This window comes from Antechinus flavipes, chromosome 6 (genome assembly GCF_016432865.1).
Source record: "Antechinus flavipes isolate AdamAnt ecotype Samford, QLD, Australia chromosome 6, AdamAnt_v2, whole genome shotgun sequence".
Classification (NCBI taxonomy): Eukaryota; Metazoa; Chordata; class Mammalia; order Dasyuromorphia; family Dasyuridae; genus Antechinus; species Antechinus flavipes.
Window position 1 is genome coordinate 197,781,632 of NC_067403.1, and position 123,665 is coordinate 197,905,296.

Here is a 123,665-nt window from a genome sequence, read left to right on the forward strand (position 1 = left end):
AGTCACTTAACCCCAATTGCCTCAGCAAATTATATATATATATATATATATATATATATATACTTAGCTACACTCTTTTGTATTTCTCTATCATACTTCTAGGAATCTTAATCAAATCCATCTTAACATTCCTTCCTCATCAGCTCTCTACAGCCTGGGAGTCCTCTGTTTGGAGGGCAAAGCACCCTGGGACCTCCATTTATATAAGGCCCCCCAGAGTAGCCATCCCTTCATCATCAGGCTACAGACTTTGGAGCTTCTTTATCAGGGGCTGGGCACTTTCTTGACATTCTGAGTTGTGCTCCAAGTTCCCTTCGATCCCTGACATCCTGGTTGTAAGGTTATTTCCTTGCCCCAACATTGTATATTCTATTTGAAATTCATGCAGATCGGCTTGTTGTGCCTTCTGTCAAGCCTTAGAGGACCCTGGAATAGGCAGAGTTCATTACGGTCTTATCAATATAGCAAATTAATGGGGGATGGAATGCCACCACCTTGTCATTATGCAAATTAGAGTGCCAACTGAATTAGATCCTCCACAGTCTCTTGGAGGTAACTGCAGGCAGTCCCTACTCAGTGCTCATTGGGGCCAAGATAATTAGCACCACCTTGAAACACTTGGGTAAGAAGCTTTTCCCTTAACCCTTGATATCGGGAGTCAGACTGCTCCTGATACCAAAGGTAAAGGCCAGGAGAACCTTCCATGGCATTGGCCAGGAGAGGATGAGACTCATTCAGAGAAGGAAGACTTAATAGACTCACAGAATCCCAGAGCAGGCTTTTTCAGGTCCAACCCTTGGCTGAGTGCTAATCCTTCTGCAATATACTTGATGAGCAATCATCCAGCCATCTCTATTGATGTTGTTTGCTATCCTGCAGATTGGGAGCTGAATATTCCTCTTTGGGGTATCACTGCTTGTTAGAAAGTTTCTCCTTCTACTGAATCTAAACTCTCCATTTGTGACTTACTGCTGCCAGTTCTGCCTTTTGGGATTAACCAGAACAAATCCAGTCCTTTCTTCCCCAATGGCAATGCTCCAAATACTTGAAGACGGTGATTATATGCACGCCACCTCCTTAGCTTTCTCGGTTTAAAAATTACATTCAGTTCTGGACACATTTTGGGAAGAATATTAGCTAGTGGGAGAGCTCCAAGAAGGAAGAACAGGATAGTGAAGAACAAAACTTATTAGGGTTGAAGGATCTGGGAATGTTTGGCCTGGAGAAGAGATTCAGAGAACACATCTTCAAATATCTGCAGGACTAGCAAATGGAAGAGGAAATAAATTCTGCTTGGGTGTGGAAGGAAAACCTAGACAGCACAGAGATAGGGAAGCAGATTTCAGCTGAACTTTTTGTTCCAAGGTGGGGTTTTTGTTTTTTAGGGGAGGCTAGAATTATGAGGGGATTCATAGGGAGATAGTAGTGATTTAAAAAAAAAAACTCCTTTCACCACACTGTTGCAATTAGGGGAACAAAACTTGATTTTATTTAAAGACGTGCCATAGAGTTGGTATTTATTCCTAAAAATTAGAGTTTCCAAAGTAGACTAGGTCTTCATGAGTAAGTGAACACCCTACCATTAGGTATCTTTAAATGAAACCTGGATGATCACTGGTCAGAGAGATTTGGGGAATTCTTGCTTGCATATAGATTGGATATAGGTCATCTTTTAGCTCTTACATTCTATGAACTCCCACTACTTTCAAACAAGCCTTGTGTGGTGAAAGTTTGAGGAAGGGAGGGGAAGGACTGACTAGAAAAGATCATCACTGTAGGTTTGAAGCAGAGCCTGATTGAATACTTGTCAGAAGGCTATAATAAGGGAATTCTGTTTAGAGAAGAGTTGAACTTGATGGTCTTGGGAGGGCCTTTCATTAGCTCTGAATTACTACAGAAAAACACCCAGAGAGACTTTGGAACAAATGCTCATTTTCTTTCCAAAGCTGGGAAGATACCCTGAAATATAAAGCACATTGTAACAAAAAAAAGATATGGGATTTAAGGAAAAAAGGGCCATGTATTCAGAGAACAAGGCAGCCCTGTGGCTGTACTTGGGATCAGAAGGACATGGGTTCACATGCTTCCTAGCTGTGTTGCCCTGGGCCAGTCAAACAAAAATCCTTAGCCTCAGTTTCTTCATCTGTAAAGTGGGAGTGATAATTACTGATTTCATAGGAGTGGTATAAGGACCAAATAAGAAGGCAATTTAAAATTTTAAAAACTTGAATTTAAATTCAAGTTCTATATAAATACTAGGTATTATCTTCAGTTTTGTGATGGTCAGATGAATGTCTGGTATTTGATTCCTTCTTCCTTCTGAATCATTAATCAAACAGCTTGTGGTCTACTGGTTACTCAATGGAAGGTAACTGAGATTCTGTGATTCTCTGGCCAAAATAAAGCTGGAGTCTTGCCTCTTCTCCCCTCCTCTACTTCTGTCTCCTGAATAGACATGCAAGATTGACCATATTATAATGACATTAAATCTAGGGTTGCCTAATTAGAAAGTATAGATGTTAAAAAAAAACACCTTTTTGAGATAGTGAGCAACAGTTAGGAAGTCCCTGGAGAAGAGCAGAAAAGTTCCCACGACCAAAATGATCAAGATATCAGGTATCCTGCTCTGATTCTCTCTCTACAGATTAAGGAATTACAATAAATCATCCTTTTATGCTGGCAAGATATGTAATTAGCAGCACAGGACCCCAGTTCTTGAAAAAACGGTCCCTTATTTCAAGCAAACCCAACATATTAAAATCTAGTCACAAAAATGAATAAATTAGGGTTGTAAAATATAGAAAGAGGGATCCTAGAGACCATCGAGTTCAGAGACTCACCCTTTTTTGTGCCCAGACTCCTCTGGCCATCTGATAAAACTTAGAGACCCCTCCCAGAATAAGGTTTGTAAATATATAGAATAGAATACATAAGATTACAAAAGAATACCAATGATATCGACATAGTTATGAAACATAGTCTTAGAAAAGTGTCCGGACCCCAGATTAAGACCTCCTCATCTAGTCTAACCTTTTTCATTTAATAGGTGAAAACACTATAGTGCAAGCAAAGATTGAGACTTGAAAGCCTCAAATCAAATATTTAGAGTTGAAAAGGACTATGGAGATCAAATCTGTCTCCTCGTTTCAATAATAATCATAGTTCTCATTTAGACTTCACTTTAAGATATGCAAAGTGCTTACGGATAATATCTCTTTTGATTTCTAAAGCAATTTGAGGAAGGTGGGTGCTATTATCATCCCCATTTTATAGATGAGGAAACTGAGGGTGAGACTACAGATGAAAAACCACAAGCCAGAAGAAGAGTTACCCATGGTTATATGTATGGGAAGCGGCAGGGCTGAAAGTGAAACCTATGTCCATTCTGTTGCAATTAGGGGAACAAAACTTCACTTTATGAAAGGATGAGCCATAGGGCTGGGATAACCAGCCGACTCTCCTGATGCAATCATTCCTATTCGGCAAGTGTTCAAAGGCACCCACTCCTTGCAGGGGATTTAAACTATGATCCAATTCACGAAAGTCCTCTACACTTTTCCTGAAGCAAACCAGCACCCGGCCGCTCACCACAGTGCCCCCTAGTGGTTGCCTGACTTGTAACCAGTCAGTGACTAGGGGACTGTGGAAAAGACAATTAGAGGGGATTCAGAATATCCTTGGCTTATTATCTATGACCCTTCTCCATATGTAGCCAAGGTTTCCCAAGAAACTCTCTTCCCCAAGGGGCCTCTCTTTCCAAGAGCTTCTGAGATTGTTCCATGACATAAAATAATATATTTAGAGCCGAATGAGACCCTAAGAGGTCTCATCCTTGTCCAAATTCCTCATTCTACAGATGAGAAAACAGGTTAAGTTTCTGAAGGTCATACAAACAGGAAGTGGCAGAGCCAGGATTGGAAACTGGCAACCCCCAAATCCAGTGTTCTAACCCCTCTACTACAGGGTCCCCAATATCCAATATTATGTGTAAAAAAATGGTCATAGCTTTCATCTCCTTGCCATTTTATAGTTTACCCTCTAAGTATAGGAATTATCCACATTTTAAAGATGAGGAAACTAAAGCACAGAGCCCATAGTCTCATGCTAATAATCATCAGGCTCAAGTCCCTTGTTTCAAAGCTCAGAGGCCTCTCTGGGTACTATCAGTTTGGAGACAGCAGAATCCTTTTGAGGCAATGTAAGAGCCAAAAAAAGCTCCTTTTCTATACTAAGGGTTCCAGTGGCAGAAAGAATTTTAAAAAAAGAAAAGACAGAATAACACTACAAAAATAGTCATCTGATATTTCAAGGTACTATCACGTCCCCTCACTTTACAGATGGGAAACTGAGGCCCACAGAAGGGAAGCAACTTATCCAAGATCATACAATAAGTTTGCTGTAGAGCCGGTCTTGAATCCAAATGTCCTGCCTTCCATGACTCATTCTAAAACACCATGCTGCCTAAGAAGCAGCATTTTATGCAATGAGAAAATCATTTTAACAGTAGTTTTTATTCATTATAATAGTTAATACTAATAATTATTATTACAAACAATAATTTAAAATTCATGTAAGGCTCAGGAAAATTATAAAGAGCGTCACAGTGACAAATGTGGTCCTGTGTAATATTATACAAATTCGTTTCTCCCCAGCCCCAATATCAACTCAAAACTGATGTAGCCATAGTCCAATTTACTTCCAGAGTACCCTTTTAAAAGCAGGCAGTCCCTCTCCAAGCCATGCTTGGCAAAGTCCAAGCACAGGTAGCACCAGGGACTATACCCGATGTGGTGGGCAAGATTTCAAGAACTTCAGCTGGGGGCTGACATGATGGACATCCACACACTCAATGAGCCTCAATGAGGCCCCAAAGACTGGGAGAGTTGATTGCATCAACCCATGAGCAAGGAAAAGCCCCTAGAATTTTAATTAGCATATGTACAGGACATTCCATAAAGCTCATTATGTTTAGTGTCAAGTCCAAGGAGTTACTAGTTGATGTTAAATACACACAATTGTGTCTGTCCCTGGTGTTATTGCTAAAAAGCATGTTCATTATCAAATCTCAAAGCATTAACAGATGGAACAAACTGCTGCATTGACTGGGAGAGGCAGGGCAAAGCCCAGGCTGCAAGACGCTACGTGGAGGTCTTGGCAGATTCCACCATCACTTAGTTCCATCCCATGAGGATTGTGTCCTATCCTCAGGGATCAGTTTGGAAACAATTTAATTTAATGCGTAGTTAAACTGGTTGGCAAATTTCTCGTGCTTCTTCTGGTCCATACGATTCATAGCTTTTATCACCCGTTTCACCGATCCTCTGAAAAAAAAAAAAAGACGTCATCCACCAGAATCACTCATAGGACACACTGGGCAGGCATAGAGATTAGGAGACAGGGGTGGGAGGGAGAATCATAAAACTCTAGGCTTTTCCAATCCAATTCTCTCATTTTACAGATGTAGAAACTGAGGCGTACAGAGGTTAAATGACTGGATCTGAAGCAGGATTTGAACGCAGGGCTTTCTGACTCCAAAGCCAGCACCCTAGGCATTCCATCCCACTGTCTTTCAAATGTCCACAAAAGCATCATCCCAGTCCTAAAAATGTCTGTGGGAGGCCATGCATTTTCCTCACCAAGATGCCATCACTGTCCCAGTGTCTGAACTACTACAAGGATATGGCAACATCAGCGTCTCCTCACTGCAAGGAAGAGGAGGAGGCAGGGATCCTCCTCTGTGGGTCACCTGAATTTCTGGAAAGGATGGAGACTCATGTAGAGCCCCGCCTGGTGAAGGTGATCACACTGGGTGAAGCTGCTTTGGGTCTAAACCACAGTAGGGAGGATGGGGGCAGCTGAGCCCCTTGTGCCTGGCACAGGCAAGCCCACAGGATGAAGTTCCCAGTCTAAACAAGGGTCCGCTCTGAAGAAGGCAGCCTTCGTGCGGCAGCTAATCTGCGGGGCTGCTCGTCATAAAGTTTGTTTCATGACTCGGTTAGCGACACCTCATAGTCTGAGTGCTGGGTTCCCGGAATGCTGAATGCTGGAGAACTTCCTCCTAAGGTCACCCATTCTGACCCTTTCCTCTTACAAAGACTGAGGGAGGTCTATCGACTTGCTTAGGTCCCATAGAGCCTCGGTAGCAGCGCCATTGTTAGAATCCAGGCATCCTGACTGCCAGTCTGCGGCTCTCTCCACTAATCTAAGAAGCCTGAGTCATGAAAGAATGCTTACAAAGGTCTGCAGAAAAACTAAGGGAGGGAACAAGTCATTACTGCACAAATTTGTCATGTTGACAAAATCAGCTCTTATGATATGCAAATAATCCTTATTTAGCAAGGTTTTATGAACAGGAATAAACAAGTTCACATTTTATCCACTCCCTTCCAATATCACAACGTTATTGGTGCATGGCTCCACCTTCCATAGGCGGGCACCAGCCCACCAGGTGGTAATCACATACATTACCCTGTTGTACCCTCACAACAGCCTCGGTTGGCAGGGGAGACAGCATTTAGAAAAGTTTAAATCACAAAGCAGGAACATAAGTAACAAGTACTGCCTGGCTCAAGGAAATGGTCACAATCTAGAAGGCAGATTCTCTGTGGAGGACCTGGACAAGAACCACACAGCACAGACATGCTCCTCCTCCTCCTCCCCTTCTTCCTCTTGTTCCTGTTCTTCCTCCTCCTTGCTTGCCATCTTGCTTCCCAGAGAAGCTTCTCATGTCTCCCCCCATCCCCGCCCATGCTGACAGGTCACTTCCTCCATCACTCCCATTCTCTCTTCTTCCTTGATCTCCTGGAAAGGTTTTTAGACTCTTGTTATGATAACTCTCATCTGACCACTTCAAATTCCAGCTCCCTGCCATCCTCCCCCATTAGGATGTAAGCTATTTGATGGTAGGGACTGGCTTGTGAGCTTCATTTGAATCCTGAGTGCTTGACATAATGTCTGACACATTGTAAATGCTCCATAACTTCTCCGAATGGTTATTTGTGTGCCAGGACAGCAGATAATCAAAAAGAGAATCTCCTGGAGGAACTAAGGACTCTTGTCCCTGTTGTGAGGCCTTGGGAGATAGAAGTCACCAGAGTGACAAATATGGTAGACAATGAATAGCCAGGAAGCCAGTGACAGAGTATGTAGAGTGTGAGATCAGAAAGTTAGGAAGGGACCAAGTTGTAAAGATATTTGCAAGCCAAACAGAGGATTTATTTTTGATCCTGGAGGTACCAGTGAGTCACTGGAGTTGGAGGAATTGTGGGGGAGAGGTCACATAATCAGAATTATACTTTAGGAAAACTAATTTAACATCCATTTGAGACTATTTGATATGCTTAATTTTTTTTAATTCAAAAAAAATTTTTTTAATTTGAAAGTTAATGGGATGGTAATCATGGTGAGTAATTTTATTTTTTTCATTTAAATAAAAAATGAATTTAACAAGGATAAGTCATTCACCTAAACCTGAGTTTCCTCATCAGTAAAATGGGGATAACAGAAGCTACCTGCTAAGATGACATAAGGGACACTCCTGCATTTTGCAAACCTTAAAGCACTTCACTGATGTCCAATATTGTTACTATAATCTACAAATATCTAGCCACTGATCGGCTAGAGCAAAATGAGTCTGTCTGTGAGTCAGCAACACTTCCTGAGCACCTACTGGGTACATAAGGCATCAATGAAGTACATTGTCCAATGAATGTCCCCAACACTGATCCTCTAGTTTATTCTCCCAGAGGCCTCTGTCTTTTAAATCATTGCACAAATAATGACAAGCAGGCCTTGCAATACCAGACACACCAGGTCCTGAATTACCTAAGCTTAGACACAAGCAGGCAGTGGAGAAGCCTGGGTCTGGAGTCCCAGTGGAGTGATCCCAAAAGAGTGGGGTCATCCCTATGAGCCTTCATCTCCTGTGCCAAAAGGGAACAATGATACTTGCATACCACTGCCCATTAAGGATTGCTAGGAGGGTCAAATAGGACTATGGGTGATTTACAGAAAATGATAGCATCCTTTTCTCTATTGCTTTGAGGTATCTCCAGCAGATTCCCTCACGACCACCCCATGCAGCGGATAACTGACTTTTCCAAGGCCACAGAGCCAGGATATATCAACATGGGGAAACAAATCCAGGTTTCCAGATTCCAACTGAGTCTGGGACTCTTTCCTGGATGCTGCCAGCTTACTGATGTATAAGGTGAGCTGCTATCATGATGTCAGGTGTGATGGGCAGAGAGGAGGGATTTATCCCCTTTCCTTCTAAGCTAACACTGATATCCTCCTCATTATTCTTAGCTCCTGCCAAGTAGCTTCTTTACTCTTCAATGTGCTCAGAGAATCCTTTCTGGACCAAAACCCTATTGCTACCATTACAACAACTCTCCAGCAGTACTGGGTAGGAATGGTGCTAGAAGAAGGTGCCTACACTGGGCAAGGCACAGGAAGCTCTGTTCATTGTTGCTAATGTCTGTGAAGGACTTACAATTAAACTGGAATTGGAACCAACTTCCTAATATAAAGAGTCCAAACCAACACCTACAATGTATTTTATGTGAGAAGGGACTTTAGAAATCCAGCCTACCTCTTTCATTTTGCAGATGAGGAAATTAGGCCCAAAGGGCACAAGGAACAAGTTCACACAGTGACTAAGAGGCAGGACCAGCACCTGAACTCAGGTCTCTTGCCTTCAAATCTCTGCCAAGCTCTTATCAGTAAAAATGTTCCACTGACTCCCAGGTCCTGGTAGTCGCAGCTTGTCTGTGATTTAGCTGATCAGGGAGGAAAAATGCAAATCCTGCTCAGAGAGGAAGCAGATGGGGGCCTGCAGAGCTCAGCCAGTTCGGAGACTCAGGATCTCCTTCCCAGTACCGAGGTTGCTCCCCAAATAGCAAGGCCAATCACTTCTTTCAGTCTCTACTTCCATAGGACCATGATCACATATATCCTCAAAACCACTGGCAAGGAGGACTGCCCCCTTGCTAAAAACTGTCACTCAACAGGAGATGGGGGAGGGAAGAGATAGTGGGGTCATTCTGATTATTCAAACCTTCTGGCTACTAAATTCTTCATGTGAAAGCAAAGAAATTTTATGACCAAAGGCCAGAAATATTAAAAACAGAGAGATCTGGTGGCTAGAGAATTCTTAAAATTATAATGAATACAACATAAGGCAAGTCATTTAGCTTCTCAATGGTCCAGATAACCCGGTCTAAGGCTCAAGGCTACAGAGAAGGGGCTCACCTCTGTTAGTAGAGGAAATTCTTCACTGGCAAGTCCCCCAGACCAAAGCAATCCTAGACCCAACCCTCACCCCTCACCACTCCTCCCTTTCCTTATCTGGAGGTGATTTCTGGAGGTCATTCACAAAATAGCTACAGACACAGAGTTCCAAAACCTCAGAGCTAAAAGGAGGAGCCCCATGCCATTTTCCAAAAGCTGAGTTTTTAGCACGCTTGCCCCTGACTGGCAGCTACCTCCCCAGACCCTCCTCCTGTGGACCCTGTGATCCAAGCAGAACAAGCAGAGAGGCTTTTCAGATCTTCGAAGGTTCCTGGGGTGACATCTGCCCAGGACTTTTCCATCCCTTAGCATCACACTCTGATGTGATGCTGCATCCTGCAAAGGCCAATGCCAACTTTACTATCCTCATTTTACAGAGGAGGAAACCAAACCCACAGAGGCCTCAACTTCCCCAGTAACCACAGAGCAGCAGGGCTAAGATTTGAAGCCAGATCTTCTGATTCCAAGCCCAGGTCCAGGCTGCCTTGCAAAATAAAACTCAAACAGCAATGGAGGGAGAAGCAAGTTCAACAGGAGGAGCATGCTTTGGGGTGTGAGGGGAACTTCACTTACTTGTCAAAGACCTTTTTCCCAATCCTTGCCCGGGACGTATTGGTTTGCTGCTTCAAGTCGGTCAGATTTGGGTACTTCTTTTTCTTTCCTTTGCTTTTCCCCTCTGTCCCTTTTTTACCGTACCTGGCAGAGCCAAGGTCCACTCCAGTAGCCGCTTCAACTTCCTTCATAAACTCCACATCTTGCCACTCTGTTAAAAGGGAGTAAGTGTTTTAGAAAAATATTCTGAATTCACTTTTCTTCTATATTCTAAAGTCATCCAAAAAGCCTCATTGTGGCACAAGAGCAATTCTGGCTTCACTAAAACCAATCAGCAGGATACAATTTCTGGCTGACATTAACAAGCTGAAAGGCCTTCAAGTACGGACAAGATTTGGTAGAGTACAGGACTGGGCCTGTTGAGTAAGTAGGATGCCCATTATTGGATTATGAATTATTCATCCATTAGCAACTCAGGAAAGAGAAAAAAATTACAAAACATACCTTAGGTAGCTTCCTTCACCCATTCAGGAACAGGGGCAAAGAGAAGTGGGCATAGAGTACCAAGAATCACACAGGTTTTTGAACAATCTATATGTTGACTTCAATGAAAGGCACAGAGAAGGGCAAAGCATTTGCTAGAAAAAATATTATTCAGGTTTAAGAAACAAAATAGATTAAGAGGCTTATAGACTTCTCAGACCTCATGGCCTACATGATATATGTATCATGAATTCTTTCCATAATAAAAAAGTTGAAAGTAATGGACATGTTGAGAACAGAATGAAATTGACTATATATTAACAGAAAGAAAATTTCTGTTAGTAATATAAGAATCATTTATAAACAAAAGATAATGTGTAGTCTGATGTCTTGTAGCAAAAGTCAAGATCAAATCCAAATTAAAAGAAAAATAAAGATAAACAGATCCAATGGGCAACTACAATAGCTTCACCCTGCCATACTCCAATAAACTGTTGACTTTTTAAAAACAGGAAATGGATAAAATAAGACATTGACAGAATTAAAACAATAAGATTAAAAGAGCCCAGAACTTGCCTCATCTACTAAATACTTGCTCTCTTTGCCAACTGGACAAACAGTAGTCACTGGCCATGTTACTCTCTCATATAAACTCATTTACAAAATAGTACAGAAGATGGAAGAAAACTACAAGCAGTATTATTTCATAAAAGTGAAGGGCAGTGGAGAGAAAAATGAGTCTTTAAAAGCTTGATTTGATTCTCAAACAGATCACATTATCATTTATAGGTGAGTCTTAAAAGAGGAACACAAGTTATTGGAAAATGGAACAGATCTGTAAGCTTTTTGATAACAAATTATTTTCATCACTGAAGGTAATCTAGATGTTAACACATCTAGATATTAACATCTCAGTCTCTGATGAGCTATATGAGAAAAAAACAGTATACCCAAGAATACAATAATGGAAAAAGTAGTTGGAATAAATTTAGTACATTCATAAGAAATCCATGCTGGAGTTGACACAAATTTGAAAGCCTTGAGGAATAATTATTCAAAATATCTGAAAGAACAGAAGATAACTTAATGAATAAAAAAGCATGAATGTTATTATCAAACAAAAAGATAATTAACAGGATGCTAATTATTCATATGCCTGCTTTCTTATCTCTATGAAATTTTTAGGAGAATGATCTATATAGGTATTGAAGATATAAAAATAAAAGCAAGGAATGGGCAGATTTATATTATTTCTATTTAAAACTACTTCATAACAGTCACACAATTGACTAAAAGATATAGACTACAAGATGCTACTATGTGTTGATTGAAGAAAAAAAAAAAAGCATGTGATACAGCAGGAAAAAAATGGAATTTAAAGGCTCTTTTCCAAGCATTTTATTTCTCATTCGTATGTTAAGATCATACAAGATACCCATTCAACAGTCCTTTGATTATCAATATCAAGTGAAATATGTGTTTCTTACAGACATTTGGCAATGCTGCTTTATACAGTTCAAAAAGCAGGAAGGATTCCTTATAGATAATAAGGACTTCCAGATACTTTTTTCTGTAGATGACATTTGCATGAATATTGCAAAGCCCTAGGATAGTGCGAGCCACAATTACCCAGAAGAGATAACTCAAAAATGCCACATAGAAAAAAATAAATGTAGAATGCCTATGTCCAGACAAGTAGCTTTCAGTTACTGTCAGTATATATATGGAAAAATACTGCAGATAGACTGATCTATCAACAATATCATATATTTATTAACTGCCTACCTACTATGTATGGTGCTAAGCATTGTGGATAGAGAGAAAAAAACTAAACCATCTCTGATCTCAAAGAACTTACATGCAATCAGAGGAGGCAACAAGTATTCATTTAATTATTTACAAAATATGTGCAAATAAATACAAGTTAATTTTGTTGGGTTGAGGAAGATCAGGAAAGAATTTATATAGGAGGTAGTATATGAGCTGAACTTTGAAAATAAAAACCTAGGGATTCTAAGAGGGAGAGATGAAGACATTGAGATGTCTGGATCATGGACACAGAAGACCAGAAAGGGAACTGGATTGGTCATATATTGATAGTGAGAAGTCACTGAAGAAGAGCCACATCTGTAGCCTTAAGACAGTAAAAGAATTAGGGGAAGGCATTTAGATTAGGTAGAAAACTTAGACAAGATCATAAAAAGGAACGAGACAGGATAAGAGGGCAAACAGATATACTGATATAGTTGCATTGGATCCATACCAATGAAATCCAGAATCTTTTAAGTATTTAAATATTTTTGCAGTTATTCTTGTCTGGGGATGCAAAGCTGAAAAACAATTCAGACTTCGCCTCAACAAGCTTACAATCTGGCAGAATGATGAGAACAAGGCTGGTGAAGGGAAGGCCTCATTGATGGAGTGGAAGCCGAGCTGCCTCTCTGACTGAAGTGATTGGTTATTGCAGTTAGAAAAAAAAAGTCAAATGATATGGTCACTTGTAGACATGGTGCTTCAGGATGGTGAGTTATCCCGGTGCCTATCACCAGGCTAAGCAGAATCAGGACAAAAGAAGGTTGGCTGGAGAAAGGTCTCAGGACTTACATTCACAGTAAAGATAACCTTTTCTCCCTCCCCCTTTAACCTAAAGAGAGCTAACTCCTACCAGCCACACTCTGCAGAGAAGGAGGATGCATGGTGGATACAATCAATACATATTTGAAAAGCAGGGTTTTCATTCCCTTAAACAACATCCTACCTACCTACCCAATCAATTTAAATATACATTTGTTCTATGCTACAAACATATGGCCCCCTGAGATCCAGATGCCACAGAGGAAAGAAGAGATTGCGACTACAGAAGCAGGAGAAGAAATCTCTCCCTGTTGTCCCATACAATCTATAAGAGCAAAACAAATCTCAAATCACGCCACATCCATCCTTCCCAATGCTAAACAACTCCAAGAAAACCCCCATAAGTCTGGGCACAGTTTGAAATGGACCAGAAGATAAATATTATCAACTTATTAGCTCCTGATGTAAAACATTAGCTTTCAATAACTTCCAAGCCTGCTGAGTGTGGGGTAGGTGTTTAATAAATGTTTGTTAAATTGAATAGAAGTAAAATGAATGCCTGCTGAGAACAGCCCTGGCCTTTCTCCAAGCACCATCGTTGGATCAGCATTAAAACCATAAGCGCACGTGGCTAAACGTGTAAAATTAAGAGTCTGATTTAAACACAGAGATAGAAGGAGAAAGAAAATGAAGCTGTGAAGCAAAAGTTAAGGAAAAGAAACACCCTGGAGAATACAACACATACATTTGACAGATAAGAAGACTTCGCCAAGTTTATTTTTCTGAAGTGAAGGAATACCGGGGAGCACAATTCAGATACAGGAACGATTAATCCAAGATTAAGGAAAACTGTCTAAACAGTTTATCTCCCAGTAATAAGAAGGCGTCACAGTTTAAGAACCCAGTGAATGGAGCAATTGTTTAAACACAACGAAAAAATGCCCGCATCCAGTAGAGACGAAATGAGCATTGGAGTAAAATGAAGGAGCAATTTAAAAGCCTTTGAAAAAAATCAATAGACTGGCAGGGAAGAGCAGCCTTTTTGAGCATTGATGGGCCCCTAAAGCTCTTCATACATTGTTACTGAGTTTAGCAGCCGGGAAAAGAAAATTACACAGTTTGCAAGGGTAGGCGGGAATCAATACTGTAGTTAGTAAAGAGATGCTATTTCACATCTGACTGGCCAGAGGCCTGCCTTCCTCGCTTGTCCTGATACCTGTTTGTTAACAAGTCACTAAGGGCTGAAAAACCAGATACTCTTCAGGGTTGACACAAAAAATAGGCACTTAATTTGCTGCCCTGTGCGCACTATTGGGGAAGGATGAACACAGCAGATTAGCGGGGTCAGCATAATCCCTCACAGGGCATTGTTTCAGGAATGGGGTTTCACAGACTGTTGTCTGGGCACTTAGTTAAAATCTCATATTTTAGACCAAGAATTCCCATATATACAGAGCAGTCACTAATTATGACAAATAAAGAGCAGAGAGTGGCACTGTTGCTCAAAAAAACTGGGCCAGGTACTCCCATGAACTCTATTATTCTCCCCGTGTATTCATTATTGCTTTTCCCTCCATTATATCACCTGAGGTTGAAAATGTAATTTCTCTTTCAAGGGAGCCCAGAGCAAAGGAAGTAGTGCTGAGATCATGCTCCAAACGTGTAATTTTTCCTTTGGAAAGATTCTTCCAATAAAATAAAGATTAACCTCTTATTACCTAACAGGTTAGACAAATAGGGAAAATAATCTATTATGAAGTATTGACACTAAAGTTAAGAAGGCAAAGGACGGGAACAAGCATTTCTGTAGTACTTACTAGGTACCAGGTACTATTCTAAGCTCTTTATATAGATACTGTCTCATTTTACCCTCATGACATCCTTACAAGGCAAGTGTTGTGTCCCCATTTTACAGATGAGGAAACTGAAGCACATAGAGCGTGAACAGTGACTTAACATCCATATTAAGTTAACAAGATGATAGTAGGAAAAGAGCAGATTTGGAGTGCTAGGCCTGGGGTTCAAATTCTGGCTCTGGTACTTAGCTGCCTGTGTGATCTCAGGCAGGTCCAGGGCCCACTCAGTCCCCTTATCGAGATGATCTCAAAGGTCCCTTCTATCTCTAATAACCCCATTAACCCGTGACCTAGAGCATGAGGCTAAGTCTTTCATAAGCAGACTTTTCGGATTTAGTGATGAAAGCATCCTTGGAATTTGTCTAATGCAAACCCTTCGTTCTCCAGATCAAGAAATTGAGGTCCCATAAAGGAAAGGACTTATCCAAGATCCCACCAGCTGTAATCAGTTAAGCTAGGAATCAAACCCAGGCTCTCTGACTCTCAGTCTCATGCTTTTGCACTTCACAGTGCGGGCATTTGGTAACTCCTCTTGTGAATTCAAGAGGCCTCACATACTTTCTAACTGTGTGACCCTGGGAAAGTCCCTTCATCCTCTTTGCCTCAGTTTCTTCTTCTGTAAAGTGAGCTGGAGAAGGGCATGACCAACCACACCAGTATGTCTGCTGAGAAAATCCTACGTGGAGTCCCAGAGAGTGGGACACAACTGAGACAACTCCACAAAAACACATTATCTCCCTTTAGTGGTTTGTGATGCTGATGGGCAAAGGGATGATATCCCATAGATGTCCAAAGGTACCCAACAGCAGGATCATGTTACAGGATAAGGCAACCCATACATTGTTGTCCATCTGTGCATCCCAAATAGGGCAGGAGCCCAAGTTTCTGGTTTCCAAATACTGAATGAGTCTGATTGGTTGGTCATTGTCCTTCATTTTCAAAGAGGACCAACATGACATCACTATATCAGAAAAGAGTTACAGCGTGTCCCACTGTGGCTGATAGACCAATATGAGTTGGAAATGCTCTGCCACAGGTCAGACAAATAATTCCTATGAACATTTGGAGTGGACTCTAATTTTGTGCATATTGCATTTCCTTTGAGCTAATTCAATTCTGCTTTGCTCATAGAGCACAGCCCCTTCCCTGATAAGGGTTCACCATTCTGGGCAGTTCTGTGTCACTATCTCCTATGTCATAGAATCAAGTTCTTAGGAGATACCTTGAGAGTGTCCTTGTATTGCTTTTTCTGACTATCTATGTGAGTGCTCCATAAAATAAATTTTTTGGCAAATATACATTTGTCATTTTAACAACTCAACAGAGTTGTGCTCTCTGCAATAAAGTTGGAATATTTGGCAGTTTAGTTAGAGAAAAGATCTCAATGTCTGGCGTCTTATTCTGCCAGGTATTTTATTATAACCAGTTGCAAATCAACTCAGCTGCTAAAATTTAATTTTTTCAATTAACAAAAATCTAGTTTCTCTCCCTTCTACTTCCTTCGCCCCTGAAAGGAAGAAAAAAAATAAAACCAAAACAAATATTGTAAAAAATATTAAGTTATATTTTCAAAAGGAACTGAGGCAATATTCACCAATTTAATGTGATTTAAATTCATTATTGACTGGATAGAAAACATTCTTATTTTTGCTGATTCAGGGAAGCTGATTTTCCTCATCTATAAAGTGACTCCTATGTTTGGGGTCTAACTAAAGTGATCCCTGGAGCCCTTGTAGCTCTCATGTTCTGTTCTTTATCTTAAGGATCCTTTTACTCTCCGCTTTGTGATGCAAAGTTGAAATATATTCATTAGGTTCTTGAAAACTAGAATTTTATTACTTCCAAACACTTACTATGAAGTCAAATGCAAGAAGTCTCTCCTCTAACTGCACGTTTTTACCTGAATGGTCTTAGCAGGCAGCCATGGGGCTATCTCTCCTCTGAGCCAGACGAAGGATTTAGAACTTCATTTGCTGGGAATTAGTCAACATTTCACAATGGCTCATTATTGTTATTGTTCATCCTCTGAAAACCTGTCTACAGGATGGTTAATGGCTGAACCAATCACTAGTTTAAAAATCACTTCAGAATGGGTGGAACTCTATTTGACACAGGAGAGCTAAGAGATAATGTGTCTTACTGGGAAGAAATGAGGTTAGTTTCTAAGTAAGTACTATGGCTAAGTCAATTAACTTCTCTTGCTTCAACTGCTTCATCAAAAAACAAAAATAAAAACAAAAAAAACAAAAACTTTGATCCTTTAAGGATTTGTGAATTCCCACTGATGGGTTTCTCTCTATTAATGCAGATTGTAACTTCTTCATGATTTCATGAAGTGACTGAGAAATACGTCACTCTGTGACCAACCATCTGGTGACAAGTAAGACTCACTACACTTAGCTCAGCTAGTCCTTAAACAACAGTCCATCACTAGGCCTGTGCTCAAAGCCTGTCTTGCTTGACAGGAGGTATTAGAAGTTGACTGTACTGAAATAGCCTTTTCGAATGTCCACAACACAATTAGGTGTCAGAGGAGGGGTTCTGGAGAAGAAAGGGAGAAGTAAAGGGAAGAAGGGAGGGAAAGAAAGAGAAAAGAGAGAGAAATGAGATGTATAGAATATGGATAAGCACAGGCAAATGAAAGTGACTTAGTCTTCAAGGAAAAATGAGACTGTTTCCAGGAAGACAAGGATATGATCATGTTTCATGTTCAACTGTATCATAAAAATAGAGCCCAAGTAGAGAGTTTCATTTGTTTAATCATTAAACCAATCAAGGAAGTAGGGGAATTTCCATAATATGTTTCTTTCTTACATGGAAGTACCATATAAAGAATATACCAATCTGTCTCAAAAACAGTTGGTATGCCTGAGTTCTAAAACTTTATTTTTAAGTTAGTGGTTTGGAACTCAGGATTCATTTTTCCTGTGCAGAAAAGGGGCACAATCACAGAGCTATGTCCATCCATACCTGATGAATAATAGAGAACCAGAGAATTACAGAGATAAAAAGATTCTTTGAGGCATCAAGTACAGCCTGTGCCTGAACAACAATTTCTTCTATCAGATGACTGACAAATGTGATCCGATCTCTATCTGAAAACCCCGCCAAAGAAGGGGTACCCATTGTTTCCAGGGACATATGTCCTTTGGGACAACCACAGTACTGTGTTCCCTATAATTTCTACCCTCTGCTCCTAGTTCTGTCCTTTGACACTACCCCAGCCCAAACAAACATTCATCAAAGTCTTCCTCCAGTGGCTCCTTATGGCATGGTAATGCCTCTGGGCTCTCAAAGGCTGAGCCAGAAAAAAAACAATGTCAAGTGCTACCAAGCTGGAAAGACTTTGAGTATGAGCTGATAATGGACCATGCATCCATCATCCAGGAGGAGCACAGTTACACAGGAAGAAGTTCATCCTTGGAGAGCTGGTCACTAAGTGATGATATTTTTTGTCCACAGCAACTCAGGAAAACCATCTGCTAAAACCTGACAGAGTTGGACTTGAAGACAACTGAGTGAGGATCTAGTAGTGTGCTATCACCTCTCACTATCCCCTCCTTTTCAACCATAATCAAACCTCAGTGGAACTATCAGTTAGGTGCCTAAGAAAAAAAAAGAAAGTTTATTCAGCTAATATATGCTAGGGTATGAATGACTGATGGTCATTTAACATTTCCACAGGCACCTGAATTTTGAAATGAGCTCATATGGTTAACTCAAATAAACCTCTCATTAGTGGAATTTCACAGTTAGTGGTTATTTGGGAGCAATGAATCAAACCCTAAGTTGATCAAGCTCTAAATTGTTCCTGTTTTTCCCAATTTCTTCCCTTTCTGTAACCACAAGACGTATGGTAAGAGTACCAGAAACCAGGAGAAGAGAAGGGGAGGGAGGAAGGGCCATTGAGAGGAGGACAGGGTTGACCTTCTGTAGATAAATCAGTTGTTCCTTCTTTATCAGGTTTCAGTAGAAACATGTACACTGCATCCAGTCATTCTTTCTCCTTGAAGCCCATTTTGCTTCCTTCCACCTGTTACTCACCTGGATGCTGTGCTTGCTTCTCAAATTTCTTCTTTTCCTCTCTGGCTCTGTCTTCTGGGTTGATAGGATTTCCACGTTCATCCGGGGAATGATTTTCCCATGGAATGGGCACTGGTAAGAAAAACTAAGAAGGATTAGGATCAAGACTTATCCATCTTATCCATGTTAGAAGGCCAAGAACAGTTAGGGAGAGGAAGTATAGTATAGTAGAAGGTGAGTGAGATCTGGAATTAGGACTCCTGGGTTTCTGGCACAGATACTTATTAGTGAGGCGACCACTTGGGCAAGGCACTTACCCATTCTGGGTCTCAGTTTCCTCCACTGTAAAATGATTATAAACAAACAACTCTGATAAACTGAAAAATTCTAACCAATGCAATTTCCATCCAGAGTTCCAGAGGACTGATTATGTTCTATGCTACTTATTTCCTAAAAAGAGGAGATGGATGCAGAAAAACATACAATTCTGGACAAAAATGATGTGAGGATTTGGTTTGTTTCATTCAGATTATGTGATACAGCTTTTTTTTCTTTTTTTTTTTTCCTAAATTGAGAAGAGAGGGTGAGGAGCATAGAAAATAAGTGCCTTTTCACTAGCTGCCCAACATCCAAATGCTTTCTCTTTTCAATTCTGCCCTGGCTTCCAGGCTTTCCTCCAGACTCAGCTCAACAAAGAATTGGCAAATGAGTAGAAGCTCATCAATTGGGAAATGCCTAAGTTGTGATATGTGGTAATGAAATATTATTGTTCTATAAAAAAAGATAAACAAACTGACTTTAGAAAGGCCTGAAAAGATTTACATAAACTAATGCTGAGCAAAACAAACAGAACCAGGAATACATTATACACAGTAACAGCAAGACTTGGTTCTTCTCAATAGTTCAGTAATCCAAAGAAATCCCAGTAAATTTTGGATAGAAAAACACCATCTGCTTCCAGAACAAGAATGATGGAGACCGAATATAAATCAACATATGCTATATTCATTTCTTTTTTCTATTTTTTTCCCTCTTACATGATTTTTTCCTCTTGTTTTGACTTTTTTTCTCCCCACATGATTGATTCATAAAAAAAAAATCTGTATTTTAAAAATAAATAAGCTCTGGGAAATATAGATTTTTAAAAAGTCTTGGGCTTGTCTTATAGCCCTGCTACTTTCTGAATGACCATGTACAAATCATTAGTTTTTCTGAACCTTTGTTTTTTAATTAATAAAATGAGTATAAGAATAAATTTAATACCTAGTTTTAAAAAAGACAGTTCAAATCTCAAACTTGGCAAAATGGCTTTTCCAGTCTCCCTTCTTACAATAGTGATACCTTTTTTCTGTAATCATCTCCCATTTGTACTGTATATGTTATTGATGTGCAAAATTATTTGCATGTTGTATCTGTCCCCCATTAGAATAAGAACTCCTTGAGGGCACAGTCCAAGTCTGTGCTTTTCTTTGCATTCTAGGGTTTAGTATAGAACCTGGCACATAGTATCAACTTAACATATGCTTGTGGATAATAATGATGTGTTAATTAAAAATAAAATAAAATTACAGATTAAAAACAAGATAATAATTTCACTTGCACTACCCATCTTTTGGTATGAGGTAGTGAGGAAAATGCTTTGAAAAATCTTAAAAGGGCTATAGAAATATGATTTGTGATTCACTGCTTCCATGTTAATAGATAAGAACTGCTCCTGGAATCAAGAAATTCAAATTCTATAAAGACACTGTAGGCTGTTAAGAAATCCAAAGGAGCCAATAGATCTGCTAGTCCAACTCTCTACTTTTACAGTTGAGTAAACTAAGGTTCTAAGAGCCCCAAAGTCACAGGATCCTGGAGCTCCCTAAGAAAGTGAGAACCAAAGAAATTATATGACTTGCCTAAAAGTCCACAGGCTATAGTCATAATTAAACTCTGCTTCTCTCTCAATCCAGCTTTTTCTCTATTCCTCCAAGTGGCCTTAAGTGTCAGACAAACTAGAAAAACCTCTGGCAGAAGACTCAAGTCTTCTGCCTGCAAGCTCAGTAATATTTCTTTCACATCATATTACAAATAATTTCTGATTTAAGACCTCTGTAAAGAAATTATTAATTTGGCACAGAAAATTCAAATATCAGAATTTGTTTGAGATTACAAGGTTAAACATTCATAAACTGCCAAAACTTCATACTTTTGGAAGGAAGGAAGGGAGAGAGGGACGGAGAGAGGGAGGGAGGAGAGAGAGAAGAAAGAAAAGAAGGAAAGAGGAAGGGAGGGAGATTCAAAGAGAATGAGGGACTAGGCCAAGAGCACATAATTCCTAAGTAGAAGAGGCAGAATTTGAATCCATGTTTTTGAACTTAAAACTCAGTGCTCATTCCTTTACAACATGTTTCCATAATTGTGTTCTTTGCTATTATACACAAGGCCTCTTTTAAGCTAATTTAATCTCCCAGATCATTTAAAATATTTAACACATCCCACCCATCTGAGCAAGTGAAAAGGTATTGTTCAAATGACATGGCTTATGCAGAGTTGATTTCCAGACACTGGATAAAGAATGCTCTGGGCACCTTTTTGTGCTGGACAGAGTTCCTCTGTTCCAAGAGTTCTCCTTTGTCTTCTGCAACACTGGCCAAATTGTTCCCATGCCAAAAAATCCATCCCTAAGTGGGCATGGCCTTCAGGGAAAATCCTGGGTTACTTCCTTCCCCCTACATTCATGTCTACATGAAATTAGGTAAAATGATGAAGGGAGACCTGAAGGACAGGGCAGGGAAATAAAGAGAAGGGGAGACCTTAATGATGGCAAAGAAAGATAAGGATGGGTAACTAAGAATTAAAATTTTGCATCTGCAAAAAATCAACCCTGCGCTTCTATAACAAAGTAGTTTTGGGATAATTCATTTTCTGTTTCCTAGTGATGATGCAATCTCTGCACATGTTTAATATTTTTATTCTGAATTTATTTAATGCAACAACATATACAAAGAATCACAAAAAGGCCCTACATGACAACTAAAGTATATATAATGATCAATTTACTTTTATTTTAAAGTATATGATAAGATTTACTTGTAGCTTTCAAAGCTATCCTGCTGGTCTGGTCTTCCTTCTGTTCTTTCCCTTTAAAAAAAAGTGCTTCAGTAATTCTCCTTTCTTTCTTTCCTTGTTTTCCTTTTGATTCTACCATATCCCAATCCTCTCTTATTCTCCTTCCCAGGGGCTTCTCCCTGAAAAAGGTAAAGCCAAGCCCTCCTTTCCCAGGCGCACCTTCAGCCGATCCTGCCTCTCGCAGAGGCTCCCGTTGGGCATCAGGGCCCCACACTTGTGCTTCACAGGCTCAAACTTGCCAGCAAAGGTGATATAGCGGCTCTTCAACATCTCAGCAATTTCTGTACTTTCTACTTCCTCTTCTGTCTCATTTGGCTTCCAGAACCGATGTTCAGAGCCAAATCTGTGAAATCAACAAGAGAGCATTATATATGTAAAAACATACTTTTTTTTTTTTCAAATCATGCCAGAGTCCCAAACTCTTTGTGGTTACAATCTTTACACCTGTGAGCCTTCTGCTAATGAAAACTAATCACGAATCCAGAGTATTTATAAGACTGCACCTATATACAAAAACTACTGTACTAAGTACTTAAAATACAATGATGGAAAATAATAGTTCCCCCTCTTAAGAAATTTACAATCTACTAAGGGGGAATATGAAATCTATACAAATAAGCATGGTATGAAATAGAATATGTTAAGGGCAAAGTAGAAATCCTGACAAAGCACTCTGGGGAAAATTTAAGGGTGAAATCACTTTCAATTGGGTAGGAAAGAATAAGAAAAGAGAAGGTTATAGGCTGGTGGTGTGTTTGTTTTTTAATTAGGAGAAAACTAAAGTAGGTACTTTTCACACTAGGTTGAGGAGGTAAATTCTTAAACAAAAAAAGAGATAGATATAATTACTAAAGATAAAATAGGTAAGTCTACATGAAACTGAAAAGATTTTGCGCAAATAAAATTAATACAACAAATAAGATAAATGACCAACTGTGAAAAAAAATCTTTGTACCAAAAATCTTTGCTAAGAGTCTAATATTAAATATAATATATACACATATATTTGTACACACACACATACACACACACATATACACATACATGTGCACACAACCAACAGAAATATGTGAGACCAAAAGCCATTCCCCAACAGATAAATGACTTAAAGATATGAAGACAGAGTTCTCAAAAATAATTACAAACTATAAATGACCATATGAAAGGTGTCCTAAATCACTAATAAGGAGGGATTGGAGAGAAAAAGTATTTTGTCCCAGGTCAGACAATGAATTCAAGGTAGAACAAAGATTGGAATATTGGATTTCTTACTGATGAACTTTGTAAACCTTAAAGTGCTCAGAAACCTCAGCTATCATTATTGTTATTACTTTACTATTATGACTTCAGAAATGCTCCAGGAATCAGAAGTAAAAGAGAACTCCAGGAAAACTTTAATTGCCTTGATTCTCTTCCTGTACTGGGGCCCATATATGGCATTTTGTGAGTTAAACCTGAAAGAAAACTCTTATGAAGAAGTGAAGGGAACAAGGGGAATCCTAACTCAAACAAGCTTTATTTCCCCTGAGCCAAAGAGCAGAGCAGTAAGGACACAAGTCCCGAAGGCGAAAGAACAGAATGGAGCAAGGACTGATCTGGGAGCTGGAAGGTTGAGCCATAGTCTTAGCTCTACTACTAATTCACTGTGTCTGACTTTTGACACATCCTGCTCTCTTTCAGGGAAATCCCAGATGCCTTCTATAGCCAATGAGAGATTCGGACTAGATGAGCAATGTCTAATAATTTCCAGCATGAAAAATATGAAAGGCAATGAACAATGCTTCATGGTGGTGGTCTTAAAAACACAGAAAGAAAAGAAGAAATATATTGTGGCATGTGAAAAAAAAGACAGCCCTGGTATGGTAGCTGGAAAAACATGGGTTTGAGTCCTGCCTCTGACACATAAGGACTGTGTGATTTTGGCTAAGTTACGTACCTTTCAGTGCTCTAGGCAACAAAGATCAGATATAGAGATGATGCATCTCTATAATATGATGCCATTACACATTGTTGTTGGGGTTTTCCCCTGAGGCAATTGGGGTTAAGTGACTTGCCCAGGGTTACACAGCTAGGAAGTGTTAAATGTCTGAGACCAGATTTGAACTCAGGTCCTCCTGACTTCAGGACTGGTCCTCTATCTACTGCGCCAACCTAACTGCCCCCGTTACACATTGTTAAAAGAAGTTTTCTGACTAAAGAATTCCCTATACTAGTGAAATCACAGGTCCAATTCCTTTCCCTATAATGAAAATTCAGTAAAAGGTAATAGGCTTTATAGTATAAATGTTTAATTTACTGTATATTATAGAACAGATAGTATACTATCGTGTGTACTATTGTATAAATGTTAAACTGACAGTATGTTATAAAATATTGTGTATTAGCATGTGTACCCTAGTATAATGTTTAACTTACAGTATAATACAGAATATAGTATGCTATCATGTGTACTATAGTATAATATAGAATATAATGTTATGTGTACTCTAGTATAAATGCTTAACTTAAAGTATAATATAGAATATAGTGTGCTATGTGTATTATAATATAAATGCTTAACTTACAGTATAATATAGAATATAGTATGTTATCATATGTACTATAGTATAAGTATTTAACTTACAGTGTAATATAGAATATAGTGTGCTATCATGTGCACTATAGTATAAATGTTTAACTTATACAGAGGCAGAATCCAACCTCCTGGTTCAGAACTTCATGGCTAGACTTTCACAGGACTATAAGAATACAGCACTAGTCTAATGCACTCATTTTACAGATGGACAAATCAAGGCTCTTTGAAGTAAACTGACTTGCCCAGTACCACAGTAGACTAGATGTTATTTATAATTCTTTAGTTTGGTATACTTATACTTTACCTCTGCCATTTTCCTCTGCTACTTCAAAATTTTTATAGTATTACATTTTTAATAACTTCTTTGGTATGTGTTTCACCCTTTTTAAAGATTGTAAAGTTCCATATGAACCAAGACTAGAGTCTTATCTAAACCTGATATTTCCTCCAACAACATCTAGCCTATTTTAAGTATTTTACATAATACACATCTTTTTTTTTTTTTTTTTACTCTTTACAGAACTAGTTAACTTTAAGGATAAAAATGTCTTAAATAATATGGCTGACTTATAAAGTATCATGTTTGAACTCTAGAGTTTGCCTCCCGCCCTCCAAATTGACAAAAATGACAAAAGATGAAAACAGTCAATGTGGGAGGAATTATGGGAAAATGAGCACATGAAAGCATTCTTGGTGAAACTATGAATTAGTTCAAAACACTCTAGAAAGCAATTTGGAATTATGCAGAGAAAAATTACTAAATCTAAACCTTTTGGTTCAGAGACTTTACTATATCCCAAGAAGTTCAATGCTAACTAAAAAGATTCCTATACACCAAAATTATGGCAGAACTTTTTTATAGTAGCAAACACTGGAAACAAATCAGGGACCCATCAATTAGGAAGTATCTAAACAAAAAGTAACTCATATATATAATGGAATATATTCCATATATCTGCTTTGTAAAAAATTATGAATGGTAGTATGATAAATAATAGCTACATTTACATAGCACTTTAAGGTTTGCAAAGTACTTTATATGTTATCTTATTTGATCCTTACAATAAAGCTGCAAATATTAACCCCATTTAGCATATGAAGAAACAGATACAGAGAAGCATGGGAAAACGAAAATGAACTGATGAAAAGCAAAGTAAATAGAATCAATAAAATAAATACACAAGAGACTAAAACAATGTAAATGGAAACAACAAGAATAAAACAAGCAAAACCAAATTTTCAGAGAAATTATAATAACTAAACTCGGCTTCAAGGAAGAGCTACAAAGAGGCAACATCCTCTACCCCCCTGCTTTTTTGGCTATGGGTATATGGAACATTGAATATAATGTCAATGCTAGATATCTTGGTGGGTTTGGCTGAACTTTCCCCTTACTTCTTCTTGTTTATTGTTTGTTATAAAGAATGTCATTGATTCTTTGAGAGAGGGAGAAAAGTATACACTGGGAAATGTAAGTGAGTATAAACAAAATTTCAATAGAACATATTTTTAAAAAATGGAAATGGAAAGGACAACAACAAAACCAAAATCAAATGCTGTGAAATTATAATGATTAAGTTTGGCCTCAAGAGACAGAAGAAAGCACTTCCTTCTCTCCTTTACAGAAAAAGAGAACCATTAGTTCTCTAAATATGCTATATATAATATCAGGCTCAGTTACTGTTGCTAAAATGCTGTTACATTTTGCTAAACTGTTAATCTCCCCTTTTTAAAATTAATTATTATATGGGAAAGCTTTCTGGAAAGGGCATATACTGGAAAATAAAAGTAATATAAAAACAAAAGATAGCAATTTTAAAAATTTAAGTACCATGTTTGTTATACCACATACACAAAAATATAACTTACACAGTACATATTTTCTACATGAGCATCCTTTTTCAATGTTTGGAATTTTTGATCCAAATGGATCTGGGAACTGATGAACTTCTAGGAATGAGAAGATTCCAATTTTTGTCACTTGTTTTCATTTTTAAAATAGGTAAAACCGTGAAGTCTGAACTAGCCATCAGCCTGTAGTTGTAGATAACAAAACCATAGAAATAATTGTGCTTTCTGATTCTGGGTTTCCACATTGTGAGAAGATAGAAAAAAAACAAAAATGAAAATCCATAATGCACAATAAAATAACCAAAAAAGTCCCAAAACTTTATACATGTCATATCTAATTTCTTCTCCTCTCTTAAGATTCTTTTAGTGAATGAATGGGGGGATGGAAGTGGGGAGGAGGTATATATGTGCAAGTGTGTGGGAGGGTGTATGTGGTGTATGTGTATGCATTTATTATGCATGTGGGGGTGTATGTGTATCTGAGTATGAGAGTAGGTTATTGGCTCTAGCTCTATTTAATTTACCTCCCCCATGAGTCCCAGCACAGTGAAGGCACTGGTCATACATAAAGTGCTGGATGGATATTGGTTGAGGACAATGATATTTTTATCACCTTTCCAACCTCATGGAACAGAATGGTTTTCCAGAACCAAGACAAATTTCTCTACTCTTTAATGAGCTAATGTCTTTCTTAGGTGAACTACTGTGTCCCTGAAAAGCCAAGTCCAAGGAAAGGAGCTCTGTACTTGTCTCCCAGAGATCTCAAGGAAGTCTGGGCTCTATCATATAGTAGATACGTGACTGATTATGGGTTTGGTAGTGGTACTATGAGTCTACTCCTTCCTTCTGATGTGATCTCAGGAAGTTCTTTTCCATTCTCTGGACCTCAGTTTCTCCATGTGTAGAATGAAGGGGTTTGGATGGATGATTCACGAAGATGCCTTCTAGCTTTTATGCTAAGTCATTTCCCTCTTCTGTTACCCAGGGATAATAATTCCTGGTTTTCCGCCTTCTGCTCCTTCACAGGATTGTCATGAGACCATTGGAGATCATGTATGATCTGAAAAATAATCTCAAGTACATACCTCACAAGGCCAGTGTTTGGTGATATACGGACTCATGTATCTATAGAACATGCTGTGTGCACATGGTGATGGTAGTGATCTGGTGGGAGAATTTATTTATTTATTTTAAATCTTTCTTTCTTTGTTTTAGTTAGGCAAGGTAATTTTACCAAAAAAACTGATGCCCCTCAGAGGCTGCTGCTGAAGCTTTTGAAGCTTTCTACTCCCTCTCACCAATATTTTTAAGAACAGTCATGGAGCATCTTAAAAAAGGAAAAAAAAATAAATTTGGTTTTAGCTGGGTTATGTGATAGGGATTGAAAGAAAAGGATACTTACTGTCTTGATTTGGGTGCATTGTTTGTATTATTATATATATATAATATATATTATAATATATATAATTATAATTATAAATTAAATAATATAATAAATATATTATATATATATATATATATATATATATATATATATATATATATATATTTCCACTATGTAGTTCTAGGTAATCATTTGGGGGGAATTGAAATTCAGGTAGCAAGATCTTAAACACTTTACTATTTTAAAAGCAGAAGTTTTACAAACTTCCCAACTTTTTGAAATATTAAACAAGTTCTTAGCCACAAAGATAATGGCCCCCCAAAATTTCTGCTATATTTTATTTTGGGCTCTCACATCTCTAGGCATTTAGTCTTGAAGCAGAAGGCAAGAGGTGTCCAGTCTGCTCAGAGAACTACCCTAATAACCATTATCTTAGAATGCCACCTGGAAAACAAGTGCATGTGAGCACAGGCACCACTGCCCTTTCCTAGAGGCAGCAAACTACATAGTCTAAAGCTCTTTTTCTCTTTTTGTTTATTTTTTTTTAATACATTCTTCCTTCCTCCCTAGGTCCATTAATACTTTTACTTTTTTTTTTTTTTTTCAAATCATAGGTCTTTTAGAACTCATTTTGTTGGTTTTTGTTCTGTCATTTTCAGTTGTGTCCAACTCTAAGTGACCCCATTTGGGGTTTTCTTGGCAAAGATACTGGAGTGATTTGCCATTTCTTTCTCTGGCTCATTTCACAAATGAGGAACTGAAGTAAACAGGATTAAGTGACTTGGCTAGGGTCACATAGCTAGTGCCTTTCTGACTCTAGGCCCAGTGCTCTATCCACTACTCCAGGTTATAGTATTACTGCTAATTAACTAAAGCTAAAAATCTAGAATCTAGAGTATTTGTTCCATCCATGTATTCATATCCAGAACATAGGATCACAGATTTAAGGCTGGAGGTCATTAAATCCAATGCTCCCCATTTTACAAATCAGAAAGTTGAGGCCTATGGAGATGAAGGGGCTCATCTAGTCATATAGGTATTAACTGTCCGAGGTGGAAATGAGCCCAGGTTTTCTGGCCTTCAAATCCAGTACTCGATGTACTAAATCACACGGAGGCAACTTGGTAGAAGGGGAAAAACAAAGGAGTTAACGATCAATCTTGGTGCCTTCCGTTTGTGAGCTCTGGCAAGCCACGGCCCCTTGGATCTACACCCAAACACAGGAACACGTGTGCCTAGAGAGGCAGAGCCTTACGCAATGCTGCCTAGGGGTGTGTGTGTGTGTGTGTGTGTGTGTGTGTGTGTGTGCACGCAGACATTTATTTATAGTCAGAAGATAGGCATGACCTTTTCAGCCTTGCAATGGTTTTGTTTCTAAAGACAACGCACACACATGTATTCCCATCAGACCTTGTCCCTTTCAGCTGTCTTTTGTATAGGCAGATGCTGCCTTATGTTCAATGGTGGGGGAGGGGGAGACGAGAACAATAATCAACCTGTAATTGTATATTGAGCCAACTTAAAATAAATTCACATGTATTGAAGTATACATATGAGTCCGATTCTAGGCCCTGTGCTCTATCCACTGCACCATGTTATACTATAAACACTAATTAGCTAAAAATAAAAATCTAGACTCGAGTGTTTGCTACACTTATATATTCATATTCAGACCATAAATTTTGTGCTGGAAAAGAAACTTAGAAGTCATTAAATCCAATACTACACATTTTACAGATTGGAAAACTGAGGCTTAGATAGGTTAAAAGGCTCATATGTGTGTGTGTGTGTGTGTGTGTGTGTGTGTGTGTGTGTGTGTCTGCTGACTACAAAAGTCCTGTCCTGCAGCTTTATATTCATAAAATACAAATATCATTTACTCAAAAAACAATGTGCCTTACAATAGGTATACAGAAATGAATGTAACACAGGCTGGCTCTCCTTACAGTCTAAGAGGGCTGTATGAGCACAAGTGACTGTGACGAGGGAGCAAAATCAGTTCCAAAATCAGGTCTCTAAGTAAAGGGTTACAAAGAACCAGAGGGTGCTGTCAGCCAGGACAGGGGAAGGGCACCTAGAAGATGTCTGAGTGGGAATCTGACATTGAAGGGAGGAGACTGGGAAAGAAATTGGGGGAGGAAGGAAGCCCATTCCAAGAATGAGTGAAGAAAGAGCAGATAAAAATGATGAAGGGACATGTAATTTAAAAGAACACTATATGTGTCATCAAGGAGTGTGTGTGTGTGTGTGTGTGTGTGTGTGTGTGTGTGTGTGTGCATGTGCACACATGCAAATTAGATTGTAAGTTCCTTGAGGTCAGAGACTGTCTTTTGCCACTTTTTGATTCCCCAGTACACAAGTTCAGGACACATAGTAAGCACTTAATAAAGGTTTACTGAATTGTATATGCTCACAGTGGTGGGACAGAGCAGGTATCTCTACTTGCGAGGTCAGCCGCTCTGCTCTTTTACTACTGATCTATATAAGCTTCCACGTAGTCTTCCATGAAATGCTAAAACAACACTAACAGGGGTTGGCAACACTCTGTATATTGAGGCTACTTTGAAACAGCTGCTTGTGTTCCAGCCATTTAACATTAGCAGAGTGTACACTATGTCACAGTAATTATTAGGTTCATTATCTTGTAATAAGAGGTGCCTGTGAAGAACCTTTGATGAAATGTACATAGGGTAGAAATGTCATGCAAAATGCAAAATGTGTGTGATACACTCAGATCAGAAAATTCTGGCCACACACACATACAAGCACATTGCACAAACATGTGCATACACACACACACACACACACACACACACACACTTTTCAAAACTCCCACCACAAAGTCTCTCTCAGATCATCTTCTCCTAAATGCTAAGCAAAAACCCTAAGTTTTAATCATTATGGATGTGTATTTGCTCTGTCTGATTTATGGAATAAATTTAAAAACTAGTATAAAATCAGATAATATTGTACTAGTTTGGAATTTATATCTTAATTAAACACTTTGAAAATCACTTTGGTTATTAGAAAAATAAAAATGGGAACTGAACAGAAGCTAGGTGACATGCCTGGCTCAAAACTTTACAATTATTTAGCAATTTGTTGTCACAACATTCCCACCAGATATCAGTGATGTTGGCATTGGGATAATGGGGCACAATGGAAAGATGAGTAGACTTTGAACCAGAAGAACTGGGTTCAAGTCCTGATGTGTCACTAACTCTGTGTGACATGGGGGTACATGTGACCTCTCTAGGCCTTCATTTGCAAACTATCAATCAACAAGTGTTAAGCATTTGCTAAGCACTGGGGAAAAAACAGCCCTGCCTTGAAAGAGGAAAGAGAACCTATGCATATATCAGTACACATAAAATCACAAAGAGAAGGAGGGCCCCATCAGCTGCAGAGACCAAGAAGAGGCTCCTGCGGGAGATGGCCCTTGAGCTGAGTCTTAAAGGAGCCAGGACTCTATGGAGCAGAGGTGAAAGAGAAAAAGGCAAATGGTGTGAGCACTTCGGGCATGCAGGACAGCCAGTGCAAAGGCATGGAGGTGGGAGATGAGTGTCTTGTGAAGAACAGCAAGTGGGCCAGACTCATGGAGCCTGTGGAGGGGGGCAATGTGTTAAAATATTAACAAGGCAGTTGACAGACAGGTGGTGAAAAACTTAGAATGGCGAACAGAGGAGCTTGTATTTGATCCCAGGAGTAGAAAACCAATAGAGTTCATTGAGCAGGGGGGTGATCAGGGTTAGAGCCACACTTTGGCAGTGTGGAGGATGGACTGGAGAGGGAGACATGAGGCCGGGAGCCCGATCTAAAGGCTGTTTCCGTGGGAGACAGGAAGTGACTCAGGAAGTGGCCGTGTGAGCAAAGAGAACAGATATCAGAGGAGCCACATCGAAAGATCTGGCATCTTCCTCACCAGGGGAGACCAAATGAGGTGTCTGCTCAATGTCATGGGAAGCAGAAATGCTGGGTGTGTGCAGCGATGCACAGGCTTGTCCTGGCCCAAGGTACAGACGAGCAGGCAGAGGGGTGCTGCATTCCAAGGGGGGTCTGGGGGATGTCGGGATTGTCACATTTCAGCAGACTGCCAAGCCCAAGGAGTGCTGAGTTACTGAAGAAGGCTGGCGTGGCAGTCCCTTTTAAGAGATTTTAAAGAAGAGGGTCAATTCTCTGCTGAGATGACTGAGAAGGATGGTCCATCCTGAAGGCTGCGGGATGTCACAGGTGACCGCTCACCATCTTCCAGTTTTAAGATTCAAATGACACTTATAGGGTGAATCAGGTACAAGTCTCTGACTGAATGGGAAGCAAAAACTTGCTGCAGAAATTGTTCACTTTTTGCCCATTCCATGACTCCCAAAGAGACATGAAAATGTTTATCCTACAGTTTCCTCAAAGAAAAGAGGCAGCAAAAGCAGAGATGAAAGGAAATACAGGAGATAGAATAAGGCTATCCAAGGGACATTAGGGTTGGTAAGGGGCTCAGAGATCACATATTCTACTTATTTTAGATGAGGAGATTGAGACAAAGGGAAGAAAAAAATTTACCCAAGATCACACAGCCAATTAGTGGCAAAACTCTGACTAAAACTCAGATTCCCAATGCAGTGTTCTTTCTCCTATACATATGGTCTTCAAGGAAGAAAGCAAGGGAAAAAAAGGTTTCTAAAACTAATTTCATGGTTAACTCTGAACACTGTTCATAGTTAATTATCTGATTATTGTTTTTTAAGCTCTCTTAAGGGTATCATCAGGCTGACCAGACACTAGTAATAGGTAAGGGAAGCCCTGAAGAAACTCAGCCTCTTCTGATACTCATGTGATCAGGCCCCAGGGAAGGATGGAGTAGCCTCTCAGTCAGCAGTTCTTGGAGATATGGTGGGATTGTAGCTATTCCCTGCAGAGGACTCGATAGAAAGAACTCCCAATGTCTCCATTTGCAAAAGCAGATGACAGAAGTGAGTCATCAGACAGTTTTTCAGGCCCCTATTCAACTGTACTCATCACTATAAGGTGCTTGGAGAGCCACATGAATCACAGGATCAGAGAACATTAAAGCTAGAAAAGACCTGTGGCATCACTAGTCTAACCTCTTGCTTCTAGAGCTGAAGGTTCAGAGGATCAATAACCTCTCTAAGGTCACACCCAGTGGCAAAGCTATAATTCCAGTTTAGGGAGGCTGATTCCAAATCCTGTCTGTACCTTTTGCCATATAATGCCATGCTAATCAACATTATCATTTCCAATAATATATTTCATGTTTCTAAACTACTACTTCCTGCTTCATAATCACCCCTAATCTTTCCCTGACCCCAATCAAAGGGGAACTGACTCTTTAAAGGGAAAAAGTTCTTAATACCCGTCAGGTAACAATGCAGAAGAATGCATGTGTTAATTGGTTGTATAATGATTTTGCCCACTGGGAACTGTGTAGAAACACAACTCCACTTAAACATTTACCACAATGGGAAGAGATTTATCTCAGGTTCAGGTTCTCTAGCTGGAAACAATCATTCTTTGGTTGTCAGAATAAACTGGGAGAGCAAAGCTAGGCCTGGTCAGAAGACAAACACAAATAGCTTCTGTGAGCCAATATTATGATTTTTTAAGCCTTAATAACAACAGAAAATATGTTCCTCCAAATGTCTAAATATCCATAAACTTCTTCTGAAAAATAGACTAAGAAGTAATTTTCCGGGTACAAAAGAATCACAAAGTGTCAGTGTTTTGCAGCTAAGAGGGCCCTTAGAAATAATCTCTTCCAGCCCCTATCTCTTGCATTTCATAGATGGGGAAATGATGGCCCAGAACAGGAAAGTGACTCATCTCAATTCTAGAGAAGGCACAGAACTGAGCAGAGAATCCAGGTCTTGAAATGCTCAAGGCCATTACGTACCTTATTATTTGCAAAACTGTGTCCATTAGGTTTTTCCTAAGAGCCGTATCCAATGACATGAAATTGCCAGAGAATAGATTTTTCTGTGTGCAGATGGACAATGATGACCACTTTCAAGGTAAAAATACATTATTATTACTGACTTTTTTATTTCTTAATTTTTTCTCTTCCTATAATTTCTACTACCACTGGCCCAAGGAGCAGACAGGGCAGAGGAAAGAAGAGAGACTCAGATGAAAGAGAGGAGGAATGATGACAGCCATCAGAGACCAGGCTGAGTCATACCTGTCAAGCACAGTTTGAAAGACGATGGTGTTTAAGGACAGAAAAACATGCAGACATTCATTCAACAAGCATGCTAAGCACTGAATGAGATATGAAGTTTAGATAAAATACGACTCCTGCCTTCATGGAATTTAGGGATTAGCAGCAGGAAAACTACAGAGTGCGTGGTTTAGTGAGACAGCCTCAGAGCTAGGAAGATGGGAGTTCAAGTCTCATGTGTGACATAAACTGGAAGTACGACCTGGGCAACCCTGTAATACTCTGTGTTGCAGAGAAGATGCTGGTCTGCACAAGCAGAATGAATTTCTTTCCTTGGCAATTCTCTATACTAAAAACAAACAAGCAAGCAAGCCCTCACATCCAGTCCCTATCTAAGAGCTCTAGTTCTGGAGTCAAAGGACCTGGATTTAACTCCAACTCTGACATTCCCTTTGTGATATTGGACAAGTCTCAGTTTCCTTGTCAGCAAAATGAAAGGACTGGATTAGATGATCTCTAAGATGCCTTTCTGTTTTGTCTTATTAGAATAATGATTATATATGTGTGTGTGTGTGTGTGTATGCACTTAAGTGATTATATTAGAGAAATATAAAATAAAGTTCTCTACAAAATAAGAAGGACAGCATCAATACCAATAGGATGAAGAAGATTTGGAAATCAGGGAAACCGTCATAGAAGACTCCTGAGGCAATGACTTCCCATTTAACAAAAACTATTTCAAAAACTGAAAAGCAGTTCGGCAGAAATTAGGTTTAGGCAAACATTATGTACAATATATTGAACAATAAGGTTCAATTGGATGCCTGCTCTAATTATAAAAGGATACATCATAAGGAAAAATTAGAAGAGAATTGAAAGAGGTACGTTATCCATCTATACTTAGGGAAAACATTCTTAATTAAATGAGGAATAGAACTGATCATAGAAGACAAAATGGACAATTTTGGATAACAGAACATTGAGAAGTGTTTACATGAACAAAATCAATACAGCTAGAATGGAAAAAAGCAGTTCACTCAGAAAAAAACCTTCATAGCAAGTATCTTTAGGAGAGGTCTAATGTCCATGATAAGTAGAGAATTGTTACAAATATGTAAGAAACATAATTATTTCTTGATAGATAATTGGTCAAAAGACATAGAAAGGCAGTTCTAAAAAGAGGAAATTCAATCTGTTATAATATAAAAAAAGTTCCAAGTCACTAACAGTAAAAATAAAAGAAGACTGAATATAAATCAAAGTTTACAAACCTTAATAATTTCACATCACACATTAAATTATATAGATGACAAAAGACTAAAATGGTCAGTGTTAAAAGGGATGTGGGAAGACAGGCAGGGTAGAGTTGTACATTGATTCAGTTGATCTGGAGAGCAATTTGGAACGAAACTAAAAAAAGTCCCTATGGTGTAAATACATTTGAGCTAGCAGAACACTAATTAGACCTAGACACCAAGGAGCAAAGTCAAAGACAAAGGGAAGAAGGCCCATATATATATAAGAACAGTCATAAAGCTCATGGAAAGATCAATAATAACAAAACAACCAAAATTGAATATTGTGAAATCATCATGATCAAGCTGGATCTCAAAAATGAGATAAGAAAGGCACTTCTTTCTCTTCTCTGCAGAGATAAAGAACAACAGATATGACACAAAATGGATAATAACAGACTTTTTAAATGCAGGGTTATTTTTGCTAAACAGCTTTTCCCCTCTTCTTTGTTATAAAGGGCAGCTCTTTGAGAGGGAAAAAAGAGGGAAGGACACACTTGTTGACATCAAAACAAAAGATATCAATAAAAATATCTTTTGAAGGGCAGCTAGATGGTGCAGTGGATGGAGCACCAGCCCTGAAGTCAGGAAGACCCAAGTTCAAATCTGGTCTCGGACACTTAACACTTCCTAGTTGTGACCCTGAATAAGTCATTTAACCCCAATTGCCTCAGCAAAAAGAAAAAAAAAGTCTTTTGAAAAAGCCATAAATTCTGTTATAGAAACTAACCAACAACAAAAACAACAAAGGAGAAAGGGAGAAGTAATGTGGGTCAGTAGCTTGATAGCATAGAAGAATGCCTAACAGCTGAAAAGAGCCATCTTTCCTCTTCCATGGCCACCCAGACACATGTACTCACTTAAGGATCTTCCCAGCTGTGGGCTGCTCCTCTCCCCAGTAGTAAAGGTCCATCCCAAAGGGCATCACAGGTGCTCTTGCTCGCTCTTCTGTTAGCTTCCTTTTCTGGCTATCATCAGCCTCTTCCATCGAAGCTGCTGGGGCACTTCCTGATACACTAGGAATCACAGAAAAAGTCATTGATGGAAAACAGTAACAATGTCACTGTGACTGGCCTCCCAAGAAAGATTGTGTAGCTTTCTGGGAAGAGCAATAGACTTGGTTGGAGCCTGAAGTTTCCACTTCCTAGCTTTGTGGCCACAGAGAAGTTAGTTCCTTTCCTGAATAATCTTTTCTACTAAAATGGGGGTGATAATTCTTCTGCTACCTATTTATATCAGAAACTGTTACAAAGAAAGTCAAAAATGTGAGATCTTACTCAAGGGCATTTCTCCTATCTTTGGCTGTTTAGATATACAGTCGGGAAAGTCTTCCAAGATGAGACGCTCCTGGATTACACATAGAGCATCCAGTACAAGCCCATGTTGGGGCTGGTTGTCCCATTCAAGTGAGGTTCCGCTAACAACCTCAGATCTCAATTTGGAGCAGCCATGGGCAGAGCAGTAACCATAGAGAACACTCAGCTCTGTATTTTTTCTTCCACTAGCCCAATATGACTATCTCAAACTCATAGGATTTAGAGCTTGAGAAGAGCTCAGTACCTCTCCTCATTTATAGGTAAGGAAACAAAGGCCAAGAGAAAGAAGGCACTTGCCCAAGATCCCACAAGTCTATCTCTAAATCTGGTACTATTCTTTCACAAAGGCAACTTGGAGAAAGAAGAATTGGTTTATCTACCTCAGAAAGTAATTATTCTTTAAATATATTATTTTTAAAAAGACTATTTTATAGATACCATCTACAAACCTTTTGAAAATATTTGGCCAATTGTGAAAATTCATTATTACTTTTAATTAATAAATACAGCAAAATGCTCTTGAAAACAAAATGCCCATTTTGATTTTTTAAAAACTACTGCCAGAGAAGTTCTGGAAAATCTTTGCCATAGAAAATAATGTTCTTCTTCTATAACAGTCTGCTATAGCTTTCATATCCTTTCTCCCATTATGGGACAGAGGCCATTTATACAATTATGAAATAGTTCTGAGACCCTGTAAAATATGAATAATATATTCATAGACTTTTCAAGGTTAGAATTGCTCTTAGAAATTACCTAATTCAATCTTATGTTCAGCTGATGAATCTTTTCTATAATATCTCTAAAGATTAGTCATCTCACTTCTGTTTTAAAATCTTCAGCAATGGGGAACTCACTACCCCTTGAGATATTCCATTCCACAGAATGTGGATACTCTGTTTTTCTAGAATTAGGCATAAGCCTATTCTAGCATTAGATAGCTCTGCTTATTATAACTATTTATATTTGGCTAAAAGCTGCATCTCCTGTATCCCTATAATGTCCTCCCACTATATCCTATCCAGTTCTGCCCTCTAAAACAAATCTATTCTCTTCCACAGAAAAGTCTATCAGATAACTGAACAAAGGGGTGATTTCCCCCACCCAATCTTCCTTTCCTGTAAAATGTAACCATTTGTGAAGGTTTAACTAAAAAATAAGCCAGGCTTATCAGTAAAGCCTAGACTTCCAAACAAGATGGTGCCAGAAAAGCACATCGATAATTTGGCTGTCTTAGGATTAGTCTGTGCAGCAAGACCCACAGGCATGTTTCTGTAGGAATACAAAGTCTGGAAAGAAACCTGCTGGCCAGGGGAGAGAACATGGGGAGCCTGTCTCGGAGCACCCTCAGGGTAGCTGCAGCACAGGTTGGGTCCAATTCGTCTTCATTGGCTCTTAGCTGAGCAGCTGAGCTGAGACCTCCTGACTTCATTCCTCCTCCCTTACTCGGGGTTGACGGATGTGACAGGGGCTCCAACCCTGGAACAAAGAAGTGTCTGTCAGTGGGATTTGTAGGTCAAGGTGTTTTACAGTTTGTCATCGAAATCCTCTGGATTCTCTATCTGGTCAGTAATTGAAAAGAACTGTCATGCTCCCATCAGAGGGACAGTGGAACAAAATTCAAAGTCTCATAGCCAAAAAGTAAGACAACTAGTAAGGAATGTCCTCCAAATCCAGAGGCTCAGTCTCCATTTGCTAAATCACATTGCTCCTCAGTTTAAATAACCTTTAGAATAACACAAATTCACCTTATTTGCTACTCTTCCTGGAAAAAGAGCAAAATGATTAGCATTCTAAATCCACTCTGTTTTTTGAGCCACCCTCTCAAGGGCCTTGGGGCTCTCTAACTAAACACAGTATTCCCAAACAATTAATTCAGAAAAGGAAAATTGATTCTTTCCAACTGAACAGCTAAGCTAAGACAAAAAAGAACCACCAAAGTGACCCACCACCGCAAGACCAACTCTTAGATTACTCATTGAAGCAACATCCATAGTTGTTAAATAGCCCAACCCAGAGGCAGATGGAAAAGAAATGGTAACAATGATTTTGGGTGAGACAAGAATTTAAATATGGAGACAGTGGAAAACAGATAAGATAAAATCCAAATGAAATTAACTTGTCTACAAAAGTAAACCAGCAATGCCTTGATTTAAACTACAATAAAGAAGGAATAAAGTAGACTTGCCTTCACCAAACACTACGTTCCATCTCCCAAGTTTTAATAGAAATATCAAAAGAGACTGAGAGATTGTCCCCATCGAAGACCACACAAAGAAATGTCAGCATTGTTGGCAGTAACTTCTTAAGCCTCATACCCCTAAATCTTTCTCTGTACTTTTCAGTTTACAACTAGGCCCTTATACCTTGACTTGTCAAATCAAGATACTAAAAGGACTAAGAAATAAATAAGAGGTTACAAGAGACAACTGTCTACATTGGCAGCTCTTAAGGTTATTCATTTTGGGAAAGAGAGATCTGGAATCCACTCAATTGATCCACTCAATCCCCAAAACAACCAGTTAACTAAAAGTTTAAGGGAAATAATACTTTATTTACATAGAGAATTTTAAGGATTCAAAAATGTGTTTCACATATTATTCCACATAGTCCATGCAACAGTCCTAGAAGGAGGTAATTCAAGTACTATCACCCCATTTTACAGGCGAGAAAATAGAGGCTCAGCCTAGGGCATACAGTTAAATATCAGGCAGGATTAAAATTCAGCCTCTCCTGTTCCTAAGTCCAGTTTCCTACCTTTCATAATAATCTTAGGGTTCATCTCATCCATCTCACCCCAACCCCACTTTCACAATCACATGGATAGATCTGCTAGCTCCAAACCATCCCTTCTTTACCCTACAGCCTGATTAGAAACTATGTGGTCCTCAGCTGAATTATGACCCACAAACTCCTTTCCTCATATTGTGGATATTCTTAGGCTAGAGGAGTAATAAAAAGTATACCCCTTGAAATGAATATAAACTGCTTGCATTTTTGTTTTTCTTCCTGGGTTATTTCTACCTTCTGAATCCAATTCTCCCTGTGCAACAAGAAAACTGTTCGGTTCTGCACACATATATTGTATCTAGGATATACTGTAACCTATTCAACATGTAAAGGACTGCTTGCCATGGCGGGGAGGGGGCGGAGGGAGGGAGGGGAAAAAATCGGAACAGAAGTGAGTGCAAGGGATAATGCTATTAAAAATTACCCTGGCACAGGTTCTGTCAATAAAAAGTTATTTAAAAAAAAAGTATACCCCTTGAACAGAGAAGTAACAAAAAGTGCACCCTGCCCCGAAATGGGAGATATAATAAGTACGGATAATTCATTGCATTTAAGCTCTCCTAGATAACTGACAGTTGGGTTCTGCTTCAGCAGTGCCAGTCCAATGAGACTTTGGGGATGTGCAAAGTTTAGATTTAAAAAAACAAAACCTTCCCAACAAACACAATTAGCATCATTCCAGGAAACAGCTCTGCTTTTGGATTAAGATCTGGGTTCAAATCCTACTTCTGCTTTTTACTGTTTACAACCAATATAATATTAAGTCATTTAACTTCTAAGCCTACTTTTCAGCCCCATAAAATAAGGAAGTAAGACCAGATGATCTCTTAAGGTTTCTCCCAGTCCTAGATCTTATCATTATCTTGCAATGGAAGGAAGGTTCTTAAAGCCCTGAGTGAGAAAACTACTCCTTTTTTTTCTGATCATTTTACCCCAACTAAATCCTTCCAAGACAGATAACTTCCCAACACAAAAAAGTATAAAGTGGGAAAATAATAAGCTTAATGAGTCGGAAACTCTGCTTCTAAGAATGACAGACCAATCAGGCTCATGATCAAAGGAACAGACACCTCAGAACAGACATGCCTATGTTCGAATAGAGGAATTCTTCAGAAATGTGACTTTTTCCCAACTTCTCTGGGAAAGAGATATGTTCAGCTATGTTAGTGAAGGTTTTCCTCCTCTGAGATTTAATCGTCCAAAGCAAACTAAATTAAAAGAATAAGATTCAGAAATCTTTTCTATAAATCTCAATTCTGTTATTAAAATCCCTTATAATTAAATCTATTTTCATGAAACCATTGTAATATGTCTTTTTCCTCAAATAAAGAATCCTGATAATTATTCTGATTTTGAGTTGGTTTAGAGGCAATAAGTGGGAGGGAGGCATACACTTACAAGGCTCCTAGGAGCCCCTAAGCACTATACTTTCCCATGTTAAAAAAGGAAAATAAAAAATGATGTTTCTAAAATACATATATTTTTGATATGTATTTAAAAGATTGATGGGGAGACCTCTATCCAAAAGCCTCATCTTTAAAAAGCTCACATTTCCAATTTCTTGTACAATTTCAGGGGCAAACCCACTTATTGACAATGACATACATGTAGAAGGGAGCAACGCAAGAGCATACACATGTACACACAAGCGCGCGCACACACACACTCACCCCCACTGAGGGAGGAAGGGCAAGACTGATAAGTGAACAATGTGACATTTAGATAGATACAATCACAACTAAAAGATCAATACAAGAATTCCTAAGAGTTACAAGAATGAAATATATTTTTCATTGATTTGTTGTTTTAAGCCATTAAAAAGATGGGTAAGCGTGTTAAAGAAGGGTAAATACTAACGGCGTTTAAAAAAACCCACCTCCCATTTTAACATTGTTGTAGAAAATCAATCTCACTGACATACTTTTAAAGTAAAAGTCCCTAAAGCAGACAGCATTCCTCAGACACCAAGAACATTCGTTTTCAGAAAGAATAATGGGCTCTTGGAAAAACAAGAAACAAAATGGGATGGTTACAAACACCCAAATCGGGGAATTTCAACTGCCTCTTGCCTCCCGGCAAATACAAGTACAGTGTCTTGGCTCAAATGTACTCCCAGAGTTGCTTTTAGAAAGAATCATAAAAATGTCCAAATCCCCTTTTTTGTTTAAATTGACCAAATGGCACCTATTTGCCTGAAGCAATAAAGCAGACAGTGTTCAAGAGATAAATCGATAGGAGGAAATAGAGAGGCTGGGGTTTCAGCTGAAAGTTAGGCTGCTGAATGCTGACATTATTGATTTTACCTAGTTCAGCTGGCCTTGTAATTAAAATGTAAATTTGAGAAAGAGATTATGTCCTGACAGAAATGGTGGGATTAAGGGGAAGATAAAAGCCCCTCAGTGAAAATTCAGAGAAAGAAATGAGAAAGAAAAAGAGCCCAGGTTTTTCAGCTGTGTGGATTTAGCCTAAATCTAATGACTTCAGATTCACCTAAGTTTAATTGAAAAAACGGTGACAGAATATAAACTAATGTTATGAACTGCAACTCACCCCAAGGGCCATATTTACTATGGAGTTTGGGTGGCACCTTTTATGAACTCCAATGTAAGGCAATCTATCCCTGCTGGGAAAAGACAACCAACTGTATTTTTTAAAATATTTTTAAAGTCACGCAGGTCCCCAAATCCTTTGGCGCCTTTCTGCACAATCCCATTACTGAGACAGGTTTGGGGGGCGCCTCTGGGAACCAGGGCAGGGCCAGGCAGAGGTTGAGGCTTTTTAACTCTCCCCTGAAGGCACTGACTTCAGCACTGACCTCAGCACTAGCCATAAGCAGGTCCTTCCTATGTGATTTCTCCAAAAGATCAGGATTCAGTCAGAAGAGGAGTTCAACTCCTCTATTTTACAGAGAACCTGAGAGTGAAAATGACTTGGTCATCCATAGTCACAAGGGCCAAGAGAGACAAATTCTAACCCTGTGCACATCCCTTGACTCCGGAGCCAGTTGAGATCCTGTAAGATCTGATTGTGATGGCAGAGCCAATACTGCCACTCACAGAAGGAGAAGGATGAACAGTCATCTCTACAAACATGGTCACATCTCTCCAGAAATGGTTTTCAGGATCCTAAAGTGTTTCTGGGTCCAAAATAAAGATCATCAAACGAGAGGCACAGAAAAAAAAAAGTCAAACCAATTGATCTAAGATTACTGAATTTTTAGAAGTTACATTTCAATGATGATTGATTTTAAGACTCAAGTTTCTCCTTGTGCAGTCCTGCATGGGTCATACACCTTTAACAAAATTCATGGTGCTGATTTGCTCATAGTAATATCATAAATCGGGGTTATGGAGTATTCAGTGACGTATTTCAGCCAAAAGCTAGGTTATTGGGGAGAACAGTGAAATGGATGAGAACCTGAGTTAGAAAAAGCCAAGGCTCACAGAGGCCATCTGACCCAGATATGTGACTATAGGCGGCTTACTGTCCAAGACTCTAAATTAGAGACAATCTACTTAACAGCTGCCGGCAAATCAGGTGCCATATAGGAAATACCCCATAACAATTAAATAATAGGTCCAGTCACCCCCAGGCACAATTACCCCCAATAAAGGCTTTGCTCCACTTTGAAAGTGCTGTATAAATGTAAGATCTTACATTTATACAGATCTTACATTTATACCGCTTCTCAAAAAAGAAGCTGTAGGAGCTGGATTTTGTCAAAGCACTGTTCCTGTAGAAAAGATGAAGCAAGGAGACTAAATAAATGGTCCAAAGCTGAATGGATTGAGAGCAGGATGACCAGCTGGATCTCAAGAGTAATTATTAATGATTCCACGTTAATATGGAAAGAAGTCTCTACTGAAAGAACTCGGGGATCTCTGCTTGGTTCTGTGCCCTTTAATAATTTTGTTAATAACTTAAAGGCATAAATGGAATGCTTAATGACCTAACACAATGAATAAGTCAGGCTCCAAAAAGGTCTCAGTTGATTAGAACTTTGGGCCAAATCCAAGATAATACAATTTATTACTGACTCAATTCATTTAAATGAGCATTTATTAAGCAGATACATACCAAATCTACTTCATGCCAGGCTTTGGGTGAGGTGTGAAGGATATAAAAAAAAAATGAAAATTGTTCCTGCCCTTAAAACACTTTAACTCTACCAAAGGAAATTCCAGTTATCCTTCCCACACTGCAACTTCCCCCATTGTAGTTCCAATATATTGCAGGTAGGCATAAGAAATTAAATGAGAATTTTGGGGGAATTTTGCAAAAGCCACAAATGACACATGAAGGCCAGAAGATGATACAGAATCCATAACCAATTACTTAACCCAAATTTTACAATAAAATACTATAAACACCCCACAAAAGAAAAAGAAAAATTTAGACTTCTCTGGTATGAACAGAGGACCAAAAAAATTTCACACAAATTTTCCAGATCACAGGGATGTGATCTGCCCCTGATCTCTGTAGTATAGAAGGGATAAACTGTATAAAATAAACTTAAATTGAAAACAAAGTAAATATTCTTGGGAGGGAAAATGCCAATAATTGGAGGAATCAGAAAAATCTGGGGTTTAGAAAGGAACATCTGAGGTCCCAGGGGAGCCAGGGATTCCAAGAGTGAAGATGAGAAAGGGAAGCCTTCCAGGAATGGGACAGAGCCTATACAAAGGCATGGAGACATGACGTTAAAGAGTATCATTTATAAAAAGAACAGAAGGTAGTCCAGTTTGTGTGGAATGTAGTATATGTAAATGGAAGTCACATGAAATAAGTCTGCAAAGACAGGCTGAAATTGTAAGAAGATCGAATGCCAGATTGGGGGGGAAGGGTGTTTGCATTTTGCCTTGGAACATCATCACTGAACTTTAATGAGCTGAGGAGAGTGACATAGGCCTGTGTTTTAGGAAAGTCACCTTGAAAACTGTGTTAGGGATGGGGGCAAAAAGGGCAAAAGGAGAGATAGGGAGGAGGCTGTTACAATAGTCCAGGTAAGAAATGATGAAGATCTGAACGAACATGAACGAAATGAAGGGAATGGATGCAAAGTGGGGGCAGAGTGAGAATCAGCAAATCTTGATAACTAATTGACTAAGGGGTAGGAGGGGGAAGTTGGGATTTGAAGGAGAGATCATGAACTCAAAGACCCTTGCACATGAAATCAAATTCCTTTTAGATGCCCTACTCTGAATGCTTTCCAGTTTGCCAATGGGTTCTCTAAAATCGAGTGTCCAGAGCTGAATCGAGTGCTCCAGAGGCGATCTGCCTAGGTCAGAGTACCAAGAACTGTCATAGCCCAAGTTCTGGACATTACACTTCTTGAAAAGCAGCTCAAGTTCACAACAGTTTTTTTGATCATTCCATCATACTTTTGGTTCATATTAAACTTGGAATTCCGTAAAACATTCAGGGGTAATTTTTCCCATATAAATTATGATATAGTCATGTTTAGCCTATCTTGTATTTTTGAGGTTGATTTTTTTTAAGACTTCAATTTCAATATAAGTCAAAAGTGTGATATAATAGTCAAAAGTAATAATTGCATCTTAGGCTGCCTTGGGAGAAGCAAAATAAGTTTGGGGCAGTCATGTCCCTGTCATGCTCTGTCTTGATCATACCAAACTATTTTGTGGTCAGTTCTGGGTGACATGTCTAGGACAATTATAAACTGCAGTATCAATTCAGAAGACCTATCAGAATGGTGAAGGGTCTTGAAATTAAGCCATATTTGGATTGTTCAAAGAACTGAGGAAGAGGATGCTTGGAGGAGCATGATCATTGGTCTGAAGTATCTGAAAGGGTGTCATGTAGAAGAGAGATGAAAATGTTCCTCTTGGCCTTAGGAAACAGAACTAGAAACAGTGGACAGAAGATTCAAGTAGAGGTAGGTTTAGGCTTGATGGGAAAAACAATTCCAAACAAACAGAGCTAACCTAAACAGGAAAGGGCTTATCAAGAATCAGTGGGTCCCAAGGAAAAGCTGGAAGGTCCCTTGTCAGATATATTGGGATACAAGGGGCTGACTATTTGTGTACAGGTTGGACTAGAAAGTCTCCAGGGTTCTGCCCAACTCTGCAATTCTGTGAAAATCTGTGAGCCAGCATAGTTTATGTCCAAAAAACTGGGACACCATAGACCAGGAGTAAAGAGGCACAGGGCCAATTAGCATATACCATTCCCTGTAGTGAAAGTACAGGAGCTCCAGGAGAATGAGACAGAAAGAAACTCCTTCTACTACAGTGCTTTCAGAGGTCAATGGGAAACAGAATAGACAGAGCCATCAGTTTTTGTCCTAGCAACCTCAATGACAAGAACCAATGAAGAGTTTGTTGCAAACCCACATCCTTCTTCCTGGGAAGACTTGTCAGCAGTCTTCATTCAGCAGTGCTGATGAGGTCTGTTTCACTTGTCTCCAGCCTCACAAATAGAATGACCTGAAATCTTCCAAATTTTACTAATGTTGGGATCCAACTAGTCATTCTAACTACAATATCATCAATGACATCTTTCCATCTTGTCTATAAAAATAGCCTGAGAATCCCTGTCACTTATCAAATGACTTGAGCACACTCACTATTTAATTAATAGACCTCATTATCAGATGAATGTACAGAATTTTAAAGGAATGTTCCAAATTAACTAAAAGTTAATCCTTTAAATTCTACAGTTCTTGCAATTAAATTTCTCTCCTCTTATCCTTCAAGCCTCAGTTTTCTCCTTTATAAAGTGGGAATAATAGTATTTTCACTTTCTACTTCAGTAATAAGAAAAAATAATAACCACATTTATATCATACTTTAAACAATGTGGAGAAATGGGAGCTATTGTCACAGTGTTGTTAGGCAACATGATATGCTAGAAACAAGTCTGGATATGGAATCAAAAAATACTTGGCTTAAATCCCAGCTCTCCTGCCTATTAGGTTTTCTGTGACCTTAGCATTAAATCCCTTCCTCTTTTGGGCCACATTTTTCTCAAGGACAAAATAAGAGGGGTTGCTAAAGTGACTTTTAAAGTCCCACCAGCCATCAGCTCTTACCCTTTGATCTCTCTGCAGCCACTGACATTGTTTATCATTCTCTTCTCTCTAGGTTTTTTGGAATACTGCTCTCTCCTGGCTCCCCTTTTAACCTGATTGCTCCTTTTCAGTCTCCTTTGTCCAGATCATGGCTACTAATTATAGATTTTCCCCAAGACTTTGTCCTAGGTTCTCTCTTCTCCCTCTATACATGATCTCATCTGATTCTTGGTGATCTCATCTGATTCCATGGATTCAATTATCATCTCTATGCAGATGATTCATAGACTTATTTTTACAATCCTACCATGACCTCCAGTTTTCCATCTTCAGCTGTCTATTGAACACCTCAAAGCTATCTCATAGCTTTTTATTTTATCACAGACATCTTACATTCTACATGTCTAATAATGAACTCGTTACCTTTTCCCCAAAACTTTTCTTCTGAACTTATCTTTTACTGTTGAGGGCACCAGCATCCTCCCAGTCACACAGGCTCACAAACTAGGTACTATCTATCCTTACTCTCACTTACTGCACATACACAATCTTGCCAAGTGCTATCATTTCTAATTTCTCTCATAGTTATCTACTTGTATCCTCCAACATAAGCATAGTACAGCCTTCATCAATTCACCTCTGAACTAGTTAGTCTGTCTCCACACCTCAAGTCTTCCCCTAATCCAATCCATCTTCTGTTCAGCTCCCAAGGTGAGCTTTCTAAAAGTATACATCTACCCATGTCACTCCCATACTCAATAAACTCTAATGGCTCCCTAATACTTCCAACATAAATGGAAAAATTTCTAGTTTTCTTCACAACTATTTCCCCCTCCTATGTTGCCAGTTTTCTTACATTTTACTCCTGTCTACACTCTACAAGAGAGTGAAACTGGCCTTCTTGACATTCTACCTCTCAACTTTGTGCTCTTCCAAGGCTGTCTCTCTGCTCTTCTTTCCACCACCCCATACTATCTTCCTTTTCATTGTAGGGCTCCAAAGAACCTGTTTCAAAAAATAACTCCATTCCTTCCACTGCCATAAAAAAATCTTTCCTGTACATAGATCTATTCATGTCACTCCTCTGTTCAAAAATCTATAAGCCCCTGCACTATTTCACACAGCTTGTCTGAGAAGCTTGCCCTATATCCCCAAGCTGGTGTGAATTCATCAGAGCCAAGAATTTTGAATTGGAAGGGGACTCTGATGCCATCTTGTCCAGCCCCCTCATTTTACTGATGTAGAAAATAAGACCCAGGGAGGTCAGGCGACTTATTATGAGGTTCCAGAGCTAATAAATAACACCACTAGGCTGTGAACCAGGTTTTCTGACTCTGTTCTCTCTCTTCCTTTATAGGTCCTCTCTTCCCACTATACCATGCTAGTTTTTTGACCTATCCTTCCCTCTTGGATAGTCTCTCTGGCAAAGCACAGTTACAAGAAATACCAGAGGGTATGTCAGCCTTCTGGAATCATGAATAAACCTGCTCTTTCCTTCCAGGGTTGCTGTAGTTATCCTAGTTACCCTATCTACCAGTTAATTACCTTTTAAACTTGCTGACACATCCTCCATTTAAATGGTGGCTCTGTGTGTCTGAGATAAAATGCCCAAGTTTACATTTTATCTTCTTCTAGGAAGGGCTAGGAGAGCCAGAAAAAGACCTAGCCTGCTGTCCCAGCAGACCCCAGGTGTGCATAAGGGTAAATAGGGATTATACAAATGAGAGGTCATTAAAGGGCTGGTAATGTTAATTTGGCATGACACCCCTAATGGGTTATATCTTCACACTTGAGTTACCTAATCATCTAAATTCTTTTAACAAATTTACATTTCATTTTAGAGATCCAGATTTAAATTGACTTGTCCTATATCACCAACAAATCTTTGGGCATTGTTTTTATTTGCTAACCAACCTAACCCTTAAGTTTGACTTTAGGGGTCTAGAAATATGCTTGGGTATAAATTTTTCTTCCAAAAAGAGATCTGAAACTCTGAGATGCTAAATGCCCACATGGCCAATGTAATTCAGGAAACATTTATTAAACCCTTTTATGTGCAAGGCATTGTGCGCAATCCTGAGAAAAAGAAAAAGAAAAAATGACCACTTTTGTCCTCAAGAGTCTCCATTCCATACCCCTGGGCATAGCACAGATACACAGGTTGGTGTAATGCACATTAGAACATAATAGGAGTAAAGGAAACACCCAGACTCTCAGACAAAAGATTCACAGGGGACTTCACAGACTATAACTGGGCTAAGCATAGTTGAGAAAGAGAAAAATTCTGAAAGACAGGAATTATGCATGAAGGAGGAGAGGAGAGTTGAAGGAGAGGGGCTGGCCTAATCTTGGAGTCAAAGAATCAGACATGGAGAAATCAATAACAATAGTAATAGTAATAATTGCTGGTAATTATATACCACAGTAAGGTTCACAAAGGTTTACTCATTTTCAATTTATCCTCACAACAACCCCAGAAAGGAAGTGCTATTATGATCACTATTTTACAGATAAGGAAACTGAGGCAGGCAGAGGTGAAGTCTAAAGTCACACAGTGTCTTCCTGGTCTGCCAGTCTATTCAGTGTACCACATGGCTGCCTCTTAACAAGTAACATATAGAAAAGAGGCTGTGACAGCTTTCGTGACCAGTAGGCTGGATCTGAATACCTAGGACTCTATAGGCTGGTGTAGATGCTATCATCTCCCTTCTTCCCCAACACCTTACTTTTCCACTTCTTGCTCCCATGACTAAAGTCATAATACAACATTGCCTGGAAGGTCCTTTTGTTCAGCTCAGCACTCCTCCCCTGGCCATCACTCTCCTGTGTTGCCTCCCCAGTCAGACCATAAGCTCAGTGAGGGGCAGGAACTACCTTGATTTTTGCTTTGTATCTTCAGCATGTAGCACATATTAAATATTTTTAAAATATTTCATTCCTTCATTCATATAGCTAGTAGACTACTTTACCTAGACTGTCTGAATGTGTGAAGGGTTATGACATGAAAAAGGAAAGGAAAGTAGGCTGCAGCCACACTGCAGGTGGAAGGCCATGAATGTTTGGCTAAAGATTTGTATCTCTTAATAGAAGCATTAAGGAGCCACTGAGCAGGAGAATGATAGGAAACTGAATTCAAAAATAAATATTCTTTTTCCTTTTTGGAAAATAAAAACCCAGAACATATTTCTCTAGAATAAAGAATAAATGAAGTGTTTAAAATTCAGACTGTAGAGTATGAACCTTGATAAAGTTCAATAAGTGTGTATTATGGGTTACTGTGTCATATGATACAAACAGCAATTTGATTACTTGCTCAATTGTGGGGTTGTTTTAAGCTTACAATTATTGAGACAGGATAAAAAAATTGTGAAACGGTACTAGAGATTTTCCATGGCATAAAAACAATGCCAATCACATTAAAATTTCTTACTATTGAAAATATTTATTTCTGAATGCTAATTTGAAAAGTGTTAAGTCTCAAATCAATGAGATTTAGTGATTAATAATTATAATATGCCACACTAGTAGCACCTTGTACTTTAACAAAACAAACAAAAAAAAGGCAGTAAGAGGGAGACAGTAAAGGTACCACTGCAGTTTTATGCTGATATCCAGAATGCCCTGAAAGAGGATACAGGCTCTACTAGCTGAGAACTATGGCTGAAATCAGAAAAGAACAGGTCTAGTGTAAGGACATATATTCTACCTAGACACAATGTGACAAAGGTTCAACTAAGCCCAGATAATCACACATGAGAATGTCTCTGGGGCTGCCCCGCAATACTGTCTATCGAAAGAAATGGTACAAGTCTGGCCTGAAGCTTGGATTCTGCCCCCTCTGATATCATAGGACTCCTTTGGTTTATGCATGGACAAAAAGAAGCATCAAACATACAGTGTTTTTGTTCAACAGATTGGCTTTTTTCTTTTTCTTTTATCCATCTCCTTAAGGTATATGAGAAATCCCCATAAAATGCTTCTGATAAGAATGGGTAGAGGGAAAGAAGCTGGGACTGAAAACACAGGGGAAAAAAAGGGCTCTAAGTGAGGGCTCAATATTAAATCAGTGGCAAATTCATATCAACACACTCAGTGAAGGAATGATTCGTAAGAGACCAGGACTGGAAGTAGAGGAATTATAGTCTACCTTGGGATCAGAAGGTTTGGGGCCCAGACTATCCTGACCCTGTGACCTTGAACTGGTCATTTTCTCACGATAATGCTTTCACTACAAATTTTACAGGGTTGCTAGGAGAAAAGTGCTTTGGAAACTATAAAATACTATATAGATACTATAATTAGAAGCATCCATCAATTTAATCATACCACTTTGTACTCTTAAGTTTTTGAAAAGCAGAAATTAGTTTAGGACTCATCTCAGTTTACATTTCTATAGTACCTTGCCATTATAAAGTGTTTAAAATACACTGATTTGATCCAACAACCTTGTGAGACAGATAGTGAAAGCATCTTAATCCCCATTTTACAGAGACTCAAAAGCATGAAATGATTTGCCTTGTAGTGAGCAGAAGAGCTGAGGGTGAAGCTCGGGCCTCCCAACAAGACCTTCCATTAACACTGCCTCACAATCAGGAGGAGAATTGAACAAGCCATTCTCCATCCATATCTGTGCTAAAGATTCATCACCTGGGGCATAAAACCCTAGAAACAAAGGACTACATGAAAAACCAATATACAAAACATTAGGAACACTGTGGACATTTAACTTCAAGGCAGAACACAGAATCTAAATAATTTTGGATAATAAAATGAGCTCTGAAACTAAAAAGGTTGTGGCCTGTGAAACCACAGCCTTCAAAGGGGACAGACTCAATTAACTTTCAAATACAGAGCATCTAATTTTTGTCCCTTTAGCTGAGAGACTTGTTCTTTTGGTCAGTTCAGAAGCTGAATTGTTTTCCCTGAATATCAAAGAAATTGGAGCACTAATGATAATAATATACTGAGCAGAATATCATGGGTACATTATTAATAATATCCTAGACTTTGAAGCAGGGAAAAAGGTTAGTTGTTTGTTAAAATTCTTCTCATCTGGTTGAAAATGTTTAAAAATAAAACTCATTAGTGTCTCTCAAAATCATAAAACATTAAGACAGGAAAGAGCATTAGAAACCAGCTAATCCAATCTCATTTTTCCGAGGCTCAGAGAATGAAAGGGATTTCCTTGCCCAAAGTCACAGAGTTTTTCTAACATCATTACCACAAATCTGATGTTTTAGAAATGCCTTTTTTGAAGAATAGGCAATATAGTTCTTCCTCCTAGGTGCAAGTGGCCCTATCCTGACAAAGAACCATCCCAGTTTAGCAGAGAGAAGGTCCCTCATACTGAAGTCAAAGGCCCAGGTACTTCTATTACAAATTTCTGCCAATTCCCCAGCTGATGGTAAATCTACATTCCCCCAAACAAGGAGAAGAGGGTGGAGAGAGAAAAGAGAGATAAGAGATGAAAGAGATAGAAGAATGAACCACAAAACAATTAAGGAAACCACAGTCTGTGTGTAGTTAGAGCCTGCCTGGCTCAGGGGGGAAAACACTATAGTGTTGGAATCTTTACAAACTGCTAACTTAGTTTAGGATCAGAAAGTGCTGGGGAGGAGATCTGGTCAAAGGCTATTTCCCCTCTTTGATCATCAGCTTCCTTATCTATAAAATGGAGTAAGAATATTTGTACTGTTTAAGACAGCTGGAGATAATGTTGGACCTGGAGACAGGAAAAGCAGAATCCAATTCCTTGTCTCAGGTGCTCATCAGCTGAGTAACCCTGGAAAAACCTATTTGCCTCAGTTTCTTCTTCTATAAAATGAAAAGAATAAAAGTACCTGCCTCCCAGGGTTGTTAAGAATATAAAATGACCTCATATTGGGGAAAATGATAAGTAAACTTAAAGCACTATGCAAGTGCTGCCTATTATTTACCTTGTAGAAGTATCAAGAGGATCAAAGGAGAAATTATGTCAACAAATTTGTTATCATCATCATTATTATTACAGAAGAGAATCTGGAAGCTGGGCTTTGGGCCTATACCTTAGACCACCCCAAGCCTCCTTTGGCAGTTTTCTCACAAGGTATTCTATCTACCCCAGCAAGGGGCACTCATTACATAAATCCATCAGCTGCATTCTGCAAGGCTGTGGGTGGCAGAGGGGGAGTTGTTCTTGATGGAACTATCATTTCAGTTCTTTATGGTCCACTAATTCACCTGTCAGCTTTATTAGTGTCCAATAATGTGTTTAATCCCCCAAACCTTTCCCTGGTGCTCGGAAAGATGGTAAGAACAAAATCCCATCTGGTCACTGATGGGCGACCAGCCCACAAAGCACTCGGTTTGTGCCCCAGCGACCACTCCCCATCACCCTATAGGTGGGCAAGGCCGGGCTGCCAGTCAGGCCCAAGATGCTGATATTGTAATTGCTGCAAGCAGTGCAAAATACTACCCAATTTCACCAAGACCTCATCATCCATATTTCTACCCACTGGCTATTTATACACTTAAATTTTTTTCTCCCTTTGAGCAAATAAATATCTCTGTTTCCCAGGCATCCAGCAGCTTTCCTCAGCAAGCAATGGCAGAGCCGGGCTGAATGAAATAAGCGCCTGAGCTCTCAGTTGCTGCTTCTCCTAGAAAGTATTTGTTTATCTAGACCCAATCACAGCTCCCCTATCTGTGTAATGACTTCCTCCCAGCAGCCAGAGAGATTACCCACACCACTGATCACTTTATTACTTCATAATGGCTGTTTATTTACTTTACTGCGGCAGTAACACGGAGGGATAAAGCCTTTCACAGCTGGGCAAACTCACCATACTCCTTCCGCAGGTGGTCTGGAATGTGGGGCTCATAACCTTCCTTCTCGGGTACCTCCACAAAATCCGCTTCATCTTCATCTTCATCTTCATCTTCATCGGAGTCAGCATCTAAGGCTCGCCTCTAGGGAAAGAAACACACCCTAAGCACAAACAATCCATTTGGGGCCACTTCAAATGAAAATATTCGTCTGTTGGAAAGGGGGAGGAAGATCTATGAAATACCCTACTTCACCCCAGTAAGTTCATTTATACCCAAGTTTTCTCCCTATAAAGACATGGCTTTACTATATTTCAAAATCTTAGCTCCCAAACCATCTTGGAACCTTAAAATATTTCCCTAAAATGTGAGCTTTAGGGATTCGCCCTTAAATGTCACTTGCCAATCCTGGACCAGTGTAAAAGGAAATGGAAAAGACCCATCAAAATTGCAGTCACCTCCAGAAGCTGGTCTCCCAGTTCAAGTCTTTCTTTGTTGATGCCTTTGCTGCAAGGATTGTATAAAATAATCACTGTTTCACAGAACAAACTGATGGGCAGAAAGAAAGAGTGCAGAAGAATGGGGGATTTAATGCTGATAAAAGCAAGGAAATTCACTCTGGTTTCAATGTGTTTTTATTCTATCACTTCTTTCTTGTCTTTAAAGCATGAAACTTAAGAGAAGCTGAAAATTATCACAAATCCATGTTCTTCAGGCTTGATAAAATTTATAAAGCCTATTATTGCAAAAAATATAAATCAGGCCAAATTTAACACTTTAAACTTCTTTCAGGTACAATATATATAGGATGACTACACAATGACTATCTGATATACTACTCAAGAACAGACTTCATGTATTAAAATCAATGCAACACTTACCTTGCTAGATATGTTTTAATGTTACTTAGCTGCTGGCTAAATTTTTTTTTCTTTTGAATAGCTTTAAATAAAAATAATTGATCTAAGTCACCATGCTAACCTATAAAATGAAATTGTAATCCCAGTGAATGCTAGCTAGTAGCAAGCTGTCTGCCTGTCAAGGAGGAACATTCATGGCTAAGTTCTAACTAAATGCCCCAAGCCACACATGCTTCAGAATGGTGACGGTTTCACATTTAATTTGCTTTGCCCCTCCTCTGCTGAATGAAAGAATTCCGCTTACCCCATTTTATTAAAAAGCAACAGAAATCAACATGTGTTTATATTGTCTGCTCTTTTCTGGAAATCAAAACCAAGCTACAGCTCTGGGAGACAATCTGAGGGGCATTCTTCACAGGGAACAAAAGCAAAAGCCAGGTGAGTGTGATGACTTTCAGTGTCCCTGCTGCTTTCCAAACAGGTCTTTAGCATGGATATATAAAACCACTGGCCAAATGAAAAAAAGAAGAGGAGAAAGAAAAAGAGAGAGAGAGAGAGAGAAAGAGAGAGAGAGAGAAAGAGAAAGAGGAATATGATTTCCCCCGGCAGCAGTATCATACCAATTTAATTCACTAATCTAATCATGTGTCACAGCAGTATAGGCTGAGATACTGCAGCTTAAAAGAAAAAAAGGGAAAAAAAGACAGAAACCTGGAAAGGGAAAAAACCAACCCCTAACCCAGCAAGCTACATCCATACTGCATCACTTCTTGATCAGCAATTCTCATGGGCAAGAGTCAAAATCTCTCTCTCTCTAGCTAAGCAGATGGAAGTTAAACCAATAGATGTACATAATTATTGTGGAAACTTGGTTCAACATTCTCTTCTATAGAATCCCCTCCTAGAAAGATGTTTGCTTACGGGGGAAAAAAAAAAAGAAAGAAAAGAATGCTTTAATGAATATCTCAGAAGACAGAGGGTTTGGGGGGTATCCATATCAAACAGGTTTTCATTCCCCCTCCTATTTCCCTTTCACTGCAAATTCCTTTATTAATCATAAATGAAACCACCCCTACCATTTATGATAAACAGGCTTCAAAACTGAAATCCCCCAGCCGAAGCAATGCTTTCTTCTTCCTCACCCAGAGAGAAAGAAAGGGTCATCAGGCTGTAGGAAGTATTGGAGAGCTACATATTTTGCTTTTGCTTCTTACTACAAACAGCTCTCCCTAGCCACAGAAAGGAAACTAGTCTTTCAATCCTGCTTGAAGTTAATGGGACAAAAACCTATCCAAGGGGCCACACTTAGGTTATAGGGATGTCCAACAGCATACCTCTACCAAAAACCTGCTAAAGTATTGGCCAAGGACAGATGTCCATTTTCAAAATCCAGATATAGAAGAGCTCCTAATATATACCAAAAAAGCAAAGTACTATATTTGCAGTTTTTGCTCCAAGCCAGCTACAAAGAATTCCCTCATTTAATTCAATGGGTCAAGTCTACTCAACAAGAGAGAGAGGTACAAGGTAAGCCAACATCTATGTCTTATTATCATGAAGCTTAAGGGAATTCTCACCTTCATTCTGTCAGGTATTTGTGGCCCAAACATAAACATCCATGGAGTTTTTTTAAAATGCTGTTGGGGACCCCCCCACACATACACATTTCTCCTCTATATAATGGCGTCAAAAAAAAAAAAAAAACAACCAAACTATAGAGAAGCATTTCCAGTACTGCTTTATCCCTATGCTTTTAAAAGGCAAACTATTAAATCTATACACTAAAAGCCTTAGCTTGTAAAAACTTGGCTATGTTCCCCAAGTAGAAGCCATGCTTAAGCTTCTCTACAAGACGATAATGATTGGCATCTCAGGATGCTCAGAGATTTGAGCTCTGATTTTCCACTGGAAGAATACAGATCATGAACCTCAAGCCACAAGTGCTCCAATAACCAGACAAACTAACACAAGTCCAGTGGTATCTGCAATTTTAGCCTGTCCTTGCTTAGTCAAAATCTAGCCTCACATCTAGGATTGGACTTAAGACACATTATTAACATGCTAATTTCACATGATGAGAGCATCTCCAGACTGGAATGCTGGCTCTAGCATTCAGACCGGCAGGGATACTGAATGTTGAGGGTATACCTGTCTCAGACACTCCTAAGCCTATGAAAATCTCTCCTGAGAAAGGCCTAATCAGATGCAAATTCACTTTGTTTAGGTCCGATCTGTGAGCTGTGCATTTAGGGGCTATAGGAAACATTAATCATTGGAAACTGTAATTTTTGTTATCAGTCTAACACTAATCAAAAGGGAAACCTGTCACTACCGCTGACCTGTGAAACGTCCCAATTATACTCTTCGGAAATGACAGGAGCACTTAACTTCCTCACTGAGTAAATGACGACGATCAATCAAGTCTGAATAACAATGAGCCACGGAGCTGAAAATTATTTTTTGTATAGAATCTACCCAGGAATTTATGAAAGGTGAAAAGCAACCCAAGGTTTTAGGGGCATTATGGCTCCCAGCTAGTGCAGTGCATATCAAACACTAAACAGAATTTATGTGTTTTAATTTTCTAAAAGGTAGATGTGGACTTGGTGCTACAATGCATAACATATAATGCCAGATTTTAAATATGGGGGTCATTTTCATAAAATATTGTGCTTATTGTTTGCACCCTTGAATTTCATTGGGGACTTTGATTAAATTTCTATTTTCTGGAAAATATTTAACTGCTTAGCTAACTAGTAGGAATTAAGCCTTCTTTTCCTCATTGGAAATATTTATTTTGGAGGTTATAGCAGAAATCTGGGCCTTTTTATTCCAAAATAAAAAGTGATGAGACTAAGCTCTCAAACCTAAACATGTCTATAAATAGTTATGGTCATTAAGTCTTTTTTTTTTTTAAAATACAAAAGCACAGCTGATTATCTTGTCTACAGCAATTCAGTTCCCCTTCTCCTAAAAGAATATTTGTTCAGGATCTCAGGTGTCCTTTTATGCTCTTCCTAAAGAGCTAAATACACATTTTTTTCACTTCATTTTTTAATAAGTTAAAAATAAGATAATATATTCAACCTAAATCAATTTGGAATTATGAATGTTCACTACTTCTGTTCAAAAGACTCAAATTATAATTTTATCTTTCCCAAGCTAAATATCTAACCATACCATATACCTGTAATACATAAATTATGCTATCATATAAAATACAATTAAATTATAGCTTAAGGAAAGGTGGTCATTATCTTTCTTAATGACAATAGTGAATGAGAATTCAATGGTGAGTCAATCTCTCTTCAATGTGCAAACTAAAAATATTATATAAACTTTGAAGACCCTTTGGAGAAAGGAAATGAAAGGGAATCAGTGAAAAAAATCCCTACTTGACCATTTTTAAACATTTCCTTCTTAAGGCAACAAATAAATGGCTCAAAAGAATCATATAATTTTAAGGATGGTTCTCAAAGTATAGTTTGAGGACTCCTGAAGGTCCTTGAGACTCTTTCATAGAGTCCTCAAGGTCAAAACTATTTTCACAAAAAATACTAACATATTATCTACCTATTAAAACATTGCTCCCTTTTCCAAATACAAATCTGTGTAAGGTCAGATTTTCTTCACATATGTCAACCAAAACAACATAACAAAACAGATTGAATACAGAAGTAAATATGAAAATCTAGCCGTAGCCAGACATTTCAGAGATTTGCAAAAATATGTAAAGCAATGTCACTCTTCTCACTAAATTTTTGTTTTTAAAAAAGTTATTTTCCACTGTTATTTGTGTTACATGAAATTAATTTTTATTGTTATTTTAAAATAGACTAATAACTATTTTAAATATTGGTTTTAATTTCCAATATGCTAAATGTTGATAGATGAAATCCACATAAACAAACTTTAAGTTCCTCAATAATTTTTAAGAGTTTAAAGGAGTCCTAAACCCTAAAGTTTTGAGAATTATTGATTTAAAAGATTTAGAAAAGTTTGTGGAGTTTTTAGTTCAAACTCTTCATTTTACAGATAGGGAAACTGAGGCCCAGAGAAGTGACAGGAACTTTTCAGAGTCACTCAGAGTCAGCTACTAAGTGGCAGGGCCAGTATTTGAAGCCAGATGTCCCGACTCCAAGTCTAATACTCATATACCTCAAGTTGTTATAAAATAGGTAGACTTCTGTTTGAGGCTCAAATCCATTTGAGGACACTGGTGAGGAGGAATATGAACCAAACAGAAATCTCACTTTAAAAAACACCCAGAATTGACACATTGGCCACACTTTTAGAAGCAGAGGCTTTGGCTAGATAAGCCAAAAGAGAATCTCTGTGTCTGATGGAAATGACCTTTAGAACAATCTTCTAAGAATTGAATCTTCCAAAGAGCAGTTTCCCCCTAGAGCAGGTTACTTTCAACCTCACCAAAAAGCTAAGCTCTCAATTCATTATTCAAAAATAAATAAAGCTTTTTTAAAAGCAAAATTACAACCATCTTTCCCTCACTCTATCATTCTTCCTCCCTACTATCCCCAAAAATGTATTTGAAGAGAATGAAATCATTTGTATTTCACTCTGCACTGTCATTTCTGAAGCAAAATGAGGAAGACAGAGGAATACTCAGGAACAGGTTGGTGTGGTTGTGATCTGTGAGGGAATACCTAAGAAGTGCTGACAGAAGCCTTTGCTAGCCAATCAAAAGCTTCTCCTCCTAATGTCTATTTAGTAAAACAGGAACCACACATGACAGAACACAAAATCGTGATGGGATTTCCTTCTCCTCCTTTAAAATTTTTTTTTTTATTTTAAGTGTTTGAATAGAGCCAAGATTGACTGACTCATTAAAGTCAAACACACAATTAATAGTGACGGCTCTCACTCACCCAAAATTAAACTGACACCACACCAGCACAAACAAGGCCGCACACAGACCTAACTCACAAGGGAGAGATGAAGAAGTGTCCTTGCTTCCTACCCTGGTTTTATACAAATTGATTCTTACCCACAGTTAAAAGGATTTAGAAAAATGAGCCCCTGCAATCATAATTAAACAAGCAATAAAGCTGTGAAAATATACAATGCAATCAGTTTATAGAACTCGATGCAGTGAGAACGCTAATTATTTGAGAGGGAAAAAGAGAGAAGGAGCAAAGGCAGTACAGAAAGAAGCCATATCTACTGACTGGAGTCTCCTGCTGGGCGGAAACTACAGCTGGGACCATTAAATAAATTTTGTACGGTCTAATTAACTTGCTTCGCAATCTCAATTACTTTTCACCCAAGAAATCACTTTTGTTCAGTTTTATGTGTGTCTGTTTCCCTTTTTTTAAAAAAAAAAATGATGTAAGGCATCCTCAGACAAGTGAACTCTAAACTTCATTTGTCTTTCAGCCGGCTTGATGGCTATGCATTTAAAAACCCATTCTATCTTATAAACTAAAAATTAAATGTACTCAGCTGTGATGGTCGCCATTGCATCTGCTATTTATATGCTAATACCCTCCCTGGAAGATCTTGCAAATTATTCCACCATGCCAATATCTCATGTGCATCTACTCAGAGCCAACTAAACATTTTTTTTCCTAGAGGGCAGAAGATTTTGGCCAAGGGACTATAATACTTAGCACAGTGGAACCCATTTAAAGAGGTAGCTAGCTGTTAGGTGAAGATATTTTGTTTAAAATAAAAATATGCCCAGAATTGCAGTCAGGTCTTTTTAAATGAGCATAGCTTGAGCTTCGTAAATCCAATCATCTATTTCCATTACCTGAGTACAAATATTTTAAAACAAAGACAAGCATTTTACAGAAAAATACCTTCTCTGTTTACATACTCCAAATAAAATGAAAAAAAATTTCAATCTTAATATTGAAAAATTTCAAAATTAGAGGTGACAATAGCTCTTTCACCCTTTTCAAAATGATAATGTTATTCCAAGCTAAACTAGAAACAAGATTTTAAATGAAAACCAAGTCTGGATGACACAAGACTACATAATCTATTTCCTAGGGCAAAAGGGTCCTTTTTATCTGCTTAAGAAAAAAATCTTATTTGCATTATTTCAACAAAAAATATGAGAACACCACAACAATATTTTAGAATCTCCTTTTTATACAACTTCCTATTGCTGAGGTTATAGAAGGTTCTTTTCAAAGGTAGCTGATAGGTAGGCACTTAGCCCAGGTTTTGCAATTAGTACCTTCACAGTTTAAGCTTGTTAAATTGAATAGAATTAAAGGAAATACAGTAGAAAGGACTTTGGATCAGTATGAGAAGCTCTGAGTTCAAATCTCTGTTTTGCTATTTAGTAGCTATTTAGTAGTAGTATTTAGTATGAGTTTAGATAAGTCTCATCTATCTGGGCCTCAACTTCTTCAACAAGGGAGTTAATTTAAAGTAGGGGTTCTTAACCAGGGACCCACAGACCTCCAAGGGATCTGGTGGATAGATTTCAAGAATTCTATGAACTTGAGAGGGAAAAAAATTACATCTTGATTTTCACTAATCTTTACCTGAAATTTAGTATTTCTATCAATTTCAATTCTTTTTTTAAAAATACATTATTCTAGGGCCAGACTGTAATTACCTAACAGGAAGCCTAAGGCTAAGAGTTCTGAACTATAGTGGGATAAGCTTATCAAATCAAAAGTGGGATAAGCATGAGATTTGGTATTAATGTAGTCAATGTCCAGGAACCGGAGGTCATCAAGTTTACTAAAGAAGAGCAGACTAGTCCAGGTCAGAAAATGAGGTCACAATTCTCATGCAGACGAGAGTGGGAGTGAGCCCAGGAGTAGCCCCTGAACTTCCATCCTGGATAAGAGATAGAGATCCAGGTTGCAAAAACAAAAAGTATACCCCTAACTTGGTATATTTCTTCTAGCTCTAAATCTTTTAATTATTATTGTTAACCCAATGATCTGGAACTAAAAGTAACAATAGTATAATTGGGCCAATGACATACAGAAGTATCACATTCACCAAAAGACCAAAGATTGCATAGAAGTCTCAAGTGTGGCCCAAACAAAAGTAAAATGTAATTGGGAAATGTTTAACAAAAATAAATAAAAAATATAACACAACATGAAAAATGTTCATTTATTGTTTTCTAAGGATCCATTTCTACTTGAGCTTGACACTACTGATTACATATTTCAAAGCTATATACTCAAGGCTGCTAATATCCAGAAAGGCTTTATTCCTTTCTGTTTTCAGGTAAATATAAAGGTAAACTTACAGGTTTAATAGCCTATAATTGGGGTGTGTAAGGGGAAAAATCCATCCCTGGTGATCAAGCACCAGGAGATGAGTCACATTATCCATAGCTACACTGATCTTCAGGGGAGAGACATACAGTATATTACAGTCTGCCCATCACTGGCATGACCTCTGAGAACCCTAGGTCACCTTGCATCTACAGTGAGGTGTCTAAAGAGGACTTCAGGCCACGATCAGAATGAGTCATTCTGATAGGCCTGTAGAGATACAGTCATACATATGATGAGGCAATATGGCAAAGTATAAAGTCCATTGGACTGAGAATTGGAAGGTCTAGATATGAGAACCACTCCAGCCACATCCTTCCTATAAGAACGGTCTCCTCATCTGTAAAATGGGGAGAAGAATATTTGCCCTATTTACCTCATGGGGTTATGGTGAGAATTAAATGAGATAATGGATATGAAAATATTACATAAATATGGGCTATTATAATTCAGTTGATCTGTTATCTAGTTTTATAAACACAAATTAGCACAATCTTGTAAGGTTCTATGTAGAAAATACAGTTTATTTTGCTATGCAATTTGCTTACAAAGTGTGTCTTGTGTAGTGGCTGCAGAACTAGTTACTGCTGAACACTGAATGGTCTAAAAGCAGTGGTACATTAGAAAAATAGGCCAAGTTATCACTTGGGTTAGTTGAACTTTACATAAAACTAACATCATATTCAATGGAGTGTGTAATAGTTTCTTAGTTAGAGCAACCTAAGATCTCGAAATCTAATAACTCTTATTCCCCTCCCTCCAAGTGTTATAGCTCCCCACAGTCAGCTAACTTTGGGTTATGCTGTTCAATGTACAGGAAAAAAAAAAAAAAAACCAATGTCTAGGGACTTGGGTTCATGCGGCTAAATTATTTTAAATGAAAATTTTACATTGAAGATCTTTGCACACATGTATTGTGGGAAGGGGCTGCCTGTCTTGCATCAGTGTGTCTTATCAAACACACCTGCTCACATGAATAAAACCACTGCCAAGCGTGTCATTGCAAGTACTTAATGCAGGCTTTTTGATTTTGATGATGATAAGGATGTTCTTCAAATAAAACGGCACTTACTAAGGATAATCAACACTAATACTCAGGAGCTAGTGGGCATACAACTCAATGGATTTATTTTTAACTTTGTGATTTTAATAGTTATTTTCTCTGGTCCTTAACCTTCTTTTGTTCAGTCTTTCATTTATCTGATGTCTATCAATAATAAGAACTCTAGTCCCTTAAATTACATATAGCTTTGAGGTCTACAAATCACTTCATCATAACAATCCTAGAAGTCTAGGAACAGGAAATTTCTCATCTCGGTTTTACAGAAAAGGAAACCAGGGTCCAAAGAAGGTAACTTGCCAAGATTTGAATCCATCTCTGATGACTCCCAGCCCCAATTTTTTCCCCCAATACACTGGTCTGCTTCCCTTGTGCAAGACACTGTCCTAGGTATCTACAAGGTGCTAAAGGAAATATGAAATATAAACCCAAGAGCCTACAATTTTCTAGGACAGACCAAAAATATACATGAAAAGTTAAAAAGCAGCACACAGAAATATAGGATACAAGCCAAAAAACAAGGGAAAGTTTAAATGCATTATATTTCATCTTCTCCTAATATTTTCTTTGCTTGGACTTTTTTAGCTACAAAAAGCCAAATAGAATACAACCACACCTTCAAAAAACTCTTTTTTTTCTTTAGACCCCAACTCAATACCTTGTACATGTTGTTGTTTGTTTAGGTATTTCAATCATGTCTAATTCTTCGTAATCTCATTTGGGGTTTTCTTGGCAAAGTTACTGAAGTGGTTTACCATTTCCAGCTCAATTTACAGATGAGGAAATTGAGGCAAACAGGATGAAATGACTTGTCTAGAGTCACACAACTAGTAAGTGTCTGAGGCTAGAATGGAACTCGGAAAGATGAGGCTTCCAGAGTCTAGGCCCAGCACTCTACTCCATCATATAGCTGCTCCAACCTTACACATAGTATCTATTCAATAAAAGTTCATTTTTTTGTTCTTCTAACTAAATTTCAATAGCAGTCAAACTGATCCCACTTATCCGAGTCATTTTGTAAAATTATCCTAGTGAGTAGGTTGACAATCCAACCCATCTATCAAATGGCCCATATCACACCCAGTGGAATACATTTAGCAAGGAAAACATTTTAAAACAAAACACTATGTGTTCTCTTCTTCTTTAATTACCTTTTTCATTTTCTTAATATCACTGGTTTAGAGAGAGGACAAAGTGCCAATAAAAAAGCAAAAATATATATTGATTTCAAATGGACTAATTTCTACTTCTACAAATGAGTTCATATATTTCCACTGCTGAATTTGTCGCTGCTACATCAACCTCACATTTGGCAGTCTTTTCCAATTAAACAAAATCATTTTAAAGTTCAAAAAAAAAAGATTACTGCTACTATAAAATGGACTGATGCTTAAAATGAATTTTTTCTAACTTACTGACTGTAAGAATATTCAGTTATTACTAATTGCACAACATAAACTAATTGGTGATCATAACTGCATAATTAAGCAAGTGGCAGTTTAGAAGTTTTCAAAGGAATATTATCATTTTAACTGAGAACAGGCATAGACTACACCTATTTCAAAGTTGAATGTGGCAAATTATTTGGCCAAGATTAAGTTAGGATCCTTATTTGTTTATTTATGTCACTTACCCTGCCTACCTTTTAAAGGGCTTGGTCTCTCTGGGCTCATTTTCCCCATCAGAAAAGTAAGTGGATTGAATTCATGATCTCTAAGGTCCCTTTCAGCTATAACATGCTATGCATCTATATCTTAAGATGATTACTAAAGAACACACAGTAAAAAACACCAAAAACATGTAAACTGAACTATATCTCTCTAATAATTTCAATAACAACAACAAAAAAAATCACAACCTAAGAACTCATGCCAATGGAAAAGAAGAAACTTAAACAGAGAGTAAAATCTCATTTGTTCTCATCTCTGTCACCTTGTAAATAAAAGGATGGTGTCACAAATGTTCATGTGCTCTAAAATAATACAATGAACAAAAAATGTAGAGAGATTTTTTTCTCCTTAGTTTTGAATTGTGTTTTGATATTCATAATATAGAAGTTGTTGTGGTCTTTTACATATTTGTCAAAAGTTTTCAAACACTTAAATTACACATTATTAAATTAGTGTTTAAAGCTAAGTCTGTTCTACAGACAGAGTTAACGATGCTGATCCCATGCTAAATGAGGAAACACTTGAGCAAATGACTTAAACCACTCTGTAAATTTTATTTGAAAATTAGTCAAGAACTCATTCATAATTTTTAATTAAAACAGCTATAATTAACATCAACATTCATTAACATTAGCCCACATCTGCCCTCTGTACACACCATTATGGATGCTTGAGTATTATCTGGTCCAGATCTTTTTCTACTTAAATGGCTCCCCCCTAGGCTACAAGGCAAGATTCCATCATTCACCACTACTCTCTGTCACAATATAAGCTATATGCAAATCACATGATAAAATGTGGCACCTCAACTACAGTTGGAATTCTCAACCAACTGTGTGAATTCCCTCAACTACCCATGCACTCTCCTTCAAGTTCTCTAGTCGATGAGGGCTAACCTTAACAAAATTGCTTGGATTTCAGTTCTAGTTCCTATTTTTATCAGCTTGCCAGAAAGCATTTGGAAAAGAGTCACTCATATGACAAAGCAAGAGGTTTTTCCCCCCACTAACCAATGGTTCTAATACCAACCAATCCAAAATAAGTCCAACCTGACAGATGACTTTGACCAAGGATCACTCAAAGACCATGAAACCATTTTCTAACTAAATCCTATAAAACATCATTTCAGTTTCTCTTGACAAATTCTAAAACTAATAACTCAAGATAAGTGGTCTCACTCACTATGTCAAGCTATGCAAATCACCAAGACTAAGTTTAAAGGAGAGGAGGGAACTAAGCACATCAGAACTAAGCATTCCTTGAAAGAGCAGATCTGGCCATTCCAATTGGCCCACGGGCTATCTACAAGGGTCATAGGAGTACTAAAGATGCCTATCTCCTTACTCAGAGAGTTATCTTGGTAAGCCATGGGACTGATCAAAGCTTGCAGGCACACCAGTTCCATCATGCATAAGTAGCCTCAATCTCAGTGCACTCAGAAAATTGTACAAATGCAATTCCTTTAGGCAAAGAGTCAAATTAGCATGTCCCAAAAGTTTGGCTTAAAATGAAAATAAATCACGTCACATCCACGAGCCAATCCAGCAAGAGATATGAAACAGTAGGCAAATATATATATATATATATATATATGTAACATTCTTTTTTTTTTACTTTTAGTTAAATTTTTGACAGATTTTGTGTTTGTGAAAAAAAATGGGAAAGTTTAATTTCAAAATTGGAAGGGATTTCTAAATCTTAACTAACCCCTCCCTGAATTTACCTCTCCCCTCCCCATCATTCTTCACAAATGGTCAGATTTGTCTTTAGTCTTTTATTTAATTAGGCGTGTGTGTGTGTGTGTGTGTGTGTGTGTGTGTGTGTGTATTACTAGAAGTATAGGTAGCATTTTAAAAAGGGGATTTAGAGATGTCCATTACTAATCAATTTATAACCAAATTATATATTACATAAATTTTCAATATAATAAGATAGTGTCTAAGGCAGAAAGAAATGATAATAGTTTCAAAAAAGGGAATGATCAGTTGACTGACCTGTTTAAATCTAAATTTATAAACAATTTACTGATAGCTCACATCTTGTTTTTGTGGGCCTGGGTTTCCTAAAGCTATTGGTTTCCCAGGAAAAAAATAATAGAAAGGATGACACAACACACTATTCTGCAGAGATTGCAGAATGTAGCAAAGGTAAAAGAACAGAGAGCCTTTTTTTGGAAATAAAAATTAATTGACAAGGAAAAAAAGCTGGAGTCTTTAGTCTTACAAAAACTCCTGTCCTGTGGATTTCATTAAGATAATCAAAAGAAAGAAGACAGTAAGCATTCTAAATTCTAAATCTAATTATTCTAAAGAAAAATTGAGGAATTGTTAGTGAAAATCTAATACTAGCATTTATTAATTTTAAAATCACTTCACAGTATTTCTAACCTGAAAACATACATGGGCACTCTTTGAGCTGTGCACATCTGACTTAATACTCCATATAGGACCAACTGATTATATGTTGCCTTTCCCTTCTCCTATGCATCCTGAACAATAACCGAGCCTTTCTGGCACTTGGTAAATGACATATGGAACTGTAAAACCTAATATCTCTTCCCTGCCACCACCTTTCTTCTCTCTTGGCGGCTATCTTTTACTGCTCAGAGCAGAATTAAATTATTCTCATGCAACTTTTTTTTCTGCAGAACACACACTCTTTGAACTCCCTTCTTCACCTCCCCACAACCCTATGATGATATCTGGTCAAGTCATTTCAGGAAAGTCTCTCTCTGTATTCCATTTGTAAACCAAAACATAAACTTAATCATTGTTGATATGCATAAGAATAATGCTAGTGATAAAAAGGAAAAGATACCACTAAGTTTTAAAAATAAATAAAACAAAATCTAAAAATAAATTCCATCAATCTCAAGGCCCATTAAATTCCCAGAATCGGGAATCCTATAAAAATCTCCCTCTCCTTCCTCCCCTTTCTCTAATGAAACTCACTTATCCTCAAATTCTAGCATTCAACATAACTACATTCTCATTCATTTCTACTAGTTTCTTGATTTGTTTAATTATTACTATTCCAAATATTGTATTTGTTCATCGCAAACATACAGTTTATCAATGACTCGAGTCAATAGAAGGAAATATAATGGTGATATATAAGTAGGCCGAAGCATATTAAGAATTTAAGAGGAGGCATAAAAGAAATCACTTGAGATATTTATAACCATAAAAGGAGGTAGATAAATCATTTAAAGACACTAAGAGAAAACAGATGGAGAAACCAAGTCTTGAACTTATATACACAAGTTTTTTCAAGAACAATGGGAAAGTCTCCAATGAATTATGCTGATATAGGTACTTTCTTGCCTTCCTTCTGTGGATTATCTCTCTATGTTGTGCATCCTATTTGTACAGAGTTGTTTGCATGGTATTTTCTCTAGACTTCTCTAGCTCCTTGAGGGCAGGGACTCTTGATTTTCTTTGTATGCTCAGTGCTTGACTCACTGTCTGGAATATAATAGGGTCTTAATAAATGCTTATTGACTGTTGACTGACTTTTTAATTTGTTTTTCAAGAGAATCTGTGAAGGATTTCTACAAAGACATAGATGTGAATTACCAAGTCTAAAAAGGAACAGGCAGTTGGTGATTTGCACACATAAAAGAAACAACTCACTCTGGTGACAGCACAGACCTACTAAGGTATTGAAGAACACTAATATTCATTTGTGTGCAACACATTAAAAGTATGTCAAGTGTTTTACTCCCAATAATTCTGGGAGGTAGGAAGCACAAGAAAAGATGAATAAAAGGAGATCAGAAAGGTTTAGTGACTTGTTCAGACTCACAGAACTAATGTACTGTGGGTTTGAAGCTAGGCCTCCAGCTTCAATCCAGCACTTCTTCCATCATATCACATCTTACCAACATCATGGATTAAATAGTATTTTGTGGGCTAATTTGGGAACATTTTTACCACTTCCCATGGAAGTATGTGTTTCACCTCACAACTATGACTGTCCAATGAACTCACGGAAAACAGTCTGGAAGGGCTGTTTGCATTATACTGCTCACAGGGCATTAAGAAGAACTAGCAGCAAAAGCAGTGATGAAAAAACACATTGCACAGCTATTTACGTGCAAAGCACAATCTGTTCTGATAGATCTGGTCCTTATCAGAGATGGAAATGTTCTGCTACAACCTGCAATTTCTGCAGACCTCCAAACAGTGAAAACTGGACGATGTTGGCAAAAGTAGAGAGCTGTGTCCAAACGACCTAAGGCCACGCCTCCAAAATCAAATCAAAGCTATGGCTTTGGAATTGATCTGACACCCCAAGTAGATACAGTGTAAGTTAAATGATGACTTTGATATATATATTAAAAAATCAGTTCATTACCTAAGCTAAACCTATATGTAATAAGCAAGTTAGGAGAAAAGTTGTTAATCCCAGAAATGGCTGGTCAGATGACAATGGAAATTTTGTTGATCAATAACATATTATTAAAAAAAATTTGCTATTAGAAGGGGGAAGCAAAGGATGGGAAGGAAACAAACATTAACTAGTATCTACTACGTTCCGGGCACTAAGTGCTTCACAAACAATATCTCAATTGAGCTTCAACACAACTTTTGAAAGGCAGATGCTCTTATTATCCCCATTTTGCAGAAATTTTGAGAAAACTGAAGCAAGCAGCAGTTAAGTGCTTGTCCAGGGTCATACAACTAGGAATTTGAGGTTGGATTTGAATCCAGCACCTCCTTGTATAAAGGCAAACTTGTGTGTATAGAGGTCAGGCTGTATCTGCATAATGGATGGTGGGATGATTATTACCCAGCTGCTCTGTGAGCTCTGAGCAGGCATGCCATACCTGAAAGAAAACAGTGGCAGAGTTGAGCATCAGGGTCAGTCAGGATAGCACCAAGTTGTAGGGCAGCAGGGAAAGTGCTAGATAGGAACATCCACTTTGCTACATGGAATCTCCAATAATGGGGAGTTCTCTATCTCAGGAGGTAGAACATTGTTCTTTGGACAGCTCTGTTTTCCTTATACCCCCTGAAATCAGCTTAAATAACAGCTGGTCTTCACATGGCATTCTTCAGTAGACAAAGTAACTTATAATCTATTAATTCATTTGTCCTCAGAACAGTTCTGTGTGGTGAGGTAGGGATTTTTATCATGTTTAACATATATTGGATTATTTGCCAAATAGGGGAGGGGTGGGAGGAAGGGAAGGAAGCTATATAAGAGTCAATGTTGAAAAATTATCTATGCATATGTTTTGAAAATAAAAAGCTTTAATAAAAAATGATGTAAATGGAATTAAGAGAGGTTAAGCTACTCAACCACAGTGTCTTAGCTAGGATTAAAAATAGGTCTGCTGATTCCAAAATCAGGACACATTCATTCATCTAAGCATTTATGAAATACCTACTAAATATCAAGAACTGTGTTAAGTGCCGGGGACACAGACACAAAAGTAAAACAATCTATACGTAAACTTATTCACATTCAACTGGAAGGAGACAACACAGATAAATACTTTGTACACACACTGTCCAAATTGAGTACCAAATGATTTGGAAAGACAGGGTATCGGCACCTGGGAAGTCAGGAGAGGTCTCATGCAAAATGCCAGCCTGAAACTAAGCCTGGTAGGAAGCTGGTCATTATTCTAGGAGGCCGTGATAAAGCAGGAACACATTCCATGTGTGAGCAGATAGGACAGCCTACACAGAAGGCATCACACTAAGGTATGATGGGATGCCTTATAATAATGGTGAACACAAGTAGATCAATTTGACTGAACATAGAATGTGTGAAAAGGAATAGTATGTAATAAGCTGGAGTGAGACTGTAAAGGACTTTAAACACCAAATGGAGGATTTTCCATTTTATCTTTCTGAAGTTTCTCACCAACACAGTCATCTTAGCATCTTTTATCAGGCTTAGCGCAGGGCCTTGCACATAGCAGGTGCTAAATACCAATCTACTAAAAGCAAAGGCTGGTCTTCCTAGAAGATTGCCCTTTGAAGTATCTGAGCTCTAAGGTTACATGAGCTTCAGCTACTTTTCTCCAGCTCTGCCAGAGAAAGCAAGTCATCACTAAGAAAGCACTCTTCCTGAGAAATCAAAATGATTACTCTGATGACTACTAGGACCTTCCATAGAAGAAGTCTACTCTTATCAGAGAAACACATGTATTCCCAAAAATGTGCCATTTTGAAAACTTTCCAGAGACAGAAACAAAATATTTTCTATTTGGCTGACTTCAAGACTTATCAATTAGCAAAAAGTCTCTTTCAGACTAGTCTCAATCTCAGCTTCCTCAAAGGACTGATGTGGCTGGTCCTCTAGGGATATTTAGTTTCATGAAATAGCTTTCAATATAGCCTGACTTTAAAAAACCATTTAAAAACCTGAGTTTATTATTCTGATTCTAATTATCATTATTACTATTTATTGCTACTACTTTGCCTAGTTAAATCAATAGAATCATCTATAACATGTTAGAGCTGGAAGGAACCTTAAGTTAACTTAGTCTAGCCTCCTTATTATATATTCCCCATATACAGGGGGAAACTGAGGCAAAGAGTAGCTAAGCGATTTGATTAATGTTATAAAGCTCATTGGCAGCAGAGTAGAGGCTAGAATTCAGGTTCCTGAATTCCTATCTATGGTTTTTTCATGGTCTCATTATTGAATTTATAGGGAAATACTTTCAATTTTAAAACGTATCTGGAAGCATACTTTCTGAACAACAGTAAACAGTATTGAAATGTGTACTATAATAACTAGCACTTATACCATGTTTTGAAGGTTTGCAAAGCACATATCTGTTTGTACATTTGATCTTCTCAACAACCATGTTCAATTATTATACCCTTTTTATAGATGAAGGAACTGAAACTGAGAGAAGATAAGTTAAGGTTATACAGCTAATGTCTGAGGCAGGATCTGAACCTAGGCTTCCTGTTACAAGTTCAGCACTCTTATCCATTGTGCCACCTACCTGTATAGTAAAAAGTGAATTCAGAGGCCAAGAACTTTCTTTTAAATGGATATTCTGCTATTTACTACCTCTGTGACATTTGTCAAATAAAATGAAAAGGCCAGACTAAATGATCTCTAAGGTCTTTCCCAGCTTTTCTAGTTTCCCCAAAGTTTACCCCAAGAATATGATAGGGTTCACAGTAGGAATTAGTAAGGGCATGTGGCTACCTCCAAAATCAAAGGCATTTTTAATGGAAATGCCTTCTCAGCTTGGAAGGTCTTTCCCATCCCAATAGTTCCCTCCTCCCAGAACTTCCATTCTGAGCAAAGGCCGGCCATCCTTCATTTTATTCTGCTTCAGACTCTTTGGAGTCCATTGTGAGGTAACTTCTTTCTCCCAACACCTTTCATCTCTCTTTTTGGTGTAATCTTCCCCCTTTAAAATGTAAGCTCCTTGAGGAAAGGAACTATCTTTCTTTTTCCATGTATTTGTATTCTCAGCCTTTAGCATAGTGCATGACACACAGTAATAACTGAACAAATGCTTCTTAACTTCTCTTGTAAATGTTCACATTCTTAGAAAAATGTGCAAAGTTTGTTTTAATTATTTTAAAACATTCTTCCAAGATGTCTAAGCATCTATATCAGTTTACATTTTTGTATGAAATTTACTTTTCAAAAATAAATGCACAGCCTATCTTCTAAAAGTCTTAAAAAGGAAGAGAAGGAAGGTAATAAACCTAGTATGATCATGTGCTAAAACTTTACAAATATGATCTGTTTTGGTTGTCACAACAATCCTGAGAGGCAAGTGCTATGATGATTCCCATTTTATAGTTAAGAAAACAGTAAACTAAGACTAAGTGACTCGCCCAGTATCACACAACTAATGTCTGAGAAAGGCAAAAGAAAACTACTCCACATGTGACTAGCATAACATTTAACTTCCCAATCTTTAAGCTATAAAAATGCTTCTCAGTCAAATATCACAAAAATATTTCTTCACTGAAAATGCTGAACTCACATTCCTCCATGAAATGAAGTCTTATGAAATTTTAATAAACCCTAACAGAAATATGCTTGTAATATATTAAAATTATAATCATTAAATAGAGTCTTTAACCAGACTAATTTTTATTACAGCAGTTGTATTCTCAACATTAGGCTATAAATTTCCATGGAAACACAAAAGGTATAGATTCTCAACACTGGAGAAAGCCATGGAAAAAGGAGCATGCAGTAAGTCCTCCCTCTGCTGGCCCTGTTCAGTATTTCACACACAGAAAAAAAAAAACAATGGAACAGATTACATGTAAAACAAATTTAAAATTTAGCTGACTTTTAACATTTGGACCACAACAGAACTTGTTTTCTATTAGAGACATTTGGAGAATGTGGAGAAACACTGTCCCAGATCTGAATGAATGACTTTCCAGAATCAAATGGAAAATCTTGACTTGTATTTTTACTTTATAAAAAGTTGTGTATGAGTACAAAGAGAAATACATATCAAGCATAAAAAAAGCTCAAGTTACATCTAGGGGTTGAATTGAGCATTTCAGCAGCACAATATGTGGAATGAACACAAATTTTTAATATGGAGATCTGGGTTCAAGATTTTCTGGCTCTCCTCTCCCCCATCATAATCAAGAACAAAGGAAGAAAAATGTCTGGTATTAACAATTGATAACAAACAGCTCCCACAACTGCTCTCTGTACTATGGTTGAGGTATTAGTTTGATCTCAAACTTTTTTGCTACTGCTGTTGCTCAGGCTGTTCTGCTTGTCCTTTAAATAAAGGGAGTACAATTAATTTTCCTTCACCTCAGAGAATCCCCAGAGGCTCGCAGGCCTCGGGGCTGGAATCCATGGGTTAGAATATTGAACTAGTTGCTTTGCTTATTTTGAAAAGCAGTATAGCTTATTAGTAAGTGCAGAGTCAGGGGGCTGAGTTTGATTCCCCTTTGTGCTCCTGTTTCTCCTTCTGCCCACTGGCTAGCATTCTTGGGACAGCTGGCTGGATCAGTTGCAGGGTCTAGGGAATAACCTTTCTCTATGTGAAGCTACACATAACCATTTAGGAATCAAAAGCACAATAGCCTCCTGAGTTAAAAAGCGAGTCTCCAGGAATCTGAGAAATGATTTTATCCTGGACAGGGAATTAGCTCAAACACAAGAAACAAATGATGGGGACAAGTGGGTGGAAAAGCATAAATTGTGGGGTTTTCTTCCCAAACAGGATTAATTTTATTAGTTGGTATCAGTCTTACTTCACATTCCTGAAAATTATCTAGAAGACAGAGTGCATAGAGAAATCTGAGATGTGGGATATGTCAAGGACCAAGTGATCAGAAAAGCAAATCAGATTATGGAACTCAGTAGGCTACTTGAAAAGGGATGGAATGTGGTACCAACAGAGCTACAGACTAAACTGAAATCCTCAGAAATAGGTGTGTCTAACATCCTATCTAACAAGACTTGGCCATGACTCAGCATATTCAATTTTTAAAAATGATGCGGTGATCCAGAGCTGAACTCATTAGCTTTCCTCAGAAATATGCACCCTCTCCTGCTTTCCCTATTTCTTTTAATGGCAGACATCACCATCTACCAACCACCCTACTCGTGACTTCAGAATCTCTCTGGCTTCTTAATGTGAAGTAAAAACAATCCATCATCAGGTCCTGCTGATTCTACCTCCATCATGCAATTACATCCAGGTCCCTTTCCTCCTCTCTCCTCGCATCACTACTACCTGAATTCAGCCCCTCAACATTCTTACCATGACAGCCTCTTAACTGTTCTGCCTGTCTCTTAGACCTTCCCTTCTCCAATTACTCCTCCATACCCTACCAAATTAATCTTTTTAAGGCATTTCTCAGGTCTAAATTCCTCAAAGATTCTTCTTGCTGATCAAAAAAGATCATCACATAGGTTAGTGTTCAAGGCTCTCTATGGTCAAGAAGCACCTTTCAGTCAATCAACATTTATTAAGCACCTCATATGTGCCAGACATTGTACCAAGTGCTGGGGCTACAAAAGAAGGCTTTTTTTTTTTTTAGTCCCTGCCTTCAAGGAGGTCACAATTTAACTTTGTAATTATACCTTATCTCTCACTACTCCCTGCTAATAGATTCTCCTCGGTCTCAGATTTTCTTGCCTTTGTGCCCATACTGATGCCAGATCCCACTTGTGACTGCCCAGCCTCTGGTCTGCTAAAATCCCAAGATAGAAAGTAATTTCCCCAAAGTCATACAGTCAGTTACTGGCAGCTGTGATGCACACCCAGGTTATTGGGCTCCAAGTCCAATGTTGTTTATACTCGGGGTTCACGTTTCCCCAGTAATGGGCTTTTTAACAAATCTGCACATTTTGCCAGCAGGGCCCAGCAAGGGTAGAATGAATAATGACATTTCCTGCATCTCCCAAGGCCGACTGAGTATTGGAAGCACTTCAAGGATCCATGACTTCATCAACATGAGTCTCCTACCATACTGGAGCAGCTGGTTTTGATGAGCAGCTATGGCTAAACCAGTCCTCTGGGGACAAGCCTCTGCATATTTGTCTGGGCTGGCACTTAGGCCCAGCAAAGCCTGCAGCCAAAGCCCTCCCATCTTGGGGGAAAGGGTCTGACAGTTCTTGCACTCTCCCTGGCACACACGGCCCAGGGTCCTATGGCATGCACAGATAGCTGAGAAGTACTTTATTGCAGAGATTTGATACAACTATCAAAATTACATCACTAGACCATGCTGTCGGTTTGGAATACACGGACATCTATGTTTGAAGACAGGGACTGTGTTTTATTCATCTTTGCACCTAGATCAAGACCTAGAATGATGAAGAGACATAAAAATTGCCAATAGCCGAATCTCAGATGCCATCTCGTTCCATCTTTGCCTGAACAAGCATCCCTTCGATAACATCCCTTACATGCCTTGTCGGAAGACCTCCAGTGAGGGGAATCTGAGCCCTTCTGAAGTAGCCACTTTATATCTGATGGCTCTAAATGTTATTAAGTTTTCTTTTTTTTTCTGACATCAAAGCTGAATTTGCATCTATGCACCTTCTACCCTCTGCTTCTAGTTTTGCTCTCCTGGGCCAAGAAGGACAAATGCATTCTTTCTTCATAATAGTTTTTCAAGTATTTGAAGATGGCTCTCATGTTCACCCTTCTCTTTTCTGGGCTACCCATCCTCGGTTACATGAACCAGTCCTTATGTGGCATAGATTTAAAGCCTTCATTTTCATCATTACCCCTACTCTGAATTCTTCCAACTCATCATCAATTTTCCCAAAATAGGGTGGGAAATGGGAGGAAGACCTAGCCACGATACCTCAAATAAGCAGGACAGTCATTTGCTTAGTCCTAGATATTTCCTCTCTACTACAGCCCCTGACAACACGAGCCTTCCTGTTGCCCTTACACTCTGATGACTCACATCGATCTTGAAGTCCACTAAGATGCTGAAAATCTCATCCAATGCAAGTAAAATTATTTTGTTTTGTTTTGTTTTTTGAAGCTAAGTGCTTTGGTGGACATTGGGTGGGATATTGGACTAGGAATGAGGAAAACCTGAGTTGAAATCCTGTCTCAGACATTAACTTAGCTGTGACCCTGTGTAAATTACTTGGCCTCACCCAGGATCAGTTTGCCCATCTGTAAAATAGGGATATTAACAGCACTGGCATCCTCAGGATGTTATGTGGATAACGCATGTAATGTGCTTTGAGAACCTTAAAGCTCTATGCAAGTTCTGGCTTTTATGATTTTTTTACTTCTCTCTTTTCAAAAGTATCTTAGTAGTTTGGGCCCAATGTTCTGTCCTGCCTAGATCTCTCTAAATCATGACTATATTCAGTATGGTGGCTATACCTTCCAGCTTTGTGTCATTTTGAAATATGAAAAGCATGCCATCCATGCCTTTATCCCAATTACTGTTAAAAATGTTAAAAAAAAAAAAAAAACACAAGTGATGTAACTCTTTCAACAATGAGCTGATTCAGGTCAATGCCAATAGACTCATCATGGAGAGAGCCATCTACATCCAGAGACAGGATGGGGATGAATGTGGATCACAACATAGTGTTTTCATCTGTTTGTTGTTGCTTGCTTGCTTTTGGTTTTCCTCCTCATTTTTTTCCTTTTTGATATGATTTTTCTTGTGCAGATGATAATTGTGGAAATATGTAGAGAAGAATTGCATAGGTTTAATCTATATTGGATTACTTGCTGTCTAAGTGACAGGATTGGGGGAAGGAAGGGAGAAAAAATTTGGAACATAAGGTTTTGCAAAGATGAATGCTTAAAACTAAGCACATGTTTTAAAACAAAAAACTAAAAAAAAATTTTTAATGTCCAACAGCATAGGGCCATATATAGATTCTGGGAGCAACTGACTAGGGATTCTTATTCAAGTCAGCACTTGGTCCAGCCTCTCAAATAATTCCAAACCTATTCAAGTGCATTATCATCTGACCTACATCTCTAAGTTTGTACCCAAGAACTGCCTAAGGAATGTAAGCAGTCACACCATTCCCCTGATCTCCTCAAGTCTAGTAACTCTGTCAACAAATTAAATGAAATTAGTCTGGCAGGAACTATTATTGACAAAGCTATGCTGATTTTTTATGGTCATTGATCCCTTTTCTAGATTTTCACCAGCTAACTTTTTGGTTTTGCACTCTTTTTGCCAGAAATAGAAATTGAGCTCACTGGCCTAGAGTCTCAAAATCTTCCTTTTGTTGGATTAGTCCCTTCCCCAATCCAGGCTTCAGATTTTTCTTCTTTAAAATAAAGAGGCAAGACTGGATGATTCAATTCAGGTCCCTTTTGATGCTATTTTTCCTCTAAGAATGTGACGAATGAGCATACATAGTGGTAGGTTAAAACCCAAACTTAAAATCCCAGAGCAGGAAAGAATCCAGCCATTAAGACAGCAGCATACTCCCTCATAAGATGAAGTCAGATCTCGTATATTTGTCACAAGTATCAGTGCAAAAAAAGTCTTGAGGCTGGAAATGCAAGACAATTCAAATCTATTTATATATCCCATGATTGCTAAATAGGAAAGAGTATAACCCACAACCATCTGATCATCAGATATATGTGAATTGAAAAGATAAGAACTTGCTACCGAATATTCACATCTCCCATCCTTAAATTCTGTATAAGCTATTTTCCCCCATCTTAAAATTGGATCACTGTTTAGACTCAGCTTTGGTCAGTGAAATGAAATTTTCTAAGTTCCCATTATTGCCTGACAAAAGTTTCTAAGAGCAGGTCTTCTATTTATCCATTCTCAGCAAGCTGGAAGGACTATTGGCCAAGGGATCATTGGACCTGTCAAAGCTATACCAGCTTGGCAGGAAGTACCAGAGTTTGTACTCCCTAAGCACTGTTCTCAAAAGCCTAGGGCTCTTTCTATGCCACAAGAAGTCAATGGAGAAGGAATTTAGTGGAGGAAATCCAGGAACAATCATTTAAAATAAAGTACCAAAAATACGTCAGAATTAGGCATTTTTTTAAAAACCAATAAAACATTTTAAAATGTACATAAGCAAACAAAAAAGTTCAGAAAAGGAAAAGCACAATATTGTCACTACTTTGTAATATACATTTTTTAAAAAATACTGTATATAACTGAAGTTTGCAGTTTCTTACATAATCCTTCATTTAATTTTTTTATATGTTGAATAGTGGTATTTGTTGATGATTACTAAGTTTCTGATTTAAAAGAAATTTTAAAAATATATCATCTATTTTCCTTACCCTCCAAAGGCAATTTACGTAAGTTAGAATAAAAACTGTGGCCAATCATTTATAAAAACAGCCCAGTTTTGAAAGATGCCTAAAAACTGCTTACCCTAGACTTGAGGCTAAATTAAAGCCCCCAACACTCTAATGCCTATCACCTTGGGGGTACAGGGCTTGTAGAAGTTTCTTTTCCTTCAATTCAATAAATATTCCTGGTGCCCCAGGGGTTATCAAGTTTACATAAAACATGATGCCGGCCTATTACATATATAAAGATAACCATAACTAACATACATGATATTATATAAATAGATTGAGCAGCATAGCAGTATAAACAACAAATACACACTTGGTACAATGAACATAATAGATGTTTCATAAACATTCCCAAAACTGACCTAAATGAAACCCCTGTTCACCTGTTCTTCCCATTAAAGCACAAAAGATCTTGGAAGTTCTGATATTGGTTGATTCTACTCCTTGATGGAAACAAGAGAAAGAAGATGTGGAGTACAAGCCTATGTGACCTTGGGAGATTCCCTTCTGTTTCTTCATCTCTCAAATGAAGGGGTTGGGCCCCATGCTTATTAAATCATTTTCTAGTTCTCAACCTATATCCCATGATAAGGATAGTATGATAGACAACTCAGCAAAGCAATCTGAGTGTCCTAGAATCGAAGGGTGCCAAAGACAGAAAGAGCCTTAGGGGCCATCTAAGTCAACTTGTTCATTCTCCTCAGTAAGGAAAGCAGGGAGACAAAAGGAAAGGAATAGCTAGGGAGAACTGGAAGCAGAGATCTCTCAGCTACCCCTCAGTGCCTCCAACTTTACAGTCTTCTCTAAATGTAGCCTTTCATCTGACCAGATTTCCAGGAGGTCTGGGATCACCACTTAAGCAACAAGTGCCTCTTCCCCTTGGGCTAGCCAAATGGGTTACACATAGTGTCATCACACTAAAAGCATCACCTAACGAGGAAAACTGAAAGAAAAGTGCCTCAATTCAACAAAACATTATATATTTTTCAGTCTAAATGTGTTATCCAAAAAGCGTGAAAAGAAGTAAAGTCCTAATAAAAAACTGAGTGGATGCCCATCACTTGGAGAATGGCTGAATAAGTTATGATATATGAATGTTATGGAATATTATTGTTCTGTAATAAATGACCAGCAGGATATTTCAAAAAGACCTGGAGAGACTTACATGAATTGATGCTGAGTGAAATGAGCAGAACCAAGAGATCATTATATACTTCAACAACAATACTATATGATGATCAATTCTGATGGACGTGGCTCTCTTTAACAATGATATGAACCAAATCAGTTCCAATTGTTCAATAATGAAGAGAACCTAGCTATACCCAGCGAAAGAACTCTGGGAAATGAGTATGAACCACAACATAGCATTTCTACTCCCTCTTTTTGTCCACTTGCATTTTTGATTTCCTTCTCAGGTTAATTTTACCTTATTTCTAAGTCTGATTTTTCTTGTGCAGCAAAAAAACTGTATGTATATGTATACATATATTGTATTTAACATATACTTTAACATATTTAACATGTATTGGTCTACCTGCCATCTAGGGGAGGGGATGTGGGGAAGGAGAGGAAAAGTTGGAACAGAAGGTTTTGCAAGGGTCAATGCTGAAAAATTACCCATGCATATATCTTATAAATAAAAAACTATAATAATAAAAAATAATATGAAAAGCAAAAAAAAAAGAAAGAAAGAAAGAAAGAAATTTATCTTTGCATGTTTTTGGAAAAATAAAATACTATTAAAAATTTAATAAAATTTACCAAGTTAAAAAAAAAAGTGAAGTCCTGGTAAAACATATGAGGAGAAAGCAGAAGAATTTTCTAAACCTCTTCCAGGCTATTTAATTCTAAAATAATTGTTACCTTGAATTAATAAAGTAGATATCTTCCCCAGATCTAAAAATGCTTCCCATTTTACCTACTAAGAACTCTAATACTCACCATTTTCCTTTTTCTTCCTTCAGATTCAATGTTCATTTCCTTATATTTTCCAACAGCAATCTCTAATTTCTTCTTAAGATCAATGGCACGTTTCAGACGTTCGTCATGAATCCCTGCTCGAGTAAACAGCTGCAAGTCAAGAAATGAATGACAATTACTGTAGTTTTAAATCAGCACCAGGATAGAGTCTTTTCAAAATTCTCTTGCTTCTTTCTGTAGCTTCTTTCTTATGGTCTATTTTTCCTTGATTCTTTCATCTGGTTCACCACAAAGAAAAGTGTTGATAGAAAAAGTTATAGATGGCAACTTTAGGACTGTGTAAGCTTCCATCAGTCTCTTTCTAGAAGCCGTTTCAGTAGGTGTTCAAGAGTAAGAAGGAATAATATGTACATCTAGGGAGTGCATTAAGATTTATAAAACCCTTTCTTTAATGTCCCTATAAAGTAAGCAGAACCATTTTATTACCCCCCTTTTATAGACAATGGAAACTGAGTTTCTGAAAGGTTTAATGACTTGCCCATAGTCAATTAGTAAGTGAGCTGAATTCAAATGCTGATCTTTCAACCCCAAGGCCATTATTCCAGACTTCCATAACACTCATTCTATATTTCTATCTCATCTTTCAAGTTTCATTATGTTTTCCATTTAGTAATCTTATAGCTTCATCTAAATCTCACAAAACCTTTGTTACTGCCAATGTTCAGACTTGTCCAAAGGCTATGGCTATGTAGCAACTGACAATCCATATTGCTGTTTGATAAGAGGTCTAATATTTTAGAACCAAGTTTCATTAAGGTTCAAAGTAATTTAAAATACAAGGAGGAAGAGTACTGCGACAAGATGTGCTGCTACCTATACCTTATAATCAGTTAACAAACATTTATTAAGAGCCTTACTATGTGCCAGGCACTGCACTAAGCATAATCCCTACCTGAATCCACGACAGAACAGAGGGTAGGAACTTATTGTTGATGAGTTTAAGTCCGTCCATGACACTGTTGACCACAGCCCTGTTATCTTCATTCTCGTGGACTTGCAAATCTGCCAAAAACAAAACCCACACATATCTAGAACAGTAAGCAAGAGCACACAGCTGGCTCTTATAAATCTTGAAAGGAAGAACAGCTGACTGCACAATGATTTAAAGTGATGCAGTTCTGGGAGTCAGAGTTTTACTAAAAGCAAGACTGGCTCACCTGAGAGGCTCTAGGGAGTTCAGAACTAAGGTGGATGCATTCACTTGACAGTAACTTTGTAAAGCAAGTGTTAGTGTTGGGGAAACTTCCAAGCTGGAACCTTCCTGGCATTTCTCTATGTAAGTCAGAGCACAGGATGTACAAGCACAAAGGTCAGGCCCCAAAGTAAAAATTCTAGATATTTTCAGCTAATTCTCTGCACAAAGCAAAAAGCTGTATTTATCTTTGAAAAGTCCTCTCCATACACCATTCATCTGCATAATTGTTTTCTTCATGACTATTGTGGTTTAATTTACAGAAACAAATAACGTTGGTCAAGACTAACCAGTTTACTGAGAATATCAACAAAGAAGCTCCAGAAATGGAAACTTTTGTGGTTAAACTCTACTTACTGATTTGACGGTCACAATTATGATTGCTGGACACTACAAGATACTGGTCAAAGAAAGAAAGACTAAATTGTGTTCAGTATAATTTTAGGGCAAAGTAAATTTTAGAGTATTCCAACTCTCTGATAACTGATAATCAGTATTTTAGCTCTGCTATTTACTAGCTGTGTGACCCTGGAGGAGTCACTTCCTTTCCTGGGTGTTCCCTCTTCAGTTCTCTCCTCTGAAAATGAGAGACTTAAAAAAACTGGACACTGCCCAAAGTGACTGAAAAGATCTCAGTTCAAATCTCACCTTCTTGACCTTGGTCAGGTCACTTAACTTCCCTGAGCCTCAATTTCTCCATTTGTAAAATAACAGGGTTGGGCTTGAAGGACTCTGAGGTCCCTTTTAGTTCCAGATCTAGGATCCCAGGAAACATCAGGAATTCAAAGAATCATGGGAAGACTTCTCTGAAGCAATGCAGAGTAATATCAGATCCAGCTTTCCAGTGTCATGAGAAGGATTGAAGCAGATACCATGGGAGCACCTTCCAAAGACTGTCTTCTTGTTCATGGGATACTGCATGACTAGCTGCACAAGATGGCTATTATCAACCAAAGAAAGTTTTAATGGTAGACTTCTGAACACTGTGCCACTGAACAGGAGGAGATCTGCAGGCAAAGCAGCTTTCTTCCTTCCATGCACAGATGTCTATAATGTGATACAAAGTAATCTCTGTTCTTCTCTCTTTGGGGCATATCAGAGCAGATCTACTTTGAACTCTCCCATTGGTCTTGTTGTTCCAGGAAAGACTTTGTAAATATTTTCTCAATAACCTTGCAATCTTTTTGTGGGGCAGGTATGGGATTAGAAATTATCCCAATTTGGTAGATTGAAAGAATTGAACTGATGGAGTGATTTATTCAAAGTGATTTGGGTCATTAAAAGGCCCTGTGGTGAACCTAGATATACAGCTTCTAAGCCCTTCTCTCACCCTGTGTGATCTCATAAAGATGGTTGGGGGGTAGGGACAGATGGAACTATTTTCTCTTTATCTGTGTCTATCATTGCCCTTCATCCTACACACATGGGCAAGGGCCTCTTCTGCATCCATGTACGGTGGCTCTGTTTGGAGTGGTGCTGGTGTGTCACCATGACTCCAGCGAGCATGATGAAATATTAGGCAGGATGAGTCTTTAACACCTTCTGTAGTATGGTGAGTGCATGACAAGAGAACAACTGGTGTGGCTGACAAGCGGTCCAGAGAACAAATAAAAAGTTTAAAGGAAAACTTAATTGCATCCTACAAATCTTACTCATGACATAAATATTAAAGAGAAGTCTTCAATAGTGAAGGCCCTGAAGCCTGACTTTGATTCATGGTTGGCAAAAAATGTAAAGGAGATAATAGGAAACCAAAGGAGAAGAATTCAAGGAGAAGCCTGGGCTAAGCCACTGTGAGATGAGAGCATCCATTTTCAATAAATATCAGGCTATTCCAGACAAATTTTTTAAAATTTAATTTAAAAATTTTCAAAACTAAACTTGAAAATGGGAAACCCTGTTTCAAAATTTCTCTCCAACACTTAACTATCCAAAGGATCAGAGACAAACAATATAACTTCCCTGAGTCTCATTTCAAGAAAATTACCAGTTAACATTTATCAAGTGCCAACCATGAGCAAGGTTGGGCCTGAGGAGACAAAGGTAAAATGAAGAGGTGCAGCCTTTTGGCAGCTTAATTGACATGAAGATGATAAAACATGGACACAGACAAGGAAACACAAGGTAATCTGAGGAAGTGGGGAATGTAATAAGTTGGAGAAAGGATGGGATTGAAGGAGGATTCAGAGCCAAGGTGTTACCTGAGTCTCACTTTGCAGGTATATAAGAATTATAAGACTGAGCTGAGGAGGGGCATTTCAGGATGGAGCACAGCTTGTACAAATATACAGATATTGTGCCAAATCTATGGAAAAGCTAATGATAGTCCAGTTTGGTTGGGATGGCAAGTATTATGGAATAAATTAAAAATGAATAGTAAATACTGGTATGACCTACTTTGCAAGACTGTTGTGAGGAAAGCACACTACAAGCTATAGACAAGGGTTATTTTTACCTGTGGGGATTTCCAAGTTTAGGGAGTACTTATGTGAGCCAAGACCATGGCTTCTTATAAAGTCTTCTCCATAACCATCGCCATCATCATCGTCATCGTCGTCATCGTCGTCATCATCGTCATCATCGTCATTGTAGTCATCGTCATCGTCATCATCATCAGAATCGGAATCATCTTCCACACATTCCCTGTGCTCCATCTCCTTTGGTTCTGGAGGCCTTGACCTCATTGGCCAATCTCTGCTTCCGGCCTCTTTCAGGCAGAGAGATGGGGGAAGTAAGTCTTTGCTGCAACAAGGCTGCTCCTGGTCATCAGGCCTCAAGCCAGTTACTGGGCCACGTGTGGCTGCCCCATTCAAGGCCATTGACGAGACATCTCTGTCTGCCCTAGAAGCCTCAGCTGGTACCGCTCCTACCTCCACATCTCTCATGGTGAAATCAAAGGGCATTAATAGTCTGAAGCAATTCTCCATCTCTGTCAGGCACATTTCAATTTCTTCAGACATTTCTGCCAAAAGACAGGGGAGGTATTTTAGTGCTGTTAGATAGATTAGTAAATGCCCAAATCTCAAAAGCAAATCCATACACACAGCCTCAGCCACCTCCCTTAGGAGGGAGAAGGCAAACTCTCCTATATCTGTCAAATAAAGCTCCTATATCTGCCAGAGGAGAGGTTTACTTTTCAGCACCAAATAAGATGGGCTGTGATGGGCTATAAAAGTGTTCTATGTTCACAATCATATTCACATATTCTCTTCACTCTGTCTCTACCTCTACACACACACACACACACACACACATACACATACACACACACACACACACACACACACACCCTCTAAAAACAATCTCTCCCAAAGTGTATTCTACTCAAACCCTCGGTGTGTTTATCAATGATGGCTTTTTAATTGCTTAATAAACCATAAAGAACAACAGATGGATCTGCAAGGTTATTCTCAGAGATGACACTGGGTAATGATGCTGCAGTTCCTAAAACGTATGTTGTTCTGGCAGGCCATTGGTCGATCTATGAATATCAAGTGAGATGTTACAGCAGAAATAGCTTTGGTAAAGTTCGCTGTCAGCTTAGAATTATTAAGGGACACTGAATTCCCGATCCCAAGTCGGCTTTTTACTTACCTGAGAAAAGAATAAAGGTCCTATGAATTATTCAACACTCTCATCTGCTTCCTTAGTTCTCCTTTCTGCCACTTTCCTTTCTGTAATTGGTCAGTTACTTCAAAGAAAGAAATTGATCTCTGGAAGGGAGGGAAGCTCTCTAATGTTTTGGGGTCATTAGAACGCTTATCTAGTGCCCTGGTTTCTAACTGGCTAAATGATCCCAGTGTTTCTCAAAGTGGGGTGTCTGAGCCACAAGATCCCAAAGGGGTTTTCCAGGTAATATTCAGACAACCAAAATGCAAGGGCATCTAAGTGAGAATCTCAAAGAGCATGGAGCAAATAGCTTCATTTAGGAAACTCACCAACCAAAGTCATGGTCAGCTCAAATAATATTGTATCTCAAAGTCTTAATTCTGAACCCAAATCAAAAAGAAGGGGGCAGTGTGAAAAAGGAGGTCTTACAGAATCTCAGAATTATAAAAGTCTTTAAAGGACATCTAAGTCCAAACTCTATCTGAGTAGGTAACCCCTCTCCAAATCCCCAAATGAGTAACACTCAGCCTTCATCTGGAGGCCTCTGATGACAAGAAATCCAGTCTTCTAAGGCAGATCGCTTTGCTCTTGGGTAGTTTGTTAGAAAGCTCATGATACTAAGCCTATATCTGCTACTCTATTTTTTGAAATGAAGCAGAACAAGTCTAGTCCTTATTCAAATACCTAGAAAAAGTTAACATGTCTTTCTACACCCAAGTTCTCTTTTCTCCAATTCCTTCCCCCTCAATTTTTCCAACAATTCCTTTTACCCCATGCTCTCAAGGCCCTTCCCTATCCTCTCAGCCTCCTCTAGACCTGCTCCACTTTTCCAATGCCTTTCCCAAAACATGTGACCCAGAGCCAAACATAAGAGTCCACACATAGCCTGATCAGGACAAAGGAACAACAAAGGACTATGTCCCTAACCCTAATTCTAGGCACTACAGAAAACAATAAAGCAGACCAAATCATACTAACACAGACAAAATTCTTTGGCAAATACGAGTAGATGGAATAGCTAGCTCAGAAATTTTGATCTTCGGGGATCCAAACACCACAACCAAGGAATCAACTAGAACCCCCACCCCAGAAGGTCAAGGAGTCCAAGAACTTGAATGGGGGGAAAATTACATCTTTATTTTTATTAATCTCTAACTGAAATTTAGCACCTCCTTCAATTATGAATTTTTTAAAAATCTTCTGAAAAGGAGTCCATAGATTTGACTAGCTGGCCCAGGGGTGTCCATGATAGAAAAAACAAAAAGGTCAAGAACTCCTATTCTAGGACAATTTATTATGCTCCCTTAGGAGCAAAGGAAGGACAAGGATTTTCTAATCTGGCCAAGTTTGAGCAAGGCCACTAGATGGCGGAGCTAAGGCATTCAAATGTCTTGCTTTGCTTTAAAATTTGCTGAACCATCAGCATACAATCTGGCTTTCTTTCAGACTTCATTACGGAATAGTAAATATATGCACAATAATGCATTTATTATCATTAGTATCACTAAAGACTGTACATATACATCTTTCAAAAATTTGTTCTGAAAAATCATGCAGATGTGATGGGCAGAGAGGAATCAGAAGCATTAAGCTAGTACCTACTATGTGCCAGGCACTCAGCTCAGCTCTTTACAAATATTATTTCATTTGATCTTTACAACAACCCTGGGAAGAAGGGCCTGTTATTACCCCATCTGCCTTCTCAGTTGAGGAAACAGAGGCAAATAGGATGACAGGGCTTGCCCAAGGTCACACAGCCTCCAGGCCCTGCCCTCCATGGATCGAAATATCAGCTGCTTCTTTCAGGAGCAATCTCTCCCTCTCAGAACCCCCCAGAGCCACATTCTGTCTCACCTAATCCAGACCGGGTCTGACATTCTTTCTGCCTTTGGTCGAAATTGGTGCTTCTTAGATCAGGAACCGGGCTGGAGCTCTCAGAGCAAAGCCCCAAGCTTCACAAAAGAGACACAAAGGGCACTGGGGAACATCACACTCTCGGCTGCTCATTCTAATGGCATCAGTAACTTCACTTAGACTTATCACCACCTCACCCAGCTAACAGACATCCAGCTTTTTACTTAAGGACCCCCCCAAAAGAAGCAGAGCTTAAGACAGGCAAAGGATTGAAGGGATAATCAGAGAAGAGTCTGGGATCCCACGGTCAAGGAGAGCCTTCCTTCCATGCTACAAGAGGAACAACAGGAGCACTTTATAAAGAGACTTAAAAAAAACAAAACATTTTTCTTTTAATGAACATGGCTTGCGGCAACTTGCCTTGCATTTCTTTTTCCATTCTTTTGGCCCTTTCTTTATAGATGCTGTCTAACCGTTTTTGCTTCTCCTCGTCCCTTTTTCTTTCAGCCAAAGTCCTGGCACTAACATCTTGAAAATCCACCTGAGAAATTGAAAATAAGTATTAGGCCTGGCCATAGGAAATATCAAAGAGCTTCACATATCAAAAAAAAAAACAGGTTATCTACTGAAAACCTTGGATATCAAAAACAAGAATGCTCATTTAGATACAGCCCTTTACATTAGCTGTCTAGCAGTACTTTCACACGCATTACCTTCTGATCTTCACAAAAGCCCTGGGAGATAAGCCCAATGAAAGTCCTACCCAACCCATTACACAGATGGGAACAGTAAGCTCAGACTTGCCAGGAGTGTCAGGATTAAAAAGTAGCAGAGACAACCATTAAACTCAGGATTCTTTCCCCTCTTCCATACTATCTGGAACACTTGTAGCTTCAAATTTAAGATCAATATGTTATAAATCTATTAGAAATATATAATAATTCCAGAGTTTTACTATTGATAACAAAGTATGCAGAAGAAATTAAAAGGCTTCAAGCATCAACCATGAGAAAGCTAACAGCACTGGGATAGGGATCGTATCCTTGACAATAATTAGACAGCTACCTGTCTAAGAAGATGGACAGGGCTGAAGAATGTAGGTAGGAATGGCTCAGGTGAGAGACTCTGATCCCCTGAAGAAGAATCAAAGATGCCCTTGTTAAAGGAGGCAAGCATATTATAGTGAGATGAGCACTAGATCTGAACTCTGAAGACTGGAGTTTGTGCTTAGGTCACTGGGGTCTGCAGCTGAGACCTCAAACACCAAGGCCTAGAACATAAGATTTCCCCTATGGACACACAAAATTAAGGGAAACATGCAGAGAAGTCACCTCATTTTAGGGAAAAGTCTCTTACCTAAGCTTCAGCTTAGCCTCACTGAGGCTCTACCTGGCTCTCTTACCTGTCCTCTTCCAACACAATCATGGTGTCAAGACCGGTTGCAGAGACATCAGGCCAGAAAGACAGGCTCCTGATGCTTTTGGATGGTGGGCAGAAGTTGAGGACCATTTGATCCCACACTGGGATTATTGGCAGCAGCCACTACCTTCCTACTCATACAATTCAACTTTCTATCACCCTCGTGGTAATAATACATGCCCCCGAATGATTTAAAATAGATTAAAGAATCTTTAAAACTAAGGAAAAGACTTTTATGGAAATATCAGTTTTCTGATTGTTTTGTTTCAGAATTATCTTCACATAATATGAATGATTAGGGGCTCCCCATGTCTTCTCATGGATCCCAAAGAGTTGACTATCTGCTATACCATAAAGACTGGTGGGCCTTCCCAACTCTCCTGCATCCTAAACCTCTTCTCCCCAAATAGCTCCCCTGAGTAGAATGTGAGCTCCCTGAGATCAGGGCAACCTTGAGATTCTATTTTTAGTCTAGAGCTTAGTCCAGTGCTTTACACATAATTACCACTTAATAAATGGTACTCAAGGTATTCAAGAGAAAGATGATAACCACTTTACAGCAGTCTTGTAAAGACTTTTAACTTCGGGTTATACAAGATTGCTTTCTGGGTTCCTTCCAATTCTAAGATTCCAAGATTAGGAGAAGCAGCTTGCTGCAGTAGAAACTAAAGTCAGGAGATCTGGGTCCAAGTCTTGTCTCTGTTCAAGGCCCAAGGGACAAATTATTTCATCTGACTGGACCTAATTAGTCTCCACTTCTTCAAGAAAAACTGAAAGTGATTGTTCTCTCCTGAAATTTTCCCAAGATTATTTTCTCTGGCCCTCTCCTTTATCACATTCTATCTCACAGGGCAACTGTAATGGTAACCGAGCTATTGTTTTTTTTGTAATATACTTCATAAATCCTAAAGCACTATGTAAATGTCAGTTATTATTAAGCCCAGTCCTCATATATATGTGTCAACAAGATTGCATTGCTGCTTAAGAGCAGGAAATGTTTAATTTTCCATCTTTGTCTCTCCAAAGCTTTGCCTATGATAGATACTCATTAAGAAATACTTGGTCAATTAAATCAAAAATATTCCCTAACAAGAAGTAGTCTACAAAACTCAAGGTAGCACATGTTAGGAGAAAGTAACATTGATTCAACTCAGTTTGTCTGGAAGCAAGTCAAATGCCTCCACCTTCTCCATTTTGGCCTACCTTCCAAGTTCTCTTAGTAAATCAAACAACATTTTCTCATTCATAATACTTGGAAATGAATAACTTCTCTGGTAATACAGGGAAGAATCCAGCCACAGGTTAAGTGCTGACCCAGTCATGAAGGTTCCAGGGTTTGGATAATTCTGAGAGCACAGGTACAAAATGTTATTGCATATTTTTGAACAACTCCCTTTTATAATGTTTTCACTTCAGATTACTCATCTCTATTCACCTGTAAAATGGGTTAACAATATTTCCCTACTACCCAGAAGCATAGTAAAACTTGAATAATTTGATCTTGTAAAGTACATAATGAAATATGCAATTCTCCTGGTGAAAGATATTACAGAGTTGAAAATATGTCACTTCTCTTAAATCATCAGGTGATAAAATACTTGATGCTTTATTGGAAGAAAATCAAATGGAAAAGTACAAGGCCTCACTTTCAAAAATCATACTTCTTAATATATGCAGTCATTTAAGCTACATATGTGGTCTCTTATGACTCACTCAAGGTGTGTTTGGAGTAAAAATGAAAAACACTATGGCCCATCTTTTATCATTTTATTTCAACCTCTTACAAATGTCAAATTAAAAACTGTTTCATTTATCATCTAGACAGTGGACTATGCCATCATTTGTTTAAGTGATTCACTGTGGGCTTTAGAGAGACTGATCTGAAGTTTGGAGTTCAACAACAACAAAAAAGAAAATTAAATGGAGATTTTTTAAATGTTCTTATTCAAAAGACAAATGGAAAAGAAATGCTCATTGGAATGTAGCCTTAGATTCATCACAAAATATTTATAAGATACACATGGCCCCCTGATGCCATAAGAGCCATTTAAAAAAAATTCATTTATTTAAGTACCCTATCCTCTTTTCATAAAAATTATCTTATTTCTTGTTATCCCTGACCATGTCTGGCCTAACACAAGGAGTGAGAATTCATATGAAGCTACCATTTCCTGGGATTTAGACTTGCAAAAGAACCCAGAGATCACCTAGTCTAATCTCTCCTTTTTACATATTTCTAAGACACAGAATCACAAAAGTTCAGATTTAGGGCAAAAGTTTATGTCCTGGGCTTCAAATTCAATGCTTTTTCGAGAAAAGAAACAATTTCATAAACATCATTTTCCTACCTGGAATTTTGGGAGGTTCCAAAAAAGTATGCTGAACAGCTATCTTCTCTATAAGCCACATAATGAGAATAAATGCCATGATTTATAGATAATGAAATCATGCCACATGTTAGCATGCCAACAAGTAACAGTAGGAATATCCACTAAATAATGAAGAATTTGATGTTGAGGGGATGCCCATCAGCTGAAGAATGGCTAAACAAGTTGTGGTATATGACTGCAATGGAAAACTATTGTGCTATAAGAAATGAAGAGCAGGATGCTTTCAGAAAAATCTGGAAAGACATGAAATGATGCAAAGTGAAGAGAGCAGAATCAGAATAATAATGTACACAGTAACAGCAATACTATATGATGATCAACTGTGAATGACTTAGCTATTCTCAGCAATACAATGATCTAAGACAATTCCAAAAGGACTTAGGATGAAAAATGCTATCTACCTCCAGAGGAAGAATTGATGGAATCTGAATGCGGATCGAAGGATATTTTTTTTAACTTTATTTTTCTTTGTTTTGGGTTTATTTGTTTTTTGTTTGTTTTGTTTTTTGGTGTGTGTTTTCTTTCACAACATGACTAACATAGAAATATGTTTTGCCTGTCTGCACATGTATAACCTAAAAATAAAGAAAGAAAAGAATATATTGTCCTCATGAAGATTTTATGAGTGCTTAGTTTCTTATTTCTTGATTATAAATTATATTTTCCACCTGAAAAAAATCCTCTAAAGCCTTCCTCTGATGTCTCATCAACATAAGAAAGAGATTTGGGATTAGAGAAGTATAGCTCCCCAGTGATCCTGGAAACACATAGATTCTCCTGCAATGGCTAGCTTTGCTAAGTGTAGAAAGGCTCATCACTAGATGACTGGTCACAAAGGCATAGATTTTAAGGGTCACAGGAAATCATTAAACTATCTACACTAAGACACAAAGGGCCATAATTGAGAGGGAATATTAACATTGATACAATGTAAGTATTTGAAACATTAAAGTATAAATAGCTACAAATGCTATATGGCTTGATGGCAAAAATGGACTCTCATTTCTCCAAAGTTTTTGTAAGTTTCTATGTCACTTCCATCTCTATTCTGAGACTGATCTCAAGCTAGATATTGAATCTTGTTAGAGCCAATGTGATGATAGTTGCTATTAGCAAATCACTGATTTGCTCATTAACTTCTGAATACTGTTGCATGGATCATAATGTATATATTCTCCTATTAGTAAAAACAAACTCTTCCAGTTTCAAATGTTTAACTGTCCTAGAATTCCTGTCAAACTCCTTAATGGAGGAGGTTGCACTTTTTTGCCTCTTTTCACAAGCTCTGAATGGATTTTGGTCCCTATCACTTAAATCTATTTCTCCCTTTAATGTTAGGTGCCACCTTCTCTCCTTCCATTCATTTTTCTTCAAATTTCTTTCTGCCTTGTATATCTCTACTTTGCATAAAATTTGAAGACATACCATAACCCCTCTATTAGACTATAAGCTGTAGGAGGGCAGATATGATGTCACTTTTCATGTTGGCATCCCCAGATCAAGTTCCATGCCTTATACATAGCAGACTCTTGAATATTTGTTAAATTGAAGTAACTTCCCATTCTATTGTGTCCTTCAGATAAAAAAAAATAGCTGTCTAGGAAATTAAGGGCAAAAGAAATCCACTTTATTCATCTTTCCCTATCCTCATTACTATTTTTATGCCTGTCTAGAGAGAGAATGCCAGGGAAGTAAGAGTTAAATGACCAATTATTTTCTAAAGTAACCACCTTGAAGAGAGAAAATGATAAATAGGAAACACCAAGACACTCATCTTATTCTATTAGACACACCAAGTAAAAGCTCAGGTATAATTTGCTATCCACAGACTTAAGGACCATCCCTATAGTTTTCAGACAGAAGAAATCATACTGTATATTCTATCCCAAACCCCTCTGTTTTATACAGGTGAAATAATGTTAAAACTAATAACCCAAGTAGCCTTGAAAATAACAAAAGGGACGCATGATATTGGGGAGGAATCAAAGATCAAGGGGCTTGAAGAAAGCCCCAAGCTAACTATATTTGGATCTTGGGGCTTTTCTTCTAGCAACTAACCTACCTTCCCTTTTCCCTCTTCAACTTTCCAGCTACCTCCCCAAGTCATTGTCTAACATCTGTTAGATGGGGTTCAAATATGATGCAAGACTATATTGGCTTGAACCAGAAAATACCTTTTTTGAATCCTTCATAGTAAACCAAGTAACAAAAGTCTCTATCCAAAATTAAAGAATTCTACAATCATGTGGAAAAGTTATGACTATATTTTTTCCACTTTAGTCACAGGCAGCCCCATTATGTATAAAACAAATGTACAATAGCTATATTTGCAAGCAAGCCCTGCCATCTTATGAGACCTGCCCCAGGGCTGCTGGGTGGCTTCCACAGAGTATAAAAGCAAACCTGCAGGGGAGAAGAAAGCAAGCACATCTTTCTTCTCTACCTCACATAAGCATATTCTAAAGGTTCTTCTAGCTGCTATACTTTATTATTTCTGACAACATCTCAGTGAAGAAAAGACCAAAACATTGTTCCTTTTTTATAACTGAGGAAATTTAAGGGAAGTCATGAACTGCCCCTATGTTCTGCCTATTTCCATGGCAGGAAACAATACAGCAACAGAATATACAATTGATAGATGTTATCTCTAAAATTTTATTGAAAATTATTTTAGATTTATAGTCTAATAATTATAAGCTATAAATGATAAAGTAAGTAGGTCATATTTTTATCCTACTGAAATTGTAATGGTCTATACATGGTCTATAAAATAGGCTTACAAAAAAGTTAATAAAGCATACATGACCGCTAAGAAGAAACTCACTCTACTATATTCCTCTGCCTTTCCAATGAAAAAATCGGTTCAGAACTGGGATACTTGCACCTCAGCACTAAAGGAAACCCTCCAGAATTCAAGAACTGACCACTCTTCAGAAGAAAAGTCTTTGGTTTTTGTGCACATTTGTAAAAATATATAATATATGTAGATGTCAAATATAGATGTCAAAAAATATACGATGAAAATAAATAGTAATCCCATAGAATAGAGAAATTATTTTCTCAGGCATGGGAAAGGGCAATGAATACTTGCATATAATGAAACCATTATTGAAAATTCTGTCACAATATCAAGTTTTTTTTTGTTTATAAAGGAAAAAGATGAAGGAACTCTAGCTCGGAGTTGTGAGGCAAAGCATCTTGTAAATCATACAATGTTACAGAGATGTGAAATGCTATGATGATAAAAATGATGCAAAATACCTTTTTGTTATATTTTAGGAAATGATATCCAAGAGAAAGCTTCTTGTAGGCGTCTCCATATTTCTCATTCCATTCTGTAATAGATTTGAGGGCAGCTTTCTTCAATTTCTGGGCTACTTCTTTTGGGGGAGGGAGAGGCTGTTCATAGTCTGTTTCCACTGTGAGTTCGAGGAATTCTTGGAAGTTGGAAATAATTAGTGTCCGAAATTGATGTGACCTGGTAAAGAGCTCATCCACAATCTGAAAAGCTGAGAAACGTATCTCAGCATGTTCTTGATTCAACTGAGTCATGAGTAAATGGTAAGCATGACTGATATGCTCCTCTGAAGATCTGTTGAAATATTAACAATGCTTAGCCAACAATACAAAGTCTGAAATACAAATTGGTTTAGCATTTTCTCCTTATTTTAAGTAAGTTTTCTTTATATATATAAATAGCATATAACTTTAAACTACATAACTCATGATAAATCCCTACATCAATCAATAAGCTCTCAGCTCTTAAAAGTTTTTAACTGGATTCCTAGGCTGAAAACTGTGTTCTCTTCACACATTCCTAATATTTCTAAGGAAAGTAATTTTCTTTAAAATCATCATTCTTTGAAACCTCAGACACATAGCAGGAATGCCAGAGAAAGTAGGGTAATTAATCTTTTTTAAAGGGTCATCCAATAAGTACTTAAATTCATCTGGAAACAAATATTTTAAAGAAAAAAGAACAGAAATATCTCAGAAGAAACAAAATTTCAAGTATTCCAAAAGTTAATGAAAATATGCACAAAGTATAAGCAAGCCTCAGTATATTACCAAGAACATGAATGTGAGAAGTGAAGTCAAAGACACCAACAAGGACATGGATATCTGGGGTAAGATGAATTAATTGTGTATTATGAATGAAGACCAACAGATGGACATATGACACTGGTACCCTCTACATGTTAAAGAACCAGAGGAATGCCCTCAGCATCTAGCATTCTTCTGAGAAAGATTTACAGAAATATAAAATTGAGAATCACCCAATAAGCAAAGGGACTGGATAGGTTGAACTGTAGAAGGAAAACTAAGGTAAAGAAGTTCCCTATAAAGACAAAGTTCAGAAGAAACCCAGCATTTTATTAACTACATTAGGTCACTAATACCTTGCAAAAAGAATTTGGTTTCACTGCCCACCCCCGCCTTCTTTCTTTCTTCCTAATTTTTGGCCCAGCAGTGAGATGAAGATCGGAAGTCACTATGTGGGAAAAAGGAGAGAAGACAGATGGAGATAAGTGTGGTTGAAGTAGGGCATAAATGGAATGGGAGATGACTGTCTAAGGGGGCAGCCACAGGATGACAGATTTTCCCATTGCTGCACAAATGATTCCATTCCTTCCTGTCTTCTCCAACAGATTGCCCCCTCTATCATCCCTATTCTTTCACTTATCTTCAGTCTCTTTCTGTCCACTGGTTTATTTACTACTGCCTACAAACATGCCCTTGTCTCCCCCATCCTCGAAAATCCCTCACTTGATCCATCCATCCCTGCTAACTATTGTACCACATCTTTCTTCCCCTTTGAGGCTAAACTCCTTGAAAAGGTTTCTATTACCTTTCCTCTCATCTTCTTCTTAACTCTATGTAGTCTGGCTTCCAACTTTGTCATTGCACTGAAACTGCTCTTTCTAAAGTTTCTAGTGCTCTCTTATTGTCAAATCCAATGATCTTTTCTAAGTCCTCACTTTTTCAGAGATTCTGACTTCTCTGCTGCCTCTGATTATTGATCATCCCCTTTTCAATACTCTCTTTTTAATATTCTTTTAATACTGCTTTCTTCTGGTTCTCTTCCTACATGTCTGGACCACCCCCTCAGTTTCCTTGCTGAATCTTTAACCTTCTCATGCTTGTTAACGGTGAGGAGTTCCCAAGGTTCTGTGCTGAGTCCTCTTCTCTTCTTCCTCTATTTCACTTGGTGATCTCGTTAAGTCCCATCGAGTCAAGGATCACCTTTATGCTAATGATTCTCAGATGTATTTATCCAATCTTACCCTTTTTCCTAATCCTCAAACTAGTATCTCCAACTGTCCACCAGTTATGCTGTACATGTCCTGTAGAGATCTTGAACTCAACATATCCAAAACCAAACTCATTATCTTTCATCCCAAGCCTTCTTTTTCCCAAACTGTTAAGGGTACTATATCCTCCAACTCACCCACCTTCATAATCTATATTTCATTCTTAGCTTTGCAATTTCTCATCACCCTCACATCAATTTGTTATCAAACCTGTTGATTTTACCTTTGTAACAGCTCTCTTTAATGTTCCCACTCTAGAGGTTCCCTAGCACCCTCCAGGATCAAATATAAAAAACCTTGTTTGGTATTCACACATCTTCATGACCTGGTCCTCTAGTCTTCCCACATACTGCAAGATCTCCCCACTGACTGTCTCCCACATGCCTACAATCTTTTTCTTCCTTATCTCTATTTTTTGGATTCCCTGGCTTCATTCAAATTTCAGCTACAATTCAACCTTCTAGAGGAAGTCTTCATATCCCTTAATGCTGTTGATTGTTTTCAATTAATCCTATGTCTTATTTGTTCATAACTACATTTATGTTATCTTCCCTGTAAGACCATAATTTTTTTGAGATCAGGAACTGTCTTTTCTCACTCTTTTCATTCCTAGTGTTGGTATAATGCCTAGCACTTACTTAATAAGTACTCATTGATTGACTGGATGCCCTGACCCATCCATCCCATAACTCCCTAATCACAGGACATACTTGCAGATTTTCTTCACTTCTTTCATTTTTTCAGGATCCAGCTGTGGTTCTCCTGAAGTGGTGAGGTCCTCCACTAACTGAATAAGCTTTTGATCCATATCTGGAAAGCTGCAACAGAGAGACACTAAATCATGACATGGTTCTTATAAAAATCATTTAAAATTCTTCTGAGAGTGTGTTCTGTGGAAAAGTATAAAGGTCCAAAGTTTTCAATGGCTAGAGACTCACCTATTTTCCCTTTTCACAGCAATTGATGGAAGCCCAGAGTTGAGAAAAGGAAGAACTAAATTTCAATTTTGACTTGGAGACTTCCTTTGATTTAAGCAATTTGCCCAGTTCTATATGTGACTTTTAAAAATCCCTCCAGCTGTGAAAAAAGGCTGTACCCAAATCCCAAGGGTGCTATGAGGATTAATGCTTGCAAAGAATTTTGAAGGTACAAAGTACTTAACTATTATTCTGTTCTCAGAACACCCATTTTATCTGTTCTGAAAACAAGTATGTACTGGAAAAACCTATAAAGGAAAAAATAATAAAAAACCCCTAACAAACAGGTTTTTATTAGCTGCTAGTGATATCATATATCCCCCAAGGCATAGAGCAAGATGGTCCACATACATCTGGAGAAGCAATTTTAGAAAGGCATATACAACACTGTACATCTCCCCAGACACCCCTTAGCAGATGGCAGGCCATTTCTGATAAATAGCAATATCCCATTGCCTTCTACAGTTTCTGTCTTGTGCCAGTCCCATTATGAACTGGTAACACTGAATTTAACAATGACTTTGAGCTGTTGGGTTGGTGAAAAGAAATCCATATTAACAAAAAAAAATGGAAACAGCCCATATGACTAGTGACTGGGAAATGACTAAATGAGCTGTGGCATATCAACTCAATGGATTATTATTGCACCATAAAAGAACAAATATGAAGGCTATAAATGAATATGGAAAAGACATCTGAAGTGATACAGAGTGAAGAAAGCAGTCAGAACAAACATACTGCCTATATAAAAAGTAACAGCAACAAAATCTGAAAACTACACACACTAAAGAGACTAGAAACAAATAAGATGAAGGAAATGGTTATTGTTGTGATTTTTTTCCAGAAGAAATTTTTAATGGGAACAAGAACAAATACCAGTTATTATTGTGAATCAGTACCCACCCCTGCCAAAAAGAAAAGAAGAATCCAATCTGATTGCCTAGAATAAAAAAAGGGTTTAGAAGGCTTCGATTTGACAGATTCTACTTTGGAAGCTCACTAAGGAATGTTACTGGGATTGTGTAGGGATAGGAAGCACAACCTAGAACTGCCAGTATTAGCAGCAAACATTGAAGACATTTTTCCTACTACAAAGCAGATATGAACCAAAGAAGCTATTTATAATTATATACTGGGTTTGATTTACTGAAGAACTGGTATCTGATTTGGGGCATAGATTCTCACCTAGGGCTATTTTGGGAGGTGTCTGTGAACTGTTAGAAGGGCACCACTGAAAAAAAATTTCAAACAATGCTATAGATTCTTAGTTGGATGTCAGATATTACAAGTTAGATGGCTTGTGAAGTAATGGGATTAAGGTATTCAGAAAGGAAGATGATATCATTAATGTTTTATGTAAACTGTCCAAAATCTTATAACATTCCCAAATCCTCAAAGAGATAACTGGAAAGAGGGCTCCTTGGGAATTAGCCATTAAACATTCTCTAAGCAGGATTTGTATACTAAGATCATAGAAAAAACAGGCATAAAGAGTAGATCATATGTGAAAAATACTAGACAGTGTCCCAGTGTCAGAAAGACAGAAGGAGTTCAATACAAGGAAGAAACTGTCCTTCAAATGTCCTAAGGAGACCACTGGATAATTATGGTTATTTTCAAAGGACATGTATCCTTTACCTGGCTAGAACATGTCCCAGGTGCTACAGGTTCTTATCTACAATAGCTAAGAATAGCTTTATATATGATGATACAGTCTGAAAATACAGTGCCCTGAAACCCTGCTGGGCTAATCCTGTTTAGCCAGTTTAGGGGCACTTAGAATGCTGACATGTGAAATTATTAACCACCTTGCAAAAGAAACTGTCCAGTTTTGTCCTAAATTAGGAAAATTATCATAGAACCCATGATCACAAAGTATAGTAATCCCCAGAAAGTAGGTGAACTACAATTTCATTGATTCAAGTTCCCAAGGGCCGTTAAAACTAAAAAATAGATACTAAGCTTGACTTGCTCCCAGCCATCCAGGTTCCTGTATGCAAGTCCACTTTCTTACAGCCAGTCATGATATGTCAGAGCTTCATTAAAAATCCATTGAATTCTTACTATACCCGAGTTTCAAAGACTGTGGATAGGAATAGGTGGACAGAAATACATTGTTTACAACTCAGAAACACAGAAGAAGAAAAAACCAAAGCTCTGAAAGGTTCAGCTGCTTCTGCTTGTGGGCGTCATTAATTAGCTTTACCTTAGATTATACAGAAAATGAAACACCAGGCTAGTTGTAAGCTAAGGTATTTGATAAGAGAACACATGGATTTCCCATGTTAACTTTTAAATATTTGCTCATGCTATGAAATAAAGTAGCACGTAAAATGTAATTATTAATGTCTTCCAATTCCACTGAAATGCCATCTTGTTTTTGTGTTTTTCAGGTTTTTACAACTTTTTATCTACTTGTATATGGCAAATCCAGCATTTGCTTTAAAATAATGCATCAGAAGCATTAACTATAATTACTTCTAATATAAAATGATCAAAAAGTTAAGGAATTATCAAATTTTTCTAAGCTTAGAGGAACTGAGTAGTGTCAATAAAAAGCTTGACTTGATTAACAACATTTACAAGAGACTCTGGAAGGGAGATGATACCATAATTAAATGCTATTGGTGCAACTATAGCTGCTTGAGTGCTTTCATCTGCTAAGAAATTATCCAGTTCTCCAGGAAGGTAGAGGCAAAGCAAAAGACAAAGTACTCAGCAGTGATGAAAATAGTTTTTTTTTATGAATCACAGCTAGCCAATCAAATACAGGTCACTGAGATCAAAGCTAGGTCTCACCAAAATGCTTTGGTCAATTCTAATGGAAACTGGACTAATATGCAATCTTCTCAGAGATAACAAAGTTCAGAATCAACAAACAATACTGCCCACTTCAAGGATCACACTTTAAAAAGTCTGACCAATGAACTATTCTGTTACAGCCTTGTATTGTCCATAATGGACACAGGGGAAGTGTTACTCTCAAAAGGAAAATCTGGCTATGGTCATTCAGAAACTGAAAGCTACCAGGCTGACATCAGGAAATGGGGATTCCTACAGATCATTCCTTATTTTGCTTGGTTTATTGCAATTATTAAGTATATCATAAAAATTTTAAAGTCATGCTAATTCATTCTTAGCAATCAAATATTTTTTCAACTCACTAGTCATGTAGTATGGCTTTAATTGGGGATCAATATAATACCAGGTGTTAAGAGTCTCAACTCTTTCCCCTGAAAAATGAGATTGAACTAGATAATCTTTGAAGTTATTTGTAGCACTAAAGCACTTTAAATCTATGGGTCTATGAAATCAGACAAGAGCAGACAAGTCTTTTTTCTTCCCAGGGCCCAAGTATCACCACCGATTTACAAAGAAACAGTATTACAAATGGTGGTTACTCAAGTTCCCTAGCTGTCTTCTACGGTTGCAACAGTATCACTGTTATATTTATGTATATAGCCATGAGATTGAATTTTATGTATGCATATATCATATGCATGTAAATATACACATATATTCTGCACATGTACTGACTCTGATACATGTTGGCTTTGTAATCCTGGGCAAGTCACTTAGTTTCTAAGTGACCTGAGTTCAAATGTGGCTTCAGACACTTACTAGCTGTGTGACTTTGAGTAAATTGCTTAATCCTGTTTGCCTCAGTTTCCTCTTCTATAAAATAAGCTGAAGAAATGGCAAACCATTCCACTAAAGTGGTTATGACTGAACAACAAATACACTGAGCATGTGACTTTTAAGCAGAACAGGAGGATACAAGTGTTGCAAAAAGGCAATTCCTTCCCTAAAGGAAGCCAGACAGTCAGAAGTATTTTTTTAGGCCTAATATTTACCAGGCACTATGCTAGGAGGTATGGATACCAAAACAGAAGAAGATTATCAAAAGATAATCCCTGCCCTGAAGGAATTCCCAATCCAAAGAGGGAGATTACTAGCAAACAAATAAGTACAAACATTCGGTTCTAAATTGCAGAAAAGTGCCCAACTTTCATGGGTAGAGAGTTTCCTCACTGCAATTTTCTATGGCAATTAGAATATAGGTCTAAATATATCCATATCCCCATCTCCTTGTAATCCATATTATCCAAAGTTTGTATCCAAAGTCTAAAAAGAAGTGTGTGATATAGTTCTTTCTTTTGAGAGAAAAAGAGTTAAGAGGCAATTGGCGTTAAGTAACTTGTCCAGAGTCACACAGCAAGTAGTAAGTATTAAGTTTCTAAGATCATATTTGAACTCAGGTCTTCCTGACTCTTAGGCTAGTGCCCTATCCATTGTACCATCAAGCCATGCTCAAGTGTGATATAAAGAGGCTGGAAGATATAAAAAAAGTCACAAAATGGAGAGATGAGAGAGAGAGGGAAGAATTAAAAACTTGATGCTTTTCTAAAACAAGAAGGGGCTGGTGAGTTTGAAAAAGAAATGGATCTTTGTGCAACAAGGAATGATGATAGGTATACATGGCCATCACAGCTGGAGTTGTAGAGAGAAGGAATGAAGGGTACTAGAAAATATCCAGAGGAAGGCAAACAAGTTGGTATGGGTGCTTGAGACCATGTCATATGAGGATTGGAATTAGGGACATTTAGCTTTTTTTTTTTTTTTTTTTTTTTTTAAGGAAGTCTATAATAATTAGAAAGGGGAAGAGTCAATATAAACAGAGAGACATGAAGAGGTAAATCTTCCCTTTAGGTCAGGAAAAACTTGCTAACAATTAAATCTATCCAGAAATGGAACTAAGTTGACACAAAAAGGGATGATTTCCTTCTTTCTTTTTTTCAAGGTAAAAGGGGTTAAGTGACTTGCCCAAGGTGACACAGCTAATAAGTGGCAAGTTTCTGAGCTCAAATTTGAATTCAGGTCCTCTTGAATCCAGGCCCTTTCTTTAAAGCGTTTCAAGCACAGACCTGATATATGATCACTGGCCAAGCATATTATAGTAGACATTCTAATATAAGTAGGACTAGATGACTGCTGGATACTAGACTGATGTGTAGTTTTCTCATATGTGAGGCAGCCAGCTTTAAGGATGTCACCTAAAAAGTCTGATCAATGATAAAAAGATAAAAGGCAATGCTAAAAGTCCTTTTCAACTTTAAAACTTGAATCTGTGCTATGTCAGCGGGAGGATTCAAACTCAGGTCCGCCCGGCTCCCTGTTCATTGGCGTTTCCAGGTAAGATGTACGGCGGTATGCGTTGTCAAAGACAGACAGACAAATGACGTCTCCCCTCTGAGAGGCGACAGAACATGCCATGAAGGAATGAATGTTTCCTTCTATTGTATTCATTAAGGGTAGCCACCAGAGAGGATCCTCTATGGTTGGGGTGAATTCTGGGGGTCCCGGGGCCACGCCCCCTGGGGCTATAGCAAAGAAGAGTTCTGTATTAACAGCTCTTTGAGAGAAATCCTCAAAAAGGGGTGAACCCCCGGGGGGGTCCAGGAGTGGACCCCTCCAGGGTCTCTAGGCGACCCCGCTCCCCCGCCCAGCGTCCGCGTCCCAAACCATTCAGACCGATGGATCCCTCAGAATCCAGGCCTGCCCCATCATACAGAGAAGGAAACTGAGGCCAGGAGATGGGAAGGGGCTGGGCCCAGGTCTGAGAGCCAGTATGAGGCGGGGCTCAGGCCGCCCGCCTCCTTCCCCGCCCCACCCACTACTCTACCTGTGTCAAAGGTCAAGGCCGATGGCGCCCCCGCCCCCTCCTCCCTAGAGTCAGCCCGGGCCCATCACCCGGGCAACTGCATCACCTACCGGCCGCGAGATGGTCTGCGAGACCCGCTGCAAGATTACTGCCGCCGCCGCCGCCGCCGCTACCGCCGTCGCCGCGCCCCCTCTTAGGCCACGCCCCCCGGAAGTCGCATCTAATCCAGTCCGCCCTGCCCTCACCCCCACCCCAAGAGAGAGAGAGATCTAGAGCCCGACCAACCCTTACGTCATGATCCCCTCCATGCCTGACCATTGGCTGAACTCGGGAGGGGGTGTGGCTATCTTGAATGGAAGGCGGCAGGAAGGTGGAGGCCAGAGAGCAGTGCAGTGACGTAATCGCGCTCTTTACGTGCTGCGTGGGAGGAGATGCGAGAAGAAACGCTAGAAGATCTGTAGAGAATTTAAAAAAAAAAAAAACGGGCGGGCGGGCCCATCAAGATTTTAAAGGTACAGTACTATAAACCGTGTACTTCAGACCTGCATCCTTTGCTCAGTAGGTTCCCTCGGGTCCCTTTCCAGTCAAGTCAAGTCAACAAGCTTTCATTCTGCATTAATTACGTGTCAAGCATTGTACTAAGCGCTGAGAACAAAAATACGCCTCGCAGGACCTTATTCTGGGGATTTTCCCTAAGAAGAAGAGAAAAGTGAAATAATTTAAAGCTTTAAGAGCCGGTTGGGGAAACAGAGTTTAAAAAATATATAACATTTATCAGGGTCATCCCAGGAGATGTCACCGAATCAGCGCTTGAACCCAGATCTTCCTGATTCCAGCTTTCTATTTCCTGTGCCAAGTGTGCCTCTTGTATTCGTGCCAAAGCAGGGTTTTGCTTTGAGGCTTTGTAAATATTTTGAAGTGGTTCTTTTCTTCTAGGTTTACGTCATGAGTGACTTGTCCAGGGTAACACAGCTAGTAGGGGTCAAATCTATTTATTTATCTATTTTTTTCTTTGACTAGGTGAAAGAAGAGATTCTTTGCTCCCTAGCCTTCATCACTGATGGGTGTTGTCGCCTGTTGAAGACCTTAGCTTTAAAATGCTAAGTTCTCCCATTGCATCCAGGGCCATCTCCGCCCTCCTGGTCTGAATCTGGCCACTAGACCCAGGTGGCTCTGGAGGGAAAGGGGAGGCAGGTGATCTTGCTCAGCCCTCCCTCACTTAAATCCAATCCACTTGTGTGTCACGGCATCTCTCTGATGTCATGGTCCTCAAGAACAAAGGACAAGCAATACCGGGGCAGGAAACTGAGACCTGGAGAGTCAATGATCTCAAACTCACGCTCCATCCCCTACTAAAAGGAGGGAGAAAGAAGAGGAGGAGGAGGAGCAAGAGATAGAGAAGGAGGAGGAGGAAAGAAGGTGAGGAGGAAGGGAAGTAGGTGAAGATGAGGAGAAATAGATACAGAGATACATAGAGGGAAGGATATATATGTGTGTACATATATAATATATGCATATGTATAGATTTGCAAACCTTGGCTATTTAATATCTGTTATTATGGCCATCAATGCCAACAGATAACTGCTGTATCTATATCAGTAATAAAAAAAAGTTAAAGATGTTCTACCCCAAGATTGTTAGGGAGCAAAGGGCCAGGTTTTCTATAGGAGGTGACATTTGAATTGAGCTTTAAAGGATGGTTTTAAAAAAAAAAAAGTGTGTTCCAAACATGAGGAGCATGGGAAGGGGAGAGTGTATTCCAAGGGCAGAGCTTTGTGTTTAGCTGAAGTATAATGAGATTAATGTGAGGTAAGGCTGGACAGATGAAATGCCACCTGCCTGTGGAAGAAGGGGGAGTTGAATATTAGGCAAAGAAGATGAAACTGTACTCAGGGAGCAATAGGGAACTTGTGCCAGACCCATGTCTTCTAAGCACAACCAGCATGCTAAAATTTCACGCCTTTAATCTAGATAAAGTGGGACAAAATAACTAGGTAATTAACAAGGTAATTAAGACAAGATTATTTTTGTTTCCATCATCCAGATCTTAGAGGCACAGGTGGAGTCTTTATCACTCTTGTTAATGGAAATGATGGGCTTTGGGAAAAGAAAAAAGTGCAAACTTGGAATGTAAAAACCTGTTTAAGAATTTAGTATATAAGAAAAGTACTTGGATTTCTGCACCTTAATTTAAAATGTAGAAATGATAGACTCCTAGCCAGGACTGGAAAGAAACCAATTTAAAGAAGGTAAAAATCATTTACCCCTGAAAATAGCGTTATCAGACACCAAACTGTCATAAAGCAGTCATTGTCAAACTATTTGATGCTAATTAAAAAATAAAACCAGGGAAAAAGGATAGCCTACTAAGAACAAAAAAATAATCAAAAAGAATAGCCCAGTATTTGATGAACTAAATATTCCTAGGGAAATTCTTGGGTGAAGGTGGATAAACTCTCTATTTGACAAGAACTGCTGGGGAAAACTACAAAGCAGCTTAATAGAGATTAGATTTAGACTAAAGTATTACTTAATATTCCATGATAAATTTAAATTTGACTAAAGATCATATTTTAAAAATTAAAAGATAGATCATATACATTTTAGCTATGTTTAAGTGATAAATCCTTAACAAGGGATAGACATTATGTTTTTAAAAAATTAAAGTAATTTTGATTAAAGGAAATTATCTTTTATAATTTCTTTAATATAATGTTATTTTTAATCCAGTTCCCCCTTCCTTTCTTATAGCATTAATTTTGTTTACAAAATTACAAAGCTGAAGAAAATTAATACAATAACAAAGGAAACAATAACTGGGAAAAATATCTTTGTATCAAATAAATATTTCTAATAAGAGTTTGATATAGACAAGAGAAAATATATGATGAGCAGTCATTACTCCACTGGATAAGTGGACAAAGGATATAATAAACAGTTCTCAAAAGAGAATTGCAAACTATTAGCAATCTTATGAAAGAATACTCTAGTCACTGAAAGTAAGAGAAATACAGATCAAAATAATTGTGTCATTTTACCTCATATACAGCAAATTGGCAAGGATGGTGAAGAATGAGAATTCTTTATGATGGAGATATTGTAGAAACACAGACACACTAATATTTTGTTGGTGGAGCTGTAAATTGTCCAGCCATTCTGGAAATCAATTTGGAATCATATTAAGAGAGTGATTAAAAAGGCCAAAATCTTTTAACCCAGAAATTCCATTGCTGTGGATACAAGAAAATGAAGACGATGCATCAAAATATTTACAGCAAGTTTTTTGTGGAAGTGGAAAAAATAGTTTCCCATCAAAAGAGGAATAGCTAAAAAAAACACAGTGAAATGGAATAGAATATTTGAATGCAGAGAAACATGTGAAGGTTTTATGATCTGATTCAGTAACAAATAAGCAAAACCAGAAAACAATATTCACAATGATTACAACAATAGAAATTTAAACAATAGCAACCAAAAAAATTGAAACTGGCTGTTATGAAATTATAATGATCAGTCTTAGACTCAAGATAAAAAATATGAGAAGGTATCTCTCTGCTGCTTCTTTGTAGAGGAGAGCATTCCATATAATGCCACACCGTTTGTTATATTGGTTAGTTTTGTTGCAGTTCTTCCCTCCCTTCCCTCTCTCCCCACACTAATTTTGTATAAAGGATGGCTCTCCAGAGGGAGGGAGGGAGAGAAGGATTCATTGGGAAATATAGATCATTCAATAAGAAGATCATTGTTGCTGGATTGCAAAGTACATGGAAAGGAAGAAGATATGAAAAGTGAAAAAGTAAGAAGGGAACAGATTATAAAGGACTTTGAATGCCAGAAATTTCATACTAGAGGTAACAAGGAGTCCCAGGATCTTATTGAATGGAAGGATAATGTGTTGGTCTGCGTTTGAGGAAGATCAGTTTGACAGCTAAGAGACAGATGAATTGAAGCAGGGAAAGACTTGAGGGAGGAAGCAGGGAGATCAACCAGCAAGTTATTAAGACTGACCAAGCATGAAGTAGTATCAGAAAAGTTGGTAAAGAGGGAATATTTGAGAAATGTTATCAAGATAGATCAATAGAACTTGACAACTGAATGAAAAAATGAGAGAGAATGGAGCATTGAGGATAATACTTAAGTTGTGAGATTGGGGTGCTGGGAGAATATTAGTATTCTTTTTTGTCTTATTATACTTATTATTTATTGATCATAAAAAAACAATTAGAATCAAAGACTTTGAGAGTGGAAAGGACCTCAGTAACCATGTAGTCGGAAAGGACCTCAGTAACCATGTAGTCTTAACTGCTATGTGAAAGGAATCCTCATGAAATCATACCTGATAAGCAGTCGTTCAACCTTTATTTGAAGACCTCCAAGGAAGGGGAACCCACCACTTCTAAAAGTAGTCCATTCCATTTTTGCCCGGATCTAATGGGGAGTATTTTTTTCTGACTATCAAATAGAATGATAGTATTCTTAACAGTAATAGGGAAGTTAGGAAGAGTGTGGTGTTGGGGGGGAAAGATATTAAGTTCAATTTAGGATATGTTGAGTTTAAAATGTATATTGGACATTTTAAGTCTTAATATTAAATCTTAATTATATCTTAATAAAAGTTAATGAACTGACAGTTAGTCTAAGATATTTAGTTGGCAGTTGGAAATAGAGGCTAGGAGGGAAGTTTGGCAAAGAAATGATAACTGAATCAACGGAGAGTTGATGAGATCACCAAGCAAAATTGTATAAAGGGAGAAGAGAAGAGGACCTATGGGTAGAAACTTGGAGGACATCCATAATTAATGGATATGACCTGGATGAAGATCCAGAAAAGAAGAAAGACAAAGTTGGGTAGGACAATAAAAATAAAACTTTTCATGAAAGTCCAGAAAGAGGAGAGCATCAATAAGGTGATTGACAGTGTCAAAAGCTGTAGAGAAGTCAAACAGAATGAAGTAATGTAAAAACAAAAGATAATGATTTTATTTTTTTAAGTCATAAAAAATGGACAAATATCAAATTATGTACCTTTTACAACTACAACTAATGGGAGAATTCTTAGCTAAATATGGAAGAGACAATCATAAAAACGCAAAATAAATCATTTTAATTGCACAAAATTTTAAAAACCCTTTTCACAAATGAAACCAATTGATTTAATAAGAAGAAAAATTGATAAGAGCAAAAAAAATTTACATCAAATGTCACTTATAAAAGTCTAGCATACTAAATGTATTGGAACTTACACAAATATACAAGGTCAAGATGCATTAACAGAGTACCTAACATGTGTGGCTTACCTACTAGGCAATCTTTGCCTAGTAAATGAGTTGAAAAAGAAAAAAGGAAAAAGAAAGTTTTCTATTTGTTTAGTTGTTGGGGTTTGGGATTTTTTCATTTAATTTTTTGTTACATTTTAAACTCTGAACTTTCTTTTTCTCGTTCCACTTGGCACTAGAGAAGGCCACCATTTGACACACATATACATACACACACATGCACACACACACACATTTGTAAAACCATACTATGCATACTTCTATTTAACACTTCTTTCTCTGGAAATGGATTACAACTTCCTTCATAAATTCTTAGTAGTTAATTTGAGAATGTATAATTCTCAGAAAAACTTCGTCATTTATGATTATTCTTCAAACAATATTGTTGTTACTATAAACAACCTTCTCGCTTCTGCTCATTTTACTCTTCGTTATTTGATACAAGTCCTTCCATGTTTTTCTAAAATCAAAATACTCATTATTTCTTACCACACAGAAATATTCCATCAAAATCATATGCTGCAATTTATTTAGCCATTCCCCAATTGATGGATATGCCCTCAATTTCCAGTTCTTTGCTATCACAAAGAGAACTGCTATGTTTTAGAAGCTATAATTCTTTTCTTTTCCCCCTGAATATCTTGTGATCTAAAACCTAAAAGTGGCATTGATGGGTTAAAGGATTATAGAGTTTTATATCATTTGGGGCATAATTCCAGATTGCTCTTTATAATAGTTGGATCAGTCCATAGTTTAACCACCAGTGTACTAGGGTTGCAATATGTGTCATTTTTCCCTTCTATAATTTTAACTAAGCTTATAGATGTGAGATTATGAGCATTTTTCAAAAGAATTAGAAAATATAAATATCTGTCTGAAAATATGCTCCAAATCAAAGAGAATACAAATTAAATCAAACAACATAAATAGAAACGTCAGGAAATAAAAAGTTAATGTTGAAAGAGCTATCGGAAAACACACTAATATAATGTTGGTGCATCTTTGAAGTGCTTTAACCATTCTAAAAAACAATTTATGCAAGAAAAGTCATTATTCAAACCCTTTTGCTACAATGATCCTAATACTGAATATTGAACAAATAACAAAGTTTTGATATACAGGATGTCTCAAAAGGCTCAATACATTTTTAAGCTTTAATAGATGGAAGAAAGGAAGGAAGAGAAAAAGGGAGGAGAGAAGAGAAAGAGGAAAAAAAAGGAAAGAAAGAAAGAAAGCTAAGACTCTGGGGATACTTGTATACCAAGATCGTCACAGAAGTTCTTTGTAGTATCAAAGAACTGGAAACAAAGAACTTGATGCCTTCATTTTTAAATATATTGTAACCCACTCCCAGCTTTCATGTCATCTTTTATAATGAAAAAAAATTGAGGAAAAAGAAAAGCAGCTCAGCAAAACCTTCTATCATATCAAAAATGTCTGATCCAAATGTAATATTTACACTCATAATTCCCATCTTTGCAAAGAAGGGAAAGGAGTTCACTTTTCCAACTCTTCTCTAGGGCCATGCTTGGCTATTATAATTACACAGTGTTCAATTTAATTTTTTGGTGCTTTTTCTCAATTAAGATTACAGTCACTACATATCTGGTCCTGCTTACTTTTTGTATCAGTTCATATAAGTCTTTCATTCTTCTCCTTCATCTTTCTTTATAATACAACTACAATTCATGGGCCACAATTTGTTTACCTATTGCTCACTGGAAAGATCAAAGACATCTAGTTCTTTTATTAGTTCATGAATACCAATGCAGCACTCAGACAATCTACCTGATTTTCCTTAGTCTGGCTACATGATCAAGACACTTCTATTTCTACTGAGACATGCATAGAGTAGGGACTTAATCTATGCTAGTTGACTGATTAACTTACTCAGACATATCCTCAAAGATACAGGGAGGCAACCCTGGTACATAAAAAGAGTGCTGGTTTTTAAGTAGGGAACGTGGGTCCAAAGGCTGATTCTGCCACTTAGCTATAAGATCTTGGACAAGTATTTTAATCCTACATCTGTAAAGCAAAGGGATTTAAAGTAGACAACTTGTAAGATCCCTTTCAAGTCCAAATCTCTGATGCTATGTTTTTTAAAGCCACTTCTTACCCGTAAATGACAGCTTCTGTACACCCACCATGTGCCTTCTCATTCTTCTTTAAATGCTGTGTTTCAAGTCCCAGCTGCTAATTCCATTTCTAACAGCATGATGCCAGCAGCATAGGAAAGAATCTGTCTCAGAAAGAACATTCATCAAGACCGTCACCATCCCTCATTAGGAGATGCCTTGTCCCAATCTCCCAAAGTCAACCTGAAGTGGCAGAGATAAATGCCATCTCCCAGATGAAACCATGCTGAAACATTACAATTTTATCAGAAATGATAGCAAAGAACTTTTGAGAACACATCTTTGATTGGATTTGTCAAAGACAGCAGGGGAGAATCTATTTCAAAGTTTACAGGGCATCATATGGAAGATCTAGCTGGAGGAGGCAATATTCCCATGGCTTCCAAGATTTGGGGAATTTTTAAGATGTGCAGCTGCTTAGTTTTTCTAGCTTTGAATTCCCAGAAAAAAAAATCATGTCATCTGAAGTGCAGTTGAAAGCTTGCACTGTAGGCTATATAGAAGAAAGCAAATAAAATTCTAACAATGTCCTACAATATGTGTGACTTCCCTAACACACACATGATACAAGAAACCATTGATCTTTTAATACAAGAAGAAGCTACAGGTTAACAATACATTCCAAATTTTTTCTAGATGGAAGGGAAAGAAAGGGCTTAAGCATTTATATAGTGTCTATGTATGTCAGGAATTATGCTAAACAATTTTTTTATATGTTATCTGAATAACAACTCTGAAATATGGGGTTTTATATTTTGAGTTGAGGGAGTTTTACAGTCTTACAAGTGAAGAAACAGGTGAACAGAAATTAAGGGATTTTCCTGGAATTCCTCAGCTAGTAAGTAACTGAGGTCAGATTTGAACTCAGGTCTTCCTGATTCTAAGTCCAGAGCACTATCTACTGTGCCACCTCAAGATTTGCAAAATGCTTTCCTCACAAAACCATATGAGATAGGTAGTAGAATGTGACCTGTCCATATTTCTACATCTACTATCCCATTCTGCTGCAGGGAAAGACTGTGATACTAGAATATCTGGAGCCCACACATAGTGTGCAAAAAAAGCCTCAACAACAGCATCAGATTAGAAGCTCTCAGCACAGAAACTCTAATGGTGTTAAACAACTGGTCAAAAAGAGATTATATGGCACTCTTTGCTGGCAGTGGTGCTAAAGCTGGTGCTGATTGGCAACTCTATTGTCCATGCAGAGTTCTAGGGCAGGAAGGAATACATGACCAGTTACAAGGAAGCAGAGGCCCTAGTCACACTTCCAAAGTATAGAAGAGTGCTAGCACTTTCAGCTGCAGGGAAGAAGGGACCCTTCTTGGTAAATACCAAAGTGCATCCCCAGAGAGCCAAGACTATACCTCTTCCAGAATCACACTCTCTTGAAAGCACCAAAAACTTGCAAACTGTAGAACTAGCTCTGAAAATGGTAACACAAAAGAAGCTGGGAAAAGAAGAGTGATGCAAGAAAATTATGGAAAGATAACAACTTGGTAAAAGAAAATGATACATTAAAAAAACAATTGGCCAAATGGTAAGAAAGACCCAAAAATCCACTAAAAAGAACGCCTAAAAAGCAGAATTAGTTATATGGAAAAAGAAATACAAATATCATCGATGAAAATAATTCCTTAAAAATTAGAATTGGGCAAGTGGAACAATAAAACAAAACCAAAAGAATCAAGAAGAAAATGTGGAATATCTCATTGGAAAAAATGACCTGGAAAATAGACCCAGGAGAAATAATTTAAGAATTATTGAATTTTTGGCCAAAAAAGAATATTATGAAATGAAAAATGGATAACTTTGATTATATTAAATTAAAGTTTTTGTACAAACAAAACCAATGCAGCCAAGACTAGAAAGGAAGCAGTAAACTCGGGGGGGGGGGGGGGGAGAGAAACAACATCCAAGGGCTCTGATAAAGGCCTATTTCTAAAATATATAGAAAATTGACACAAATTTATAAAAATATAAGTTACTCTCTAATTGATAACTGGTCAGAGGATGTGAATAGACTAATGCAAAGTGAAATGAGAACCAAAGATTATTGTATACACTCTGTTGTAATGATGATCAATTGTGAAAGACTTGATTACTCTGATCAATATAATGATTCAAAAGAGTTCCAAAGGACTCATGATGAAAAAATGCTATCCATCTCCAGAAAGAAAACTGATGGATTATGAGTGCAAATTAAAGTATAATTATTTCATTGTATTTTTCTTGCTTTAAAAAAATGGCTAATATGGAAATGTTTTGCATGATTTTACATAATTGATATATTGCTTGCTTTCTCAGTGGGTGGTAAAGACTGTTTAAAGGAGGGAGAACATTTGGAACTCAAAATTTTAAAAGAAAAGAATGTTAAAAAATAAACATAATTTTTAAATCTAAAAAAAGATTGTAATGGAGTTACATAAATCAGATTTGATTGCAGCAGCTAAAGAAATGTTCAGAGAATAGATTTCAACTCAATTAAAATCAGTTCACAACTCCACCAACACTACATTAATATTCCAGTTTTCCTGGGATAATTTCCTCCAGCATTTATCATTTTTTCTTTCATATTAGTCAATTTGATAGGTGTGAACACCTCAACTTGCTTTAATTTTCATTTATTTAATCAATAGTGATTTGGAGCATGTTTTCATGACAATAAGTAACTTTGATTTCTTTGTCTGAAAACTGCCTGATCATATTCTTTGACCATTTATCAAATGGGGAAACCATCTATTTTTAAATGACAAAATAAATATTAAGATTATAAAAAACAAAATAGGAAGAAAAGGATCTAAAGAATGCACAAAAACAATAATCCAGGATCACATGGCTAGTAAGTACCTGAGATAGGTTTTGAACTAACTGCCTAATTGCCTCTTGTGACTGCTGTCATTTTAAAGTCTTTGAAGAATCCATCTCCTACCACTACTACCACTCCTCTGTATCATCCTAGGTAGATTAAACAAACCAACAAAGAGCACTTTTGGGTTTGTGAACTAAAAAGTTAAAACAAGAGGGCAGAGTTTTAAAAATACTATTAAAAATTGCATTGCATAAAAGAATCTGGGTCCTATTTATTGAACAAACTGAAACTGAAGAGCATCTTTAAATGAATAATTCTACTTTCCATCTGGCTTGTTGAATGTGAAATTTCTTTTCGATTTACTGATTATTTTCTCAAATGAGAATTTAATTACCTGTAGGTTATAACAAATGTAAGATACAGGTCATGGTGTGTAAAGGTCTTGAGTTCATGCACTGAGGTCCGGGACAACGGAGCACTTAAGACTAATTACCAATTAGATTATACTCTATAAGCATATACTTGGAAAGTGGCCCTTCCCACTTTTTGGTGCTGGCTTGATCTGTTGATGTATAGAGAGATTTGAAGGAGGGATTAGAGGGTGGAATAGGACAAACGAATGTGACTCCTGGGGAGTGAGGATGAGGAGATTCCTGTGTCCATTCCTCTCATTTCGACCAAGAATAAAGACCAAGGATTTTTGTTTATTCTGACTCTGGCTGATTCTAAAGTATCCAGGATGTTAACTTAGTCCCCATAATGGTGAGGGTAGAAAGGAGGGAAGAAGAATCAAGTATTTGTGAGGAAGAGAGAAAAGAACTAATGAAGGGGTAAAGGTAGGAAAGACAAGGAAGCAGTGGATTTGGTTAATAGGAGGAGGAGAAAGAAAGGAAGAAGAAGAAAAGTAGGAGGAAGAGGAAGATGAGGAGGAAGAAAAGGAAGAGAAAGAGAAGGAGGAGGAGGAGGACAAAGGAAGAAGAAGAGGGAGGAAGAAGAGGAGAAGTTAAAAAGAATGCAGAGAAGAGGAAAAAGAGGAGAGGAAAAGGAGGAGGAGAGGAGGGAAGGGAAGAAGGAATTAGAGAAGGAAGTGGAGGAGGAGAAAAAGGAGGAGGAAGACAGGAAGAGGAGGGGAAGAATGAGAAGGGGAAGAGAGAAAAGAGGAGGGGAAGGAAGAAGAGAAGGAGAAGGAAAAGGAGAAGGAAGAGGAGGAGGAAGAGAAAGAGGAGGAAGAGAAAGAGGAAAAGAAAAAAGGAGGAGGAGGAAAAGGAGAAGGAAGAGAGAAAAGAGGAGGGGAAGGAGGAAGAGGAAAAGGATGGGGAAGGAAAAGGAAAAAGAGGAAGAGGAAAAGAAAGAAAAGGAGAAGGAAAAGGAAGAGAGGGAAGGGGAGGGGAAGGAGGAAGAGGGAGAGGAAAAAAAGGAGAAAGAGGAAGAAGAGGAGGAAAAGGAGAAGGAAGAGGAAAAAGGAAGAGAAGGAAGAGGAGGAGGAGAGGGAAGAAAAAGGAAAAAGAGGAGGAGGCAGAAGAGGAGGAAAAGGAGGAAGAAGAGGAAAAGAAAGAAAAAGAGAAGGAAGAGAAGGAAAAAGGAGGAGGAGAAGAAAAGGAGAAGGAAAAGGAAGAGAGGGAAGAGGAGGGGAAGGAAGAAGAGAAGGAGAAGGAAAAGGAGAAAGGAGGAGGCAGAAGAGGAGGAGGAAGAGGAAGAGGAAAAGGAAGAAAAAGAAAAGGAGGAGGAGGAAAAGAAGAGAGGAAAAAGAGGAGGAGGAGGAAAAGGAAGAGGAGGAAAAGAAGAAAGAGGAGGAAGAGGAAAAGGAATATTGGGGGGAGGGGGGAGGAGAATTCCTGGAAAGGAGGGCAGGGATACCATGTCTCACTTCTTGCGGGGTTAGGCACTGTAGGTAAGGCGGGCTGCACGTAGAAACCTTCCTGCAGGTGGCAGCATGGTTTTGCTTACCACACGCCTGCAGAGAAATATTCTGCTAATTAGGAAGACCTCCGGTCGGCTCCTCTTGCAACTTGCCACTGCACGGAGAGCGGGCCTGGGCACGTGGTGCTGCTTCAGCGCCCCAGATGGCCCTGCATGAGTGGCAGCCCGTGCCCCGGATTCCTACCTTTCTGACTGCACAGCTCAGATAGCTTCAGCTGCCGCGGCCTTTGAACATCAGTTATGAATTTCACGTATATAAAGTCTTCATCATTGCTGGGATACAGTTGCAACCGAGCGTGCAAACGAATGGATTTTATGTACTCAGTTAGGAGCTCATGAATTCATATGGTAAAATTATGCCAAATAAGATGGAAAGGAACATTGAACCGAGACCCCAAACAGGACTTTTCTTGATTAGCTGCAAGCAGGGAGGGAGAATGTGGAGGGGACAGGAGTGAGGGTGAGCAGGGAAGGAGAAAACCGCCAATGGCAGAAGTCCTTATTTCAGGTCCTAGATCTGTCACTAATTAATATGTAGTTCTGGGCAAGCCCCTCTCCCCTCTCTGGGTTTCTTCTCTTTTTTTTTTTTTTAAAGAAGACATTAAATCATAGTTCAATTCACCAGTCAATAAATTGACAAGTATTTCTTCAATATGTATTATGTGACAGGTCCTGTGCTAGATCCTGGGAATACAAATACAAGGAATAAAATAAACCCTACACTCTCTCTTTAAAATGATTAATTATGTATTTATTTTTAATAGTCATTTAAAAAAAAATTTGAGTTCCAAATTCTCTTCATCCGTCCTCCCCACCCACTGAGAAGACAAGCAGTGTGATACCTATTATACAGGTAAAGTCATACAAAACATATTCTGTTAATGAGCTTACATTTTAATGGGGAAACAATAAATGAATACAAATACATAGCAAAAGTTAATAAGCACATACATACATCTACAATAAGTAGTTAAAGACTTTGGGAGAATTGATGGCAATGATTGGGTGGGGATCCGGAAAGAAAAGTTTCATCCAGAAGGTGATACCTGAACTATATCTTAAAAGAACAGAAAGAGGTAAAGAAAGGATTTATTGCATTGCAGAAGCTCCATGTCTTTTTGAGGAATATGTTTTGGCTCTTTGCTTTACTCACTTTCTCTGTGTTCATGGCTATTTACATGTGTCCTTTAACCAAGTAGCTGCCACGTGCAGAGGGACCCCAAAATTCCAATTTCTGTTTGTTGAGAAGACTAGTTCAGGAAGTTAAGAACAAGTATTCTCTCCTTTCAAAGCGCAGTGCTCTACTTAATCCTTGAATTTAGCATTTAAAGCAGGCAGACAGGCACTATTGGATGTCCATCTACTAAGACCAAAGTATGGATGTAGAGACTTCAAAATTGTGGGTGTGAAAGAAAGTGTAGCTATTTAATTTATTCTGTTTTGGGGGGCAAGGCAATTGGGGTTGTGGACTTGTCCAGGATCAACTAGGAAGTGTTAAATGTGAAAGGTCGGATTTGAACTCAGGTCCTCCAGACTCCAGGTCCAGTGCTCTCTATCCACTGCCCCATCTAGCTGCCATTTAATTTAATGTCCTCTGTTTGTTTGTTTTTTCCAGTTCCTTTTACTGATATATTTATATGTCGGATTGACAGAGAGATGAAGACCTGTTGACTCAAACCAATATCCCCAAGCCTGGGAAACAGTGAATATTCTGAGAGTTTGAAATAGAAAATGAGGTGGGATATTACTAAGGGAACTTGCATTAATTGCAAAATATAAAAAAGGCAAAAAACAAACTAAACAGTAGGGAGAAGAAAAACGTACTCTGTAATCAGATATGTGCACACAGAAGCAATGGGATAAAGTAAAGCGCAAAATGGATGCAGACACAGAGAGAGAAACTTCAAGGAGCTTGATCCTAGCAATGGAAGAGAACTGATCATGGATTCGCAGGAGAACTCTGGCAAATGACGATATAGGAAAAGGAACAGAACCTGTTAAGCTCATTTAAGCATCCTACTTGGTAGAAATAACATATCCAAAGGAGAAAACTCTATGAGGAAAGGACATTGTGATCCTGTTATACCAAAGGAATGGTTGCTTTTGCTTCATGTATTCCCTAAAAACGTGCTTCCCTTCACCATTACAGCCTTAATTTATGCCTATTCTTGCCATCAATATTACATAGCTTTGAAAATGAGTGTGTCCCAGGTGGTTGGTGATAATATTTTATAGTTCTGGTTCTTGCTATGCCTTCTCAGTAAATGCCTTTGCTTTTAGCTAGCTGTGTCCACTGGCTGACTGATAAGGAAGAACTTGATGAGGGTCCAGAGAGCAATTCCTAGTTTGAAAGTAGAGGTGCAAAGTGCAAGGTGTTGTGTGATGAATCAGAATGACATTCATTCTCTTTGCCAAAAGGTAGTTTTGAGTTCATGAGAAAAAGTCAAGACAAAATCCAAAGATGACATTGTGATATGTTTTTGGAAAGGAAAGACTTTCATAGTTCAGAGGGGGGAGGAAGAGAATATAAAGCCAGGATCAAGGAGAAGCCAGTGGAATCTACCAGGCTGACCAGGTCCCAGACCTATTCTAAAGAAGTGCCAATCAAAGTGTCAAAGGTTATTGTGACAATCTTTAAAGATGCTTTTAGACAGTCTCAGAGAATGGAGATACAATTTATGGGTTTCAACCTCACATTACTGAGACAATGGAGGTTGATTAAGAGTTTTAGCTTCTTATTTTTCTCATGCAAACAGGCCAGTTTGGGAATAACTGAGTTATGGATGGGAGTCTTAGCAATTCCTAAAAATAAGCTGGTCCAGCGTTCCCATAAAACTCACTAGTAGAAACTTGTGAATACCTATACTTTTTGGAGTATTGATATGCATACTATACCATGGGAACTGGGAGGAGAACCTGCCTTTTAGGGCAACCCATGAGTGCAAGTTGGGGGAAGTACATCTCAAAAGGAGATGCCCCATATGTTTGTGCACACACACACACACACACACACACACACACACATATATATATTATTCTCTTAAAAGGGTATCACACAATATTGATTGGTTGTTCTTCATTCTTGAAGAATATCACTATGTTAGTCAAATTAAAGTGTGTCAGACACTTCCAATTCAAGCTTGGAATGCTCTGCCATAGAGCACAAATTTTGTTGGGCACAATTAGTTGGTATGAACATTTGGAGTGGATTCTCTAACTTTGTGCATCTCATGTCTCTTCTGGGATAATTCAATTCTATTGAATTCTCTAATGATAGCAGACCATGTTGACTGGTCCCGTGCCGGTGTCTCCCATGTCATTCAATCAATTCTAAAGTTCTTATGAAAGACCCTGAGAGTGTCTTTGTATTGATTTTTTTGACCACCACATGGGTACTTGCCCTGTGTGAATTGGTTAGAGTATAGAATTTGAAGTTAAAAGACCTGGGTTAAACTACAATGTCAGATACTTACTAGTTGTGTGACTTTAGACAAATCACTTAATTTCTCTGAGTTTCAGTTTATTCATCTGAAAATGGGAATATTAATAATTCCTTCACTACCTCTCAAAGAACTATTGTGAAAAAATGTTTTGTTAGCTTTGGTGCATTATACATATGAATTAAAATTATTTACTCCATATTAAATCAAAAGTCTCATCAAAGCAGTATCTATCTAAACTCTCTTTCCCAATCCCAAGCACAGTATTAATAAAGATTTTTTCAACTGAATTGAATAGTCTCCCTTCTCACAATGCCTGAACTTTTGTAAAGTAGTTCAGCACCATGCTCCCACTCTCCTCCCAAAATCCCCTTTATATTGAGCCACAGGTTGCCTAAGGGCCAGCTACAAGGACCATTTTAATCTGTGCTATAGATTTGAGGGATTCCCCCAAAGAGCTTCTTTGGCCCAGAAGACTCAAAAGTAAATAAATGTCAATTGTGCAGCTCTCTGATCAGTCCCAGCCCCAGTTCCACTCTCTCCCAAACTCACTGTTTCCACAGGAAACACAGCCTGGGAAGGAGCTTTCAGGTAGGTATCCCCACAGCTTCCCTAGTGTGGTGACTGAATACTGTTCTGCTGCCCAGAACTTATATCTTCCCTTCTATTCCCTACACCCTGCTCCCCTTTTCACAATTTGCTCTCCCAGAGTTATGAACAATGAATATAACCATTCTTGTTTGCTTGCTAATGATCATTTGTCATTTAATGTTCTCCTCAAAGACCAGACCTAGAGTTAAAAAGGATTTCTGATATTTATTTATCCCCTGAGCCCTTTAAGAAAAAGGTGCTATGTGGAGACCTTTAAATGGGAGACATTTAGCATGTTTAATAGTGAAAACAAGAAAAGCCAAGGAAAGAACAATAAGAAAAAGAGAGTAGGGAGAATAAGGTAGATTATTTCAACATTTCATGAGATCCATGGTTCCAACAGTGTGCATTTATCTTCCACTAAGGCTCTCCATGCCTTAATAGAGGATATGTCCTTAAAGAAAGTGGAATGGGTGTAGGAACCAGAAGACCAGGTTCAAATCTTTCCTCGGTCACTTACTACTCTTTCTGTATGACCTCAGTTTTGTCATCTATACAATAAAGAGATTGGAGTAGTCAGTGCTTGAAGTCCCTTCAAATATGATGCCTTTTGCTTTGAATCAATGGACATTTTCCTGAAAATAACCAAAGAAACACTCCTAACAAAGCACATTGCCTGAAGTTAAACAAAGCCACCTAAAGGCATGATTGGGGTAGTGTGGCTCATCACTTTCCCCTATTCTGATTTATTGATTATTAACAGAAAGGAAGGATGTATATCCCTCTATGTGTACTTTTTTTTTCTTTCCCATTTCAACAATCTTGAGGACAGAGATTGTTTTCTTTTTGGTTTTTATTATCCCTGGAACCTAGGACAGTTCCTGGAACATAGTTGCCACTTAATACATGATTTTGGACTAAAGGTGCTTTAACTTCAGTAGTAAGCTACAAATAGTGTCTATTGTGTTGGATCTGATTTTTGTCACCTCTTAGTGTGTTGCCCTTCCTCCCTTTGTGGCAGTCATTGAGCATTGTTGCTCGGGGCTGCTAAATCATAGGGATTCTTGCAGGATGGAAATTGACTTAGAAGACTACACAGTTAGCAGAAAAGATTTTCCCCAAGAAAAGGACCCACATGTGCAAATATGTTTGTAGAAGCTCTTTTTGTGCTGGCAAAGAATTGGAAAGGGAGTGATGGATGCCCACCACTTGGGGAAAGGCTGAATAAGTTATAGTATATGAAAGTAATGGAATAGTTTTGTTCTATAAAAATGATGAACAAGCTGATTACAGAAAGGCCTGGGAAGATTTATACAAATTGATGCTGAGTGAAACAAGTAGAACCAGGAATACATTGTACACAGTAATAGCAAGAATGTGTGATGATCAATTATGAAAGACTTGGTTCTTCTCAGCAGTTCAGTGATCCAAGGAAATCCCAATAAACTTTGGATAGAAAACACCATCTGTATCCAGAGAGAATTATGGAGAATTAATGTAAATCAACCCATGCTATGTTGGGTTTTTTTTTTAATATTTGTAAATATTTCCCAATTACGTTGTAATCTGGTGTGACACACTGGACATGTTGCAAGGCATATCTGTTGCTTCTGATAGATTATTTCTTTCAATATTCCCATGTTTTACTGAAAAGTAGTTCATTTTATTGAAGCTGGTCAAGCTGGTCACTGGGTGACATACATATACTCCATTGTCAGTCCACACTTGATTCCTTTCAGAATTTAATACACAATTTTGTGAGGAAAACATCTTGTGAATGCTAAAGAATCATGGTAATGGAAGTTGTTATCAAATGAGATGCACATAAAGTGCTTTGTAAATCACAAAACGTTAAAGAAATTCAAGCTATTATTATTATTATTATTAGTGGCAGTCCTAAAGACCTAGGTAAGGGTAAGATGTCCCTTTTTAATGAAAAATGTGCATTGGATGATTTCTCTTAAATTAGATCTGATTTCCACTGTGCAGTGGGGATACAGAAAGCCATTAGTGACTGGCAACCTTGGTTGGTGAATCTTCTTGAAGGAGGTGAGCATTGACTAGTGGGGGAAGGAGGAGATCATGATAGTATGTTGAGAAAAGAGATAGTTCTGGGAGAAGTGATAGCTGCATACACCCCCTCTGTGGGAACCCCCCAAACTTGTGCTCATAATGGCATACTGAGTCCTCAGAGGGAGGACTGCAACCTATGAATAACTGTTTCTACACCTATAGATTATGAGTCATGTAATTCCCATTATTAATCACTCAGTAGCTCATTTAGTCACGTGGCACATGTAGAAAATATGGTTGGAAATGGTACTTCTGCAAGAGGGGAGGGAAGAGGATGTGCTCCAGATAACCCACTTGTAAATGCTTAAATAACAGAGAATATGCAATTGGTTACGGGGAACTATGACCAAATAAGGTAAATGCCAATGGAGATGTAAGCAGGGGTGGGGAATTCATTCTTACATGGAGGAAGGAGGCACTCTGGATAGGTTGTAATTTCTGTAGTACCCAGTCAATGGAGAATCAGGGAGGCAATTGTTTCAGGACAGGATATAAAAAAGTTAATTATGCTTTAACTCTTAAAGGTGTGCCTATTTGGGATGCCTGTTCTTACAAAATTGTGAATAAAAATCATCAGCAAGTCTGCAGTTTTTGGTAAGACTTTATCTCTTACAGTGTATCAAGTAATAGTTGAAATAAGTTTTCTTCAAAACTGGCATACAATTCTCCAAAAATTCATAGATTCTCTGGGCAGAAATTTGAACACATATGGCCAAGTTAACTCATAATTCCCAAATTGCAGAGCTTCAATATCCTTTCTACCTCCAAAAAGTCATATGGAGTTCACTATATAGGATAGGTGATAAACTAATTACTCTGCTTCCTGGATAGGGCTGATTCCTCATTTCTGCCATATGGGTGGCTCAAGTGACCTTGCTTTTCATAATGCATAGCATTTCTCCCAGATATGGGGTGATCCATTGGACTCTCAGCATATTCCTTGGTAGGCAGTTATAGTCTCCCCTATGTCCAACTACAAGTTCAGGCACAAGTCTCTGCAACGTTATTCTTATTCTTCTTCATAAAATGTGGATTGGTAAAAACCTATCCACTTCTCTAGTTTTGCCAACTCCAAACAAGAGGTAGGGAGAAAGACATGTGACCTTTCTTTTTGGCAGCTCTTTGTGATTGAAGGTGAGGGATCTTTTCTCTTGGCGAGGGATCTTTTCCTAACTTATGGTGTCAGTCCAGTACACTTCCCAATACTTCATCTCTTCAGGCTTGGCACTAAGGAAACAATGGTGATTTGCCCAGTAATCATCAAAGTTCTCAGATTCAGGGATTATCAATTTCTGAAACTGCCCTTCTAGCTGGTTTCTAAGTATAAAGCACACAAACTTTTTATTCTCTGAGAGCAGGTTCATTGTCCCTGCTAGCCACTAATCTAATTTTTCCTGGACTGTTTTGCACAAATACCCTAGTCATATATTTATGTGATTCCATTCCACCAGAAAGAGATTATACATTGTATCTCATTGTCTCTGTCCTTGGTCCTTATACCTCCAACTACAATGACATCTAAAAGAATATTAGAAGATGCTTATTTATTTTCCTAAGTTTTTGATAAAGCCTCTCATGCTTTCTCTGTGGACAAAAGAGATCTGGATTCTATTCCCATCATTATTTCAGCCCAATCTTGCATGGGCTCTTGGAAAACTTTCTGGATTTTATCTGCCCTCAGTTTGTATATCTGTGAAATGGAGAGGCACTTTAAGGCTTTTTCCAAGATCGAACAACCTCTGAAGGAGGTCTTACACTTACACTTACAAGAGCTGTGCTGCCAGAAATAGCCCTATCAGGAACACTAATTTAGCTTGGATCTCTTTCTTTTAATCCTTGGCCTTGCTCTAAACATTTTACCTCAAATTTCTAATTCAATTCTAATTTATTCTATTCCATTCTACTTAACACACATTAAGAGTTTACTATCTGCTGGGGATATAAAGAGAGATCAATCCCTGATCTCAGCATGTAAGTATAATAAAAGGTAGAATTGTCATGGGGGCAAAGGAGAATTCCAGAAAAAAAGTATTTTAGGAAAAATGTGAAGAAGAATACTTTGTTGGGATAAGAGAGAATTAGGAAAGGCTTCATAGAAGAGAGACATCTGGGTTGGGCCTTGAAGAGAGAGAATGGCAAAGTATACAGGTGAAAGAAAGCTAGGGCTGGCTGGGGAATAAAGCAGAGGGGGTAGAGGAAAATGGAATTCTCCCTGATCAAAGTTTTCCATTTATATATGGTCATAGAAGTCTGGGACAACTACTGAAATGAAGTCATAGCAAGAAATCTTTAAGCTAGGTTACTGGTGTCTCCACAAATACAGACACAAAAGCATTTTGAATTATTATTATACCCTTATTTTATATATATATATATGTGTGTGTGTGTGTGTGTGTAATATACTGGGTAATATTATCCTCCTGGAGTATTCCTTGATGAAAAAGTTGAACATTTGAAACTTGACTTGAAGAGCATACTTTCCTTTGAGACAACTTGTCTTTACCCAGGAATTTGTCTGTTCCCTCTCTGCTTTTAAACTATTTGGGTACAAAGTGAGAAGAAAACATAGGCCCAAATCAGCTAAGAGAAATGACTTACGGCCATTAGGAGCTGGGGTTAGCAGCAAGTCCCCAGTCCTTTATAGCTTGTTGGAAATCGACTGGGGGAAAATCTTATTAGAGCTGAACAATTATTTGCATAGAAATTATCAAAGGTCATTCAACCAGAAAGAAGTAAAAATAAAGGTGAGTTAACAAGTTGTGTCCTTTTCTCAGGAAGACCTATATAACCCCTCCCTTGTGTTTGAATGTAATTTGGCAAAATGAGAGTTTGGGGTTAAAGGAAAACGTGTTTGTTTGTGATGGGGTCAAACTTTAGCTAAGGCTCACAGATGACAAGGAATAGATTTATGCAATGCAGTCATGACATCTTAAGCTCAAGAGAATTCTGTGGACCATTCTATGGTAAAGCACAAACATTTTTACTTTAAAAAAGATGCTTGATTACAGCTGTCAGGATTAGACTGAAGCTGGATCTTGACAGTGACAACCAGTACTTGTGAAATTAGAAACACATTCTACTTACTAGTAGCTACTCCTTCTACTAAACTCCTCTGATGCCCCAGTATATCAAGCTGCAAAGGCTGGAGGTGGGGGCTCAGCAACAAACAGACTGTGTGTCTGCCTGGTGGAGTGCTTACCTAGGTATCAGCAAAAAATGTGACAAAGCCTTTCGTTTGGACAGCATGTCGAGTTGCGAACTACATGATGGTACAGTTAAGTAAGTGCAGAATTGGTTAAATGACTGGATG

The 123,665-nt window shown here is 38.1% G+C and overlaps 1 protein-coding gene across 1 annotated transcript; it reads right to left on the bottom strand.

The window, feature by feature from the left end:
* Positions 1-4,492: 4,492 nt before the first annotated feature.
* UVSSA (UV stimulated scaffold protein A) lies at positions 4,493-102,301 on the bottom strand. The gene is given in 15 exon segments (XM_051964119.1): positions 4,493-5,321; positions 9,865-10,054; positions 18,801-18,884; positions 18,887-18,911; positions 22,053-22,236; positions 36,025-36,180; positions 37,782-37,959; positions 53,122-53,248; positions 79,651-79,779; positions 80,582-80,691; positions 83,337-83,843; positions 86,765-86,885; positions 93,415-93,745; positions 96,176-96,283; positions 102,215-102,301. Coding segments are annotated over 14 exon segments (2,334 nt in total). The 5' UTR covers positions 96,274-96,283; positions 102,215-102,301; the 3' UTR covers positions 4,493-5,227.
* Positions 102,302-123,665: the final 21,364 nt, after the last annotated feature.